This window comes from Gossypium arboreum, chromosome 13 (assembly GCF_025698485.1).
Source record: "Gossypium arboreum isolate Shixiya-1 chromosome 13, ASM2569848v2, whole genome shotgun sequence".
Classification (NCBI taxonomy): domain Eukaryota; kingdom Viridiplantae; phylum Streptophyta; class Magnoliopsida; order Malvales; family Malvaceae; genus Gossypium; species Gossypium arboreum.
The window spans coordinates 127,292,088-127,416,557 of record NC_069082.1 but is presented as its reverse complement, the minus strand read 5'-3'; the positions used below and the strand labels follow the sequence as shown (position 1 = coordinate 127,416,557).

General features: G+C 34.0%; 10 protein-coding genes, 1 long non-coding RNA gene and 2 pseudogenes across 12 annotated transcripts in view; 7 read left to right on the top strand and 6 right to left on the bottom strand.

Moving 5' to 3' along the window:
* The first annotated feature begins 8,105 nt into the window (after positions 1 to 8,105).
* LOC108452888 (glucosidase 2 subunit beta-like) lies at positions 8,106 to 13,296 on the top strand. Of its 2 annotated transcripts, XM_017750671.2 has the most exons (15): positions 8,106 to 8,426; positions 8,511 to 8,630; positions 8,729 to 8,824; positions 8,915 to 9,154; positions 9,778 to 10,007; positions 10,203 to 10,319; positions 10,917 to 11,238; positions 11,322 to 11,426; positions 11,508 to 11,609; positions 11,701 to 11,758; positions 11,871 to 11,939; positions 12,494 to 12,581; positions 12,750 to 12,811; positions 12,904 to 12,955; positions 13,043 to 13,296. In XM_017750671.2, exons 1-15 carry the CDS (start codon positions 8,330 to 8,332, stop codon positions 13,103 to 13,105), a joined length of 1,821 nt encoding a protein of 606 aa, XP_017606160.1. In that variant the 5' UTR covers positions 8,106 to 8,329; the 3' UTR covers positions 13,106 to 13,296. The 2 variants fall into 2 exon arrangements, with proteins under 2 accessions (XP_017606160.1, XP_017606161.1); XM_017750672.2 differs by lacking the exons at positions 12,494 to 12,581; positions 12,750 to 12,811; positions 12,904 to 12,955; positions 13,043 to 13,296 and adding an exon at positions 12,220 to 12,487.
* Positions 13,297 to 14,886: 1,590 nt separating this feature from the next.
* On the top strand, positions 14,887 to 18,497 carry LOC108452889 (pyruvate kinase, cytosolic isozyme). The gene is made up of 3 exons (XM_017750673.2): positions 14,887 to 15,277; positions 15,553 to 16,011; positions 17,534 to 18,497. The coding sequence occupies exons 1-3, from the start codon at positions 15,032 to 15,034 to the stop codon at positions 18,344 to 18,346; spliced, it is 1,518 nt and encodes a 505-aa protein (XP_017606162.2). The 5' UTR covers positions 14,887 to 15,031; the 3' UTR covers positions 18,347 to 18,497.
* A 907-nt stretch (positions 18,498 to 19,404) lies between these two features.
* LOC108451243 (E3 ubiquitin-protein ligase SIRP1-like) lies at positions 19,405 to 22,057 on the bottom strand. Its single transcript, XM_017748957.2, has 2 exons — positions 21,861 to 22,057; positions 19,405 to 20,870 (listed from the first exon to the last, which is right to left on the bottom strand). Exon 2 carries the CDS (start codon positions 20,810 to 20,812, stop codon positions 19,694 to 19,696), a length of 1,119 nt encoding a protein of 372 aa, XP_017604446.2. The 5' UTR covers positions 20,813 to 20,870; positions 21,861 to 22,057; the 3' UTR covers positions 19,405 to 19,693.
* Positions 22,058 to 29,169: 7,112 nt separating this feature from the next.
* Positions 29,170 to 32,857, top strand: LOC108452890 (RGS1-HXK1-interacting protein 1). Its single transcript, XM_017750675.2, has 8 exons — positions 29,170 to 29,466; positions 29,571 to 29,637; positions 29,733 to 29,810; positions 30,771 to 30,823; positions 31,036 to 31,172; positions 31,255 to 31,319; positions 32,394 to 32,452; positions 32,568 to 32,857. Exons 1-8 carry the CDS (start codon positions 29,284 to 29,286, stop codon positions 32,655 to 32,657), a joined length of 732 nt encoding a protein of 243 aa, XP_017606164.1. The 5' UTR covers positions 29,170 to 29,283; the 3' UTR covers positions 32,658 to 32,857.
* A 2,462-nt stretch (positions 32,858 to 35,319) lies between these two features.
* On the bottom strand, positions 35,320 to 37,287 carry LOC108451244 (L-ascorbate oxidase homolog). The gene has a single exon (XM_017748959.2). It carries the CDS (start codon positions 37,125 to 37,127, stop codon positions 35,475 to 35,477), a length of 1,653 nt encoding a protein of 550 aa, XP_017604448.1. The 5' UTR covers positions 37,128 to 37,287; the 3' UTR covers positions 35,320 to 35,474.
* Positions 37,288 to 38,881: 1,594 nt separating this feature from the next.
* On the bottom strand, positions 38,882 to 40,911 carry LOC108452670 (L-ascorbate oxidase homolog; annotated as a pseudogene).
* A 9,800-nt stretch (positions 40,912 to 50,711) lies between these two features.
* LOC108452650 (L-ascorbate oxidase homolog) lies at positions 50,712 to 52,797 on the top strand (annotated as a pseudogene).
* An 11,025-nt stretch (positions 52,798 to 63,822) lies between these two features.
* On the top strand, positions 63,823 to 66,049 carry LOC128286477 (uncharacterized). Its single transcript, XR_008277056.1, has 2 exons — positions 63,823 to 63,860; positions 65,811 to 66,049. It is a non-coding gene; the product is annotated as an uncharacterized LOC128286477 (long non-coding RNA).
* Positions 66,050 to 72,986: 6,937 nt separating this feature from the next.
* LOC108452667 (L-ascorbate oxidase homolog) lies at positions 72,987 to 75,073 on the bottom strand. Its single transcript, XM_017750468.2, has 3 exons — positions 74,719 to 75,073; positions 73,514 to 74,620; positions 72,987 to 73,431 (listed from the first exon to the last, which is right to left on the bottom strand). The coding sequence occupies exons 1-3, from the start codon at positions 74,964 to 74,966 to the stop codon at positions 73,131 to 73,133; spliced, it is 1,656 nt and encodes a 551-aa protein (XP_017605957.1). The 5' UTR covers positions 74,967 to 75,073; the 3' UTR covers positions 72,987 to 73,130.
* Positions 75,074 to 78,434: 3,361 nt separating this feature from the next.
* LOC108452686 (L-ascorbate oxidase homolog) lies at positions 78,435 to 80,423 on the top strand. Its single transcript, XM_017750485.2, has 3 exons — positions 78,435 to 78,769; positions 78,866 to 79,972; positions 80,053 to 80,423. Exons 1-3 carry the CDS (start codon positions 78,522 to 78,524, stop codon positions 80,351 to 80,353), a joined length of 1,656 nt encoding a protein of 551 aa, XP_017605974.1. The 5' UTR covers positions 78,435 to 78,521; the 3' UTR covers positions 80,354 to 80,423.
* Positions 80,424 to 83,228: 2,805 nt separating this feature from the next.
* Positions 83,229 to 85,333, bottom strand: LOC108452553 (L-ascorbate oxidase homolog). The gene is made up of 3 exons (XM_017750350.2): positions 84,960 to 85,333; positions 83,757 to 84,863; positions 83,229 to 83,673 (listed from the first exon to the last, which is right to left on the bottom strand). The coding sequence occupies exons 1-3, from the start codon at positions 85,205 to 85,207 to the stop codon at positions 83,373 to 83,375; spliced, it is 1,656 nt and encodes a 551-aa protein (XP_017605839.1). The 5' UTR covers positions 85,208 to 85,333; the 3' UTR covers positions 83,229 to 83,372.
* A 29,439-nt stretch (positions 85,334 to 114,772) lies between these two features.
* On the bottom strand, positions 114,773 to 116,859 carry LOC108487771 (L-ascorbate oxidase homolog). Its single transcript, XM_017792134.2, has 3 exons — positions 116,481 to 116,859; positions 115,278 to 116,384; positions 114,773 to 115,195 (listed from the first exon to the last, which is right to left on the bottom strand). The coding sequence occupies exons 1-3, from the start codon at positions 116,753 to 116,755 to the stop codon at positions 114,895 to 114,897; spliced, it is 1,683 nt and encodes a 560-aa protein (XP_017647623.2). The 5' UTR covers positions 116,756 to 116,859; the 3' UTR covers positions 114,773 to 114,894.
* A 5,866-nt stretch (positions 116,860 to 122,725) lies between these two features.
* The window catches only part of LOC108451297 (tubulin alpha-5 chain), a 2,252-nt gene continuing 507 nt past the window's right edge, over positions 122,726 to 124,470 (top strand). The window contains exons 1-4 of the mRNA XM_017749003.2: positions 122,726 to 122,998; positions 123,117 to 123,331; positions 123,409 to 123,608; positions 123,741 to 124,249. Of these exons, the coding sequence (XP_017604492.1) occupies positions 122,886 to 122,998; positions 123,117 to 123,331; positions 123,409 to 123,608; positions 123,741 to 124,249 (1,037 nt within the window). The 5' untranslated portion in view covers positions 122,726 to 122,885. The remainder of the gene's footprint in view (positions 122,999 to 123,116; positions 123,332 to 123,408; positions 123,609 to 123,740; positions 124,250 to 124,470) is intronic.

Genomic DNA, 124,470 nt, shown 5'->3' with positions numbered 1-124,470 from the left:
TTTAGTTTTGTCTTTTTTTATCATCAGCTAGTTAACATAAAAATGAAAACACCTAAAAATCTAAAATAGTTGGGTGATTAAAAAAGATAAAATTGAATAATTGAGTGACTATTTTGTAACTTTTCAAAGTTTGGTGACCAAAAAAGAAAATTACTAATAGTTGAATGATCATTTTGTAACTTTTCATACTTGGGCAATAAAAATAAACCATAGTTTGACAGATAGGAAGATAACTCGACAACTTTTAAGATTGGTATAATAGCAATATTAACCCTCAACATTTATACATTGTGTAATTTTATCATTTTCTATACTTTTTTTTATTTTGTTTGTGAGATTGAGGGTTAATTTTTTTAAAAATAAGAGATGAGAATTGTTATCTTGGATTTTTAGGTATTTCTATTTTTGGTATCATTCCAATTAAATTTAGTTAATAAATTTATTATTTTAACTTTTAGGTGAAAGAGTTACAAAGAAATAAAATTACGAAAAATACCAAATTACACAATGCGTAAATATTGAAGGTTATATTTTTAAAATCAAGATCAAATTGACACAATCTATAAAATATTAAGTGTTAATGTTACTATTATGTCAAAATTTAAAATTATCACATCATGTTTTTCGTTAAGCATTTAACGATCGATGACCAAAAGATAAAATCGAATAATTAATTAATTTTTTAACTTTTCATAATTAAATAACAAAAAATACTAACAATAGGGTGATTACTCATATAATTAACCCTAAAATAAACAATTAGAAACACTAAACTAAATAATTAACTCAATTCAAATTAATTACTCATAATAAATAAATAAATCAAAACTCAAAATTTTGTAATTTTTGTAACTTTAAACTTGTGAACCAAAATTTCATTTTCCCACAATTATAAAAGTGATGTATAGAAGTTGGTAGCACATGGAAGAAGATAACTTAACAAATAGAATTCAATGAGACAGTTGGGATCTAATTGAAATCTCCACTGCAAGGTCATAACAACTACTCTCCATTAATTTATTTTTTCTTTTAATGATTAATGTTTTCACCTTTTACCTTTTAATCTAATTTTTATTAACATTTACTTTTAAAGAACGTTTTTATTTAATGTCTAAAATTATTTATATTTCTCCCCAATATATAAATAAAAACATAATACGTTTTAATGTAAATAAAATTACGTCATTTTATATCAACAATAATAAACATATTAATTAAGTTAAAATTCAATTGATAAAAATGTTAGATTTTTTTCCTATTTACATGATGACGTGTTTAATTTTTTTTTTTACATATTGAAAGAAAGAATATTATAGATTTAGTAGTTGGGAATTTTGATATTTGAGTGTGCTAGAAATTTGCTGTCTAATCACTTTGAGAATCGAATTTATTCTTAAATCATTAGCCACAAGAATCCAATTTTAGGAAACTTTTTAAGTAATATAAATTAAATGCAAATACGTAAAAAAATGTTGGAATAATTATAAAGTAGTACTTAATATCGCTACATAAAGGATTAAGAATTGGTATACCATTTAAACTAATATCAATAAATTGTACTAAAACTTATATATATGATAGAACTCGAAAACTTACTGATATAATTGTGTATGGTGAATATTGAACCTGAATACTTAAAAGCCGGGGCTTATACCTTTGCCATCTGTGCTCAAGTCTAATTGACTTAGGATTTTTTATTAAAATTTTGTAAAAATTAGTTTTCTTGCTTCAAATATGTAAGTTTTGAAAGTTTTTTATCAAGGTTTGCGATGTATAAAATTTTCACGAGTTTGTATCTTTAGTTGGCAAGAAGAGTACCGATAAAGTAGGATTCAAGGATCTAAACACTAGAGAAAGGATTATATGAAACAATGACTCCACGTTATCTGTATTCCTTTCCAATAGTTTTATGCCACATCAGTATTCTTATCCTGAATTTCAGGATTTTATCCTGGATTTGATTTTTTTCAGGATAAAATCCTAAAATTCAGGATAAGATTACTGATGTGGCATAAAACTATTGGAAAGGGATACAGATGACGTGGAGTCTCTGTTTCATACAATCCTTTCCCCTAAAGACTAATGGTTGTGGAGGTTTTTGTATTACAAGAAGCTGGTTAGAAATTATAGGCAATAAATACTATAATCAATATTATGATCAGACCTTGACAACTATGAGTGTTATAAGATTCATTCCTATAAATATCCCCCACCTCATTTTCTTTTGCTTTCATTGGAAATCCTTTCAAAAACACCCTAATTAAACCTTTATTACATGGTAAAAAAGCTCTAAATTTTCGACATTCTCTTTCTATAAAAATAGTTTCTTTTAAGGCTTCAAGAAAAACATATAACTTACCGTGCAGTAAATTCGATAAGATTGCTCACTCGATTTTTAAAATTGTGTTATTTATTGAATTTTGTAGTAATTATAATCTATTACTATGGAAAAAAAATCAGATTTAAAATATAGAACTATTTATGCTCAACATAATATTAGATTCTTCGAGACGGATTAATATATGGAAGACCACTTAACAAGCGTTGGTTTATTAACAACATCTAAAAAAGTTAAATTTTATATGATGTTGGAGTTGCTTGGTACCTTATTGGAAAGATGGAGGCAAAAAACACATACATTTCATTTTCCATTCAAGAGAGCAACTATGACGCTAAAAAAATCGTTTTAATGACGAAAGATAGTAATAACAAGCTATTGTTGTTTTGTCATTAATTATTAGGTGTTCGGTTGATCAATGAGCAGAATGAATGAAATGGTAAAGGAGAAATTCACTTGGTTGAAGAAACTTGTCAATTTGGAACCTTTAACTAATGCAATGGTTGAGCGAATAGACTTAAGATTGGAAGCTTTGGATAATAGGATGAATACTATTTCGAAACAACAAGCCATGCATTTGTATCTATTGTGAATTTTTTTAGTTGGTAGGTGCACTCGGTTGGGGGCAACGACGTTAGCATAGTTGTATAGGCCACTTTGCAGGGCAACACAATATTAAACCAATGAATTAAATGGTTGTTTACTTCTGCAAACATGTTCATAGATACGAATGTTGTGGTTAGTGTTCATACCTTTCTAGCTTATAACTCTAAGGTATAGAGTTATTTTAATATTTTTAAGTTTATATTTCAATTAAGTTAAGAGTGATTCAGAGTATTTTTGTAATTGTTTTAGCCACATTGATGTTAAGTAGTTAACTTTTAAAGTTTTATTTTAATAATATGTTCTTTTTAAATTAGACATTGAAAATATGAAATTTTATTCTTAAAGGTGTTTGATAGAACTTTGAAAAAGTGGAGAAAAAATATGTTGAATTTAGGCATCTTAAGCCCAAATGTTGTAGTATTGTTGCAGCATTGAGCCTGGCGTGAACAAATTGGGAAGCTCACACTTAAAAGAACGTCACATTAACTTTTGGGCTTAACCCATCTCTGAATCAAATGTTGATAATGACCAAAAATAGAAAAAATAATAATAATAAGCTATGCGAAAATGTAAAGGCCCAGACACTCTCAAGAGGACAAAAATTAAAATAGAAAAGGGAGTTAACCTAGTCCCTTTTGGGATATAAATATCACACTTGAGTGATGCATGTTTAATTTCTTTGATTTTAAATGTGTAATGATATAGACATATATTGTTACCGTGCATAATCCTATAGGAATGGTGCTTGCAATTGTATTCTTGACATTAATTTAACACATATATATGTTAAATTAATTATAGGATCGAACATAGTGATTTCGAGAGAAGCCTATAAACTATCGATTTTGGATTAGTAAACCGTCGCATTGCCACTGCATCGCAACCAATAATTGTATATTAGGAGGAAATAATTATTCTGACTCTTCAATTAATTGCTATTAATTTATGTTACTGCTTTCAAATTGCTCTGCATATTTATTTAAATTCAGACAGATTTTATTTACTCTTCAAATTGTCATTTGTTAATTTTGTTACTTTCCAAAGTGCTAGTTTGAATAGCATGAATAATATATATTTTCTAGATTACTGTGGTGAACATTCCATCAATAAGAATTTATAGGTGTCAAGAGTTTAATATTGTACTTTATCAGTACTTCTCTTAATTACTAGAGTCACAAATTTCATAAGTAATTTATATCTCACGAACTTCGATATCTCATAATTATCGAAGTATCCCTAAAAATATTGAAAGATAAGTTTGAAATTTAAAATAAAATTTTTGTTTATTTTTACAACATTCAACTAAAATTTCCCATTTTAACAAAAAGAAAAGAGATAATATCATAATGTGCCTATCCCATAAAGAGGCAGCTGTGCACTTTGAATGCCAACTGCCCCATTACTCACTCAATTTATTGCAATGGGCCACCATCAAATGCAAGCTCACTGCCCACCGACCCCCATCTCAAGTTGAAGTCCCTTTTCTGTTTTATTAAAAGAAATTTTAGTAAATCAAATTATTTATATTGAAATTAAAATATATGTTATTTTATTAAAATTGTGAAATTGAAATTATCATGATAAAAAATTATTGGTAATAAAATTTGAAATTATACTCATAGATGATATCACTTGTTCGATCAGTATGGGTATTCAGTGGCGTAGCCAGGGGGTTGGCATGGGCCCCTGCCCCTTAAAATAAAAATTTCATTTTAGGCCCTTAAAATTTTTTAAAAATTTTAAATTAGTAAAGGTAAAATTGCACTTTGACCCCCTTAAAATTATAAAAATTCAATTTAATCTTTTACAAATTATAAAAATATAAATTATAAAAAATTAAAATTTCATCCGCCCCTAAAAATTTTTTTGGCTTCACTGTGGGTATTGTTATCAATGCAGGAAGAATTCAGTTCAAAGGCGTAGAAGCGCATTATCCTCCTATTTATGGGTTGAGAAGTGAGTATGAATAGTTCTAATCATTACATCAAAAAGAGCATATATGATCAGAACCTATAATAGAATTATTCAAAACAAAAATTATTTATGAACCGTTTATGATAGTTTGGTTTTCCATGTTTCTATACTACTTTTGAGTTTTGGGACTTATTTTATAATTTTAAATATTATTTGATAAAATTTCAATATTTTTTCATAAATAATAAAAAATTCAAGTAAAAAAATTAATAACTATTTTATAGTTTTTTTAAGTAAATCTATTAAGTTTTTTGATTATCTTAACAATAAATATAGAATTTAGTTCAATTTGGATAATTGCAATCTTTTAATATATATTCCAAAAATCATTCAAATATTTCGATTTGAGTTGATTTTCGATTTTTTTAAATTTTTTATTAAGCCTAAAACTATTGTTAGTAAAATATACACATATAGTAGGTCATTTTACAAATTACCTAAGGGTGAGTTTGGGGCGGCGGTGCGGTGCATTTAGCTTACTTTTTGTCTCACGCTACAGTATCGCTACAGTATCCAATCTCACCGCCACCGTTGTTTTTACACTAACCGCAGGTAAACGCACCGTCCATCCAAACTCACCCTAAGAAAACTGTGTTTGGAATTGAACATTTTGATGGTTAGGTTATGGAGATAGAAATAAAAAGGGGTGAGGAAGAGAATTTATTAGAAGATTTGGGATGATTTAGCTATAGTGAAAATAGACAAGGGCTTAGGTTGTAAGGATTTAGGAATTTTAAATGATTCTTTCTTACTCAAGCAACCCTAGAAATTTGTATAAAGTCTTAGATGTATTTTCCCCTAATTAAATAATTTAGTTTCGGCTTAATTGATTCAACTAGTTGAACAGTTAATTCAATTTAAAAATTATTTGAATTCGACGAATGAAGCATTGACAATATTGAAAAAAAATCGAAGCTCTAAGATTGTTACTGTTAAAGTTTGATTCTCACTGTGTATAGATGCTTATGTAGTTTTTCTCTAAAACTATTATTTTAGATTTAAGTTGCATCGTTTGTGAATCTTGTTAGAGATAATTTTGATTTGCAAACCATTATACTTTATATTATGTTGGGACTTTTAAACTCGAATTCGTTATTTTATGTCTCAATTTTTTAATTATGTTTGCTAAATTAAAAACAAAAATAAAAACCACAGTTGATATAATAAAAAAATAGCTTAATTTACGATTTCGCTCCTAAAGTACTAAATTTTTTGTCCCTATTTAGTATAAATTTTTTGTCTCAATTTAGTATCTGACGTACACTAGAATTCTCAATTTGGTATCTAAAGTATGTCACTGTTATATTTTTTTATTCCATTTTTTACAGACATTAAAAAAATATTATAACCAATCACAAAGTGCCATGTAAGTCTTTATGTAAAAAAACAAATGTTTTCTTTTATTAAAAGTATATACAAATTAAAAAATATAAAAATGGAAATAAATATATAAAATTTAGAAATATATATATAAAATCTAGAAAAGAGAATATAAATTATAAAAATAAAATTTACAAAAAAATTAAAAAATTGTTTGAAATTAATAATATTATTACAAAAAATGTAAAAAATATAAAAAATAAAAACTGTAAAAGAAATTTTAAAAAGGTTTAAAAATATTTTTAAATTTTTATAACATCATTCAAATTTTATATATTGTTTTGAATTTTTAAAACTTATAATTATATATTTTAGAATTTTATAAAAAATTATTTTAAACTTTTTATATATTATGTATTATTCTTTTTACATTTTAATCAATATAACATATATAATACTAAAAAAGGGAAACCTAGTATGTTCTAATAGCCATGTGGCGATCAATGACCAGTCAATACAGGTCAACATCAGTCAATAGTCGATCAAAGTAAAAAATGATTTTTAATATTTAATATTATATTTTCCTATTTTTAATTTAAATTTAATATTTTTATTTTAAATAAACCTGATTGCTATGTGACATTTTTTATTTGCCAATACATGTCACTTGATGCTTCATTGGCCAAGGTTACCTAGCAATTTTTTAACATTACAAAATGGACCAAAAATGGAAGAAATTGATACTCTAAGTATCAAATTGGAACAAAAAGAATCAGGTACTAAAGTAAAAAAAATGGTTATATTTTAAGGGCTACATCATAAATTAAGCCTAAAAAATAAACCCATCAAAAGAAATCACATGTGATAACGGATGAAGCCCATTAGAAAATATATGAAATGGGGCTTAAAACTTGGGCTTCCAGTCTTCGAAGGGCAGTCCAATATCATTGTTACTTTTGACTCTCAAAATCAATAGGTTAAAATATGTCATAAGTCCCTATACTTTTTAAAATTTTGAAATTTAGTCCTCTTCCTTTATATATTTCAAAATTCAGGTGCAACTATTATCGCTATTAAAATTTTCTTAGTTAAATTTGCTAGTGTAACATTTTGAAATAAAAAAGAACTCGCTAGATAGCCAAGTAGTCAAGATATTTTGAACTGGACCAAACCGAGAACCAACTGGGTATTGGTCCAGAGAAGGGCACTCAACTGGTTTCCTAGGAACTAGCACAAATTAAACAGAAAAACCAGTTGAATCAGTTTTTTAATATTTTTTATTTTTATAAATTTTTAATAATTTATTTAATTGAATTGGACGTATTGATTAGACCAACATTGTCGAACCAATAGCTTGACTAGTTCAACCACCTATTCGATTTTGAAAACCTTACATGTAATTAAAAAATGACAATATAATTCCAGTAAAATTAAAAAGTATTAATGGTATTAAAATTAAAAAAAGTGTGTAAAATTATTTTTTTGGCGTAATATCAAACTTAGTTCTCAATGTTTATATATATATATTTATTAATTTAGTTATTTTTAGTTAAATTTGACCTTCAATTTTTAAAAATAGCCAAATTTAACCATCAATATTTTAAAAGAGTTAAATTATTATTTTTAACCTAAATCCACACGTATTTCGTTCTATTACTTAAACATAACAATCTATATATATTTTATGCTTTTTTTAATTTCGAATATTTTTATAATTTTAAAATTATTTATTATATAATTATCACAATAATATCGTTAAAAATAATATTTTAATCAATATTTATATTAAACAACGATCTAATTCTTTTAAAAATTATACTCGAATTTAGTTAAAAAAAAAAATAAAGGTTAAATACTAAGAGGGGAAGAAGGAAAAGCCGACTATCATGAAACGACGTCGTTAGTTCGTGTAATGAAAACGGCACGTCGTTTAATTGCAAGTCCTGAAAACAAACGCACTACTTCGCTCTGACTGGCCTCGCTCGTCTCTGCCAGACCCAGTTGTGCAGGCTTGCTTTTTGTATGTGTCTCTGCATCTCTGAGAGTGATTCTGGTTAGGTTTTTTATTGATTCTATTCAGATTATCAGAAGATGAGAGTATATTCCATCTTCATTCTCTTCTTCATTGGTTCATTTCTCCCATCATCATCTTCTTCCAAACACCATTTTCTCGGAATTTCTCCTCAAGGTGCTCTATCTTTCTTTTTAATCAATTTTACACTTACCCTTTTTCCTTTCCGAGTTAACAATAGCTGTTACGAATGATACCCAGATGAGAATTACTATAAGTCATCATCCGATACTATTAGCTGCAAAGATGGATCCAAGAAATTCTCCAAATCCCAGTTCAATGATGATTTCTGTGATTGCCTTGATGGCACCGACGAGCCTGGTTTGGGTTTTCCTTATTGATTTAATGGGCATTTATGGTATTGGGGGGGGGGGGGGAGGGGGCGTTTCGTTATTTAACTCTCATTTGGTTGTTATTAGGTACATCCGCTTGTCCCACTGCAAAGTTCTACTGTAAAAACGCTGGACACATTCCCCAATTCTTGTTTTCTTCAAGAGTGAATGATGGTATTTGTGGTAAGTGTGTTCTGTAAGTAAAGTCTAGTTGATAATCTTCATATTCTATTTTTATGTTGAATTGCTTTTCATTGGTTTTAAATACTCAAGATTGTTGTGATGGGAGCGATGAGTATGATGGTCAAGTGAAGTGTCCCAATATGTGTTGGGAGGCTGGTAAAGTGGCTAGAGATAGGTTGATCAAGAAAATAGCTACGTATAAGGAAGGGGCTGCATTACGAAAGCTGGAAGTTGAAAAGGCTAAAGTAGCCATAGCTAAAAAAGAAGCTGAACTAACATTACTTAAAATCGAGGAGAAGGTATTGAAAGTTCGTGTTCGAGAGCTAAAAGGTAAACACTTTTCCATGAAGATTCCTTGATGTTCAATTGTTCATCTTGTTGTCATTGTGAGTGTATCAATGTTCTACTTTCATATAACTTGTGGGTATTTTTATGACTTAAAAGTACTTGTCATGATGCCGTAATCTAATCTAATGTGAATTAGTTAATGCTTCCTATTGGAATATTTTGAGATCTTGGGTTTGAATCTAGTCATCAATCACGGGTCATTAAATAGGTGGAAAAGCAAAAAGTGTGCCCATTTTGTTTCATAATCCAACCAATGAATTTATTAAACATACAAAAAAAAAAAAAAAAGAAGAAGAAGAAGAAGAAGAATCTCTTGACTACCTTTTATTCTCTTTGCCCTTCCATTTTATGACCAATTCCTTTAGTACTTGAGTAGGTGTTCAAAATACATTAATCCATTCTTTATGTGTGATTTTTATTTCCTTCTTTGTTCTTTATCTTATCAAATATGGTGCTCATGCATTGAAAAACAAGAGATTCGAAGATTTTCTTTCTTCATTATGATTTACTATTCATTTACATGGACCTAAGGGTCCATTTTGTTGATATTATACCTGTTAATATTGAGCTTATTGCTACATGATTTGTTTACTTTATTTTTGCAGAACATAAGGAACTGATAGAGAAAGAAGAGGAGAAAGTAAGGTTGCAGAAAGAGATGGAAGAAAAAGGAAAAAGAGAAGCAGAGGAAGATTTAAAGGAAAAAGGGAAAGCCGACAAGGAAGGGGAGGTGGAACATGAAAAGGTTGAGGAAGAAGCTAGCACTGAAAACCAACCCACAGAAAGCACACATGATGATATAATTGGTAACGTGGAGGATTCTTCTTCAAAGGAGGTCAGCCTGGTTGTTTATAATTGTCTCTTTAGGTGTCTTTCCATTGTACATTTTGCTTCTTCTGGTTGTGTTTTTTTATCGTCTTTGTCATTATCACCCCAAATGGCCTATGTCCTCCTTATAGAACCCCAAATGCTTGTTTACCATAGTTCTATTCTATGTTACACCATGACATGTTTGAACTTTGTTATGTAGCATGCCTCGGAAAATACGCACGAGTCTGCTTCACCAACAACCGACGATGTTTCTTCTGTTGCAACTGAAATTGCTGATGATGCTGGAAGCAAAATATCACCTGATGTAGACAAGAAAGTAAGTTTCGCTACTCATCATATTTCCTTGTTTATAAGAAACTTCTGTGATACTATGCTATAGTGATTATCAAACTGGACTAAGGGGATTAGCCCCCTCAATTTGCTTTTTGGAAATAAGTTGAAGCATGTTGCTGGAAAAGTTTGATAGAATAGCTAATCTAACCCCTGGATCATGGTTACTCCGATTAAAATAGATCAAAAAATGTATTAAGAGCAAGAGATTTAAGGGCTCAAAAATGTCGTAGAAAGGAGAAAGAAAGATCAAATCATGAAGTAAGGTTTTAAATAAAAGACTTTGTCCCACCTCTTTTGTCTCTCCTGATTTGGCAATAATCTTTTGGTTTTATTTGTTGACTTGCCAATAAATTGATAGATCCACATTTGAATTTATGCAATAACTATTTTCCATGTCAGGGAGTACTTCAATGTGTGAAGTACAGATTTTTTGGGGGCTTTTACTTGAGTACATTCTACCCCAGTTGGGGTATATTTTTCTGAACAAGAAACAGCACAAATAGTTTCTCTCAACTATTGGCATTGATAGGTTTGACAAGTTTCTAAGGTATTTCAGCTTTATTTGTCTAAATAATTGCAGGAGAATGAAGTGTCATCTGATATTTCTGAGGGAATGTCGAGGGAAGAGTTAGGTCGCATTGTTGCTTCCCGTTGGACTGGGGAAAGTACTAAGAATCAAGTTGGTAATAAAGATCATGCTGATGACAGCCATGAAGAGACACCTAAGAACACACATGATGAGCAATATGATCACCATGCTACTGATACTGTTGTAGACACTGGGAAAGATGATAATGAAAAATATGATTATGAAATAGATGATGAACAGGATGAAAGTTATGAAGAGGAGAGTCATGATGATATGTCTTCATACAACTATGATGATGAACCTGACTTGTCAGGTGTGCAATTCTTTTATGGATACAACTATGATGATGAACCTGGCTAGTTCAGCCCCTAATCTTACTATTATTTATGTTGCTAGATACAACATCCTCATATAACTCCTCTTGGTTGGAGAAGATACAACAAAAAGCTAGGAACCTTCTAAAGGCTTTTAATTTATTTCAAACTCCTGTAAACCTAACAGGTATATACTGAACTCCTACTGTTATTTACTAAAAATTTAAGTGAGCATATGGAATGAGAAAGCTGTTTTGTCTTTTCTCAGAGGCTGCTACTGTACGCAAGGAATATGTTGATTCTGGTACCAAGTTATCTAAAATACAATCAAGGATATCAAAATTGAAAGAAAAGCTAAAACACGATTTTGGTATGTAATGCATTGTTTCAATGTCTAAGCAGTGAAAATTTATTGGGTTGCTTTGGCTTCTATAAACTGAACTCGGGTTTTAATACTACAGGACCAGAGAAGGAGTTCTATGCGTTCTATGGTCATTGTTTTGAGACCAACCAGAATAAGTTACGGACTTCTCATTGTAGTAGTTTTGTTTTGTTATCACTTGCTCTGAAATATAGATTGCCTAATATTTCCATTTGTTTCGCCTTTAACAACCTAGACTTCTGGCTTCAGGTACGTTTACAAAGTGTGTCCGTACAAACAAGCTTCTCAAGAGGAGGGCTACACATCAACCAGTTTGGGGTAGGTGTATTGCAGTTATTATGCTCTCTCATTGATTGGATTCTTGTCCTTTATGTACAATAGAAACTTCTGGTGTCGTTTGGGTGATAAAGGGGATAGGATATACTACTTGAAATCTTTCTCAAATTTAATATCAACAAATATTTTATTCTTGCCAACGGAAATCGTTAGAATTGAATCATTATTTGGAGCATTTGTGTTCTATTTGTTCATATGCTTCATCAGATTCCTGGGCAGTTAAAACTGTTGTTCATCCGTGTTTATTGTATATGCCTTGCAGTATCCATGTCCAACATGCATGGCACACATGGGAATGGAAGCCCAACCCTTTCGGATATATGGAAAATGAAAACAAATGAATTTACGTGTATCGGACACGTACTCAACATTCACCTCTGAACTTGAGTAACATAGGATTATATATGATTGTGTAGTAACATGTTTTTTGTTGCGTGCATGGATGATGTCATGTAGGAATTTTTTAAAAGCCTTTTCATGTGATGTCTCTTCAAACTGAATATTTATAATTTTCATATTCATGAGTTGTCTACTAGGAATTGGGACCAATTCGAGGAATCCTACAGGATGATGGTATTTTCTAATGGAGAAAATTGCTGGAATGGCCCTGATAGAAGTATGAAGGTACGGTTGTGTTATGTGGTTTCGTGTTCTGGTTTGTTGTTAACGAAGGAACTCATCTCCAATAGTGTTTTTCCTTGAATGAGTGGGCTGTTCAATTTCGAAATGGTTTTGTTTTCCGCATTTCGTTGTAGACTTTTGTTCTTCTATACATATTATTCATCCTTTCAGGTGAAGTTGAGATGTGGTTTGAAGAATGAGATCACTGATGTTGACGAACCCAGCCGATGCGAGTAAGATTCTCTCTCTGTGCGTGTATGTGTTATCCATGCATGCATGCATGCACGCACGCATGTTCCTCCTAACACTTAGTTTGTCATGGCAGATACGTAGCGATACTGTCCACCCCAGCTGTTTGTCTGGAAGATAAGCTAAAGGTAATCGGCTGTTCCCGATAACGAATTTAGTGATGTAATACTTACTAGAACTGCTTTTTAAAGGTTTGTAAATGTTAATTGTGTTAGGAGTTGCAACATAAACTAGATTTGATGAACAAAGAACAACCTCGGGAACGTGATGAACTTTGAGGAGCCTTGATAGTAATTTTGACAGTCCGGTTCAGGTATAAGATGTTGAGGAAATATGGAATGTGGACTTTTTGAGCTGGTAGAGTAAAATGAATTTGAAGCATTGTATTAGACGACCAACATTGTACCTTGTATTTGTTATTATTATTATTTTTTTATCATAGCAGAGAATGTTTCATTCAGATTGCAAATACATGGATGGATGAATTGAGGTTCTGTTTTACTGATTTTGGTAATATTAATAATAGGTACTGTCATTTACTTATTTGAATATCTTCAAAGGACAATTATAAATATAATTTATATTTATAAAGTAAGCGAGATGATAATAGTTACTAGTCATTTTGTATGGAAAAACTGAGAACCCGAGAGAATGATCAGCCACATTGGGACTGAGACACGGCCTAGACTCCTATAGGAGGCAGTAGTGGGGAATTTTTTGCAATGGGCGAAAGCCTGATAGAGCAATGCCGCATGGACGTAGAAGGTCCATGGGTCATGAACTTCTTTTCTTGGAGAAGAAACAATGACGGGTATCTGGAAAATAAGCATCGGTTTACTCTGTGCCTGCAGAATTGAATTGAATTATTATGTATGATTCAAAAAATTTAAAAAATATATGGAATCTAATTGAAAGCACCCTTATAATTTGGTGATTTTTAGAGTACATGAGATTTTGCTTTGATTTAATTTTAAAAATAATTAATATCATCAAAATAATATCATTTAATATAATACTTATATAAAAACAAATTGATATATTAATTTTTTAAATGTATACAATTGAATGAAAATAAAATTTTATGTATATATCTGAATTAAAATTAAAATTTTATTTGTATAATTACATATTGAATCAAAGTTATGATATTTACCCTAATTTTTATAAAATTTATAATGTTAATTAACCCATAATACTATAATAATTAGTGGATAGAATAAGCACATAGCAATATGACAAATAACTGAATCTCTGGACATAGGTAGGTCTAGGTGTTTTGGCTTATATGGTAGAAATTGCATTTTAATTTTTAAAATTTATTTTATCTTTTTAACACAAAAATTAGTATGCTTTGAGTTGAGTTGAGTTAATTATTTATTTTTGATTAAATTATAAAGTAAAATTTAAAAATTATATTTTATATTTGAAATTTATTTTCAAAATTTAGTCTTTTAACTTTTGGATTTAAAATTGATTCATTTGTTAACACTGTTAAAATTATTTTGTTAAATTTATTAGTATAAAATTTTATTATTGTTTTAGAAAACTCACTTGGTATCTATGTAACAAGGAATTTTTTTTATAATGGACCTAAATTTAATAGAGAATTTCAACTGTGTTAACAATTCTTAAATTCACGGTAGCATTTGAATTAAAATAAAGTATTTAGATTAAATAATTGTATTATAAAAGTTTAGGTATTTAATTATGTCAAAATTAAAGGATAGAGAGATTATAATTGAAATTTAATTGTAACAAAATAAAAAGAAGAATGATAAATTATTAAAATAGTCACTTTTATTTGTCTCAAGTTACATTTTAGTCACTTACATTAATGGTATAAAGGTAAGTGGACATGAGACGTTAAATCATCATTTCAAACAAAAATTTTATGTTAAATTATACAATTAGCCCCTATATTTCTTTTGTTTTGAGCAATTTAATTTTTTTAGTTGATTCATATAAAGTATTAACTGCCTTTCTAAAAGGGAAAATTCAAATGCATTTGATTTGTTCTACATTCTACTTCGTAGTTATACACCTGGGAAATTCAGAGGGAAAAACGGGGTCTCACTTAGTTTCCCTTTTCCTCTTACAAATACTTGCTTTTATTATTATTAGTATTATATATATTTAAATAATTAATTAATTCTAAAAAAAATTCAAAATAAAGGAGAAGAACAAAATAAAAAATAAAATAAAAAATGAATAATGATGTTGCTATTGGATCAGCTGTAATGGAGAGTAAGCCGAAGACGAAGATCGTATGTACTCTCGGTCCTTCCTGTAGATCCGTCCCTATGATCGAGAAGCTGTTGAAAGCCGGTTTAAGCGTCGCTCGTTTCAATTTCTCTCACGGATCTCATGATTATCATCAGGAAACTCTTGATAATCTCCGGGCAGCAATGATCAATACCGGAATCTTTTGCGCCGTCATGCTCGATACTAAGGTACTTTTTTCCGATAACAACCTTTTTTTTTCTCTCTCTTTTCTTTTTTATTAATGGGTTAAATATTAAAATGGTACATAAATTTTAATCCAATTACAATGTTATACATGAACTTAACATCATTGAATTAGTAGATATATTGCGGACATGAATAAAACGAATCTTATCTAAAGTGAAAATTATTTATTTTAATCGGAATTACCACATGGAAAAGCTGATTAGCTGACGAACCCTAGCTGTTTATTCTTACGTTAAAAAATAAAATAAAATTCCAGGGTCCTGAGATTCGAACAGGTTTCCTCAAAGATGGAAAAGTTCAGCTGAAACAGGGTGAAGAAATCACCATTACCACAGACTACGACATAAAGGGTGACGAGAAACTAATAAGCATGAGCTACAAAAAGCTGGCCGAGGATGTAAAACCTGGGATGGTTATCCTTTGTGCAGATGGCACAATCTCGTTTACCGTCTTATCTTGCGACCTTGAAAAGGGTTTGGTTCACTGCCGGTGCGAGAACTCTGCCGTTCTCGGCGAGAGGAAGAACGTTAACCTTCCCGGCGTGGTCGTCGACCTCCCTACATTGACGGATAAAGATAAGGAAGATATATTGCAATGGGGGGTTCCTAACAAAATCGATATGATTGCTCTTTCATTTGTTCGAAAAGGCTCGGATTTGGTTGAGGTTCGTAAGGTGCTCGGAGAGCATTCTAAGAATATTCTTCTCATGTCCAAGGTATGCATGTTTGAAGAATTTCATACATACATATATACATATACGTACATGCATGCATGCCATGCCATGCATAAATATATAGATGCTATTTTACTTGCACTCAGTTAGGAACCATGTAACGAATAGTCTCATTTGCTTTTGCCTGAGTTTTTAGAAAGTATTATGAATAGTAGTGTTGATTTATATTAACATATTTTTAGCTTGTGGAAGTTTCGTTCGGTTCGAAATATGGTTTAAAATTTTATTCAAATTTATTTATATTTGTAAATAGATAATTAAGTCCATTTAAGCTTGGTAATATTATTTTTAAAAAAATTAAAAATTTTAATTTAATATTTAATAATCTAATTTTTTATTTATAAAAAATTATATATAGTGATCTTAATATTTTTAATATTTACATTGCAGTGGTATTATATACTATTATAGATTAAATTTTTGTGTTATAAATTATATAATATAAAACATTACAACTTATCTAAAGGGCCGACTTGGGCTTGGGTCTTGGATGTCCAAGCTTGAGCTTGATCTATATTTCGTATGAGCCTAATTTTTTACCTAAGCCTATTTTTAGAGCTTAATATTTTTGCTCGAATCTTTCCAAATTTCGAGTGAGCCTTTGAACTTGAACGTAGTCCAACTCATAAACAAGTTTAATTATGGAGGTAATCATCTAATAGTGAAATGGGGTTAATTGCATTAGAAGTTCTCAAGTTATGGTCTAAATTTTAAATTAATTCTTAAACTTCAAAATGTTACGAGTCTTTAACATATTAGTATTGAATCAATTAGATTGATAAAATTAGCTTAACCATTAACTTGGACTTAAATGTTAATTCAAATTTAATGTGAAGTGTTAATTAAATTATAAATATGCGTGTACTTGATAACTTGTATTGATGTGCTAAAAGAAAGAAATAATCATCATAAATTTTATTGATTTTTAAATGTCAAATCCATACTGTAGGTGCTAAGGATGATTAAAAAAAAAGTAAAGACGGTAGGGACGGAAAACTCAAACCACCAAATAGATTTCCATCTAATATGTTGTAGCATTTATTTTCCTCAAAAAGTGGATGTGGCCGATTCTTATTATATGAAATTATTATTTTATTTTTATATATTATTAAAAAGAGAAAAATGTCATATTTTTAAAGAATTATGTTTAAATATTTGTTTTTTTAAATATTAAAAATAATTAGGAAAAATGAAATTGAGGCGAGATAGAATGGGGTGAAAATAGATGTATTCAATATCTACAAGATGGTAATAATTTTTAAGATTATAAAGCATACTAACTATGAAGTGGTAATTGATTTGATATTGCACACTAATATTTAATATATGGATTGACCATTAGACTGATAGAAGAACTTAATTACTATAATATTAATAGTTTGAAGACTCGATTAAAACATTTTCGGGATTAAAGATAATTTAAAATGTATGTGATAGTTTGGTGATATTTTGGTGGAGTTAACCCTATTTCAATGATGGCAATTTGTGGAAAATTATGTGGTAGGTTGAAAATCAAGAAGGGGTGGCAAATTTTGATGACATCCTTGCAAATTCAGATGCATTCATGGTGGCACGAGGTGACCTTGGAATGGAGATTCCAATCGAAAAGATATTTCTAGCCCAAAAAGTCATGGTTTACAAGTGTAACATCCAAGGCAAACCCGTCGTCACCGCCACCCAAATGTTGGAATCCATGATCAAGTCTCCCCGCCCAACCAGGGCGGAGGCCACCGACGTCGCTAACGCAGTCCTCGATGGCACCGACTGCGTCATGTTAAGTGGCGAAACCGCTGCCGGGGCTTATCCTGAACTAGCTGTTCAAACAATGGCCAAAATATGCGTTGAAGCCGAAAGCACACTCGATTACGAAGATGTGTTCAAAAGGATTATGAAACACTCCCCGGTACCAATGAGTCCATTGGAAAGCTTGGCTGCCACGGCTGTTAGGACGGCGAATTCAGCAAGTGCAGCTCTTATATTGGTGTTAACGAGGGGAGGGAGTACGGCGAAGCTGGTGGCTAAGTACAGACCAGGAAAACCCATTTTATCGGTGGTGGTACCGGAGATAATGACGGATTCTTTTGATTGGTCGTGTAGCGATGAAAGGCCGGCGAGGCATAGCTTAATATTTCGTGGGTTGATCCCGGTGTTGTATGCTGGGTCAGCGAGAGCATCACATGAAGAAACGACGGAGGAAGCTTTAGGGTTTGCTATAAAGCATGCAAAGTCGATGGGATTGTGTAAAGAAGGGGATTCAGTGGTTGCTCTGCATCGAATCGGGACTGCATCTGTAATCAAGATCTTGACTGCTAAGTGAAAGTGAAATTAAAATTTGAGTTTATTCATGAATTTTTTTTGGGAGAATGTTTTGAAGACTTTTTATTTTATTTTACGTAAACTGTGCTTTTTATGAATATAATGCATTTGATTTTTTTATTAAAATTTACTAGGTTGATTGAATAATTAAACATGTATTTTATGTTGAAGATTAGATTTTAATAGTAAAATTGATAAAAGTTTTAATAAAAAATTAATTTACTCTTTGATATGACGCGTACGGATTGATTTTTGATTTTTTAGTACATATTAATATTTGAATTTGATAATTTTTTTCCCAGTTTTGATTCATGTTATAATGCGGTATTTTGAGATTGTGCCACACCATCACCTAAAATATTTTATGAAAAAATTAATTTTTTAAACAATGACACGACATAATATTAGAGTATCACATCATTACATGGATCAAATTTTAAAGCTAATGAGTTTTTGTTAATTTTTTCAAGACATGGCATAATATTTGTTACTTTATAAAACTAATAATTTTTTGTTAATTTCACATAATTGAAATCCATAGCAACAACTCAATTTGTCAAATTGTTAAATATAATGTTGTATTACCTCCACGCACACCTTTGTTCACAAGGTACTTTCACTAAGGGGTACACACATCTCCTCCCTTAACACCTAACAACCTAGCACCATTTCTCAAGGCTTATTGTTGACGACATGACAACAATCACTTATTACGAAGATCACCTTACAACATCACATCGTGACTCTACAAGATCTCATTGTCTCCTTCACTTGGGGTCGATGAGATGATTCACTCACTTGTGAGACTCCTCCATGAGTTACTCCCAAGTTTCTTATATAAAAACTTCTTTGCCTTATCATAGAGGGGTACCCAAAAAACATTCTCTCTCTCTTCCTCCTAATGGCTCTCCACCCTTCGCCCATCTCCTCCCTTAATTTGATTATCGATATAGACATGTAGTATAGATAAAACATACGTCCTCGATCTTATCCATGGATCATGGTGCTGAATTTGGTTAATGTAAAACCAATCGAAACATTCACCATTTATAATTTAACTTTTATCAAATGAATATAGATAAATAAAAAAAGAAAGAAATTACATATATGAGGATCCAAGAGTAGGTAAGAATCAATATGGGAAACTCTTCCAAGGGCAAGGATCTTCAACAATAGAGAAATTAAAAACAAAAGCACAAATGTATATATGTTTTCCCCCAAGATTCAAATTCAATGAAAAATTACTATCTACATAAAAAGCAAAGGCAGAAAATATTTAGGCAGCATAGCGAAGACTGATGAGGAGGAGGATGCTATGCTAATACTACCCAATTATTTATTGGAAATGTCAATTATTCTCATCTCTTTGTGAAGTAGTTGTGGATTGAGACGACGATGAAGTATCGGAAGAATTGGCTCCACTAGATTGAGATCCTGACGAGAACAAACCATTGAATGGCCACGGGATTGAGAACCTTCTCCCGCTCCCGTTTCTCCCATCTCTTTCGCCCTCTTCGCTGCTACCGCGCACATTGTTTCCGCTTTCTCTTCGATTGGTATTAGCCCTTGGTCTCTCGGAATCCAGTTTTGATTCGTCTGTGGGCATTTGATATCTACAAACCGGACAAGAACTATGGAGCTCCAACCATGGCAGTATACACTCGCCATGGAACTTATGTTTACATGGCATTTCCTTTGCCACGTTACCGGTCTTGAGATCATCCAAGCACACAGAACATTGCAGCATCTCCTCAATTTTCACGGTGGGCAAAGCTTCGATTGCCTCTTTTTGCGTTGGTGGAGTTCCGTATCTGTTCGATTCATTCTCTGCCAGATGTTGCAACAATAAGTCCAGTCCAGGACTCATGAAATAGTCGCCTAAAGACCTTGTATGGTTCGAGTTTTGGCTCAGACCACTCTGACTGGAATCGTAAGGACCTTGGACGATGATAGTCTGATTGAAAGGATTGATCAAAATAACACGCTCTCTTTCCCTATCCCGATCCCTGCTCGTACCCATACCCCTATCTCTATCATTCGCAGCATTCTCCACTTCGGATGCCATTCCATCTCTAATACCTTGAAGCAATTGCAAAATTGTAGCAGAGCTTCTCCTCCTCCTTCTAATGATGGATTCGAGCTCTTGGTCCAAATCAGTATTTCCTTCATGGCGACCTTCACTATTATCATTGTCATTCTCATTATTCTCTTCTTCAAAGTCAATACGATCAAATCTTCTACGAAGACGGGGATTACCAATCATACCTAACAAGATTGGTGCCCACAAAGATAGTGCTCGGTCTGATCCCATATCAGAATCCATGTCTTCACTGCCTCTTGTACCACTGCTCATTTGCTCAATAAACCCACCTTGACAAAATGGGCATTTAATCTCAATTCCCATAATAGGGGTCACCACTTGAGAGCATTGGTAACACCAGTAATTTTCTGCCATAGCTTCCTCCATTCTTTTATGGCCTTTTATCCTCCTTCCTCACCTTTCCTTTTCTGTTCCTTTAGGGATTCTGTCATAAACAAACAACAAATAACATTAAGAAGTCTGTAGAACTAAAATGGAAGCTGTTGAGGAGAGGTTGACTCGTTTCGAAATAGTCTTTGAAGTGTTATTTGTCCAGAGCCAACAAATCCTTCAATGAGTTAGTATTTCATTAAGTTAAGTTAGAGTTTTGTCTTCCAACTTTGACAAGAGCTTTAGTGCCTAAAGAGAATACTTTGGGATGCGAGTTCATAGAATAAAAATGCCTCATTGGACATGAATGCTCACGTGGATGTGAGCATTACACACTTGGTAGGGTTTGATCCCTTGCCTTTAGATGTTATACATCAGACAAGAGTTTAAACCCTACCATGTGGACTGATGCTTACGTGCCCTTGATGAGATACTCAAGCTGTTAATAGAGTCATGAGATTAAATTTCGATTTGACATGTGAACAATAACAATCTATTAAAGGGTTTGTAGGCTTCAAACGGATGACACCTTAAAAACTTTTTCAAAAGGAGTTAGTTTCCCCTCAAAAAATCAATCTACAACAAAAACATCTACAACAATGTGATTGATACCGCAAGAAGAAAGCAACTCCTAAATTCATACCCTTTTATGAGTAAATCCATGTTCTGAATCCCTTCAAGTATACTTTTTTAAATTTATCAAAAATTGAAAACAATGATTCAAAATAACACCAAAACCTTAAAAATGAATACATAATTTGCAACAATAGAATAAGAATAGCAATAGAAAAGCTTGTTAAGGAGCTCTTCTTAAAAAAGAAAACTAAAGGAGTCATAATCTACAAACAGCTTAACAACAACCTCAAAACCATGAAAAAGGGCTCCAAAACAACAAAGAATTTTTTTAACCCCACCCCCACCTTTTTTTCTGGTCTTTGATCAAAATTTCATTTTACATGAGAAAAATTTGACCCAATGATAAATAACACAAAATAACAAGGTTTCATATATAGAAACATAATCCCAATTTTTTTTTACCTATTACCTTTATTTTTCTTAAAGATTGTTGGTGGCTATGAATTAGAACATGAAAGAAACAAAAAAGATGAGAAGAAGAAGAAGAAGAATCTTGGGTTAATTTTTTTTTTTTGTTGTTGAAGAAAAGAGAAGGAAATGGCTAAAGATTTACATTTTTCTTCTTCCTCATTATAGGACAATCCAACTCCATTCTCTCTGTTCCTCCTCAGATTTTTTTTCTATTTTTGTCAACTTTCTAACTTACATTATTTAACTAACTAAAATGGTCAATTTAAGTCTTGAAATGTTTAAGTTTGTTATGGATTTGGATGGCTACTGATTTATAATATTTTAAATTTGGATAATTGGGCTTGACTCAAATATCAATCTATAATTGAGCTTTATCTTGATTGACATAAATATTGTTGTTAATACAAGAAGATATGAGTTCGAGTGCATTAAAACACATTATACTCTTAAAATTTTAATTTGTTATAAATATTTTATTATTATAAAATGGATGTTCATTAAATTGAGAGTTTTGATATACATTATGACTCTGATGTTTATTATTAGGATTTTAATTTTTTTTTATCAATCTTATTACATGCTCTGATCATATCTGTTCTTTTTGACAAAACCCATAGCCCCACCTCAACCCATAAATGGGAGAATAATATGCTTCGATGCACTTGTACCTATGTTCTCCTACATTGGCAACAATACCCATGCCAATCGAGCTAGGACTTAATTGGCAGGACTCTGATGTTTATTAGAAGTAAAGCTATATTATTTATACTTTTTATGTTTATAAATATAGACTTTAAAAAAACATTATAAATATCCTTATTGATCAATGAAAACAATACTTCTTATTTGTTCTCCTATTTCTCTTGTTATTTGATCTCATTATTATTATTTTTATAACAAAATTTAGTTTTTAAAGTATTAGTATTGTTTTGGTCAAAAGAAATATCAATATTGTATTAATTACGCCTTTCTGTTAGCCTAACTTGGATGTCAAGTGCCAGCTCAAGTCTGTCGTGGAGCATATTTAAAACACATCGATCAAATTATAAACACATATGTGCCCACCTACATGGATAACCTGAATTAGACATGTCTAAAAAAAATAATCTTTCTAAAATTTAATGAAACTATTTTTTTAACACATTAGATTCTAGTCGTGCATGCGATCAATATACACGTGTTTATAATTTGATCGATTAATTTTAGATATACTTTACATTAAGTCCAATCTAACATTTATGCTTAAATTGATGGTTAATTTAATAGAAGAATTTGATTAATATAATATTAATCTTATAATACTTTATTTAGAATATTCTAAAATTTAAAACTCATTTAGCGATAATTTGAGAATTCTTGGTGAAATTAATGTTATTTTAAATTTAATTTATTAATTTTAAAATAAAATCAAATTCTTGGAAATATTTTTGTTATATAAAGTTAAATAAAGTTTTGGGTGTATTATAGTAGTGGTTCACACGATAGGCGATGTAGAGAATCATTTAGTATGGAGTTTTTTTACAGGGTAATGACTAATAGTTCTCTTCAGATCTCTTTTATATATTTCCAGTCTTTTTGTTTTGGTATTGAGACGGGGTATTTGTAGAGAGAGGTCGACTGAGCATGTGTTCCAATCATCAAGCATTGTATTCCTCATGTGTAGGGGTAGAGTGATGATTGTCAGCTGAGAGCATTGTTAGAGTCATTCTAAAGTTACTAGATAGAATATTGTTAGGGTTGGAAAGTAGAGGTGAGTAAAATTCGATTTGATTCGAAAAATTCGATAAAAAATTTAAATTTTGAATTAAATAGTTCGAATTATTTGAGTTAATCAAGTTATTCGGATCAACTCGGATGAAAAATTAAGTTTTTTGGTTTAACTCGAATATGAATTGCACAATTCTAGTTATCTGAAAATCCAAATAAGAAAAGGCAAAACTACGTCATTCTAATAAATGTTTACCTTTTCTAAAGTTAAAAATCAAAACCATTAAGTTAAAAGACAAAACTATGTTATTTTGATAAATGTTTACTCATTAAGTTAAAAAACAAAATCATTATATTGTTTATGTAGTTAAATAATCTTGTACTTCGTCTACTAGTTAAATAATCGGTCCATGTAAACGCAACATTGAATGTAAATAATAGGATTCGTTAACTTAACTTGACTGTAATGGCCTAAATTCAAAATTATCGGAACAGTGGTTTCGTAACCACAAATCCGATTTAAAGATAAATTTATTTCAATATTTTTGCATGAAAATTGATATGATAGGAAAATCGTATGAAAATATTGATAGAAAAATTTTACCGATTTAGTGATTAGATAGAAAAAGAAATTATTGAAGAAATTGGGTAAAAACAAGGTATCGAAACCTCTATCTCATAAAACCGAGTCAAAAATAATTTTATAAATATTTATGAAATGTTATTAATGTGGCATTAAAATTTCGTTAGGAAATTTTAATGTTTGGGTAGTCAATTAAATGAAAAGGACTAAATTGTAATAGGTGTAAAAGTTGCTAGAATGATTAAATAGCTTAAAAGTCTAATGAGAAAGGATTTAAAAGGCAATTAGACCCAAAATTTATTTGGGCTGGACGGCAAGGGTATGAAATCAGCAGAAAAATTGATAAATTAAGGGTAAAATTGGAATATTGCAAAATTAACTAAATTAAACTAGGACTAAATAGGAAATATCTAGATTTCTCTTCATTTCTCTTCAATTCCAGCAGCTAAAAACGCCATAGGAAGGTTCTATAAGCTGGTATTTCATAATTTTTGCACCAAGTGAGTTAATTCTTGCCTTTTTCTTGTAATTTTTGTGTTTCTAAGACTTTTACAACTAGGTCCTACTATTAAATTTATTATTTTTTGATTTCATGGATGAAATTGAAAGTCACCATGGTTGAGTGCTGTAATTTTATGATGAAATAGAATGGAATTAAAGCTTTAATTTGTTTATGAGATGATTTTATTAGGTAATTTCAATAGAAATTGATTTTTAGGACCTAATTGTGAAAATGCTTGGAATTAAAGTCTATTGCTGAAATTCTGTTTCCTAAAGGTTGTAAATTAGTTTAAGATGATAGAATAAAATGTTAATTGAGAAAAATCAGCTCAATTGAGAGGCTAATTGAGTAGGGACGAAATTATCATTTATTAAAAGCTTAGGGGAAAAATGGTAATAAACAGCTTGCACAAAAACAGTTTGGACAGCAGCAGTAGACTAACTTTGAAAAATCACCATAAATTTTAGAAATCGAATTAGAAGATAAAAAAAATATGGAATTAAAGCTTATTGAGTCTAATTTCTCATATAAGAAATAGTGTAAGCAATGGATTTGTAAATTTTGAGATATAATGAATTTTGTGAGACAAGGTCAGAATGAATTCGGGTTCCCCTGTTCTGACTTTGAAAAATCATAAAAATTTGAAGAAAAACAATTATGGGCTTAAATTTATATGTATAGAATCCTTAATGAGTATATTTTTAAGAGAAACAAACGAAAACATTATTTGAATTCTGTATGAAGAGATAATTAATTTTTAGTGAAGAAGGGTCAGAACTGTCGACAGCAGAACAAGGGTGACTTTAAAAAATAAACTGTACTTATTGGATAAACCAAAATTTTTTAAAATTTTATGGTAAAAAGATATATGAGTCTAGTTTCAGGGAAAATTAACGGATCTTAATATGGAGTTCCTTACCTCAAGTTATAAATAATTTAGTGACTATGACTCAAGTAGACAGCTTTGAATGAACTATAAATAATAGTTGAATTATAAAGAATGTTGCATATGAACATGAAATATATTAAATTGATAATTAAATTTATTTATTTAGATCCGGAAGATTCAAATACTGAAGCTAGATCGAGGTAAGGAAAAAGTTCAGATTAGTAGATTTTTATTGTTTACAAACAAGTATCAAGGTAAGTTCGTGTAACTTGAATTATATTCTTAAATGCTTGAGATTGTATGTTATTGATGTGAATATGATTTGAGTGTTCATTGTATGAAAATTAATGAAACATTGATATATTTGATAAAATGGGAAGAAATCCGGTTGAATGAAAGGAAAATTCGATGGATCTCGAAAAGGAATTGACGGTAAAAGGATCTAGCCCGGACGGGTGATCCTATCTGATATAGCCCTCCAGAAGAATATGTGTAAAATGAATTTACCGGACGGAAATCCGAATTAGGTCTGAATTTAGCTTTGGACTGGTAATTCAGATCCAAGCTCATTAGAGTAATTGTCGTTGCAGGGATTTAGCTTGGACCGGTAATCCCGACAATACTCTATGAGTTTATATTGCAGGGGATTTAGCCTGGACTGGTAATCCCGCTGCAAGGTTGAGGTTTGCGGGAGTGTGCTCTTTGAAATGGATATGTGCGCACATGAATATGAATTGATAGACCCGGAATTGTACAATAAATGTGTACCTCTGAAAATCCATCGAAATTTCGATAAATTCAACGGGATAAATATGGAAAAATAACAAGAAAATGGTAATCATGGTATTGACGAGCTCATCAATCATGGTATATATATTATTGATACATGGAAATTATTGTACTAACTTGAATGTTGAGTTTGTGCATGTTAGGGTAATAATGCATTGAATGGATATATGAATGTTTATTATATTGTATTGAAAATATTAAGTAAGTATAATTCTTGTTACATGAGCTTACTAAGCACGAAGTGCTTACCCCGTTTCCTTTTTCCCTGTTTTGTAGTGTTAAGAGCTCGGAGGTCGGATTTGGTGGAGACACATCACACTCGTCAACCTCCAGGATTTCGGTATATAAAGAAACTTTATTTTGGAAATCAATGGCATGTATAAGCTAACAAAGTAAATGTTAACGTGAAATGAATGTAAAGTTAGCCATTAGTATGGTTAACGAACTTGGTTTTAGATATGTGATGACGTTATCTTATAAATATGCATGAATTTATCTTGAAAATATGTTGAATTGATTTGGTTGATGTGGATTGGTCTCGATTTAATATTGCAGGGAAGGTTAGATATTTATAAAGGGGCTATATTGAATATATAAAAAAAAATTTATTCGTAAACTCCGGTAATGCCTCGTACCTTATTCCGGCAATGAATACGGGTAGGGGTATTACAAATTCAAAATTTTTTGACTCAATTCAACATGACACTATCGAATACTCACTCCGATTAGAAAGGTGATGAATTGATAGATGTTGGTAGGAGCTCTTTCCTATATAACTTCTGGAGATTACATGAACTCACCTTATGTGATGTGTAAGGTTGAGACTAAACTTTTGGCGAAACTACAATAATGAGCTTTGTTAGAATTTACGTTTTGACATAAGCATGTGGTATGGTGAGAGGTAATATGAGTATACCAATTTTAATTATGCATTAGCATGTACGATTATGTTTACAATCAACATTTTACTTGATTTTCATTTCACTTATAGTTAAGGGTGATCAAATGGTTAACTGAACTGATCTAGTATTAATCGAATTAATCGATTTTTTAATCTTTTAACCGTTAATCAAACCGAATTAGTATTAATTGAACTTTTTAATCCGCGTAAATTTTTTTAATTCTTAATTCTTAGCTTTAATTTATAAAGCTTTTGATATAATAATATTTAAGACTAATTTTCTACTTTTTTCCTTAAATTATTTATGTTAGAAATAAAAAGAAATATCTTTGAAGATATTCTCAAATCCAAAATAAACTCAAGAATACTTGTTATTGATTTCAATCATGTCTTATAATCTCGAGTTAACGAAATGCCTTTGAAAATGTTTTAAAGTCATTTCAAGTCATTTTATATATTTTGGTACAATAAGTATTGGTATAATTACCTTGGTAAGTCAGTAGCCACATTATAATTTAGAAGAGTAAAGTATCGATACTTGTTCTTAATATATTAATATTTAGCGCAAAGGATCTATACCTAACTTCATGGTATCATTACTCCTTTGTCTCTATCGTTTACTTTTCTCAAGAGTATCAATACCTCATGTTACAAGAGGACTTTCATGCGTAAATTAATTGCTCCAGATGACCAGTTTTTCCCTCTCATTACTCCAAACTGTTAGAAATCAAAAAGAGGTTATAAATAGAGTCCAAGAACACTTCAATAAACACAAGAGAAGAAGCTTTAAAGATCAAGAGCTTATATTTGAAGGTTTTTTCTTTTATTCTTCTCATTTTCACACTTTGTACATAAACACTTGCTAAGTTTAGTTTCATTTCTTTATCCAACTGTCTATTTGTATTTGAGAGAGTTTAAATATCTAAACACTTTGGAGAGAGGTCTTTCTAGTTTACACCAAATTATCTTTGAAAAAGACAGGATTTTCAGTTTAGCCTTAAAAACCAAAGAGATTTTGGTTGATATATACTTGAAAACTAAAGTAGTTCTATCTTAGCCATTGTAAAAGGTAGAGCGAAATGTTCTATCGTAGACTTAGTAAAAGATAAGAAGTTATAAATGTTATATCTTGTCTTACGAGGCTGAATAAGCCATAGAATTAATTGTATTAATTGAGATGATTGGTAGGCTTAATGTTGCAAATGATTGCTTATAAATATTCTCTTTTCAACTTGTTTTTGTATACTTTAATGGTAGACCAATCTCAATAGATTTTACGATTGAAAATCACTTTTTTGGCTAACCAAGTGGGAGTATTCTTGCCCTTTAAAACCCTTAAAAGGCTTGGGTTTGAACTTCACCAAAGTCAAAATGATAAAGTATTTCTTTGCTGGACCCTAAACGCTTCCGATAAGTTTCATGATCCCCTTTGGACTCTCCTCGAAGTCGGAAGACAAAGCTTCGAGGGTAAAATCAAGCATAGACATCTTGAGTACAATACCTCTAATGTTCGAGGTCTAGATCGATTAATCAAAAAACGATACTCTAAAGATTTCTTCTAATAATAGAACGGATTCCCCCTCAACAAATGTAAATGTTAAAAGATATTAAGATAATTATATATAAGATTTTAATATATAAAAATATTAAATAAATAATATAAATATATTTTAACAAAATTTTGGGAAAAAAATAATATGAGCGAGTTTAAAAGCGAATTTGGGTTTGTTATTTATAACCATAGATGAAATTGAAGAAAATTTTAACTCATATTTTAAATTAAGCGAACTTAAACTAATATAAAATATGTTAAATATTATCCTTAAGCGTGGCCTAATTTATGAATATCTTTAAGTTAAACCAAACATTTAAATAGTGAAAAATTAATATTTTTATAATTTTAAACCGAATTTCAATGCCATTATTTATAGTAACCATATTTATTATTTAAGCACAACATTATTTAACGCAAAGTTCAGAAAAGAAAATCGAAGGGTAAAGCGGAAAGAAAGAAAGAAAAACAATAGAAACGAGTGATCGGCATCGGCAAATGAGCGGAGAAGAAGAAGGTCGTGAGGCCGCCACCGCCACCATCCCCGCTGCTAATTCTTCAACAAAGCCATGGGTGGAGGAATTGCCGACAATCGAAAACCTTATAGATTCTAAAGACTTAGCGATTCGCTCTGCTCAATCCCTTTTCCATAACTCCTCTACCCATCTACGCACTTTCCAGGTTTCTTTTTTTTTTCCTTATTATATAACAATGATTTTATTAAAGCATATAATGTAATTAATGAGAAATTAAAAGAATTGATTATAAATTTCTGGGTTTTGTAGGATTCTCTACCACAAGCATCCTCTTACTATAAATCCTATGAAGATGCTTTTTTCAGCAAACTTAAAGGTTTTCTAATCATTTTTTTTCATTTAATTGATGGTTGTGATTTTAATAACTGAATAGTTTGTAACTGTTCTTTGTTTTTAATTATAAAAAAAAAGAGGGGGTGATGATTGCAAAGGAAAACCCAGGTGCAGCTGTTGGGATTACTTTGACTGCTTCTCTCTGTCTCATGCGAGGTTTGTTCTTTCCTGATTTTCATTTCTCATTTCGATGATTGCCTGCAACACTTGATTCTTATCTGATTTTGTAAACCAAAGAAAAGGAAAAACAGTATTTGAAGAAGATTTTGTTTTGGTGGAAACAACTGAGTCCTTTAGAAATTTGTTGAGTTTTTTGGTTCTAAGTTAAAAGGATTTAGTTTGTTATTCTACTTTCTTTGTTTCATGGTGTAAATTTTTTGTTGTGATCAAATGGGTAAAACTAATTAGTGTTATCCTTAGAAGCAATGCTAGTGAAGCAACACTATCATTCTCTTGTGAACATAGCTATAATGTTTAACTATGTCAATGAGACCATGTGGTGGCTGACTGATTTGAATAACAAATCCTGTCCTCGGAGCTATGTGATTCTCTTTGACTGTATCAAAAGTCCGCCCTCTAGATGCTTCTTCATTTAGAAGCTTTTAAATCTGGATCCTTTACTTGTAGGAAATTATTAAATTAAATAAGGTATAAGAAACTCAAATGCGAAGTGCAATAAATGTGTATTTCTGGGGGAATTGATTGGGGGCCGGGGGAATGAAGTCGTTGGCATTGTTTATGTTGTTGTTAGCAGGCCTGATCAGGAGTCTTCTTTGGCAATTTTGAATGATGGGCTTCCACCTTCTTCCCATCTTGTTAGCAGGCTTTTTTCCTCCCTTTAAATAAAGCTTTATTAAGTTTGGCCAAAGATTTAAGATTTTTCATATACAGTGATGATATGTACTCCTCGGATTATAAGTCTAGGTTGCATCAATTTTGTTCGAGTTACATCCTCCTTTTGGCCTCTGGGTTCCCTTCTTTAGATCTATTGCACGGGTTATGAAATGAAAGTATTTGATGAGTCTTCATATTCATTCATTTGACTTCTGTGCACAACTTTCTATTTGGTTTGGCTTTTAAATTTAAAACAAACTGATGTCAGAGTATTTGTTGCAGGCCCAAGAAGGTTTCTATTCCGTAATACGTTGGGTCGATTTCAAAGTGAGGAGGTAGCTACCCTGTTAATTTGGTTGAAGCTTCCTCCACTTAGTGGAACTATAAGTTGAATGTTTGCTTGCACTATATATGCTGCATGACCTGTCATTTTGAATTCTTTACTAAGCCAAAGCAAAAATCTCAGGTTCTAGATATTATGTGTCTTAGTATAAAGTTCGACTCTAAGCTCTTGTATACATTTCCTTTCTGCTAAACTTTCCTACAGGCAAAATTTTCTAGGGCTGAGAAGAATGTAAAAGTGTTAAGCCTATCTGTTGATTTGATGAAAAAGGAGAGCAGTAAGCTGCTTGAAAGGGCAGCTCTTGCAGAAAAGGATATGAAACGTGGCCAGAAAGAGCTCATGTAAGTAGTATGAATTTCTTAAATGTTATGCTCTAAGTTCTCATTAATTTTCTTGTTTAACTGTTCCAAGTTGTTTGTGTAGGAATTCTGGAGGTCAGATTCACCGTCTTGCTAAATCAGTTTACAAGGTTGAGGCTGAAGCTGTAGGTATGCTTAAAGCTCATATTTTCTTTATATATATAGTTTGTTCTCTTTTGGTAAACAGTTGTTGGCATCTTGGGTCCCTTGGGAAGCTTGACTGACTTTGGCTTCCCATATTAGTTTGTCATTATTTATATTTGATGAATCTGGTGCTTTCAACCATCTCGTTTCTCCCTGGGCTCTCTTTTACTCTCTTCTTAGTACAGTAAAGAAGGGTTGTTTGTAATAGGATGTTTAGAAACTTAATTTTGCATAAAATTATTCTAGCATGCAGCTATGGTGTCCACTCTCCTATAATGTCGTTTAGACCATATAACTCTTAAACCAACAGTAGAACTTAGATTGGCTGTTGTCAAGCATGTTGGTTTTAGAAAAGGTATGTGTATCAATCTGAAGATGAGATTGGTATCGACGTATAATGTTGGAAAATTAACCTGTGGCTAACCATTTCCAAGCCACCTTGCTGTTTTATATTGTTTTTGTAAAGAATATCAAGGCAGGGAAGGACAAGGTTTTTTCTAAAATAGAACTTGGGTCAGAGCAGAGTCCGGTTTATGCAAATCCAAATCTGCCCTGGGCATATTTACTAGAATGTCTTCATATTGTACTATTCCATATCCTTATTATTTATATACACTTCCGAGTAGGGTTTCTTTTCAGCAGCCTTTTACACAGTCTAGAGACTTCTCGACGCCCTTTTGCTCTTATTTCTTCTTTACCAAGCAACTAAGCTTTCTGCCTTCTTTTGATTTTTTTCCGCCAAACATTTTGTCTACTTGTTATTACTTTCAATGTTGTACTTTTTGGTTTTGTTTTGAGTTTGTTTTAGGTTCTTCACAATTTGTCTAGTTGGGACTTCCTTCTTTTGTTTAATTAGATTAAGACATGCTGCAATCTTTGGCTATATGGCTAGTCTATCATGCTAGTTTGGGCATGTTCAACCTCCAACGGGGAGGGATAGGGTTTCATTGCCCAAACCCGAGCTGAGGTGAGTCTGGTCCAAGTTGAGACAAGTTGGGGTGGTTTTAAATTTTACGGGACGCTGTTGTACCTTAACAATTTCTTCAATGTTCCTTATAGATTTGATGGACGGACTGCGAGAAATCCCTGGAAGGGAGGCATTGAAACTACGAGCAGAGGCAAGTCCTGCATTTCTTTTTTTTATCTTTTCAGTGCTCCTTTGCCAGTTTAAAAAAAAAAAAAAAAAACCCTTAATCCCTGATCAGAAATTTACCAATTTGACATCCATATTAGGTTGCTTCAATGGCATCACTTTTGAGGCAGCAAAGGGTTTCACTTGACAGAAGGATAAGGAAAATATCTGAATTGGGGATACCTGTCTGATACACAGTGTGTGGACCTCTCTTGTTATATTTGATATTATTTAATAAGGATTTTTGAACTGATGCTGCATTTTCTAGATCCCATGTTACTCATAGAGATTAAACTTAATTCGGCCGAAATAATCTATCTAGTACAATTGAACTGTGAGTCACTAAATCATTTTGCTATGTATGATTTTTAGATCAAGGAATGGGAAAGAATTCTTTCTTCTTTTTGCTGCATTTTGGTAAGAGTGTTTTTTATTGCATTGTTTAAAGATGGTTAATGTTCCATTTGTGCTTTGGATAATTTGATAAAATCTCTGAATTCAGGAGAAATATTCCCACTAATTTAATTAGGTCAAATTATTCCGTCATTATTTTTTAATATTTACTATTCAAATCACAAATTAGTATTATTATTTTGAAGAAAATATAGTAAGACCTGACATATACTACAAATGTCAAAAGAGGAGCTAACTTTAAAAGATTCCAAAAGTAAATCAAAGATGCATCATTTTAATCAAATCGTATTTTAATTAAACCGTTAAAATTATATCTTAATTTCACTATAATTAAACTAACTTGACGATATATGTAGGTCAACTAATAAACCATTATTAAGAGTCTCATTGCATCAGTGATGGTCTATCTTTAGCATCATCTCAGAGTCCATTTTTGTAAACACTATTATAATGCGTTATCATGATAAGACTGAAGCAACCAGCTCGGAGGTTGGTGGCATCATCGACAAGACAATGAATTTATTTGATATAATTCAGGGACCAAAATTGTTACTAAACTTTTCATTTAACGGGCCACGTCATACTTTTAATAGATGTTAGTGGAAAAGTGTTAGAAATGTAATAATTTGATATCGTTAGTGACTATTATGTAACTTTTAAAAGTTGAATAATTAAAACTTAATCTTAAATAAAGTTTAAGGATAGTTAGTATAATTTACTCAAAAATGAATATATCAAATTATAATATAAATATTTAAATTTTTAAAAACAGTTTAATAAAATGAATCTGGGCTACTTATTTCCAAATATAAACTTACATTTTAAGTTGGGTATAATATTGAAATTGTACATAGATTTAGCTCAAATGCGATATTGTCAACCTATTCATTAACGCTTCTTTTCTCTCACGTACAAAATATTCCAACCGAAGCAAAGCTTGATTTTGGTGAAAATTTGATTTCAAATTTCCAAAATGTATTATTCTTATACTTTGATTTAGTCATTTTAGTTATTATACTTTAATTAGGTAAATTTTTAAATTTTAGTCATGGTCCAAACTATGGTAATAAAATTCATTAAGAGTATTAATATCGATTATGCATAAATTGTAAATTTAAAATTTCCAATTTGATATTTTTTATGCAAAAGTATTTTATTAATAAAACCAATTTGATATTTTTAGTTTCTATACTTTTGAAAATTTAAAATTTCAATTCTAACTTAAACTGTTATGGTTAAAATGGATCTAATTATATAGTTTAATTTGTATAAAAATATAAAAGATAAAAATATTCTATAAAAATATTCTATAAAAATATTTATTAATTTGTTTAAAATTTAGTTCAATCCTTTTTTTTGACTCTTGACACTTAATCAAATACTTAAATAATAGTAAAACTGATTTTTTTCCTCTATTTTTTCTCCTTTATTCTTTATTAAAATATAAAATTAAGCTTAAATCCGGCTAAATTAGCCTTATGCTGTTATTTTTCTTTAATTAGTCAAATAAGCCATTTTCGTTAAGATTTAGGGGAATAGGTCGATTTTGAACAGAGAGTATGAAAAACAAATCCAATGGGTGCGCTTTCTGTATAGTTGGTAGGAAAATTTGTCTTGCTGCGCGAGTTTTCCGCACAATTACCAAGAAAGCTTGTCTAGCTAGGCAAGCTTTCTGCACAGTTGGCATGCAAGCTCATCCAGCTAGACGTGCTTTCACACATACTTTTCAAAATCGATCTATTTCTCTAAATATTGAAAATAAATAAACTATTTAATCAATTAAAAAAAATCCAAATATATATACACAATTTAACCCGTAAATCCCACTCCAAACAAAATTAATATCTTAATTGTTGAATTACAAGCCTCAAAATTGAAATTTAACAATGTGGGGAGAAATTTTAATTTTAATGTGAGGAATGAGAAACAAATTTGATGCTTACTTTATTTAGGGTATTATTAACCATTTAAGACTAAAGCCGAAAAATGGAAAAAGAACTTGGAAAATACTTTCGCCAAAAGAAATCCAGTTAATATCACATCATCTAGTGATTTGAGATTTTATTGGTTATTTTTTAAATTATTCAATTAATTTTATTTTTAAAAGTAAATTGATTAAGAGTTACTTATATATAAACTTTAATTCTATCCTATTTCGCTTTTTATTTAAAATTTATTTTCATAATATTAATCTCGTTATAGATTTTTATCATATATATATATATTCGTTTTTTATATAATATTTATAATTAACCATAGTCTCTCTCCAACCGAATAATGCACTTTAGCGTATTCGAATCCACGACCTCCTACACTGATAAGAATACTGATACTAATCGAGTTAATACTCATTCGACAATTTAAAAATTTGTTAAAATGCTTAATTTTTGTCTATGGAAAACAAAGTATAATGTAAATGTAAGGAAACAAATTAAAATGTAGAAATAAAAAAGTCTAGTATAAATATGGGAAAGGATTGTTATATATATACGTGCAATAATTACATAATTTATAAGAGGCCCTTGCAGTCAAATTAATATATGGGAGTTCATCAACCATATATACATTACATTGCATTCATATTCATGGCCACTTTAGATAGTATAAGGTGAAGGCTTGGGCAACCCGGAGACGATGCCACACAGCGGCGTGTTCTCAGGGATGTTGTACTCGTCCCTTAGTGATTTTTCTGGTGACAGAACACTAACGTAAAGCTGTTCCCCCAAATATGTTCTCTCCCATATCTCCGACCTGATATTCCACATGCCTCCATTATCAAACGTCAAAAGTATAGCAGCCCATGATTTAGGGAACACTTGCACCGTATGCCTACTCACTGCGTCGAGCAGATTATAGTTCTCTCTCTTCTCAGGGCTCCATGTTCCCGGCTCAACGGCGACCGCAAAGAAGGAATACCCGTCAATATGGAACGATTGAAGGCTTTTTTCATGGTTCTCGAATATGATTTCAACGAAGTTACGAAATGTCATGTTGAGTACATTTGGTTGTATGGTGAGGGTTGTGGTCTTTTCTGGTTCGTCTTTAATTACATTGTATTTGAAGACTTTATCAGCAAGGTTGAAATATTCAGCTAATTTTAATGGGGTATTTGGGTCGGTATGTGAGACACCATTAAAGCCATAACGAAGCTTACCATTAGCTCTGCTAACACTGTTTACTAGCCTGATTGTACGCGTGATGTTAATAGCACCATAACGGTAAGATCCTTGTGGGTTTGGCCTAGCAGCACTAGCGGTAAGATTCCATCGGAAAGTACGAAACTGGTTCAATGACCAAGCCCAACCAATAGGTGCAGGTGGAAGCTCGGTTGAAGCTTCACCTTTGTCATTTTTGTACCTAATGATAGCTGTAGTCGTTTGTACTTCTTTAAGGAACCGAGTGGATGCTACCATGTAATAATCTTTTGGGTCTTGATCAGCTGCAACAAGGATCGAAAAGCATTGCCCTATATGTACATCCAAGGACTCATACAAGTTTTGAACAGTATGTGAACCTTCCATTTCAACAAGCTTCAACTTATGACCTTGGATTCTAAAATTAAGTGAAGCTTTAAGCCCAGCATTACAGACTCTATACTTATATGTCTTGCCTGGTTCCATGGTGAAAAGTGGTTCTTGTTTAACCCCAACTTTACCAGCTTTACCATTAATAAGTATACCATCTGGTCTTCCTAAAGGACGACCACTATCTAAAAAACCCCTCAAAATTTTATGGCTTTTAGCATACCAATCACCAGTAAGAACTGTGTATTCATCAGCAGGATCAGGATATGGGACAGGGATAAGTAAACGACTATGAACCCTAAGACCACCAAAACCACCGGCTGCCCTATGTAAAGCTGTGGATGGATAATAAATATAGCTACCAATTTGGTCTTTTACTTGGAATTGGTACGTAAAGTTAGTACCAGGTGCAATAGGACAATTTGTTCCAAGTACACCGTCCTGCCATGAATTTTTTCTATGTTGAACACCGCTCCATGTTAAAAGGAATGGCTCATCAAGGTTATTGAACACATTGACCACGATATTATTATTGCTGGTGGCATTAATTTCGGGTCCTGGGAATTGACCGTTAATGAGTATTCCTTGTTGAGGAACTCCCAATGGAGAGATGGTGCCGTAGGTGACGTTCCATGTGAAGAATAAGTAAGGGTCTCCACCTTGGACACCAACCATTAATGCTAGGAAGCATATTGTGAGCTTCAAGATCACCTCGGCTGCCATCTCTCTCTGTTTATAAGTTTAAATGACTGCTAGGGCTCTCTTTCTACAACTATTGAAAACCCTTTCCTTATTATTCACTACTTATATGAGCGGAAGAAGATGCTTCCACACTGTTTTTACCTTTGTCCATCTTCACTACTTATTATTCACTACTGTTTTGACCATCAAATTCTAACTTCCTAAGGTTTCATTTTCTTTATTACCTATTTTGAGGGACAACCACAAGCCCGGAAGGATGTCCTATTCCACCGCCATATATTATTTTCTACCTCATTTGATTCAATTAATTAGAAAACTACCAACCTTTTTTACTCAAAAAAAAAAAAAAAAGGTTCCGAATGCTTATCTATTTTGTCACTTTAGACTTAATTCTTATTTTGGATCATTTTAGTTCCTAACTTTTATAAATTAATCAAATCACTTTTTTAATGGAAAAATTAATTAAATTGTTAAAATTTTAAAATCAATAAAATGGCAACCTTCATAGTAATTTATGTGTAATTTATTGTTGACTTAAATAATTTTAAAATATCGTCTATTAAAAAATTTAAAATTATTTTTATGAATTTTTTGTGTGCGAGTTGCTTAAAATTTTAATCGTTCAACTAACTTTTTTTTAATCTTAAAAAAATCTGATTAAAATTCAAAATAACTAAAATATTAAAATTAAAGTGACAAACTAGATAAACATTAGGGCTAATTTTATAAATATGGCAATGAAAACCATACTCACGTTTTGTTTTTACTTTTTTTTCACTTTTCTTTCTAATTTTACCAATTTTAACCTTTTCACTCTCAAATTGATGTCACTCAATTGTATGTACCTAATTATTTGGCTAAGTATATAAAAGTCAAATTATATAATAGCTAATATATATTTATAAGGTCATATTAATACTTTTGCTTTTTAAATCGAAAAATAAAATTGTCAAATTATGCTATTCATTCCTATATTATACATGTAAGCTATAGCTTTAGTCTTTACACTCTAATTTGGTCAATTGTAATTCCGATACCTTTCGAATTGGTCAATTTTAAATTATACTATTAATCTTTTACTATAAGTTGTGGATTTAATTTATGTTCTTTAATTTGATCATTTTTACTCTCTCTACTTTTCAATTTGATCCTAACCAGCCTAAAGATTGTTGGCAACAAAGATTTCAAGGGTTTGTCAGACACCCATTTATCAAACTAGAATTAATTGCAACGACACCCTTCATTACCAATGGATTGCTGGTTTTCTCATGAAGTACTAGACATATTCTTCTTGGCACAATAGGGAATTCATACTTCATTGTTTATCCCATACTTAGATATTGACGTATAGCCACCATTGTTTAGAGAGAAGGGATTTATTATTTTTATTTCTAAATTGCCAATACCAAGCAAATTTTCTATTTAATGGTGGTTTTGTATATTAATATTTAACCATCATAATTTCAATTTGGATTAAATTTTAAATACTTAACTATATTTTTAATGTAAAAATTTCACCCATGGTATTTAGATTAATTGAAATTTTACTTGCATCACAAGTAAAATAATAAATTCAACAGTTAAAAATATTAATTAACTTTTATTTGTTAATAATTCGTTAATTTATGTAAATTTTACATATTCATCTATTTGGATTGTGATTGTATTATTCTTTTTGCTATTTTAATATTATTGATATTATTTACGGAAAAAACTATATTTTAAAAAAATAAAATATATTTCACACACACTGTAAATAGAAAAAAATGAAAGAATTTATTATTGAATCAAGAAAATTAATTTATTGGAAAAGTCAGCATTAGTCACTACAAAGGCCGTTTTATGTGTATTTGAAGCAGAACTGGTTCCAGGTTTATATAAGCTTTAAATTAGGTGTAAGCTGGTGGTGGCCTTGGCATGTTTTCCACAACACCGCAAACTAGTGCACCCTCAGGCATGTTGTATTCGTCCCTGAGTGATTTGTTAGGGGAAAGAACACTAACATAAAGCTGTTGCCCAAGGTAACGCCTGTCCCATATCTCTGACCTGATGTTCCACATTCCACAGTTGTCGAATGACAATAGGATAGCTGCCCAGGACTTGGGGAAAACCTGTATGGTGTGTCTGCTCACGGCATCAAGAAGATTGTAGTTCTTCCTCTTCTCAGGGCTCCATTGCCCAGTCTCGACACTGCAACAAATGATTATAGAATTTAGTTAAACGGAAAGTAATGACTATATACTAGAAGAATTTAAAGACCAAATACTTACGCCACAGCAAAGAAGGCATAGCCACACAAGTGATAAGACTGGATGGCTGTTTCGCGATTCTCGAAGATGATTTCCATAAAGTTTCTGTGTGTCAGGTTGAGGACAACAGGTTCCATGGTTATTTTAGTGATCTCAGCTGGTGGGTCATCAGGAATGGTATCGTACTTGAAAACCTTGTCAGCTACGCCGTAGTATTCTGCAAGTTTTAGTGGAGTGGTTGGTTCGACATAGGAGGCTCCATTAATAGCATATCGAAGCTTGCCATCTACTTTTTGAGCAGTGTTGGCTAGCTTGATGGTACGGGTAATGTTAACGGAACCATATTTGTAGGAGCCCTGAGGGTTAGGCCTAGCAGCGCTGGCAGTCAAGTTCCAACGGAAGGTACGGAATTGATTGAGTGACCAAGCCCAACCAACTGGTGGTGGTGGCAACTTAGGTGAGGGTGCGCCCTTGCCATTGGTGTAACGGATGACACCAGTTGCTGTAACCTCTTGTTTGGTAAAACGGGTAGAGGCCACAACAAAGTAATCCATTGGTTCTTGGTCGGCTGTAACAAGCACACTGAAGCACTGTCCAACATGAACATCAAGGGATTCATAGTCATTTTGCACTGTGTGGGAACCCTCCATCTCAACCAATTTCATGTTGTGGCCTTGGAACCTGACGTTAAGAGATGTCTTGAGACCCGCATTGCAAATCCTATACTTGTAGGTTTTGCCTGCTTCCATGGTGAAGAGAGGTTCATCGCTACCATCACCTTTAGCAACTTTTCCATTAATGTGGACACCATCACATCTACCAAGGTTACGACCGCTCTCAAGAATTTTCTTGAGGGTGGTGTGTCCTTGTTGAAAAAATCTCCTGCTATGATAGTATAGTCATCAGCTGGATCAGCATAGGGGACAGGAATGAGTAAACGACTGTTAATACGAAGGCCACCGAAACCGCCAACCGCCTTATGCATACCCGTCACTGGATAATACATGTAGCTGCCAATTTGGTCCTTCACCTGGAATTTATAGGTGTAATTCGTCCCGGGGGGGATAGGACAGTTGGTTCCAAGCACACCATCTTGCCAAGGATTCTTCCTATGCTGCACGCCACTCCTGCAACAAATTTCATTTCCATATATATATATATGTAATTAAGCTCAACTCTTTACTAATATAATCAAATGGGAAAAAAAGTAATCTTGTTTACCATGTCAAAAGGAATGGCTCATCAAGGTTGTTGAACACATTGACTATAACATTGTTGTTGGTGGTAGAGTTAATATTTGGCCCAGGGAATTGCCCGTTAATAAGAATACCTTTAACGGGAACACCTAAAGGAGATATAGTGCCATAAGTGACCTTCCACTCGAAACTAATGGTGGGATCTCCACCTTGAACCATAAGCAGTGATCCTACCCAGAGGAAAAACACCGCTATTATCGTCAATGGAGCCATTTTATTGGCTTCAAATTCTCTTATATAATTTTATAAATTAAGACTGTTTATCCCCTCTTAGAGGAAGAAGATTTGTTTGAGATGATTTGAGTTGCATGTTGGCTTACCCTTTTATACAACACAACTCCTTCTAATACAATCATTCTTCACCATTCAATATTTCTCTTGAAATCCTTAAATTACGCACATCTATTTGTTTCTTTACTTTCTTTTAGTATATACTATTTTTATCATTAACCGATTTGATTTTACCATGATTCTCTTTTGTTCTAATATAATATTTACACATTCATTGTGTGGACGGTTAATTAATATTTCATGACTAATACATCTTCATCAAACAAGTTTCAAAATATTTAATCCTTGCCATAACCATTTATTTAATTACATGGACAATATAAACGTGAATGAAACACAAATAAGAATTAGAGAAAAAACATATATAAGCAATATTTTAAATTTATAAATATATATTATTTTTATATATTCACATGCTCAATTTTTTTCTATATTTTTAAAATTAAAATTCTAGTTTTATATAGATTTTGATATACATTAATTTATAAATGTACATATTATATTATTTTATATATTCACATCATGATCAAATTCTTTCTCCTTTATTTTTAAATGTGAAATTTTGGTTTTCTATTCTTTTATATGTTGGGCACATGAGAAACTTGGGTTTGTGCTCAGTGTTTTGGGTTGAAGCTTGGCTTAAATATTACATAGAACAAGGGGTTTCACAGAATCAGAGTTGAAAACAACAATGCTGAGCTTTTTTCTTTACTTGATGACCAAAATGGAGAGCCAAGTTGTGAAGCCCTTGTAAAGACACATCCAAATTCTTTGCAATCACAAATTGAAACTTACATATAAAAATAGAGGCAGATTGTTTGGGAAAAATGAGCTTTCTTTTACTCTTCCAAAGTAAATTTTATTTCATATAAATACCAATGATCAGGCCTTTCAGAGGCACATTGGTTGAGATATCCTTTTATATGCTATAAGTCTCGTACCTCCTCTCTTTATCGTTGTGCCCATCAACACTTTTTGTTTTCCCTACTACGATTGCACAGCTCATTACTACCTTCTGAACGTTCCACAACCATATTTGACACAGTTACCCCCATTTTCATTTTATTGGACTAATGAGCAAAATCTAATGTACGGGCCCAATTTTGCCCGGCCCGTTTAAATAAAACCCCCAAAAAATATAAGCAGTCCACTTACAAAAAGTTTTAACCCAATTACAAACCCATTAACTTAAGCTATTAACCCATTACAGATTAGGCTCGTTAGCCCAAAACCTAAACTCATGTTTAGGAAAATGAAAACCCTAGGTCACCCTCGCGCCGTACCCCCTCCCATGTGCGCCCTCGGCGTGCACTACGCCCGATGGCTGCTTCCTTGCACCAAAATGGCCGGTTTTCACCCCCGTTGTGTAGCACCCCGAACCCGGCCCAGACGTTATGACCGGATCCGACATGCCATATCGAAGCGTTCAAAACATTTTATATTGTTGATCCAGAAAAACTTACTTAGTGTTTTAAAAGATAATTTCATTATAGGTTAAAGTGAATGGAAGTCATGCACCGTAGGAAACCGGAAAAGAGGTGGTGAGTCCATCGGATTGCTAAGTACCAAGCTCCTTCGGATCCAATCCTAGACATGCATACCGCCATTGCCACACCTTAACGTTATGGATATTTCTAGGAAACCGATTTGATTAAGTCATTTTAGGAAAAGTGATTAATTTTGGAAAATACTTTCATTATGGAAGCTTTGCTTGTTGTCGTGTTATTTTGAAATCAATTGTTGTTTTTGAAAACGCGCCCTAAAGCTATCCAATTTCAACAGTTAAAATAAGTAATACCTATCTTAGTAATACATATTAAAACCATCAAAAATAATTAAGCGGCCTTATTACATTTAAAAACCCAAAACTTTAAACGTAAATAAAAGGATGTCCAGTTCACCAGAAGAAAATCAAACTTTTAGAACGGGTGGCCACTCCGAATTCCTTCACAGCTCCAAGCCCACTATGGTTGGGGATTACCTGCGTGGATGAAATTAAAAGGGGTGAGTTTGGGGAAACTTAGTGTGTAAATTAACCCAACCATAGCCTACATCAGCTCAAACCACAGAAATAGAATAAGTTGGCCTTAGCCCAGAACATAATTCAGAATAAAGCCCATAGGCCCATAACAGAACAAAACAGATATTACATGTTTGTACAGAAACCCAACCCAGATTCATCCATAACACCCCCGTACCAGCCTTACACCATGTGGGGAGACTACTCGACCCACCCAACCGCTACACACCACAGAAATCGCAGCGAGGCTGCCAGATATTGTGACGAAGTCACCAGATACAGATATTGTGGTAGAGCCACCAGAACAGATATATGTAGCAGAGCCACTAGATTAGATAATTGTGGCATAGCCACCAGAACAGATATATGTGGCAGAGCCTCCAGATCAGATAATTGTGGCATAGCCACCAGGACGCTTCCTCCATAGTATAACCCAAGTCCCCATGCAACTGATATATAATCATGGCATACATCATACAGAATCAGATCGTCATGCTTTTCAGTCAAAAGTAACCCTAGGGGTATAATGGTGATTTTGCATACATAGGGGTATTCAAGTAATTTAACTATTCTTAAGGTTTTCATACATAACATAGCCATTTACGTACGATCAGAAATACTTACTGTGTTTTCTTACCAATTTGGGCCCGTTGGCCTATTATCCCGTTTTTGACCCATTAAGCCCAAAAATATCGAAATGCACAGAATCGCGCACTCTGCAGTCTTATCACTTTAATTTACCATATACATCAAACTATTAATCTCATGAGCATTCACACACTCGCAAGATCTCAAAATACCGGCTTTTCGGCATTTCGGCTTGTGCCGATCTAGTCTATAAGATGGTGTTAATTACACACCTGTTTGCGACGATATGCTGACGAGATCCACACACGAACTGCCTACAATTGGATTACTAACACGATAATCTAACTATTCAAATACGAACTACGTATTAACCCCTTACAATATTCGGCCAACCACACCTACAGATCAGAGTAAGCTTATAAGAAATCAATAAGCAACTCATTAACAAATTTTTGTCAGTGTTTACCACATAATCATAATTTCACTGCAAGCTGTCTTCCTGAGCAACAGTCACTAAATCATTTATAACTGGAGCTACGAAACTCCAAATCAAGTGCCGTTAATTTTCCCTGAAAATAGACTCATATATCTTCTATCCATAAAATTTTCAGAATTTTTAGTTTAGCCAATCAATACCAGATTTTTCTCAAAGTTTCCCATGTTTCACTGTTTGACTAATCTGACCACTCTTCATTACGAATCAAATTTCTCATTGTACAGAATTAAAAATATGTTCTTGTTTATTTCATTAGAAACTAGACTCAATAAGCTTTAATTACATAATTTATTTAGCTTCTAATTCATCTCCCAAAATTTATGGTGATTTTTCAAATTTACATTACTGCTGCTGTCCCAAGCAGATTTATTACCAAATCACTCTTTCACACATACCTTGCATGCATGTTATTTAAACATGTATATCACCAATCAATCATCACATATCTATGATTTTACTTAAGTATAATCTCCATTTCATCTTTTTAAAGCACAACATGTTAGCCGATTTTTCCCTTTAGCATCTAAGGCACATGCATGCTCATTTGTTTGGCTCAACTTCACCTATCTTCCATTTTTCATCAAAAGAACATGAAACAACAACCATTTCCTTCATTTTAATTCATGACTAAATGCTCACAACACAACTAAAAACCAAAATATGCTTCAAGAGTTAAGATAGAATCAAGAAGAACTCATGAACCTCAAAATAGAAGCAAGGTACCAAGAACTTACCTTCAATTTTCCTCCTCCTAGTGACCGAATACTCAAGAGCTTTCTCCTCTCCTTTCTCTTCTCTAACTTTCGGCTGTGATGAACAAATATGGACAAAACTTTGTTCTTTTCATCCTTTTGTTATTTTATTACCAACATTTTATGACACAAAATAACCTATATTATTTGTGCCATACTTATGCCATAATGTCAATAAAAAAAAATGCCCATAATGCTTATCATGCCCATCATGGAACATTTACCTAACCCATTATTAATTTTTTTTTATCAATTTGTACCATAAATTATGGATATCAAGTGCACATATTGTCTTCAACAACATGATGGCCGGCCACTTCTTGTAAAATGGGAGGTTGGACATTCAAATCCTCCTATTTTGCACTACTATTTATTTGGCCACTACAAATTAGCCTCTAGCATTTTCAAACATTTTCACATAGGTCCTATTTCATAATTTCACTCACAAATGACAAAATCAAAGCATGAAATTTTGCCAACATTCACAGAATTCCCGAAAATTGGGGCGTTACACATTGACCCTCCATGGACCTGCAAACATAGCAAAGAAAGGAAAAAGCAAAAGCAGTGCCAAAACAGTAGCAAACAATAGATTTTTGTATTCGGCTATATAGCCACAAACACAAAAAGATTGTAACACACACGATTTTAAGCAATCAAAAAGCAGAGAAAACAAAGGTTAAATCTCGTTTTCTCGTTTATCTTTCCGTTTTCCTTACTTTGATATTTCTTTTTTTTCTTTAATAGTTTTATTTTATAACAAAAAATAAGGAGGAAGAGAAAAGGGGACTTACCTAAGCCCAGATTCTCGTCGCCGGAGCCTCTGCTCCGTTGTTGAAATCGATTCTAAGAGGAAATAAAAGGGGGTCTATCGTCATAAACTCTCGGGCGCCTTGAACGGAAGTGAAAAGCCCTTTTCGCATGCCCTTAACAACCGTCTACGGTGGGAACCATGGTGGCCTCAAAGAACCATGACGACGGCGGCGATGATGAGTGTTGAAACCCTAGCCGAAATGAGAAAATGGAGGAGGGAAAGGGAGTTTAAGGGTCTGTTTCATTTTTTTTTTGAAGGCTAAAATAAATTCTGTAACAAAAATTGGGCCTTATATGCACTTACAAAACGACAGCGTTTTGAGTGTGGGGTACTAAGTGCCGAAACGGCACCGTTTTGGTGCACTCGCGCGCGACCCGACCCCCTCCAGGGGGTCCGCGCGTTTCCTTCAAATGGGAAATTTCCCACTTTGGCCCCTCCTCCTTTTCTGACCTTTGATTTTGTCATGATTTGCATTTTTTTTTCTCTTCAAATATCGCCTGATTATTTTATGTCATTTTCAATTTGATCCCTGGGCTGAACAAACGAAACGCAGCGCGTTAGACTTGGAATATTACCCCATTCGGTCCTCGCAAGTCTAAGCGCGTTTCGATTTAGTCCTTGTTGGCCTTTTTATTCCAAATTTATACCTTGAGTTCTGATTCACTTTCAATTACGTCCTAAATTTATCCAATTCATTCTCTTTACATCTATCTTAATTTGTTTTAATACACTTTTTATTCATATCATTATTGTTCATTGTAATTCACTTTAATATATTATTTATTCAAATTGTTATTATTTATCTCAACTTACCTTAAGTATGTATTATTTATTTTATAACCCTTACCCATTATATGTGTATAAACCATTTATTTCAAGTTTTTACATGTTTGCTATTCTTTCAGAACTGTTTTCTTGCTATATATTCAATTCCTTAGTTATTACATATTATGTATTTCTAATAATTCTTTATATATTATATTGAATCGTTATTATAAAATATATTTATATTCTCTAGTTTTAATTCTTTTACATATTATATATATTAAACTTCTTATTTATTATTTTAAATTAACTTATATATTATTTATTTTAAAGTTATGTTTATACCTTATTTTAAACCCATTTTACTTATTCCATATTATTTATTTTACACTTTTATTTATATACATATCATCTATTTTAAAATTATTCATACAAATCTTTCGTAATTTACTTTATGTAATATAGATTTTAAAATTCCTTACATCATTCATTTTATAAACTCGCCTTATCGTCATTCATTTTAAATTATTTATTATTTATTGTAAAATTTTATACATTATTTATGTTAAACCATCTTATATATATATTTTAAATTTTATATGTTATTTTGTTATACTATTTTATATGTAGACGATTTCAAATTCTTTCATTGTTTATCGCAAACATTTTATCATTATTTACCTTGATATTTCATATATTACTTATATTAAATTGTTATACATATTTCTTATATATTATATATTTTCAAAATTATTCTTACATATTATTCATTTTAAATTTCTTCCATATATGATTTATTTTAAATCTTTATGTATATTATCTATCTTAAAGTTTTACATGTATTACTTGGTTTGAATTATTTTGTATGTTGTTCACTTTAAAATTTCATATATATTATCTTTTTAAATTTCTCTTTTATATATTATTGTTTTGAGTCTCTTAATATTTATTTTAAATTTCTTTATATGTGTTATTTTAAACTTGTCTTATTCTTATTTAAATTTGTCTTATACAACTTATTTTAAAATCTCTTATTTGTATTAAATTGTTCTATTATTGTTCATTCTCGATTTTTTATATAGTATTTATTATGTATATATATATATTACCTATTTTAATATTTATATATATATCCTCTATTGTAAATTATTGTACACATTGTCAATTTTAAATCTCCTTTTCACATTATTTTAACCTCATTTTAAAATTGTTTTACATCTTATTCATTTTTATTTGTTTTATACCTTTTAAATTATTATTAAATTCATTTGTCTTTAATTGTTAATGTTAATATTTAAATGATGTACCTTGTGTGATTATTGCCATTATGTGAATTTTGATCTGTTTATTTCGCAAGTTTGCACTACTGCTATTCATTTGTATAATGTAGTGTCCATGTATATTTGTCTTATATTCATTACTATATTTTCATATCATCGCCCATGAATCAAGTCTCATTACATTCATCTAATAAATTGTTTTATTTTAATCCAAATGAATAACGCACTTTATTAAACATTATACGCGCTATATTTCAAAAAGAAATTTTCTAAATGAGGCAATGTTTTACGTTTTGGAACATCGAGGAATTGTGCCCTAACTTACAGGGTTTTGATTTTCTCGTTGGTTCTAAATAGCCAAATATGCTTTTGAGTTTTGAAATTTATGGATTTCTAATTGAAATTAAAGACAAACTTGGGCTCGGGAGTTCATGGTATTGCGTCCTAACTTACGAGATGTGATACTTCGATATCCCGAGACGAGAGAATCTTTAGCAATCTTTTGATCTAATTCAAGCATTTTTTTATGTTAATAAAAAGGGTCGTATTTTAAATCCATTCTCGATTTTCAACTTTCGACATTAAGACATTAACTAATCAATTCGGTACCAATTTTGGGCGTGTCGAGGGTGCCAATCTTTCCTCGCACGTAACTGACTCCCGAACTTGTTCTCTTGAATTTCATAGACTAAAATGCCGTTTTAGTAAACTAAAATTGTTTTATTAAAACAAAGGTGATCCGATCACACCTAATAAATGTCGGTGGCGACTCCCGTTTTAATTTTCATTTTCAAACAAAGTCGATTCCCGTTTTTTCAAAAAAATGGTTTCGACATCTATCACCCTTTATGTTACTTGAAATTTCATCGTCACTTTTATCCAAATGCCTACTAGCCCTCCTGCACCAATGATCATCACAACCTAACAAAGGTCAAACCTCACTAGAGGTAAAGCCACCATCACAGCCAAGGACATTGGACTCACATTATCTAGATTTGCAATTAATTCGTTGACGTCCTCTTCACTTGATGAACGAATCACTTCAACTTCTAACACTTTCAGATCAATATTTTTTGGCCAACCACTTTTATTTGGATTTGCAGAACAACACTTACCTTACTCTGTAGTCTCTGATACTTTCACCACTTCCTTATTCTCACATTGGACAATCTTCATGTCTCTGATCCATGTATTTAACTAAGGTCTTTGTGCTGGTTTCTTTGAGGACACTCTTCTAAGAGTAATTGATGTGCTAAGTGAAGATAATAGGAGTTTTTAGCTCCTACACTCTAATGTTTTTTGCATCATGGCTAGTTGAGCCTTCCTTTGTACAAAAAAAAATAGTTTAATCTAATAGTTGAATCTCAAACTTAAAGAGTTGTTATTCACTTTTCAAGCCACCACAAACATATTATGGAAATTAGAGGGACAAAAACAAGGTAGCTGATTCATTGTCCAAATTACAAGTTTCACAAGATTTTGGAATAAAGTGCTCAGTCGACCCCTTAGAGAAATCGATACGTTATTGTTATTAGACAAATTGGGGTCATGCCATCCCACTGGTATTTTGATGTAGAACAGTAATGCCTATTTGAATTTCCCTTGTATTTGAACTCTATAATTTTCTTTTATATAATTTAGTCATTGATTTATTTGGATAGGTATCAAAGTAAATTTCGATGATTGGCATTATAATTAGTAAAAGTTCTTTGTGGGATCGATATTTTATACCATTTGTAACGATGCATATACCTGTGTGTGTGATATTCGATCAAGTTCAAAACACCTTTTGTTTAGAGTAATAGTGTTTCACGTATAACTATGTTTAGAACAATTTCTATTTAGTATAATTTTGTTTTTTTCGAAAGAGTCATTATTCACAATAAACTCTACCAAACAGAACATTGCCATAAAACAACTTTTGTTTGGAACAAGTAAGAATAACCCTTATTTATGAACAACTCTCGTTCGAGAACATCCATTGTCTTGCATTCTAAGAGATGTTCCGAGGTAAATGTTTCACAAGATACTGCTTCACCAAAGTAGAAGAAGTGGAAATAATCTCGGGATATGACAGAGTTCTCAGGTTGTCTTCACTCTTAGGATTTTTCGGAGAACTTGGCTTGGCAGATTAAATATGAAGGTAGTTAAGAGGTTTCCTCTTAATATTTTCCTCTAACATTGAGTGTTTTTCCTTTCTTTAAAAAATATGGTGAACACTTCTTCAATATTATCATTATCATCACCAAAAAAGTCATTAACCATCCCGTCTTAACCATTATCGCCATTGCAATTGAAAACTAATTTCATTACTCATATTAAATACCTAGCATAAATAGGAGCCCATCACAACTAGTTGAGTGACTTTTTGGCACTTTGGTATTCTAATTCTCAAAGCTCTCTCTAAAATTCTTTCAACTTTTTTTGTTGTTTAGCCTCATCATCAACCATAATTCCCTTTCTCTTACTTATCAAACATCACCCGTCGCTGTAATTAATGTTATAGGATCTGTTCTAGTATTCATCTCTGCCTTTTTTCGATACATCATGTTCATTTATTTGCAAAGTTTGCTTTGAACCCTCTACAATGTTTTAATTTTATCTATATTTAATATAAATTCTCTCATAGGATGTCACAAATGGATATAATGTTATAATCTCTCCAAAAGAATAAAGTTTATTATAAATTTCTTTTCACATTATTTATTCAATATGAACTTTTTATGGTGGTCATAATTTAATTATATATGAAATTTCACTTAATATCAAGTGTCTAGCATTAACGATTATATAAGAATGGAGGTTAATGTTACTTTAATACATTTATTTTAAAAATTATCATATTTATATATTTAAATTAAGAAAATAACTATAAAAACTCTCATCAAAGTAACCATCGCCCTAAAAAAAATGTTAGCCATCAGCATAGTGGATGTGAAAATCCTTGATGGAAAAGAAGAGAATGATAAAATCAAATTGATTAGTGTTAAAAACAGTATTTGCTAAAAGCAAGGAAATAAATGAATGGATGAGCGTATTCTAAGGGATTAAGATAGAAGCATTCATGAGGAGATTGTGTGGTATAAAAGGAGAGGTATGCATGCAATTCAAAATCAACTCAAGCAAATCATCTTCCTCTCCCTCTTCCTCTTCCTCTTCCTCTAGAAGGGGATAATTAATAAATTACGGTTGACGAAAAAAAGGGTAAGAGATGGCTCGATTAATGTTAATATCGATGCTATTTCTCTGGGCAGGATCAATCCTTATGGTTCAGGGTGGAGATCCTACCTTTTTTTTCGAATGGAACGTCACCTATGGCACCATTGCTCCTTTGGGAGTGCCAAGAAGGGTATTCTTATTAACGGGCAATTCCGTGACCAAATATTAACTCTACTACCAACAACAATATTGTGATCAATGTGTTCAATAACCTTGATGAGCCATTCCTTGTAACATGGTAAGCGACTACCAAGAGTATTTTCTTTTTTACATTAATATGATTATGATAGTGAAGAATTGAGCTAATTATCTGTGGAAATGGGATTTGTTGTAGGAACGGCATTCAACATAGGAAGAACTCTTGGCAAGATGGTGTTCGGGAACCAATCGTCCTATCCCCGGGAAGAATTACACCTATAAATTCCGGTGAAGGATCGATTAGCACTACATCTATTATCCGTGATTGCTATGCATAAGGCGGTTGGTGGTTTCGGTGGCCTCCGTGTTAACACCGCCTACTCATCCCTGCTCCCTACACCGATCCGGTGATGACTATACTCTCTTAGTGGGAGACTTTTTCAATAAGGGACACACCACCTCAAGAAGATTCTTGATAGCGGTCGTAACCTTGGGAGATGCGACGGTGTCCACCTTAATGGAAAAGTTACGAAAGGTGATGGGAAGGATGAACCTCTGTTTACGATGGAGGCGAGCAAAACGCATAAGTCACAGATTTGCAATACGGGTATCAAGACATCTCTGAACGTCGGTTCCAAGGCCACACCATGAAATTGGTTGAGATGGAGGTTCCCACACAATGCGAATGACTATGACTCCTTGATGTGCACGTTGGATGTTGCTTCAGGTGCTTGTTATCGCCAACCAGAACCAAGGGATTACTATGTGGTGGCCTCTACCCGTTTTACCAAACGTGAGGTTACAAGAATCGGCATCATCCGTTACAAGAATGGCAAGGAGCTGCCTCATCCGAGTTGCCACCACCACCGTTGGTTGGGCTTGGTCACTCAATCAATTTCGTACCTTCCGTTGGAACTTGACTTCTAACGCTGCTAGGCCTAATCCTCAGGGCTCCTACAAATATGGTTCCATTAACATTACCCGTACCATCAAGCTTGCCAACACTGCACAAATAGTAGATGGCAAGCTCCGATATGCTCTTAATGGAGTCTCCTATGTCGAACCAACCACTCCACTAAAACTTGCAGAATACTATGGCGTAGCAGACAAGGTTTTCAAGCATGATACCATTCCCGATGATCCTCCAAGTGACAACACTAAGTTAACTTTGGCACCTATTGTCCTCAACATGACACACAGAAACTTTGTGGAAATCATCTTTGAGAATCACGAGACCGCCATTCAGTCCTACCACTTGTCTGGCTACTCATTCTTTGCTGTGGGGTAAGTATAGCTTCTAACATAACAAATACATGTGGTGATTTGCTTGAGTTTAAGTAATAAGTTGTATAATGATTTGTTGCAGCATGGACATTGGGAAATGGAGCCCTGAGAAGAGGATGAACTACAATCTTCTTGACGCCGTGAGCAGACACACTATATAGGTATTCCCCAACTCCGGTCAGCAATCCTATTGACATTCGACAAGCTGCGGGATGTGGAACCCGAGGTCGGAGATATGGGACGAGCATTACCTTGGGCAACACTTTATGCTAGTGTTATTTCCCTAACCGATCCTCAAGGATGAGTACAACTTACCGGAAGGTGTATTGACTTCATGACATCGTGCAAGGCATGCCAAGGCCTCCACCTTTCAGCAGATTAATTTAAATAAGCTTATAAATCTGTATCCAATTCTGGTATAAATACATAATATAGGGGGAGAGAGAGGGTGAGAAAAGCTTGAGTTCCAAATGGATTTAATGAAATAAAATGTTTTGGACCATTTGTTTATATTCAAATCATGTGCAAGCTTTCAACAATTTCATTGCTGCCATGTTTTAATTCTAATTTCTATGTTCATTATTAAAATCATATAATGCATTAATAATAAAAACCATCATCACGAAAGCAATTAATAAATGAAATAGACGAAGCTTACTAATTTATCAGTAAAAACCATTCCTTGTATAAATATTTGTAAAATATATATTAATATAAATTTATTAATGTTGTCTCATCAAATTCCTTCTATAAAGGGGATGAAGAATGTTACTAATTGAAAAATTGATATTATTTTTACCACAATCAACAAGCATTTTAGTTTATATTTTCATCACACATCTTACTTGTCACGGATTTCCTTACTTTTTAACGGAGAACATCCATTTTCGAATGCACCACAAATTTCTTTGGAACTAATTCTTTTTCATAGCTTAATTTAACTTGCTTTCGAGCTTCAAAATGATGAACATAAATGCATTTTGACTTTTAAAACTAAATTCATGTCGGATAACTTGACTATGAATGATTCTAGCATTTGATATCCTTTTGAGCTTATTAAGTTGATTTATTTTTGAATCGAAATCAATCAATCGCTATTAAGGATATTGTTACCTCACTGATTCAACTTTTGGATTCTTATACGTGAGAGAAACTCACCTCACGTTCAAATTGTTACCGGCATTCAAAGGAGCAGTGGGTGCACTGGGTAACCAGTTGAAGGGGTAATCTCTCTTTTGCACCTACACCTTTTAGTTATCAATCAAGATAACTTACATGCATGCAGAAATTATTAGGATAGATATGTTACCAATTTTGTACAAATAGATCTGTATCCATTGATCATGTCTTGCGGTGGTGCCCAGTGGGGTCATGCTATTTAGAGTGATCTATTGGAACCTATGGAACAGTTAAAATCAGGAACTCTTTGTTGCTGACATTGTCAAAAGTAAGGGTATATTAGAGGTGTAACCTCCCTAATCAGGAAATCATCCCAATGATTTTAGTTATGGATAGTGTAAATTTTTTATTTGTAGGAACTAAAAATTGATTACATATAAATAACCCGTCTATGGCTTAACTCATTGATATCATCATCGAAGAGCCTCAAAATTGTATCAAAAGGGTAGTTAATTATAAAAGATAATGTTAAAGGTGGCAAAAACAGTAGTATGTATGTTACCCGGATGAAATACAGCAACTACAAATGTACGTATGTTATCCGGATGAAGTAAGTTTTTGTAACAGACGACCTGTATATGATTTGACAGAAAACTTTTTGACTGGATAAAGTTGGTCAAGTACTTTCCAGTTTTAGACAGGTCCTAGGTTATAATTAGGATGTATTTAATGTTTGTTCACTTCTACAAGTTAAAAATATTGTTGTAGTTTTATATATGTACATCATACATTTGATGAAATTAAGGTAATGAGAATAGCCAATTATTGTTTTCTCAGTTTTCTCATCCCTTTTACTTCTATTTGTTTTTGGTTGCTTTCCTTGCAACTCTCATTTCTTTGAATCTCAAACTTATTTCATATTTTATCCGGAATTATTACTTTGTTGATCTAGCTTTAACAAGAGCTTCATATTTTATCCGGATGACTTAGTTCTATTTTTCTTTCTATGTGAAAAATCCAACAAATGGTATGAAGAGCGTAAGTCTTTGAAGACCTTGGTTGTGTTTGAGAGAAAAGAAGCAGAAGCTGTTAGTCTGTTTGTTTGCTGCAAAGATGAGTTTCACACCACCACCACCACATGTGTTTGCTGGAGAAAACTACCACATTTGGGTAGTTAAGATGAAGACATACCTTCAAGCATATGATTTGTGGAGTGTGATCGAGAATGATGCTAAACCACCTCCATTGAGGGCCAATCCAACCATTGCTCAGATGAGGCAACACATTGAAGAGTGTGCCAAGAAGTATAAAGCAATGGCCTGCTTGCAAAATGGGGTCTCTGATGTGATCTTCACAAGAATAATGGCTTGTGATTCACCAAAGCAAGCATAAGAGAAGCTAAAGGTGTAACACCCCTATAACCCGTATCCGTCGCCGGAATGGGTTATGAAGTGTTACCAACCCAAAATACCACATTTGTACAATCACATTGATATTAGAACATTAACTTTTATATGCATTCAAAAAAACTTTATACAAACATTCAAAAGATGCCATTTTCGCATGGCTTATATACATCAACATTTCAAAATATCATTCACTTAAGTCTATTCTATACATGCCATACTAGTTCTAAAATATAGCAGTACCAAAAAGACAGATAATGTGACGAGTTGCTGACAATCCTCTCTCCGAGCAGGTAACTGGAATCAACAATCTATAAAACAGAGAAATATAACAAAAGGAGTAAGCCTTCATAAGCTTAGTAAGTTTTAAGCAATACAACAGACAAACTCAATTATACGTCAATTATCCAATTTCTCAAAAGGTCATTTCCTATATATTTATTACCATTGGCCGAATATACACAAGCATATAATGCACACTTAGCATTCTAATTACACTTAATCTGAATTCATATGGCATAAATAAATCGAACATTTTCACATACATTCACACTTGACCGAATGTATCATAATCATAGATATAAATATATCATGTATTCACATATGTATCAAATTATACTCTTATGATTTAATTTAAATCATACTCACATATAAATACATAATACGTACCTAGCCAACTTAACGTATTGAATGTATTCATTCGTCGTTCTAACACGAGGTATCTTAGTTTTAGACTTTTATCAAATCACCGGCATTCAGCCTGTTAGGTTTAAAAACCCGAATTCATTCACCGGCATTTTGCCTGCTAGGCTCGAGGCCCGAATAATATCTCACCGGCATTATAGCCTGCTAGACTCAAAGGCCCGAATATTATCTCACCGGCATTATAGCCTGCTAGGCCCAAAGGCCCGAATAATATCTCACCGGCATTATAGCCTGCTAGGCTCAAAGGCCCGAATAGTACTGCACAATATTCAAATCAACAAGTTTTATATAACACAATCACACCAATTTAGGTACAAGCATCATTCAATATATCATCCTACATTTCATTCACTTTTATCTCATTTCATCACTAACATTTAAATACATAATAGTTTACACGTAAAATCTTACTCATTTTCATCTAACACTATCATTTGATCATGAAAACATATCACCTTTTACTTCCAATACAAATTGCCATTCGGCCATGTACATATATGATAAGTAACACTTAATTCTCATAGTCTGTCATGTCATTTTTGAATATTATATATATTTAACTACTTAAAACTTACCTCGAATATTTTCAAACAGTCTCGGATCGGCTATTCAACTACTTTCTCTTTTCCCTTATCCGAATTTGCCCCTCTATGCTCTTGAGCTTAATTCAAGCTCAAAGTGACCGAATGCTATTTCCCCTTTTCTTCTTTAAGGTTCGGCTACTAAGGAAGAAGATGAAACAAACATTTTTTTTCTTTTGTTTTTCTATTATCTTTTCTTATTTTACTTAATTTTTATTTCATAAATTAAGCCATTACCATTATAATATTATTATATAATACATATTTTGCTTATCATCATTATCATGGCCGGCCACTACAACTAAAGTGGGAAATTTGACATGCAAATCCACTTATTTACACCATTAATTATTTGGCCACTACAAAAATAACCTATCTTATTTTCACAAATTTTCACATAAGTCTTATTTAATAATTTCACTCACAAATGACAGTATTAAAGCATGAAATTTTCACACATGCACCTTCACATATAATAAGCACAGAATATAACATCTAATTATTTTTATGACTCGATTTTGTGGTCCCGAAACCACTTTCCGACTGGGGTCAAATTAGGGCTGTCACAAAATGAGGAGTTTATGGGGTCAGACAAAACAAGACAACAATAGCTGATCAACCTTAGAAGGGATTTTGAGAATCTGAAGATGAGAGAGTCAGAGACCATTAAGCAGTACTCTGACAGAATAATGGCCATAGTCAACAACATTAGGCTCCTTGGTGATAATTTCTGTGAGAGGAGAGTTGTTGAAAATGTCATTACAACTCTCCCAGAGAAGTTTGAGTCAAAGATTTATTCATTAGAGGACTCGAGGGATTTATCAACCATCTCATTGTCTGAGAGGGCCAACAGGCAGGAAGAGCATCTTGAAGGAGCTTTCCAAACAAAGGCCAAGGAAGGCTCAGGTTCTAGTCAAAAGGGGAAGAAACCTTGGGTCGATAGAAGGGAGAAATCAAGGAGAGATGTAGGGACGAATAGATTTCCACCATGCATTCACTGCAAGAAGACTTCACACTTGGAGAAGAACTGCTGGTACAGACCAGATGTTCAGTGCAGGAGCTGCAAACAGCTGGGACATATTGAGAGGGTGTGCAAAAATAAAGTGAAGGCACAAGCTCAGCAACAAATGCAAGCCAAGGCTACTGAGGATCTTCAAACTCAAGAGGAGCATGTTTTTACAGCCTCCTGTTTTGCAACCTCGAGCAAGGTCAGTTGTGACTGGCTAGTGGATAGTGGCTACACACACCACATGGCAGCTGATGAAAGGTTGTTCAAAGAGTTCGACAGAAGTTTTGCCTCAAAGATTAGGATTGGCAATGGGAACCTGATTGAAGCCAAAGGCAAAGGCAATGTGGTGATCAACACAAAGTCAGGTAACAAAGTGATTTCTGATGTACTTTTTGTGCCTGACATAGATCAGAATCTACTTAGTGTTGGTCAGCTTGTAGAAAAAGGTTACTCACTCGCTTTTAAGAATGGCTCATGCATTGTTGAAGACTCTTATGGTCAGGAGTTGGCCATAGTAGCAATGATAGATAGGTGCTTTATGCTTAATGTCAATCGACTTGAGAAGAAGGCTTACACCAGCTTTATTGATGATGCTAGTCTATGGCACAAGAAATTTGGACATGTGAATTACAAGTCACTTGATCAGTTGCATAAGTTGAACTTGGTTGAAGACATGTCAAAAGTTGAAGCCAAAGACACTGTCTGTGAGGTTTGCCAGCTTGGTAAGCAAACCAGGTTGCCTTTTTCCTGCTAATGTGGCATGGAGGGCTTGAGAAAGACTTGAGTTTGTCCATTCTGATATCTGTGGACCAATGGAGACCTCTTCTTTAATTGACAGTAAGTACTTTGTGCTGTTTATAGATGATCTAACCAGGTTTTGCTGAGTTTATTTCTTGAAGCAGAAATCTGAAGTGTTTGAAGCCTTCAACAAATTTAAGGCATTGGCTGAAAATCAGTCTGGTTGCAAGATTAAGGCTTTGAAAACAAATAATGGCACTGAGTATTTGTCTGAAAGGTTCCAAAAGTTGTGTGAACAAGCTGGGATTCATCATCAGCTAACAACAATCTATACTCCTCAGCAAAATGGAGTATGTGAGAGGAAGAATCGAACAGTACTTGACATGGCTAGATGTTTGCTGTTTGAGAGCAAGCTGCCAAACAAGTTTTGGGTTGAGGCTGTCAATACCTCAGTGTACCTACTCAACAAGTTGCCAACCGTTGCTGTGAAGGAAAAGACTCCTTTTGAAGCCTGGCATGGAATCAAACCTTCTGTTTCACACCTAACAGTATTTGGCTGTGTTTGCTATGCCCTTATTCCAGTTGAGAGGAGAACCAAGCTCGAGAGAAGGGCCGCTCCAGGAATATTTATTGGCAACAGAAACACTAATAAGGGCTACTGGGTGTATGATCCCTCAACAAAGAAAATATTAGTAAGTAGGGATGTGAGGTTTGATGAAGGTAGAGTATGGAGCTGGAATGATACTGATGCAAGGTTGACTGATGAAGATCAGCAGGACAGCAGTTTGGAGCTAGCTAAAAAAGGGCCAGTTGATGATAATTTTGATGAAGCACCTATGAGAGGGACAATGACTATTGCAGACATCTATCAAAGATGTAATGTTGCAATAGTTGAACCTTCAAAATTTGAATAGGCTGCTAAAGAAGAATGCTGGAAGAAGGCTATGGAAGCTGAAATGAAGATGATCCATAAAAATGACACATGAGAGCTGGTTAATAGACCGGTAAACAGGAAGATTATAGGTGTCAAATGGGTGTTCAAAACCAAGAACAATGCAGATGGATCTCTGAACAAGCATAAAGCCAGACTAGTTGTGAAGGGGTATAGTCAGCAGCAATGTGTTGATTATTTTGAAACCTTTGCACCTGTTGCAAGGTTAGACACCATAAGGTTATTGTTTGCCTTAGCTGCTCAAAAACAGTGGAAAGTGCATCAATTGGATGTAAAGTCAGCATTTCTGAATGGATTTCTCAAGAAAGAAATCATCATAGAACAGTCTGAGGGTTTCAAGGTCCCTGGTGAGGAAGACAAGGTTTACAAGCTCAAAAAGGCATTGTATAGCCTAAAACAGGCTCCAAGGGGCTGGTATGATAGGATTGATGCATACCTGTCGAAGCTTGGGTTTGAGAAGAGCATAAGTGAGCCTACACTCTATGTGAAGAAGGCTGAGAAAGAAACCTTGTTGATAGTCTCACTTTATGTGGATAACTTATTAGTTATTGGTTGCAAGGGTGAGCTGATTGAAGATTTCAAGAAACAAATGTTAGATGTGTTCGAGATGACTGATTTAGGTTTGATGACCTACTTCCTTGGTATGGAAGTTAATCAGAATGAGCATGGCATTTTCATAAGCCAGCAAGCATTTGCACAGAAAGTTTTAAGTAAATTCAGCATGTCAAAGTGCAAGCCTGTTAGCACTCCTGTTGCACTAGGAGAGAAACTCTCAAGCATCAATGAGCATGATCGAATAGATGAAAAGGAGTATAGGAGTTTGGTTGGTTGCCTACTCTACTTGACAGCAACAAGGCCAGACATCTTTTATATTGTTAGTCTTCTATTGAGATTCATGCACTGCTACAATGTTGCACATTTTAAAGCTGCTAAAAGAGTCCTAAGGTATGTCAAAGGCACCTTAGGCCATGGTGTGAAGTTTGAGAGAGCTGAAGAACTGAAGCTGGTCGGTTATTCAGACAGTGATTGGGCTGGCTCAGTTGATGATATGAAGAGTACATCAGGATCCTTCTTCACTCTAGGATCAGGAGTTTTTAGCTGGAGCTCAAAGAAGCAACAAACTGTTGCTCAATCAATAGCTGAAGCAGAGTATATTGCAGCTGCTGGGGCTGTTAATCAAGCAATTTGGCTTAGAAAGCTGTTGGAGGACTTGAATGCTCGTCAAGCTAAAGCAACAGAGATCAAAGTTGACAATCAGTCAGCTGTTGCAATTGCCAAGAACCCTGTGTTTCAGGGCAAAACTAAGCATTTCATGTAACTCCCCTTACCCGAGACCGTCGCCGGAGTCGAGCACAAGGCACTACTACACTTATTTGAGCACTTAACCAAATTCAGACAATTTATATCATACTTTCCAGACAAGCTGTCCAACTGCGTCATAGTTGCTAAAAAAATCATATCTCAAGTTACGAAACTCAAAATCCAAATATGTAAATTTTCTCCGAATCTAGACTCATATATCTACTTACTAATTTTTTTATAGAATTTTTTGCTGGGCCAATTAGTACAGTTTATTAGTTAAAATCTCTCATGTTTCAGGGTTCGGCTACTCTGAGCCCTGTGAACTACGAACCAAATTTCTCCTTGTACAGAATTCAAATAACCATGCCGTTTATTTCTTTTAAAAATAGACCCAATAAGGAATCCAAACATATATAGTATGATGCCTAATTATTTTTCTAAAATTTTTAATGATTTTTACAAATCAGAATAGGAGAGCTCAAAATCACTCTGACCTTATCTCACAAAAGTTATTATATCTCATGATTTACAATTCAATTTCTTACATAATTTATTTTATAAGAAACTAGACTTAATAAGATTTAATTTAATATTTTATTCAACCTCTAATTAGATTTTCATAATTTATGGTGAATTTTCAAAGTCAAACTACTGCTACTAACCAAAAACTGTTTTAGTACAAAATATTGTTAACTAGTTTATAACATCTTTACTTCAATTCATTTAAACTCTATACATGCCATATAAATATTTAAACATAAAACAAAAACTACCGGAATTGATCTGGATAGTGTGCCTTGTTGTGTTGATCCAATCTACCAACTTCACTTTAATTCAATCTACATAAAAAAAATATCAAACACACACAAGTAAGCTTATTGAAGCTTAGTAAGCTCATAGGCATAAAAACACAAATCTTACCGAACATTGTACACAATCATATATCTTTTAATTAAACTACTTTACCCTGTAAATCACAAATCCATTATTAAGCTCCTTTGAATAATTTTCATATTCCTATTTACAAATTTAACTTCCTTGGGCCCTTTTTTCTCATTTATTTCCATTGACAAATTATGGAACACTAATGGAATTGAGTGCTTCATTATCACATTGCCATAGGAAACTATGGACTTGCACATTGTCACATATCACACACCGAAGCCATAGTCCTGCTATGTTCTTACACGGATCACATCACATGCCAATGCCATATCCCAGATATGGTCTTATACGGAATCACATCATCATGTCACACCGATGCCATAGCCCAGCTATGGTCTTATACGGGAACACATATCACATTGCACCGATGCCATAGCCCAGCTGTGGTCTTAAACGGGAGCACTTATCACATCTTTCCGTCAATTCACCATGGTCACAAAATGAAAGCACTCAAATCCATTGTTCCAACTAATGTGTACTTTTATTTAACTATTATTTCATACTTATTACAAATTGATAGTATTCATCTACAATAATATACTTAAAAATCATAATATCTTCATAACAAAACATTAAATTTTGCCATATGAACTTACCTCGGCTAATTTGCAAAAGTTATAGAAATTCAAGAACTATTCTTGAATTTTTTCCTTTCCACGATTCACTTCGTTTTCTTGAACTATAATTATAAAACAATTCCTTCATTAGCATCCATTACAACTCTATTCTATTTCACAATTTATGCCCTTAAATTTTTGAAATTACACTATTACCCCAAACTTTTCAAATTTTTACAATTTAGTCCCTGCTTAATTTATTCATCAGTTGAACTAATTATTCTCAAATAACACTTTATTTAAACATTATAAACTATTTCACAGCCTTTTACATTCAAAGTTTCATCACAAAACCCTAATTTCAGAACTTTCACAATTAGGTCCTAAATAATGATTTCTATAAAAATCTCTTTATAAAATCATCATATAATAAAATTAAAACCTCAATTCCATGATAAATCATCATAAAATTTCAGCACTTGTTCATGGAAACTTTCAAAATTATCCATATAATCAAAAACTAATGAATTAAACATATGGACCTAGTTGTAAAAGTCTCAAAAACACAAAAATTACAAGAAATAATCAAAAGTTGAACTTACATGCTGTAGAATATAAAAACCAGCTTCTTAAAAGCTCTCTAATGGTGTTTTTAGCTGATGAAGATGAAGAAAAATGAAGAAAAATGAAGAAAACTCTAGATTTTACCTAATATATCATATTTTACAATTAAATTATTACCCTATTTCCAATTTTGCCCCTTGTTCACACTTGATTTTTAATTTTCCTGCACACACATGCTGTCCAGCCCAATAATAGGTGTATAATTGCCTATTTAGTCCTCCTTTAATTATTACTAGAGCTATTTAATCACATCTCACAATTTACACTTAGTTCAATTTAGTCCTTTTCACCTAATTAACTACCGAAACCTTAAAATTTCTTGATGAAACTTTAATACTAACTTATTTACACTCCATAAACATTTCTAAAAATATTTATGGCTCGGTTTATGAATTCGAGGTCTCGATACCTCGTTTTTATTTTGTTTTATCTACAACTTCCTATACTACATAATTTCACTAATTCAAAATTAATTCTAAAACCACACTTAACATTTACTTACTAATATCTAAGCTCACATGTCGAATTTAGTGATTTCAAATCACTGTTCCGATATCACTGAAATTTGGGCCGTTACATTTCAAGATCAAATACCATTTTTTGAGGGAGGCAGAGTTGTCAAAGGAGATCAACTTGGTCCATTGCTGCTTAGAAGTCCAATTGGTAGATATTTTGACCAAGTCGTTAGCTGCCACCAGGTTCAAGTATTTAAAGAAGCAAATTTGAGTCTGCTGCTTTGTAGCCAATGAGAAGTGTTAAAGGTGGCAACAAACAGTAGTCCGTATGTTATCTGGATGAAATACAGCAACTACAAATGTACGTATGTTATCCGGATGAAGTATGTTTTTGTAATAGACGACCTGTATATGATTTGACAGAAAACTTTTTGACTGGATAAAGTTGGTCAAGTACTTTCCAGTTTTAGACAGGTCCTAGGTTATCATTAGGATGTATTTAATGTTTGTTCACTTCTACAAGTTAAAAATATTGTTGTAGTTTTATATATGTACATCATAGATTTGATGAAATTAAGGTAATGAGAATAACCAATTATTGTTCTCTCAGTTTTCTCATGTAATGGCCCAAATTTCAGTGATATCGGAACAGTGATTTGAGATCACTAAATCCGACAAGTATGTTTGAAAATTTAATAAATTAATAATTATAAGTCAAGTGTGAATTTAGAAGAATTTTGAATTAGTGAATTTTGTGTTAAAAAAAAGAGAGAAAAGAATTTAATAAGTAAATTGGGTCTAAAACGAGGTATCAAGACCTTGAATGCATACTTCGAGCCATAAATATTTTTAAAAATATTTATGGAGTGTAAATAAGTTAGTATTAAAGTTTCGTCAAGAAATTTTAAGATTTCGGTAGTTAATTAGGTGAAAAGGACTAAATTAAACTAAGTGCAAAATTGTGAGATGTGATTGAATAGCTTAAGTATTTAAAAATATGGATTTAAAGAGCAATTAGACCCAAAGGTTAATGGCTGGACGGTTTGGGTATGAAATAAGCAAGAAAACAATGTGAACAAGGGGCAAAATTGGAAATAGCATAATAGTAATTAAATAATGATGTAATTGAAAAATCTAGACATTTCATCTTTCTCAGCCAGAAACGCTGTAGTAGGTCTCCTATGCTGGTTTTTCATATTTTTTCACCATGTAAGTTCAATTTTTACTATTTCTTAGTAATTTTTATGTTTTTGTGACTTTTAAAATTAGGTCCAATCATCTAATTCATTAGTTTTTGATTTGGTGGGTGAAATTGGAAGTTACCCTGGCTGAGTAAGGGCAGTATATGATGAATTATTATGAAATTTAAGTTCTAATTTCATATTAAGGTTGTTTTATTAAGTCATTTTGATAGAAAATGGTATTTAGGACCTAATTGTGAAAAAGTTGTGAATTAGATGTTGGTGTTGAAATTCAGAATATCAAAGGTTTTGAATTAGTTTATAATGATAAAATAAAAGTGTTAATTGAGAAAAAAATTTAGTTCAATTGATGGGTGAATTGAGCAGGGACTAAATTGTAAAAACTGTAAATTTTGGGGTAAAAGTGTAATTTTGAAATTTGAACAGCATAAATTGTGAAGTGAAATAGAAATCAAATAAATGTTAATGAGTAGAAATAATTTATATTATAGATCAAGAGAAACGAGATTCAAGTCATGATCGAGGGAAAAATAAAGTTTACGAGGAATAGGCTCGATTGCTAATATTTTATATCGAGGTAAGTTCATATGATTTTTAATAATGCAATGTGTAATTTAATGTTTTGAAATGAAAATTTCATGAATTATATAGTATATTATTGCATATAAAATGTCATTAAACTGCGATAATTGTAAAATGATATTTGAATAAAAGTACAAATTAAATGGAACAACGGACTTGAGTACTTTCATTCAATGGCTAAGACGAATTGATTGGAAAAGACCATGGTTGGACCATGGCAGCATGTGAAATGTGATTTCAGATAAGACCATAGCTGGGCTATGGCTTCGAGAAATGTGATATGTGTTTCAGTATAAGACCATATCCGGATATGGCATCGGTGTGATATGTGCTATCAGATAAGACCATATCGGGATATGGCATCGATGTGATATGTGATCCGTGTAAGACCATGGCTGGGCTATGGCCTCGGTATGTGATATGTGACTATGTGTAAGACCATAGTTTTACTATGGCATTGTGATAATGAGGTACTCAATTCCGTAATCGTTCCCTAATTTGATTATGAACGAAAATGTAAAATGGCCCGAAAAGATTAAGAATTGGTGAATACTATGAAAATGACACGATTTGGAATAAGTTCTTGATACTTGATGACATTGAGATTATGGATCTATGCTTATGAAGCATAATTATGTGTTCTTACCATGATGGATGAAATGATATTGTATGGATTTAGTGAATAGTAGTGGTGAATGAATAAATATGGCCTTGACAGTTTTGGGTTACTGCAGTAGTGTATCTTTTGAAATTTACCATAAATTGTGGAAATTGAGTTAAGGGCTGAATAAAATATGAGATTAAAGCCTGATGAGTCTAGTTTCATATAGAGGAAACGGTGCATGCAATTGGATTTTATGTTATAAGATATTTAAATTGTTGTGAGACAGAGTTTGAATGACTTCGAGATCCCCTGTTCTAATTTTAGAAAATCATTAGAAATTGTACAAAAATAATTATGAGTTTTAATTTATTTATTTAAAATTCAATAGGGATATACGGGAACATCATCCAAGTCCCGAATTATGAGATAAATAATTTTTAGTGAAGAGAGATCAGAACTGTAGGACAGCGAAACAGGGGAAACTTTAATGAATAAACTGTACTAAATGGCTAAACCAAAAATTCTAAAAATTTTATGAGAGAAAGGTATATGAATCTAGTTTCAAGGAAAATTAACGGAACTTAATTTGGAGTTTCTTAGCTCCAGAAATAAATTATTTAGTAAATGTATCTCGATAAAACAGTTTAAGCTGAGTATGTACAATTGTACAATTGTGGTGTTTTATCTTAAAAGCATGTTGGTAATTGCTTATTAATTTCATATGGACTTACTAAGCATTTATGCTTACTCCCTCCTTTTCATTCATTGTAGTTTTGACAAGCCAGCTCAGAAATCGGGAACGGTCGGAGGCCCACTCACACTATCCGTATACCATCTTGGCATAATGGCTTGTATATTTTGAGTATGGCATGTATAGCATTATAATCATTTTGTATATATGGTCTTATGATATGGATATTGAGTGGTATGGAAATGCTTGGTAATGATTAGCCATTGGAATGGCTAATCATGATCATATTTGGTGTTATGTATGCTAAATTGCTAGCTAATCCATGGAAACCATGAAATAGACAAAATTTACCATAAAATAGATTCAGACAGCAGCAGTGATGTGAGTTTGAAAAACCATTAAAAATAGTAGAGATACAATTAGATGATGAATAAAATATAGAATTGAATAATTATGAGTCTATTTTCATATGGATGGAATAAAACAGGTATATGAGTTATATTTTATGCGAAGTTTAAATTTTTGTGAAACAGGGCCAGAGCGATTTCTGGATCCCCTGTTCTGACTTTGGAAATTCACCATAAATTGTAAAAATATAATTAGAAGTCATGCTTTATATGTACAGATTCCTTATTGAGTCTAGTTTTATTAGAAACAAACGGCGTAGTCATTGAAACTCTGTACAGGGAGATATATAATTCGTAATACACATAGGTCAGAGCAGTCAAATCCTAAAACAGGGGAGACTTTAACTAATAAACTGTACTAATTGGCCCAACCAAAAATTCTAAAAAAAAAATTAGTAGATAGATATATGAGTCTAGTTTAAGAAAAAATTTATGGAATTTGATTTCGAGTTTCGGAACTCGAGATATGAATTTTTAAGCAACTATGACGCAGTTGGACAGCTTGTCCGAATTTATTTAAGTGCTCAAATAAGTTTAGTAATGCCTCGTGCTCGACTCCGGCGACGGTCTCGGGTAAGCGGGCGTTACATATCATCCCTTTTACTTCTGTTTGTTTTTGGTTGCTTTCCTTGCAACTCTCATTTCTTTTAATCTCAAACTTATTTCATATTTTATCCGGAATTATTGCTTTGTTGCTCTAGCTTCAACAAGAGTTCATATTTTATCCAGATGACTTAGTTCTGTTTTTCTTCCTGTGTAAGAAACCCAACAGATAAACCCTAACGGCACACCAAGTCTCGTTTTCGCTCCTTTCCTGATAAAGATGCTACACCTCGATCTGTCAATCCCTAGCTAGCAAGGTTTGCACTTTCTATAACAATGAATTATTAGCACACTCAACCTTTCTATTTGACATGTTAACTAACAATAACTTATCAAGTTCTAAAATCACCTTTCTATAGCCCTTTGTCCAAGGCCATTGGTGGCCCCTTTAAGGCACCTGTAACTCCAAGTCCAAAAGTAGAGCAACGTTGCAAGACTACGAATGAAACCTTGAGATTGGTCATGCATAACACCTTCTGTAGTAGCCATATCATCAACTAAGCAAACTTCCTCATCCATATTTAATTTTATCCAACCCTCCACAGGAGGCTGTAGGCAACAATACTTAATATTCCGTTCTTTTTTAGAGCTCCCAGGTTGTTACAAAACACTAGCATCTTTTTTATTCTTGCTTGTCTCTTGTCATTCCTCGATTTTATTGATATTTTTTTGTACGATTTGAAGTGTTAGTGAAATTGTCATTGAAACCTGAGTTTGATTCTTTCCCCTAGTACAATTTTTATTTATAGTATTTTATTTTCTGTTCAATCTCTTTTGGATAATTTTTTTCTCTTCTCTTTGCCGTCTCACCCTCCTCTCTTCCTCTCATTCTTCAATTTTTCTTCTTCATCCTTGTCTTGTCACCCTTAAAACCCTAATTTTTGCATTTTTGTATCGTCTCTTTCTTCATTTCCTCCTCCACTTGTGGCCATAGCACTCCCTTTGATCATCTTCTCCTCTCATTTTCTTTTAATTTTCATTCATCTCTTCACTTCTTTGTTATGGCTGAACTTTACTACTAATTTTCTGCCATTTTCGCACCTATTTCCTCTCTTTTTCCTTCATTTTGTTTCTGAAAATAGTCTCCTGTCTTGGTATATTGTGGTGTTTAATCATTTTCTGTTGATTCATTATCTTGGATCTGAAAATTGGGAAGTGTAAGTTGTCTAGATCATATTTGATCTCATTTTTTTTTTCCTTTTTTCCCTTTCTTTTCCTATGACGATCGAATACTACAGGGTCTATAGTCGAATTTCTTTGGAACAACCTAGTTTTAGCTTAATCAAAATAGTGGTTTTGGAACCACAAATTCGAGGTCATAAAATTATTTTAATATTATTTTTAGTGTTTATGGCATGTGATTATATATGTGTGAAAGTTTCATGAAATAATTTTAGCGATTAAATGCTTAATTTGAGAAAAAGACTAAATCGCGTAAAATGCAAAAGTTGCATTATATTTGATAAAGGTGCCTAATTGCTATGATTTATTACATGAAAGGTCCTTATGATGATATTAAACCATTTTTAGTGGAATTTGACATAAATGGGCAGTAAATGGATGTTTTAAATGGTTTTTAATTAAAGGTAATTTTGGTATTTGTTAATTAATGTTAACATTAATAAAAAAATGAAAATTGTTATCATCTTCACCATTTCTAGCCAAAAATTAGGGAAGAAAAGAAGCCAAACTAGGTTTTAAGCATTCGGCACTTGCAAGCTTGATTTGGTATGTTTTAGATCAATTTTTATGATTTTTACGTTTTTGTGATCGTTACTTCGTGTTCTAGCTAGCCCATCCCTTAATTTTTGAAATTGTTGATGATTTTGTGAAATTCCATTGAAAATGCTTGAGCTTTTGAATGTTTGATGATGAAAAATGAATATTTTTTGATAGATTTTAATGTTTTGTAAAGTGATTTTTGATGAAATTGCTTAAATGGGATTAAATTGTGAAAAGTGTAAATTGAGGGGTTAAAATATGAAATAAATGAAAATTTTGGGTGCTAGGGACTTATATGAAATTCGGCTAGGCTTGGGTGTAATGAAATTGTATGAATTTTGTGTATTTGTGAATTAAGGATTAAATTATAAAAATTGTAGAACTTTAAGGGCTAAAGTGTAAAAATGTCAAAATATTATTAGTTGACTAAATTGAATGATTTGATGAATAAATGAGTTAATTTTGAATGTATATAGATCAAGAAAGAAAGAAATCAAATTTAGATTGAGGAAAATAAAAGGTTATTGAATAGCCGATCCAGCCCCTCTATTCCGACTACGAGGTAAGTTTATATACAAATTAATACCGTTAAATTAAATTATATATGTTTATTTTTCAATTAACTGCTATGAATGTTGGACGAGCAACACGAACAAGAATTGACAGAGTTATGATATCCGAAAGTCTCGTACGAACCTTAGGAATAGTATAGGATACAAATGTCATGACATTAGGATTACCGAGATGAGATTCCATGTAAGACCATGTCTGGGACATTGGCATTGTATTGTGATTATGTGTAAGACCATGTCTGGGACATTGGCATCGTCATGTGATTTTGTGTAAGACCATAGCTGGGCTATTGGCATCGATATGAGATAACATGTAAGACCATATCTGGGATATGGCATTGTACGAGCTATATGTGATTTTCGAGTATCCTTGTCAATTTCGAAAGGTTTAATGGGCAAAGTCAAGATGAAAAAGAATATGGGATTGAATTAAGTGATACAGGTACGTACGAGATTCATACGAGTATTAAAAAGAGAAGTATTTGATGAATTACATGTGAATTTGAATAGGTTATCAATGAGAAGGTTTGTGTATCTATATGTGCTTATTCATAATTTGCTTATTTGATGGAAATGATGTTGATTCATGATGTAAATTTATTTATATATGGCTTACTAAGCTTTTAAACCTTACTTTGTGTGTTCTTTCCCTGTTTTATAGATTATCGAAGCTAGCTCGGACTCAGGGATCATCAGGAACCGTCTTCACGCTACCGACTACTTGTTGGTACTTTTGATGCTTAGTAAATATGGTATATGGCATGTATAGGCTAGTGAGTTGATGTTATGTTTTGAGCATTGATATTAGCTATAAGATTTGGCTTGCAAATAATGTTAATGTTGGTGTGTATACGGCCATTTAAGTTGGCTTGAATCATGTGTTTGGTAAGTAATATGTGATGTATATATTGCCTTATGTTTTGGCATGTTTGGTATGGTTATATGGTTGCTCTATTGGATAGTTGTAAGTTAGAGTATTATTGCTTGGAAGATGACATGTTGTGGCTTGATTTTGAGATAATGAAATGGTATGTTTTGAGGCATGAAATAGATGATAAAATGTTGAGAAAATGTATAGAGAAGATAGGTGAATTGGTTGGTATTGGCATATTGTCTTGGTATGTTTTTGGTTATGGATTTTGAGTAGTTGAAAAGATGGTTATAAATAGCATGATATGTGTATGTAATGGCATGCTTTGGCTGCCTTTGAATGTATGGAAAGGTGCAAATTGATGTGGTTTAGGTATGCTTGAGGAGGGTGAGAAATGTGGCTTAAACCAAGCCTAATTTCGTTCCACACGGTTGAGCACAGGGGTGTGTGACTCAACCATGTGCCTATTATAACTTGTTAAAACAAATCAGTGAGTTACACGGCTTAAACACACAGGCGTGTGCCATAGGCTGGCGCATGGGCATGTGACTGGCCGTGTTACCCAAGTCAGTATACCCTCCAGTTTTCACACAGCTATGGCATACGGGCTTATGACACAGGCGTGTCTGGTAGCAGTGTGACGCACACAGCCTGTTCACACGGGTGTGTGATCCCTATTGCATGAAAATTTTATAAGTATCTCAAAGCATGTTTTAAGGCCTTGTAAGCCCTAATAAGGGACAATATGATTGTGTTGAATGGATTTTGACTATGAATGCATAAATGTATGTGTTATTATGTGAAATGTTGTGTATTGATCGGTAATGCCTCGTAACTTTATTCCAGTGACGGATATGAGTTAGGGGTGTTACATTTCTCATGTGCTAATTTCGTGAATTTTTTTGCCAAAAGTCCAGACCTAAATTCCTCAGATTTCCAGTGAAGTTTGAGGCCATACTGATACATGCACAAATGGGGTGAAATTTATTAAATTCCAATCATCAAAACTACCAATTTTCAGGCTTGGGAAATCAGCATACTTACAATGACTTTTTGGATGGGATCCTAGCATTTCTGGGTTGAGATGTCTTCATGGCGTTTTAAGATGTATCTCTTAACTTCGAAACGCATTTTGAATCACTCGATTTTGAGTTCAAGAGCTTAACTTATGATCGTTTTAGTGAAGACTACACGAGCAGAATTTCTAAACGTTCGGGCTTTTAATTCAATTTTAAATCATATTAGGTTTGGGTTTTGGGCTTGTGCGCAACTTACTGGTAGCTTGTCTGCAAATTATTGGTAGTTTAATTGCATATTGTTACTGGTGGTTCATCTACATTGAGCTACGACTCCTACTGTTTTGGTGAATCAGATAACGATTACTAAGAAACTCGTGTGTAGCAGATGGATGGATAAGACTTTTGTACTGCTTCACATGAGCATGACATATATAAAATATTGGAATACTAAGGGTTTTGATGCCATGATTTACTATATGTTCTGTTATAATGATGGTTGTATGCTTCATTGATTGTTTGTACGCATATACATTGTTTACATATGTTTAGAATCACATTGAGCTTTTCAAGCTCACTTCTTTAGTTTACTTCTTACAAATAACTCTCAATGTTAGGATTGGGCACGACATTCGGAGGTCTCATCTCGATTTTTATTTAATGCAGTATTTTTTTTCAAAATTTAACCCAAGTTTTAATATGGTTTTTTTCTATTTGGGACTGTAATTTTGGACCGTGGCATGGGTTTTTATGTTTGAATTTCTACATGCATGCAAGTTGGTTAAAACTGAACATGAATGTAAAATTTGCTTAATAATCGCATGAAAGATGGTTTAGATTGAACTTGATGGTTCCACTATTTCCGCTGTGTAACAAGGAAGAGAAGCTTGAAAGGCAAATCGACGAAACAAAAATCAAATTAGTTTTTCTTAAATGAAACTACTTTTAATAATCTGAACTCTAAATTTAGTCGACTTAATAATTTGATGGTTTTTGAGGAATTAAGACAAAAGTTTTCTAAAAAGATAGTCAAAGTAGAAGTTTTAAAACTGAACAGTTTTCTTTAGCCATTTCGATGGACAGTGTAGCCTTTAGATATCCGGCCATAATTTCTAGACCGAATTAGGGAGGTTACACCTCTAATATACCCTTACTTTTGACAAAGTCAGCAACAAGGAATTCGTGATTTCGGCTGTTCCACAGGTTCCAACAGATCACTCTAAATAGCATGTCCCCATTGTGCACCACAGCAAGACATGATCAATGGATACAGATCTATTTGTACAAAATTGGTAACATATCTATCCTAATAATTTCTGCATGCATGCAAGTTATCTCGATTGATAACTAAAAGGTGCAGGTGCAAAAGAGAGATCATTACCCCTTCAACTGGTTACCCAGTGCACCCACTGCTCCTTTGAATGCCGTAACAATTTGAACGTGAGGTGAGTTTCTCTCACTTAAAAGAATCCAAAAGTTGAATCAGTGAGGTAACAATATCTTTAATAGCGATTGATTCATTTCGATTCAAATAAAAATAAACTTAATAAGCTCAAAAGGATATCAAATGCTAGAATCATTCATAGTCAAGTTATCCGACATGAATTTAGTTTTAAAAGTCAAAATGCATTTATGTTCATCATTTTGAAGCTCGAAAGCAAGTGAAATTAAACTATGAAAAAGAACTAGTTCCAAAGAAATTTGTGTTGCATTCGAAAATGGATGTCCTCCGTTAAAAAGTAAGGAAATCCGTGACAAGTAAGATGTGTGACGAAAATATAAACCAAAATACTTGTTGATTGCGGTAAAAATAATATCAATTTTTCAATTAGTAACATTCTTCATCCCCTTTATAAAAGGAATTTACAGTAGACAATATAAATAAGTTTATATTAATATATATTTTAGAAATATTTATACAAGGAATGGTTTCTACTGATAAATTAGTAAGCTTCGTCTATTTCATTTATTCATTGCTTTCGTGATGATGGTTTTTATTATTAACGCATTATATGATTTTAATAATGAACATAGAAATTAGAATTAAAACATGGCAGCAATGAAATTGTTGAAAGCTTGCGCGTGATTTGAATATAAACAAATGGTCCAAAACATTTTATTTCATTAAATCCATTTGGAACTCAAGCTTTTCTCACCCTCTCTCTCCTCATATACCATAATTGGATACAGATTTATAAGCTTATTTAAATTAACTGCTGAAAGGTGGAGGCCTTGGCATGCCTTGCACGATGCCGCAAGTCAATACACCTTCCGGTAAGTTGTACTCATCCTTGAGGGATCGGTTAGGGGAAATAACACTAGCATAAAGCTGTTGCCCAAGGTAATGCCTGTCCCATATCTCCGACCTCAGGTTCCACATCCCGCAGTTGTCGAATGTCAATAGGATTGCTGACCAGGAGTTGGGGAATACCTGTATGGTGTGTCTGCTCACGGCGTCAAGAAGATTGTAGTTCATCCTCTTCTCGGGGCTCCATTTCCCAACGTCCATGCTGCGACAAATCATTATACAACTTATTACTTCAACTCAAGCAAATCACCACATGTATTGGTTATGTTAGAAGCTATACTTACCCCACAGCAAAGAATGAGTAGCCAGACAAGTGGTAGGACTGAATGGCGGTCTCGTGATTCTCGAAGATGATTTCCACAAAGTTTCTGTGTGTCATGTTGAGGACAATAGGTGCCAAAGTTACCTTAGTGTTGTCACTTGGAGGCTCATCGGGAATGGTATCATACTTGAAAACCTTGTCGGCTACGCCATAGTATTCTGCAAGTTTTAGTGGAGTGGTTGGTTCGACATAGGAGACTCCATTAAGAGCATATCGGAGCTTGCCATCTACTCTTTGTGCAGTGTTGGCAAGCTTGATGGTGCGGGTAATGTTAATGGAACCATATTTGTAGGAGCCCTGAGGATTAGGCCTAGCAGCGTTAGAAGTCAAGTTCCAACGGAAGGTACGGAATTGATTGAGTGACCAAGCCCAACCAACAGGTGGTGGTGGCAACTCGGATGAGGCAGCTCCCTTGCCATTCTTGTAACGGATGATGCCAGTTGCTGTAACCTCACGTTTGGTAAAACGGGTAGAGGCCACCACATAGTAATCCCTTGGTTCCTGGTTGGCAGTAACAAGCACACTGAAGCACTGTCCAACGTGCACATCAAGGGAGTCATAGTCATTCTGCATTGTGTGGGAACCCTCCATCTCAACCAATTTCATGGTGTGGCCTTGGAACCTGACGTTCAGAGATGTCTTGATACCCGTATTGCAAATCCTGTACTTGTACGTTTTGCCTGCCTCCATCGTAAACAGAGGTTCATCCTTCCCATCACCTTTCGCAACTTTTCCATTAAGGTGGACACCGTCGCATCTCCCAAGGTTGCGACCACTATCAAGAATCTTCTTGAGGCTGGTGTGTCCCTTGTTGAAAAAGTCTCCCACTAAGAGAGTATAGTCATCAGCCGGATCAGCGTAGGGAACAGGGATGAGTAGACGGCTGTTAACACGGAGGCCACCGAAACCACCAACCGCCTTATGCATAGCCGTCACCGGATAGTAGATGTAGCTGCCAATCTGATCCTTCACCTGGAATTTATATGTGTAATTCTTCCCAGGGGGGATAGGACAGTTGGTTCCCAGAACACCATCTTGCCAAGAGTTCTTCCTATGCTGAATGCCGTTCCTGCAACAAATCCCATTTCCACAGATAATTAGCTAAATTCTTCACTAGCACATAATCATATTAATGTAAAAAAGAAAATACTCTTGGTAGTCGCTTACCATGTTACAAGGAATGGCTCATCAAGGTTATTGAACACATTGATCACAATATTGTTGTTGGTGGTAGAGTTAATATTTGGTCCTGGGAATTGTCCGTTAATAAGAATACCCTTTACTGGCACTCCCAAAGGAGCAATGGTGCCATAGGTGACGTTCCATTCGAAAAAAAGGGTAGGATCTCCACCCTGAACCATAAGGATTGATCCTGCCCAGAGAAATAGCATCGATATTAACAGCAATCGAGCCATCTCCTACCCTTTTTTTCGCCGACCGTAATTTATTAATTATCCCCTTCTAGAGGAAGAGGAAGATGATTTGCTTGAGTTGATTTTGAATTGCATGCATACCTCTCCTTTTATACCACACAATCCCCTCATCAATGCTTCCATCTTAATCCCTTAGAATACGCTCATCCATTCATTTATTTCCTGGCTTTTAGCAAATACTGTTTTTAACACTAATCAATTTGATTTTATCATTCTCTTCTTTTCCATCAAGGATTTTCACATCCACTATGCTGATGGCTAACATTTTTTTTAGGGTAATGGTTACTTTGATGAGAGTTTTTATAGTTATTTTCTTAATTTAAATATATAAATATGATAATTTTAAAATTAATGTATTAAAGTAACATTAACCTCCATTATTATATAATCATTATTGCTAGACACTTGATATTAAGTGAAATTTTATAATAATTAAATTATGACCACCATAAAAGTTCATATTAAATAAATAATGTGAAAAGAAATTTATAATTAACTTTACTCTTTTGGAGAGATTATAACATTATATCCATTTGTGACATCCTATGAGAGAATTTATATTAAATATAGATAAAATTAAAACATTGTAAAGGGTTCAGAGCAAGCTTTGCAAATAAGTGAACATGATGTATCGAAAAAAGGCAGAGATGAATACTAGAGCAGATCTTATAACATTACTTACAGCGACAGGTGATGTTTGATAAGCAAGAGAAAGGGAATTGTGGTTGATGATGAGGCTAAACAACAAAAAAAAGTTGAAAGAATTTTAGAGAGCTTTGAGAATTAGAATACCAAAGTGCCAAAAAGTCACTCAAGTAGATGTGATGGGCTCATATTTATACTAGGTATTTAATATGAGTAATGAAATTAGTTTTCAATTAGAATGGCAATAATTGTTAAGACGGGATGGTTAATGACTTTTTTGGTGATGATAATGATGAATATTGAAGAAGTGTTCACCATATTTTTGAAAGAAAGGAAAAACACTCAATGTTATAGGAGAATGTTAAGAGGAAACCTCCTACCTACCTCCGTATTTAATTTACCAAGCCAAGTTCTCCGAAAAATCCTAAGAGTGAAGACAATCTAAGAACTCTGTCATATTTCGAGGTTATTTCCACTTCTTCTACTTTGGTGAAGCCGCATCTTGTGAAACATTTACCTCGGAACATCTCTTCGAATGCAAGACAATGGATGTTCTCGAACGAGAGTTGTTCATAAATAATGGTTATTCTTATTTGTTCCAAACAAAAGTTGTTCTATGGTAATGTTCTGTTTGGTAGAACTTATTGTGAATAAACACAATTCTACTAAATAGAAATTGTTCTAAATATAGTTATTCGTGAAACACCATTACTCTAAACAAAAGGTACTTTGAACTTGATCGAATATCACACACACAAGTATATGTATCATTACAAATGGTATAAAATATCGATCCCACAAAGAACTTTTACTAATTATAATTTCAATCATCGAAATTTACTTTAATACCTATCCAAATAAATCAATGACTAAATTATATAAAAGAAAATTATAGAGTTCAAATACAAGGGAAATTCAAATAGGCATTACTGTTCTACATCAAAATACCATTGGGATGGTATGACCCCAATTTGTCTAATAACAATAACGTATCGATTTCTCTGAGGGGTCGAGTGAGCACTTTATTCCAAAATCTTCTGAAACTTGTAGTTTGGACAATGAATCAGCTACCTTGTTTCTGTCACTCTAATTTCCATAATATGTTAGTGGTTGCTTGAAAAGTGAATAACAACTCTTTAAGTTTGAGATTCAACTATTAGATTAAACTAGGTTTTTTTTTTTCATACAAAGGAAGGCTCAACTAGCCATAATGCAAAAAATATTAGAGTGTAGGAGCTAAAAATTCCTAATATCTTCACTTAGCACATCAATTACTCTTAGAAGAGTGTCCTCAAAGAAACCAGCACAAAGAACTTAGTTAAATAGATGGATCAGAGACATGAAGATTGTCCAAGGTGAGAATGAGGAAGTGGTGAAAGTATCAGAGACTACAGAGTAAGGTAAGTGTTGTTCTGCAAATCCAAATAAAAGTGGTTGGCTAGAAATATTGATCTGAAAGTGTTAGAAGTTGAAGTGATTCGTTCATCAAGTGAAGAGGACGTCAACGAATTAATTGCAAATCTAGATAATGTGAGTCCAATGTCCTTGGCTATGATGGTGGCTTTACCTCTAGTGAAGTTTGACCTCTGTTAGGTTGTGATGATCATTGGTGCAGGAGGGCTAGTAGGCATTCGGATAAAAGTGACGATGAAATTTCAAGTAACATAAAGGGTGTTAAATTTTGCTCATTAGTCCAATAAAATGAAAATAGGGGTAACTGTGTCAAATATGGTTGTGGAACGTTCAGAAGGTAGTAATGAGCTGTGCAATCGTAGTAGGGAAACAAAGTGTGTTGATGGGCACAACGATAGAGAGAGGAGGTATGAGACAGAAAAGGAAAATGAGCAATCGAGACTTATAGCATATAAAAGGATATCTCAACCAATGTGCCTCTGAAAGGCCTGATCATTGGTATTTATACGAAATAAAATTTACTTTGGCAGAGAAAAAGAAAGCTCATTTTTCCCTAACAATCTGCCTCTATATTTATGTAAGTTTCAATTTGTGATTGCAAAGAATTTGGATGTGTCTTACAAGGGCTTCACAACTTGGCTCTCCATTTTGGTCATCAAGTAAAGAAAAAAGCTCAGCATTGTTGTTTTCAACTCCCACTCTGTGAAACCCCTTATTCTATGCAATATTTTAAGCCCTTTTATCCAAGCTTCAACCCAAAACAATGAGCACAAACCCAAGTTTCTCGTGTGCCCAACATATAAAAGAATAGAAAACCAAAATTTCACATTTAAAAATATAGGAAAAAGAATTTGAGCATGATGTGAATATATAAAATAATAGTGATATGTACATTTATAAATTAATGTATATAAAAATCTATATAAAACTAGAATTTTAATTTTAAAATATAGAAAAAAATTGAGCATCATGTGAATATATAAAATAATATATATTTATAAATTTAGAATACTGTTTATATATGATTTTTTCTAATGCTGGTTTGGTTTCATGTTAAATTCTTATTTGTGTTTTGTTCACGTTTATATCGTCCATGTAATTAAATAAATGGTTATGGTAAGGATTAAGTATTTTAAAACTTATTTGATAAAGATGTATTAGTCATGAAATATTAGCCATCCACACAATGAATGTGCAAATATTATATTAGAACAAAAGAGAATTATAGTAAAATCAAATCGGTTAATGTTAAAAATAGTATGTACTAAAATAAAGTAAAGAAACAAATGGATGTGCTCAATTTAAGGATTTCAAGAGAAAAATTGAATGGTGAAGAATGATTGTATTAGAAGGAGTTGTGTTGTATAAAAGGGTAAGCCAACATGCAACTCAAATCATCTCAAACAAATCTTCTTCCTCTAAGAGGGGATAAACAGTCTTAATTTATAAAATTATATAAGAGAATTTGAAGCCAATAAAATGGCTCCATTGACGATAATAGCGGTGTTTTTCCTCTGGGTAGGATCACTGCTTATGGTTCAAGGTGGAGATCCCACCATTAGTTTCGAGTGGAAGGTCACTTATGGCACTATATCTCCTTTAGGTGTTCCCGTTAAAGGTATTCTTATTAACGGGCAATTCCCTGGGCCAAATATTAACTCTACCACCAACAACAATGTTATAGTAAATGTGTTCAACAACCTTGATGAGCCATTCCTTTTGACATGGTAAACAAGAGTACTTTTTTTCCCATTTGATTATATTAGTAAAGAGTTGAGCTTAATTACATATATATATATATATGGAAATGAAATTTGTTGCAGGAGTGGCGTGCAGCATAGAAAGAATCCTTGGCAAGATGGTGTGCTTGGAACCAACTGTCCTATCCCCCCCGGGACGAATTACACCTATAAATTCCAGGTGAAGGACCAAATTGGCAGCTACATGTATTATCCAGTGACGGGTATGCATAAGGCGGTTGGCGGTTTCGGTGGCCTTCGTATTAACAGTCGTTTACTCATTCCTGTCCCCTATGCTGATCCAGCTGATGACTATACTATCATAGCAGGAGATTTTTTCAACAAGGGACACACCACCCTCAAGAAAATTCTTGAGAGCGGTCGTAACCTTGGTAGATGTGATGGTGTCCACATTAATGGAAAAGTTGCTAAAGGTGATGGTAGCGATGAACCTCTCTTCACCATGGAAGCAGGCAAAACCTACAAGTATAGGATTTGCAATGCGGGTCTCAAAACATCTCTGAACGTCAGGTTCCAAGGCCACAACATGAAATTGGTTGAGATGGAGGGTTCCCACACAGTGCAAAATGACTATGAATCCCTTGATGTTCATGTTGGACAGTGCTTCAGTGTGCTTGTTACAGCCGACCAAGAACCAAAGGATTACTTTGTTGTGGCCTCTACCCGTTTTACCAAACAAGAGGTTACAGCAACTGGTGTCATCCGTTACACCAATGGCAAGGGCGCACCCTCACCTAAGTTGCCACCACCACCAGTTGGTTGGGCTTGGTCACTCAATCAATTCCGTACCTTCCGTTGGAACTTGACTGCCAGCGCTGCTAGGCCTAACCCTCAGGGCTCCTACAAATATGGTTCCGTTAACATTACCCGTACCATCAAGCTGGCCAACACTGCTCAAAAAGTAGATGGCAAGCTTCGATATGCTATTAATGGAGCCTCCTATGTCGAACCAACCACTCCACTAAAACTTGCAGAATACTACGGCGTAGCTGACAAGGTTTTCAAGTACGATACCATTCCTGATGACCCACCAGCTGAGATCACTAAAATAACCATGGAACCTGTTGTCCTCAACCTGACACACAGAAACTTTATGGAAATCATCTTCGAGAATCGCGAAACAGCCATCCAGTCTTATCACTTGTGTGGCTATGCCTTCTTTGCTGTGGCGTAAGTATTTGGTCTTTAAATTCTTCTAGTATATAGTCATTACTTTCCGTTTAACTAAATTCTATAATCATTTGTTGCAGTGTCGAGACTGGGCAATGGAGCCCTGAGAAGAGGAAGAACTACAATCTTCTTGATGCCGTGAGCAGACACACCATACAGGTTTTCCCCAAGTCCTGGGCAGCTATCCTATTGTCATTCGACAACTGTGGAATGTGGAACATCAGGTCAGAGATATGGGACAGGCGTTACCTTGGGCAACAGCTTTATGTTAGTGTTCTTTCCCCTAACAAATCACTCAGGGACGAATACAACATGCCTGAGGGTGCACTAGTTTGCGGTGTTGTGGAAAACATGCCAAGGCCACCACCAGCTTACACCTAATTTAAAGCTTATATAAACCTGGAACCAGTTCTGCTTCAAATACACATAAAACGGCCTTTGTAGTGACTAATGCTGACTTTTCCAATAAATTAATTTTCTTGATGTAATATCAGAATATATTACTTCATTCAATAATAAATTCTTTCATTTTTCCTATTTACAGTGTGTGTGAAATTTATTTTATTTTTTAAAATATAGCTTTTTCGTAAATAATATCAATAATATTAAAATACGATATAATGGAAAAATAATACAATCACAATCCAAATAGATAAATATGTAAAACTTACATAAATTAACGAATTATTAACAAATAAAAGTTAATTAATGTTTTTAATTGTTGAATCTATTATTTTATTTGTTATACAAGTAAATTTTCGAATTAATCGAAAATCTCTACTATTTCAATTCAATATATATATATAATGGTTCAAAGTTTTACATTAAAAATATAGTTAAATATTTAAAATTTAATCAGAATTGAAATTATGATGGTTAAATATTAATCATACAAAAATCAACATTAAATAGAAAATTTGTTTGGTATTAGTAATTTCACTATAACAAATGCTCTCCCTAAATAATCAAGGATTTAGGGGGCTAAAATTAAATTGTAATTTTTACGATATTAAAAGTGTAATTTTATAATTTTAATAATTAATATCTTTATATTTTTATAGGATTAAATTAAATTTTCATCATCTTTAAGGGGCGAACATGTAATTTTACTTTTATTAATTTAAAAAGACCTAAATGAAAATTTTTCATTTTAGCTCACCCTTAATCCATCATACTTCAATTAATACTAACAAAATAATCATTAATGCATAAGTAGTGAGAATAGCCTTTATAACCAAAGTACTGGAATTTATATCATAGATAGGATAAAGGTTCACAAAATATCAATTAAAATAAACATAATTCAAGTTAAGAGTCTTCAAAATTATAACCCAAAAACATTAAAATAAAACAAATTTCGTTTGGCAAATAGCTTCTGAAACTGAGGGTTGCAAATTCTTTGATGAGAATTGGAACCCCAATATTATGGTGGTAAATTATTTCATCCCCTCATGCCCTAAGTTTATGGTGATTGTGGCACAGAAAAATCATCATACTAAGAAAAGAAAAAACATGATACTAATTGCAGTAGTGTCACCTGTAGTGCCAAGTCCTTTATACCACTCCCCCTTTTAGTTCAAGAGATTTTCCAAACCCAACTGAAGCAGCTTGGCCAGGAGATCATTCCACAATGCTTTGACTCTTCGAACATTGGCTTGAAGTTGTTGAATGACCTTTTCTTGGGAGGCAATCTCAGCATCAAGATGTTGGAGGATCTTTTGTTCAAAGGCTGAGAGCTGAGATGAAATGTCTTCCTTCGTGCCAACTCCAACAGGCTGAGCCACAACATCAGGAACAGCTTCAGGGAGTGCAACCTGGTGTTTCCCTTCAAGCCACTTGTATGAATACTTCAACTCTATAGGCTTCCTTTCATATTTTTCAGTAGCCAATACAATTTCAGGATTTTGATTATAAAGTATCTGAAAAATAAGTGAAAGGAAAGAAAGATATAACATGGGGTAAACAAAATTAGTATGTTTGATGATTTCCTGAAAAATAAGCTCTCCCAAGTGAAAATTGAATCACATCACAAATCTTCCTAAGCAGAGTAACATCTTCTTTGTAACTGTATTCGTTTGGCTATTAGGAATCCAGTTTCTGGTTGCAATAGCAAACAGGCCAGCATAAGTGGGCTCTAGAGTAGAAGCTTGTGGCTCAGTTGCTTAGGGGCAAGGTAAGATGAACTCCATTGGTGATGGTTTTGACCATTGTATCATAAAATTCATCTAGCTTGACATCTATCAAGCATGAGTGAAGCAATAGCTCCCTAATTTGTGTAGGGCCAAAATTATACCATCTTCCTCGAACATAATCTTTGTGGAAGAGCTTGCTCCAAGACTTATTGACAGACTTGAGAATATTGACATAAAACCCATAAACGCCTTCCTCGGCATATGGTTTTACAAAAGCAACAAATTGTAGCAAGTCATTCTACTCAATGAAGTGCTTCGTTGTACAGAGCTGTTGAAGTTGGCCTGCATGCAGCCAAGTTGCAGAGAAGCAGCCCGAGCCATGCAGTTGCAGTTGCAGTTGAAGTTGATGCTGCTGTTCAATTCCATTTTGTTTTGTTACCTCAATTGATGTTTTGTAACTTAGTTAAATTAGAACTAAGTTGTTAATGTACTGAATGTAATTTTGTTGACATTTGAGCTGATAAATCAGCTTTACAAAGTGTACAAGTTATGTTTTATAAGTTTCAAAGTTACTAAGTGGTAGTAGGTAATGTTTAGGTGAAAATTTGCTTACCTTTGACTAGCTTATGCCTGGTATATGTATTGGCATTATGCCATCTTTCAAGGTTAATGAAAAATCATCAGAATTATTCATTCAGTTCTCTCTTTCTTTGCATTCATTCTTGTTCTTCAAGCTCAATTCTGTTTTGTTTGTTTAGCAAGTATCGAGCCTTCTAGCTCAAGAAACTGCTAACTTCACTCATCTCTCATCCAAAATACCAACAAGCAAATATCTGTTGGTGCAGACAGTTGACAAAATTGTTTGCTCTTTCTTTGGCAGTAGTAAATTTCTTGGGAGAATCTTACCTTGCAGGAGTGGACTGAGGGATGTTTAGTCTCCTGGTTCTGTTATGAACCGAAACAGAAAGCAGAAAATAGAAAAGGGAAGAAGATAACAGAATGTTGGTCTATTCATTAATTATTTTCGTGATGCATACTATTTTGCGATGGTTTTTCTTATTAAGGTATTATATGATTTTAATAATGAACAAAGTAATTAGAATTAAAACATGGCAGCAATGAAATTGTTGAAAGCTTGCGCATGATTTGAGTATAAACATATGGTCCAAAACATTTTATTTCATTAAATACATTTCGAACTCAAGCTTTTCTCACCCTCTCTCTCCTCATATACCATAATTGGATACAGATTTATAAGCTTAATTAAATTAACTGCTGAAAGGTGGAGGCCTTGGCATGCCTTGCACGATGCCGCAAGTCAATACACCTTCCGGCAAGTTGTACTCATCCTTGAGGGATCGGTTAGGGGAAATAACACTAGCATAAAGCTGTTGCCCAAGGTAATGCCTGTCCCATATCTCCGACCTCAGGTTCCACATCCCGCAGTTGTCGAATGTCAATAGGATTGCTGACCAGGAGTTGGGGAATACCTGTATGGTGTGTCTGCTCACGGCGTCAAGAAGATTGTAGTTCATCCTCTTCTCGGGGCTCCATTTCCCAACGTCCATGCTGCGACAAATCATTATACAACTTATTACTTCCAACTCAAGCAAATCACCACATGTATTTGTTATGTTAGAAGCTATACTTACCCCACAGCAAAGAATGAGTAGCCAGACAAGTGGTAAGACTGAATGGCGCTCTCGTGATTCTCGAAGATTATTTCCACAAAGTTTCTGTGTGTCATGTTCAGCACAATAGGTGCCAAAGTTACCTTAGTGTTGTCACTTTGTGGCTCATCGGGAATGGTATCATACTTGAAAACCTTGTCGGCTACGCCGTAGTATTCTGCAAGTTTTAGTGGAGTGGTTGGTTCGACATAGGAGACTCCATTAAGAGCATATCGGAGCTTGCCATCTACTTTTTGTGCAGTGTTGGCAAGCTTGATGGTGCGGGTAATGTTAATGGAACCATATTTGTAGGAGCCCTGAGGGTTAGGCCTAGCAGCGTTAGAAGTCAAGTTCCAACGGAAGGTACGGAATTGATTGAGTGACCAAGCCCAACCAACAGGTGGTGGTGGCAACTCGGATGAGGCAACTCCCTTACCATTCTTGTAACGGATGATGCCAGTTGCTGTAACCTCACGTCTGGTAAAACGGGTAGAGGCCACCACATAGTAATCCCTTGGTTCCTGGTTGGCAGTAACAAGCACACTGAAGCACTGTCCAACATGCACATCAAGGGAGTCATAGTCATTCTGCATTGTGTGGGAACCCTCCATCTCAACCAATTTCATGGTGTGGCCTTGGAACCTGACGTTCAGAGATGTCTTGATACCCGTATTGCAAATCCTGTACTTGTACGTTTTGCCTGCCTCCATCGTAAACAGAGGTTCATCCTTCCTATCACCTTTTGCAACTTTCCCATTAAGGTGAACACCGTCACATCTCCCAAGGTTGCGACCGCTATCAAGAATCTTCTTAAGGCTGGTGTGTCCCTTGTTGAAAAAGTCTCCCACTAAGAGAGTATAGTCATCAGCCGGATCAGCGTAGGGAACAGGGATGAGTAGACGGCTATTAACACGGAGGCCACCGAAACCACCAACCGCCTTATGCATAGCCGTCACCGGATAGTAGATGTAGCTGCCAATCTGATCCTTCACCTGGAATTTATAGGTGTAATTCTTCCCAGGGGGGATAGGACAGTTGGTTCCCAGAACACCATCTTGCCAAGAGTTCTTCCTATGCTGCACGCCGTTCCTGCAACAAATCCCATTTCCACATATAATTAGCTCAACTCTTCACTAGCATAATCATATTAATGTAAAAAAGAAAATACTCTTGGTAGTCGCTTACCATGTTACAAGGAATGGCTCATCAAGGTTATTGAACACATTGACCACAATATTGTTGTTGGTGGTAGAGTTAATATTTGGTCCCGGGAATTGCCCGTTAATAAGAATACCCTTTACTGGCACTCCCAAGGGAGCAATGGTGCCATAGGTGACGTTCCATTCGAAAAAAAGGGTGGGATCTCCGCCCTGGACCATAAGCATTGATCCTGCCCAGAGAAATAGCATCGATACTAATGTTAATCGAGCCATCTCTTAACCCTTTTTTTTGCCGACCACGCCTCCAATATAATTTATTATACTGTTTATCCCCTCTAGAGGAAGAGGGAGATGATTAGCTTGAGTTGATTTTGAATTGCATGCATACCTCTCCTTTTATACCACACAATCCCCTCTTCCATTCTTCCATCTTAATCCCTTAGAATAAGCTCATCCATTCATTTATTTCCTTCCTTTTGGCACTAACCATTTTTAGTTTTACAATGTTGAATCATTCTTTTCTGTTATCACAAGGATTTGAATATTCACTATATGGATGGCTAACCTTTTCTTTAGGAAAGTAGTTGCTTCTATGAAAAATACTTTAGTGCTTTTTTTTAACCTTTTATTTATTCTTTTATTATAGATATAGATAAACTATTGTAATTTTTAAAAATAGAAATTGTATTAATGTGAAACTAACCTTCTTATATGAAAGCTTAAATTATGACAAAAATATAATTTGAAAAAATATAATTAATTTTTTTTCAAGAGTTTACGATACATAACAAATTCATTTGTGACATCATCTACGAGAAATTTTATAATAAATTAAATATTGATCACCAAAATGTGGAGAAATTATTTTATTAACTCTTTCCACCACATTACTCATGATCTATTTCAAATTACTTAATGACATTTTAAAAAAATTTTCCACATCACTCATGGCAACAAATATGACCATTGTTACGGTTGAAGTGAATACTAGAGGTGGATCAGACATGAGCAACAATGACACAAATATGAAGAAATCTATTATGGAGACCTTGCAGGATGTCGAGCATTTTGTATATAACATTCTGATTTTCATTAGGGTCAAAAAATTTGATTTCGAGGCTAAATTTTCGAAGCCGAACTAGTCCAAAAATATTAAATCGAGACATTTACAAGATGAACATGAAATTAGAAATTAGAATTATTAAGTGATTAAATTAGATAAATTATTAAGTACAAGGACTAGATTGAAAGAATAGTAATTATTGATCAAAGACTAAATTGTAAGGTGAATAAAATAAAGAGAATTGATTTAAGAATTAAACAAATTTGTCAGTGGTAATTATGCCAAGAACCTAAGTACTGTTTAGACTTGTTCATGGGTCGGGCCACTCAGCCAAGCTCGAAGACCAGTCTGAAATGTGAGAGGGTTTGGGCAAAAATATAGGCTCGAAAAATAGGCTTGGATAAAAAAATAAGGCCTGTTTAAAAAATGGGTCGGGCCTCAGGTAAGGTATTTTTGGCCTGACCCTACCCGAATTCACTAAAGGACAAAAAATATATGTTTTTTTAATTATTATTTCTTAATGTTTTCTCCCTATTTTGCTACCATTTTACTATTATGTTGCTACTATTTTGTTGTTATTGTTTGGATATTGTATAAAACTTATCTTATTGTTAATTTTGCTATTATTTTAAAGACATTTGTTAATTTTGTTATTATTTTAGAGGCATTTGCTTATTAAGTTGCATCTATCTTAGTGTTATTTAAGTATACATATTTTTAAAATTTATTTTCAATTTGTTGGGAAATATTTATTTTCATGTTTTTAGTATTTTTGATGTATTATATATTTTTTAAATTATATAAAAAATAATATAAAAATTACTATGGACAGGCTGGGTCAGGCCCGAGTTTTAACATTTTTATTCAAGTAGGGCTTAGGCAAAATTTTAGGCCCATTTTTTGGGCCGGGCCGGGCCCGAACCTATCAAATGAGTCTAAATTTTTAATTGAGCCCGACCTAAACCCACCCCGGCCCGGCCCATGTACACCTCTAGTGCTGTTAAACCAAGATTTATTCTTAGTTAGTGGCTTGGTTGATCCTTGCCATTCATTTCTATTGACCATTGTTTAAGCTCAATTGTAGCCATTAGATTAATGAGGAATTAGATTAATTATGTGTATATATATATATATATATATATGTTGAATTGGTGAGAGAAGCAAAACAAAGAAAGAAATTCTTTAGGTTACTCTTCCATTGTCGTCCATCAAATTACTAAGGAAGGTGAACTTTTCACTTGAATTTGTTAAAATCTTAGTTTATATATGATAGTTGATGAACATAGCCTAAGCATTAGAGAACTTAGAGAATGAAAGCTTGAATCCATGAATATCTAGTGTTAAGCTTGAACTTTGGTGGAAAACATGCTAGAAATGAAGTGGGATGTGTAGAAACAAGACTTGATTAAACATAGATAATATAGTCATTGATGAGTTCTTGGGAGCTTGAATGAGATTGTTGAGAACTTTGAACAAAAATGGTGTTTTATAGATAGTTTGAGGCCTTAGAGTATAGTTATAAAGTCGAATTGATTCGAGCGGGAAAATTTTGAGATATACGAAAATCGGACATTAGGGTATAAAAAGACTAAGTTGAAAAATTACATATGTTTAATTGAATAGTTTGATGTATTTGAATAGGCCACTAGCTCGTACTAATAATTGAATTATTTGAACAAAGTTAAGAAACAAGACCGGGACGTCAAGAATCCAAGGATGAAAAATGAATTTGGTTTGTAATCTTGTGTTATTAACTCATTAAGCAGCTAAGTTTAATGAATTAATATTAATGAATGTTGTCATAAAAGGCATGTTAGCTTAATTGACTTTGATGGCAATGGTTGTGATGATATTCATATGTGTATATATTTGTGATGTGGATTATGATCATGAAAATATTACGAAAGGGGTTAAAGATATGTAAATTTATGTTTAATGATGTTAAGAATGAGAACTATTTTAGCATTTCGGTGTAATGAGTATTAGGACACATCACTAACTCTAATTCTTTGTTGGGTTATTAGGTAATTTAATATACTAATCTGCGTATTCACCGTTGAATCTAAAATCTATTAATAGTGTCGAAACCACCCTTTTTATTCAAATATTTTAAAATTTTTTAAAAAAGGAGGAAATCGACTATTTGGGAAATAGAAATATGGAGTCGCCACCGATCCTTTTATTTTGGTGTGATCGGGTCACCTAAGAATTTGGTTATTTTAATAAAACATTTTCGGTTTACTAAAACACCGATTATGGTCTACGAAAGTGTGAGAAAATGGGCTCGGGAGTCGGTTACGTATGAGGAAGGGTTAGCACCCTCACTACGCCCAAAATTGGTACCAAATCGATTAAATACTGTCCTTGTGTCTAAATTAAAAGTTTTTGAAATGTGGTTCCTTTTATAACGTTTGAGTAATCCGAGTTAGTTGTCAAAATTTCTTGTTTCGATGTCCGAAAGTATGTAATTTGAGAATTACCGAAGGATGCTCAATTATTTAGTCCAACAAAAAATCGAAACCCAGCACAGTAGGGTACGATTCCTTGAATTTCCAAATATTGACCATTGCCTTACTTTATAAAATATGTGTGAAAATTCCGAGGAGATATTCGATTATTTTGGGCAAATGAAAAAGCGCAACCCAACACGATAGGGCTCGATTCTCAAATCGCCAAACATCCAACATCACCTTCATTTTGAAAGATTTTAGAAAATGTGAAGGAAATTCCGAAAGGATTTTCAATTGTTTCGGACCAATGAAAAAGCGCAACCCAGCACGATAGGGTACGGTTCTCAAATCGCCAAACATTGAATATCATCATCGTTTTTAAGTATTTATATTTTTTATTTTTTATTTTTTAAAAACATGAGTGATAATACAAAAGAATATTCGATCGTTTTGAACAAACGAGAAATCACAGCCCAGCACGATAGGGCATGATTCTCGAATTGTCAAACGCCGAATATAGCTTTCGTTTTAAATAATTTTTAGAAGACATGAATGAAATTTTGAAGGGATGCTCGATTACTTTGGACAAACGCAAAATTGCAACCCAACACGTTAGGGCACGATTCCGCGAATTGCTAAGTATCGAATCTCGTCTTCGTTTTGAAGAATTTTAAAAGACGCGAGTGAAATTTCAAAGTGATATTCGATTATTTTGAGCAAACACGAAATTGCAACCCAACACGTTAGGGCACGATTCCGCGAATTGCCAAACATCGAATCTCGTCTTCGTTTTGAAGAACTTTTGAATGAATGATTATAAAGCTAGCTTAAGACCTATAAATTCGATTTGAAATAGGACAAAATTAATCATAAAATTTGGATTTTATAAAACCACATTTCGAAAATCAAATAAAATCGGTGGATGGGGTAAACGTGCATATGAGATACAATCGATTAAAAATAAAAAAAGGTATAGCTAATCCTAAAAAAACGCAACCTGATTACAATAGCGCATGGAGGATAATAATACAATGACAAAGATGATAATATAACAACCATTCAAGCGAAACAAAACATACGATAGTATGCCACAATAATAAACAACATATGATATAGATTAACCGATACAAGATATGAAAAATAATATAGCAATTAGCAACCAATGCACTATAAAATGATTTTTAAATAATAACGAATAAATGGGCCCCTACATAAGTCGACATATTTGCATGAAAGCTATAGATAGCTATATGATTTTTTTGGAACAAATATTATAGAATAAAAATTTGAATCAAATTACATGTAACATGTTTTAAACATGAATTTATTTAAAAGTTAACAAAATATATGATAGGACAAAAAATATATGATACAAAAAATAATATGACAAAGACATGAGGCCCAAAATAGATTTATATAAAAAAAATATACACATAAACTTATAAAAGAATGAGATTAAAATTAGTACATATATATAATTTTAAATTAGTTTTTAAGAAAAACATACCTATCCTCATATCAAAATATTTAAATAATAGGCTATATAAAACACAAAAGCAATATAATATAAAGAAATAAAAACATGGATAACGATAATAATTTTATAATTAAAAGCTCTTAACAAAGCGAAAGGTGTTTTAAAATAAAATCTATTAAAATAATAAAGGGTATTAATGCGTATATGTATATACAAATTTAAAAGAGAACACATGTAAATTCCTAAAGAACGATAATGTGTAGATTTAATGAAATATATATATATATGCGAATATATGTACTAATATAGGCAAATGGAAAGATAATTTTATGGAAAACATGTGTGTATAAACAAAATGTATTATCGTGACAAAGTATATGCTAAAATACATAATTAGAATAAAACATTGGATGTATGAAGCATTAGGATTTTTTGTAAAACATATATATGCCTAATAACACTAAATAAATAAACATTCAAGATATACAAGTATGATAATAATCTTACAAAAAACAAATTTATAACACTAAAAAGATTGTCATAGTGCTTGAAAATATACTAGTAAGTAAATAAAAGAAATTATAAAGTTATAAAATAAAAGACCTAATTAAAATTAAACTAAAACACACAAGGTAAAATTGAAACTAAACAAAAACAGTGGAGGGACCAATAGTCCATGCGCGGAAACAACTAGGGACTAAAACTGACAATATACCAGATCCTAAAAGGCTGTATTCAAGCACGGGTCTATTTGCAAACGTGTATAAATTACATAGCTAAATTAATAAAAAAAAAAAATAAGAGCCAAACGAAACATGGTGCAACAGGGAGGGACCGATGCTGTAAATAGACCCTCTTCGCGAAAACGCGCGGGTCGTCGGGGCAGCTAAACGGATCAGATCGGGGCTCCATCCGACGACGTCGTTTTTGAGCCATTGTAATGGGCTTGAAACGGCATCGCTTTTAACCCTTTAAAAGGGCTGAAGACTGAGTTATTCAGCCGAACCCTAGCCCCTTCCCCTCTCTCGTTGCTCAATCGACCTCCAAATGCTCCTTTTAGCACTAATTCGTCACTACGAGCGACGGTTTGCACATCCGAGCCCTAAAAGAGGGGTTTTCGCCTTTGAAATCCTCATTCAGACTTCGATTTCGACAAAGTAAAAGGGGGGACGACGGCTAGCTTCGCAAGGTAAGCTCCTATTTCACCGTTCCTTTGTTCATCTCTTTATTTTCAAAACGATAATGGTGAATGACCCCTAAACCAGAAACGCAATGATATATGGAAAACTAAGAGGATTCGAGGAAGAAAAGAAATCACCTCTGCTTTTTTTTTTGTAAGTATTCGTATTGCTTGTGTTCGTAAAAAAAAAAATCTCTCTTTACAGTATCTGTTTGTATATTTTTGTTGCGTAAATGCGCCCCTTTTTTCATTACAATGAACATTTTCTGGCTTTATATCTGAAACGAAAGAAAAACAAATAAAAGAAAATTAATATTTTCTCTTTTGTCTCTGTTTGTTGCTGTGTTTGTCTTGTTCGCAGGTATGAAGCAGAGGACATGCGCTCGCAAATTGGTACGGGGCGTACGGGGTGGTGTTGGTGTAATACCCTGAAAATCTTTACAGTAATATATTATCCTTGATATAATAAAATAAGGAAATAAAGTGATAAAAAGGGAAGTTTTGAGTTATGGCAACATTGGGAAGTAAATTATGATATCTTGATTCAGGAAAGGACTAAATTGTAAAAGTTAGAAAAGTTTTGTTGCCTAAGAGTAAATACTCAAGACTTAAAGGGTTAAAGTGTAAATATGAAAAAGTTGAAGGACCAATAGTGTAAATATTTTAAGGGTAGAATGATCTAGAAACTAAGGAAAATGGATGAATTAGGACCAAATTGAATAAGTGAAGAACTATGAGGGACTAAATTGCGATTTTATCAAATTAAATGATGACTCAAGGATGGAATTCTAAAAGATCATGAAGGGCAAAATGGTCAATTAGCAAGAGAGAGAATTCTAGAATGTAATGATTATGTTAATGATATTTTAAATTAATTAATTAGATAAATATTATTTTATTAATATTTTATGAGATATTTAATATTATTTTATTATTATTTATTTAGTATATAAGGAAAGAAAGATGAAGAATTTTCATCATCTTTCCTTTCCATGCAAACTAACGTGAGAGAAAGAGAGGAAGAAAGAAAGTTTTACTTTCTTTACAATTTGGTCCTTTACCAAAAATTCACCATTTTCACCCAAAAATCAAATGAATTTCCATAGCTACCAAGAGAGAAAATGTTAAGGAGAACATGGGGAGTTAGAATATCAAGTTGGATTCAAGAAATAGAAGCTGGAGGAGAGAAAATCAAGTTAAAGATTGGTATCAAGAGAATAAGGTAAGTACATCAAGATTTCAATATGTTTTTAAGTTTGTTATTGTTGATAAATCATGGAAATAATGTTATAGTAGAGTTTTATTACATAAGGTCCTATGTTCTTGATATGTTAGTGAAGAGAAAATAAGAGAAAGTGATGAGAAATGGTGTAGAAAAAGAAAATAAGGGTGTTATAACATGGTAATTAATATCTTGCACTAAAACAGTTATGGACAGCAGCAGTAGTCTAACTTTGAAAAATCACCATAAATTTTATAAATTGAATTATAAGATGAAAAAAATATGAAATTAAATCTTAATGAGTCTAGTTTCTCATAGAAGAAACAGTGTAAGAAATGAATTTGTAAATTTTGATATATAATGAATTTTGTGAGACAAGGTCAGAATGAATTCGGGTTCCCCTGTTCAGACTTTGAAAAATAATAAAAAAAATGAAGAAAAATAATTAGAGGCTTAAATTTATATTTATAGAATCCTGAATGAGTCTAGTTTTATTAGAAACAAACTAGAACATCATTTGAATTCTGTAAAAGGAGATAACTAATTTTTAGTGAAGAAGGGTCAGAACTGTCAGACAGCAGAACAGGGGTGACTTTAATGAATAAACTGTACTAATTGGTTAAACCAAAATTCTGAAAATTTTATGATAAGAATACATGTGAGTCTAGTTTCAGGAAAAATTAACGGATCTTAATTTCGAGTTCTGTAGCTTAATATATAAATAATTTAGTGACTATGACGCAAATGGACAGTTTTGAATGTACATATAAGTAAATAGTGAAATTATTGATAATGTTACTTGTTGTATGTTATATAAATTAAGGATGTGGAATGGAGAGGAGGAGGAGGAAAATATGTATGAATATTCATCTAGCATGGCTAATTTGCATGTTTTAGGCTCGGGGACTAAATTGAATAAAAGTAAAATTTTATGGGCAATTTTTAAAAATGTCGAAATGACTAAATTGCATGAAATAGATTATTTTATTATTTAAATTACAAAATTTAACGAAATTATCAATTTAGTTCAAGATCGGGAAAACATGTTTTAGGGATTAAATTGAAAAGTGTTGAAATTATGGAAAATTTTGATATTTTATAGAATTCATGGACTGTTATCAATATATATGAGAATAATAGTTGGAAATAAGGATTAAATTGCAAGAATTTTACTTTCCATCCCTAAGGATGAAATCGTCATTAATTAAAAGTTTAGGGGCAAAATGGTAATTTTTCCTAGAGCATTAATTAAATGTATTAGAATATGAAATGAATGAAAATGATGATCAAATTTATTTATAAAGATCCGGACGACACAAATACGAGACTTGATCATGGAAAAGAAAATATATCAGAAATAATGAAATAATAAACACGAGCAATCAATGAGGTAAGTTCGTGTAACTTGAATTATATTCTGAAATGCTTGAGATTGTATGTTATTGATGTGAATATGATTTGAATGTTCATTGTATGAAAATTTATAAAACATTGATATATTTGATAAAATGGGAAGAAATCCGGTTGAATGAAAGGAAAATTCGATGGATTTACGAAAAGAATTGACGGTAAAAGGATCTAGCAGGACGGGTGATCCTATCTGATATAGCCCTCCAGAAGAATATGTGTAAAATGGATTTAGCCCGAACGGGTAATCCGAATTAGGGTCTGAATTTAGCTTTGGTGGTAATTGGATCCAAGCTCATTAGAGTAATTTTCGTTGCTGGGATTTAGCTCGACCGGTAATCCCGACAATACTCTATGAGTTTATATTGCGAGGATTTAGCTCGACCGGTAATCCCGCCGCAAGGATGAGGTTCATGAGTGTGCTCTCTGATATGAAATGTGTAAGACCATGGTTGAAAGATACCATGGCAACCTGATATAAAATGTGTAAGACCATGGTTGAAAGATACCATGGCAACCTGATATGAAATGTGTAAGACCATGGTTGAAAGACACCATGGCAACGTGATATGAAATGAACAAGACCATGGTTGAAAGATACCATGGCAACATGACAGAAAATGAGTAAGACCATAGTTGAAAGACACTATGGCATCATGTCAAAGATAAATAAGACCGTGGATGGGAGACGCTCTAGCATCTGTTGAACAATTGATATTCAGGTAATATGTATCAGATGACGAATGGTTATATGAAATAATTATGAAGATAGATAAACGAAATAAGTATAAGTACATGAAATATAATTTATGTTAAGTTTGTTATAAGCTATTACCGGAATAAATATACATAAAATATATGGAAATGATGGAGCATGAAATATTGATATAATGAAATGAATGATATATGCTTATGAAGAAACGGTAAGAGCATGATATGTTTCATGACATGTACATATATGATTATCTTTGATATGTTGATACAAGGAAATTATGTAATTGAGACTATTATTAAACTCAAGTGCGATATGTCGAGAAAATAGATATATCGTTGTTGAATTTATATGAGATATGTGCAAGTATACTAACAATGTTGTTGTTTGATGCTTATACAACTGTCAAACTGTTGATTGAATGGTAATATATTTATTTATATGATGCATTGAATCGGTAAGTATTTAAATTTTTTTAGTGATCGTAAATGGTAGTAATGCTCAAACCCACATTACGGCGGGATACGGGTTAGGGGTGTTACAGTTGGCGTATGTACGGGAGCGTGCGTGGCGCCAGGAGGAGTGTACGGTGCCTGGAGGCTGCTGAGGTTGCTGCGACTCGAGAACCCCTTTTGCCCTAGGGTTTGCCAAAGCTGAGCATCGGTTTCGGGCTGTTTGGGTCTGTTCCAGTTAGTGGGCCCTTATATTTGGGCTATGGGGCTACTGGTTTTTTGTAATTGGACTAAAGTATTTAAGGGACTGTTATAATTTTGGTTAATTTATGTTTTTTTTTTGGTTTATTTGGGCCGGGCAAATTTGGGCCATTACAGCTGCCCCTCTTTGCTCATTGTCATGGAACGATAATAGAGCAAAGACTATAAATGGGCCAATTTTGCCAGGGCCCACTGAGCTTCGACTTCTTGGTGCTTCTTTTCTTCGAGTAGCCTCAATATGCTCCGCTGCAACTTCAGGGATACATGGTTCGTGTGTAACGACCCAAAATCCGTGGGCACCAGAAAAGTGTGTTATCGGGCCTCCGTCTTAGTGAAATAAGTTCAAAAATAATTATTAAAAATATTTATGAGTCTAGTAGTGTGTTTAATTAGGTTTTAATTAAGTAAATTTAGCTTAATTTAGAGTAATTAGTAAAAGGATTAAATTGAATAAGGGTAAAAGTTTAATTATAGATTAAAGAAAATTAGAAGGACTTAAGAGGAAATTAAACCATTTCCTATAGTTGAGGCGGTTTAACGTGGAAAATATCAAAGATTTTATTGATTAAAAAATATATATTTATTTAATAATTAAGTATATTATATTATATTATATTATATTATTATTATATATAAAAGAAACAAATAAGTTAAAAGAAACAGAATGAAAGCAAATGAAACAGAGAAGAACAGGGGAGAAAGAAAGGAAAGAAGAAAGAAAAGGGAAATAAGGTTTATGAAGCTTGGAGTTAATTGGTAAGCTCAATCAAGTCCTTTTCTCATAATTTTGATATTTTAGAAGTCTTAAAACAAGTTTTGATGAAATTAAGTTGTTAGTTTGGAAGTTCTTAGGTTTTAAACAAAGTTCATGTTGAATAAAATGATGAAATAGGGTTTAATTGAATGAAATTCAAGTTAGAATAGATATAAGGATTGAATTGCAAAGTAAGCTATAAGTTTTGTGTTTTAGGGATTAAATTGAGCAAAATTCGGAATTAAGAAAATATGTTGAAATTTTAATAATTAAATTTGAGTTTAAATGAAATTTGAATAGGAATAAGGTGTGAATTGGTGTTATAAATTTGGTTATTAACATTTTACATCAAAATAGTTTTGGGAAGTAGCAATGGTCTGAATTTGAAAATTCACTAAAAATTTTATAAATAGAACTAGAGGATGAAAAAAATATGAAATTAAAGCTTATTGAGTCTAGTTTCTTATAGTAGAAACAGTGTAAGCAATTAATTGATGAATTAAGAGATATTTGAAATTTTGTAATACTGGTTCAGGGTGATTTCGAGATGCCCTGTTTTAAATTTGAAAAATCATTAAAAATTGTACAAAAATTATTATGGAGTGTAATTTATATATGTGAACTCCTTAATGAATCTAGTTTCAAAATAAATAAACAAGAACCTTATTCGAGTTCTGTACAATGAGATAATTTATTATTAGTAGAGAGAGGTCAGAACTGTCAAATGAAATAACAGGGGAGTATTTAACGAATAAACTGTACTAAATGGCTAGACCAAAAATTCTGAAAATTTTATGGTTAGAAGATATATGAGTCTAGTTTTAAGGAAAATTTACGGATATTAATTTGGAATTTCGTAGCTCAAGATATAAATAATTTAGTAACAATAACTCAAGTAGACAGCTTAATGGTGAAATTATATATATACATTAAAAATGGTTAAATTTGCATGTTTAGGCTCATGAATTAAATTGAATCATGTTGTATTGATGATTATAAATTATTATTTTCGTAGCCAACAAAGAACCTGAAGCATCAGCATCGAAAGGAAAGGAGAAAGTCATCGAGGATTAAAACGGGAGAATTACGGTGTGTATTACTATAATTCAAATTTTAATTATTATTGATTGCTGAATTTTTTTTTATTGTTTTGTATGGTAAGTAAGACTTGAGGTAAGTATGTGAAATTGATATGAATATTGAGTGAAAATGAAAGTGATGCAAATTGAATCAAATTGAATTGAATAAGTGAATTATGGAATATGTAATTATTTGAAAAGCGTATTGATTGAAAAATGATTGGTGATTTGAATGGTGAATTGAAAGTGATATAGGATTGAGAAAGTGAATTAAATACCCTATTAACTAGTCGGGTTAAGTCGGATATAGTTGGCATGCCATAAGATTGAAAGTGTTCAGGGATACTTCAACCTCGAGTCGATGAGACACTGGGTGTCACTATATTTCTTCGGATAGATTCGATGAGGTACTGGGTACCAACTTTACTTCGGCTAGGCCGATGGGACACTGGGTGTCAACTATTACTTCAAACTATCCGATGAGGCACTGGGTGCCATATTGGTGTGTTTGGTTGGATCCGTGTATCCGCCAAAGTCCGAGTTACGTTAATAGGGTGAAAAATTGAAATGTGAATTTGAGGCATTGAAATGAGAAGAATTACGAATTGAAATTGGAATTGTGATAATAAGAGAAAAGTATGAAATGTATATTCATAAGTGATATAAATTAAGTTTGAGAAAATACATTAATTTATGAATTAGTACATATGACATTAATTGTTAGGTATTTTAATATTTATGTTTTTACTATTGTTGATATAATTTGATTTATAGTAATACCATGAGTATATCCATACTCAACAGACGTTGTTTCTGCTGCAGTTAGTAGAAGTCAAGTGTCCCGCTCAACATCCAGAACAATCCCGACTCCAACACAAATTTGGTGATGTATATTTTTCTTTTGGGTAAAAGTGGCATGTACATAGGTGTTATATAGTCACTTGAATATGCATATTACTTTGGGTAGTGAAGGTTGAATTATAAGATTTAGATGGTTAAATGAAATGGTAAGAAAAGTATATGATAGTTATTAAGTTGAAATTATGTTGATGATATAAATATTAGTTATATGAATGTGAAAAATTGGTGTTGGTTGTTTTGGCTTGAATTTGCAGGAGGGTTAAGTAAAAATAAGCAGAAATGCTGCCGAAATTTTTATAAAAAAAAAAAAATTTGAATACTCGAACAATTCCCGTTCTACTTTTAATACGTGTTTGAACTTCGAGAGTTCAAGATAGGGACTCAATTATTATATTATACTATGAAAATTTTTAATAATTGTAAATTATTAGTAAGTTGTCTGATATGTCCGGTAATGCCTCATAACCTCGTTCCGGTAACAGTTTGGGGTTAGGGGGTATTACATCGTGTGTTTCTATCCTGCTCTACTGCAACTTCAGAAAGATAAGGATTGTGACTTTGATTTTGCTCCACTGCAACTTCAGGGAGACAAAATCTTGCAATCTTCGGCCTGTTGTCCTACAACTTAGGGGTTAAGGCTCGTTTTCTCTGATCTGCTCTACTGGAGACGAGATCTGCAATCGTCAGCCTACTCCACTACAACTTTAGGGAGCTAGGGTGATGGCTTAAATCTGCTTCACCGCAACTTTAGGAAGCCGAGATTCGTCGTCTTCGATTTGCTCTTTGTCAATACAGAGACGCCAAATCTGCTATCTTCGATCTGTTCTCCGCCAATACAGAGATGCTAAATTTGTTATTTTCGATCCGCTCTCCGCCAATACAAAGATGCCAAATCTGCTATCTTCGATCTGTTCTCCGCCAATACAGAGATGCCAAATCTGCTATCTTCGATCTGCTCTCCGCCAATACAGGGATGTCAAACCTGAGATCTTCGATCTGCTCTCCGTCAATACAGAGATGCCAAATCTGTGATCTTCGATCTGCTCTTCGCCAATACAGAGATGCCAAATCTGCTATCTTCGATCTGTTCTCCGCCAATATAGAGATGCCAAATCTGAGATCTTCGATCTGCTCTCTGCCAATACAGAGACGCCAAATCTGCTATCTTCGATCTGCTCTCCACCAATACAGAGAAGCCAAATCTGTAAGATTTACCAATGTCGTCATACTGTCTTCTAAAGACATGACGTGTAATATGGGTTTCCTGTATCTGTGTATGTCAAATAACTAGGATGCTATGATCGAGATAAATCAAGTGTTCCTAACCAAATGAATGATTATGAATGTAGAAATGTTATGAGAGTGATTTCTTTTTAAACACTTAAGGCGTCATTGCTCATAACTCGTCCGGGTTCCATCATTAATGTGTTATCGCGTCTTCTTACTTAGCCGTTATCTCTGACAGAAAATTTGAAGAAATAGTCCTAATTTGGATTTCTCTTTTCCTAATATTTTCCAACTTTGAGCCCGGTTAGTCTTGACTAGTGGCCCTGTTTCAGGTCCTTGTACTATTTAGAGACTTTCCAGAGTAATATGCATAACATCTTTTGTGTGAATATTACATGTTCAAAAATCGCGATTTCAACAAAAATGCTCGAAAGAGATTATCATAATGGACCAATAGAATTTTATTAAGCAAAATTTGATGTGAATACATAGGATAACGATTCTGATAAGGTGCAGAAAAAGGTGCCCCAGATATCGCAGCACGAGTTTTACTATTCTAATTTCTCAAAAGCTCCTTCGAACCAAATGTGTGTTCAAGAGATCCTGTGTATTTTGTTGATGCTCCAAGGTGTAATGTTCTTCTGTCTTGTTGATTTTGGAAGTACAAGACTACCATATGCCCCATATTCAAAATTTGAGCTGCCCGTTTTCGGGTTTTCAACTCAAAAACCCCTTTGGTTCCAAAGTGCCCTTTGTGGGTTTTCACCTTGGCCTCTCCTTCTTTTTTTTTCTTTTTTTTTTTTATTTCAGAGCGCCCTTTGCGGGTTTTCACTCTGGCCTCTTCTTCTTCAGGTAAAATATTTCTTGACCGAATCCAAGTTTACAGGATTGGGCAAGTTTCTACCGTCCATCTCGGCTAGAATCAATGCTCCTCTAGAGAAAGCTTTCTTCACCACGTAAAGCCCTTCCCAATTAGGCATCCATTTCCCTCGAAAGTCCTTCTGTATGGGAAGGATCTTTTTCAAAACCAAGTCTCCTTCGTGGAATTCTCTAGGGTGAACATTTTTGTCATAAGCCCGCATCATTCGTTTTTGGTACATCTGACCATGACGGATAGCTCTTAACCTCTTTTCCTCAATTAGGTTCAATTGATCATATCGAGACTGGATCCACTCGGCTTCTTCTAACTTTAACTCTGACAACACTCGAAGAGACGGGATCTCGACTTCGATTGGTAACACTGCTTCCATTCCGTAGACCAGGGAGAAAGGGGTTACCCCGGTTGAAGTTCTGACTGACGTTCGATAAGCAAAAAGGGCAAATGGTAACTTCTCATGCCAGTCTCTGTAGGTTTTGGTCATCTTCACCACAATCTTCTTAATGTTTTTATTGGCCGCTTCTACTGCCCCATTCATCTTCGGGCGATACGGCGACGAATTGTGATGTCTGATCTTGAATTGACTGCAGACTTCTGCTATCGTACTATTGTTCAGGTTTAATGCATTGTCAGATATAATTTTCTCCGGCATTCCATATCGACATATAATCTCCTTTTTCAGAAACTTGCTCACTGTCGACTTGGTCACACTAGCATACGAAGCGGCTTCTACCCACTTGGTGAAGTAGTCGATAACCATGAAGATGAACCGATGCTCATTGGAAGCTTTAGGCGATATCGGCCCAATCACATCCATGCCCCACATAGAGAATGGCCATGGAGAAACCATGACATGCAGCGGTGAAAGAGGCATATGAATTTTGTCTCCGTAGATTTGGCACTTATGACATCTCTTAGCATAATTGATACAGTCTCATTCCACGGTGGACCAATAGTACCCGAATCTCATAATTTGTCTGGCCATTGTAAAGCCGTTAGCATGTGTCCCACAGACGCCTTCATGGACTTCTTCCAAGTTTTTCTTAGCCTCTGCAGCATCTACACATCTTAGTAGCACTAGATCCTTTCTTCTTTTGTATAATATATCCCCATCTAAGACATAGTCGATGGCCAGTCTTCTTAGCGTTCTTTTGTCATTCTCGCTCGCCTGGTCTAGGTATGCACGATTCTTCATGTATTGCAATATATCGTGATACCAAGGGTGATCATCTCTTTCTTCAACTTTTTCAATATTGTAACAGTGGGCCGGGATTTCATAAATGCTCATCCGGATGGGTTTGACATCTTTTTGTTTGTTTACCCTGATCATAGAGGCTAAAGTAGCCAAAGCATCAGCCATCTGGTTTTCGTCTCGTGGAAGGTAGTGGAAGGTGATGTCATCAAACTCTTTAACCAATTCAAGGACCAATTTTCGATAGTCGATCAACTTGGGGTCTCTGGTTTTCCATTCTCCCTTGAGTTGACAAATCACTAGCGCTGAATCCCCATACACCTTCAGCACTCTAATCTTGCGTTCTATGGCCGCGCGGATACCCATGATGCACGTTTCATATTCCGCCATATTGTTTGTATAATCAAAATCTAATTTACTGGTTAACGGATAATGATCTCCGTTTGGGGATACCAAGACGGCCCCGATTCTATTGCCTACAGCATTTGATGCCCCATCGAAGTTAAATTTCCAAGGAAGTTCTTCCAGAGCACCTTCTTCAGCCGTAGTAACACACATTAGGTCTTCATTCGGAAAGTCGAAGTTCAGCGGCTCATAGTCTTCCAAAGCTCTACTGGCCAGAAAATCTGCTATTGCACTTCCTTTTACTGCTTTCTGGTTCACATAGACTATGTCCAATTTAGAAAGCAGAATCTGCCATCGGGCCATCCTTCCATTCAAGGCTGTTGACTCCATCATGTACTTTAAAGGGTCCAATTTTGATATGAGCCAAGTGGTGTGATACAACATATACTGCCTCAGCCTTCAGGTTGTCCAAATTAGGGCATAACATAACTTCTCTATCGGTGGGTACCTGGTCTCACATTCTGTGAACTTTTTACTAAGATAATAAATGGCTTTTTCTTTCCTTCCCGACTCGTCATGCTAACCCAATACGCACCCCATGAAATTCTCAAATACTGCCAAATACAGTATCAACGGCTTATCAAGATTGGGGGGCATCAGCACCGGAGCGTTGGATAAGTACTGTTTGACCTTATCGAAAGCCCTTTGGCATTCTTCATCCTATTCACCTGGGTTACGTTTCTTGAGGAGGCGAAAGACATGGTCACATTTCTCGGTCAGCTGTGAAATGAACCAAGCAATGTAATTTAATCTTCCTAGAAAGCCTCGAACTTCTTTCTGAGTGCGCGGCGGGGATAGCTCTTGTATGGCTTTAACTTTGTCTAGATAGATCTCAATCCCTTTCTTACTAACCACAAATCCGAGCAACTTTCCAGACTTAGCTCCGAAGGTACATTTGGCTGGGTTAAGTTTTAGCTGGAACTTCCTCAACCTCAAGAATAGTTTTCTCAGGACTTGTATATGCTCCTTCTCTGTTCGGGACTTAGCTATCATGTCATCAACATAGACCTCAATTTCTTTATGTATCATGTCGTGAAAAAGGGTTACCATGGCTCTTTGATGAGTTGCCCCCTATTTTTCAGTCCAAACGGCATCACCTTGTAACAGAACGTGCCCCACATGGTTACAAATGTAATTTTCTCCATATCTTCAGGATGCATCTTGATCTGGTTGTATCCCGAGAAACCGTCCATGAACGAAAAAAGTGAATGTCCCGCCGTATTGTCAACTAGAGTGTCGATATGAGGTAGTGGGAAATTGTCTTTTGGGCTGGCTTTATTCAAATCTCTGTAGTCCACACACATTCGCACTTTTCTATCTTTCTTAGGAACTGGGACGATGTTGGCTACCCAATCTGAGTATCTTACCGTTTTTAAAAATCCAGCGTCAAACTGCTTTCGGACCTCTTCTTTTATTTTTAGCAAGACATCGGGCCTCGTTCTTCGGAGCTTTTGCTGAACTGGCTTACACTCTTCTTTTATGGGGAGTTGATGCACCACGATGTCAGTGTCCAATCCGGACATATCTTGGTATGACCATACGAAGACATCTTTGAATTCTTGAAGTAATCCAATGAGGTCTCGCTTCATCTCCGTAGTGATACATGTTCCGATCTTTACCTCTTGTCCTTCTCCTAAGCTCACAATTTCAACTAATTCTTTGTGAGGTAGGATTTCGTCTTGTTCTACCATCCTCAGCAAATCAGGAGATAGGTTACAGCCTTGGTCATCTTCAAAATCCTGAGAATCATCCATACACACATCTTGCTCGAAAGGAAATTCTGAGTCACTAGCAGTGTCACTCGTATCATTAATATCTAGGGACCTTTTATGAGGACGAAGGCAGATACAAAGAATCAAAAGAATTCGAAATATTTGTTTGCGTGATATGATTATGAATGATGAATAAAAGAGTATTTAAAAGAATGTTTCAAGAATAAAAGAATTTGAAAGTAATCATTTGTATGGCTATGAATGAAATTGAAAGGACGAGATAACATCTGCTCAAAAATGATAATAACCGTGCATTTTATTGAAATATCATTTTTAAACATCAGCCTATTTCAAAAAAGATTCTTATCACTCTTAGGCCTAGAGCAATAAGTGTGTTTTGGACATTACTCTGTATTCGTTCTAAAAACTACAGGGATCTCTTCCGCAGTCCAGTTGTCCAGAACACTTCCAGGTGTGTAAGGGCTAATGTCGGAGAAACTTTCTCTTCTGGTCTCCTCTTTGTACATGACGTTGATGTCCAAACTTTCCAGGTTTTTTTCTATAGCTCCCATCATTGATGTATCTCTTTCGGGATGGATGATTCCCCTGGACATAAATGTTTTCGATATATGGGGGAATATCATTGGTTCTCACTTGATTTCCTTCCCCGTTAATCTAGCTCTCCTTCTTTCCTGCTTCTTTTCCAGCTCCCTTCTCCTTTGTTTCGCATCCGGCTTAAATCCTAAGTCGAAGCGATCTCTCTTGTCTTTCAGCATTGGCATTTCAGTTCTTCCTTGTAGATGTCTCCCAAGTCCTCTCCGGGTAGGGCCCCTTTTCCAAATGTCAACTGGAGGCTCATCCTCGTGGTTTTGGACAATTCCGGCACCAGAATTTTGCTTCCCTCGGCGATGAACGTTGCGTTAACAAATTCCAAAGATCAAAATGAGCATTCGATTGCTTCGTTATCTGTCTCCAAATAGGGCGCATTATTGCTCACAGTTGCAATAATATCTTCTTCAGCCTTAATCGTTATCAACTTTCCCTCCGACACCAACTTCAATTTTTGATGTAACGAGGAAGGCACTGCCCCAGCTGAATGTATCCAAGGCCTCCCCAATAAGCAATTATATGAGGGCTTGATGTCCATTACAAGGAAATCCACTTCATATGTGTTTGGCCCAATCTGAAGAGGTACCTCGATTCTGCCCATCACCTTTCTCTCCGTGCCATCGAATGCCTTCACGATGTTCTGGCAATCTTTCATGTGAGAGCTGTCTATAGGTAATCTGTTCAGCGTGGTCAATGGCAGGACGTTCAGGGCGGATCCATTGTCAATTAGTACGCCAGGCAGCGTATACCCTTTACAGCGTGTGGTGATATGCAGAGCTTTAGTCGACCCCATGCCCCCGGGTGGTATCTCATCGTCATTAAAGAAGATATAGTTATCGGCACTGATGTTGTTAACCAAGCGGTCCAACTTGTTAACGGAGATATCATTGGGAACATACGTTTCATTCAAGACCTTCATTAACGCGCTGCGATGGACTTCCGAGCTCAGAAGCAAGGCCAGCACTGAAATGAGGACTGGTTGTTTACGTAGCTGTTCCACCACACTGTATTCGCTATGCTTTAGGAATTGTAAAAACTCATTGGCCTCTTCTTCGTTAACTGGCTCGTTAACAGGTTTGGTTGCTTTTCCTTTCATTTCCTCGACTATCTGGTTTTTCCTTTTGTGGGTTGTGCCTCCTCATTCGTCATATCGTAACGTCTTCCACTACGTGTATAGGATCCCTTGTCCTGATCCCCTCTTGAAGCGTCAATCGGGATCTCTTTTCCCGGCGTTATCACACTGCAATCATAATTCCATGGGACCTTTTTGCTGTCTTTGTAAGGGAAAACTGCAGGTCTTTGGATTATGACCCTCGGTGGCATTTGTACTCTAGCTTTATTATTTTTGGGTCTCGAAACGATCATCACAGGATAGTTAGGTGTTCGGTTTTGTACCGTCGATTCCCCCTCTGATGCGCATATATCTCCCACTACGGGGTTTTTGGCTTCTTCATAAAATTCCATTTCTTTATTGCTCATCATGTTTTGTATTAGGGCCTTGAACTCCACGCAATCTTGGATTTCATGCCCCACTTCGTCATGAAACTAACAGTAGTTTCTCTCTTCTTCGGGTTCTTCCCTCGAATCCAACGCGATCAATCCTCTCTTGACCATCTCCATCCATACTCGCCTCAACGGAGTCTTAACTTCCGCAACCTCATACTTGGTCTTCTTGTTCAAGCCTACATATATCCCATTCACTCATTGGTCGGTATGATTGGGGAGTGAGTTTCCCGCTATATTGGATGTGGCTGGGTCGTCAAATCTCATGATCCCCATCTTAATGAGTCTTTCAACTAATTTTTTAAACACTGCGCAGTTTTCGATAGAGTGCCTAGTGATTCCCGCGTGGTACTCACATTGGGTGTTCGCGTCATACCATTTGGGATACGGGGGCTGCAGTGGCTTTAGGTAGAAATGGGAGACCACATGAGCATTGAACAGGTTCTGGTACAACTCCCTATACGTTACGGGTATAGGGGTGAATTGTGGTCTTTCTGTGTTCTCCCTCACGTTGGATTCTTGTCTTACAGAGCTTTGCTGATTGGTGGTCACCGCCTTGGGTTGATTTATGGTGAATGACTTAGGCTGACCTTTGCTAGATGTGCTCGTGTTGTTCACTTCATTGTCTCTTTTCCTCGGGACTGAATTTCTGGTACTTTCTCCGGCTTCTATCTTGCCACTCCTTACAGCATTTTCGATCATTTCTCCTGTCATTACTATATCAGAGAAGTTCTTGGTGGCGCTTCCCAATATATGAGTGATAAAAGGAGCCTTCAAGGTATTAATAAAGAGCATCGTTGTCTCCTTTTCTAGAAGTGGTACCTGAACTTGTATGGCCATCTCCCTCCATCTTTGTGCGTACTGCCTGAAGCTTTCATTTGATTTCTTCTCCATATTCTGGAGAGTGATTCTGTCAGGGGTCATGTCTGTCACATGATTGTATTGCTTCATAAAGGCCTGGGCCAGGTCCTTCCACGAGTTAATCTTAGAGCGACTTAATTGGTTATACCACTTAGACGCCGCCCCGACCAGACTATCTTGAAAGCAATAGATTAATAACTGATCGTTATTAACATATCCCGTCATTCGCCTGCAGAACATAGTGATGTGGGCTTCAGGGTAGCTCGTTCCATTGTATTTCTCAAATTCGGGCATTTTGAATTTGGGGGGAAGGACTAAATCTGGGACCAAACTCAGGTCCTTGGCATCAATCCCTTGATGATGATCCGCGCTTTCCATGGCTTTGAATTTTTCCTCGAGCCATCTGCATCATTCCTCCAATTGTTTGTACGAATCCATCCTAGCCTTTTCCTCTTCGGTAATTTCATTCAAGTCGGGAACGGGCGGATAGTTTCGGTTGTTGACAAAGTTAGAGCCTGAGCCAGTTTGGAAATTTATCAGTACCGAAGCTCCTACCTGAACCTGCTGGGGCATGATCGTGACAGATGGTTTCAGTAAATTAATCTCGGGCTTCATCGGTACATGTGTCGGAGTGAAACCAGAGGGGTATTGAGGATTTTCGTTAGTTTCTTCAACTTTATCCATAGGGCCCTTTCCCTTATCCGTTCCTCCCAACAGCAGCTGGGATAACTGACTCATCATTTCCCTCTGGGACTCCATCATTTGCTCTTTCATCTCTCGCTGAATCTTGGCTAGTTGCTCTTGCATGTGAGACTGCATTTGTTCTTGTATTTCTTTTTGCATCTACTCCAATTTCTCGAGCCTCTTATCCATTGATTTTTTCCCTGTACCGTAGGGGTGTGTGGTTGGTTGGTTTTCATTGGTTTCCAGGTTACTAAAATATTTTTTAATTAATTAATTAGAAAACTCTTATGGCCTTTAATGCATAATGATATGATGCAAATGCAAATGCATGAATGCAAAGGAGGCATCAATTTTTGATTCAATTGCCTTTAGAAAGTTTCACTTGAAAATAAAATCTTTTACATAAAGTCGAGTTACAAATAAAATCTCGCTCTAACACTTAAAGTCTTAATTTTTTTAAGCAACGAGGCCAGCTCTTGTCCGCGATCCGACTCCAACTCATATTTCACGCTCAGTGTGTCCGCCTAAACCGCTAAAGTCTGCAAGTAGTCGGCTACCTCCCGAATCTGGGTTATGGCTTCCCCCATAAGATAGTCTTTGTTTTTGACTTGGTCTTGCACATGGTGAAGCTGCTCTTTCCAACGATCCTCGTTTGCCTCGAAAAACTGGATCCGCATCTCACAATTCTGCAGTGATGCCTCTAACTCTCCTATTCTCCTTTTCATTTCTTCTATCTTGCTCAAACTCGCCCTCAGCTCTATTGCGGTGTTACGATTTCGGTATTGATGCAGAGACTTCTCGAGTTCTGTTACTCTAGCCCTTAATTCACCTCGCTCTTTTCTACTTTCCGACAGACTCTTCTCCAAATCTTCGTTTTGCGCCTGAGCTTCTCGGAATTTCCTTTCCCACCGGTCGGTATTGGCTTTTTCTTCCCGAATTTCATGGCGCCATTGTTCGGAAGTCTTACCTAAGCCCGCAGTCCTCATAGATAGGCGTAGCTTCTTGTAGTCCGTCTTCAGGCTGTTTAGGTCTTCTTCGACCTTGGTTTTTCCTTTTCTCCACTTCTCAGCCTCTGACCTCTGAACGTCGGCGTCTAACCTTAAGTGCATCTTTTCTTCTTCCAATTGCTCGATCTTCTTCCCAAGCTCCAAACTCTTCTTCTCGAAGTCTTGTCTTATAATCTCTAACTCTGATAGGGCGATTTGTAATTGTTCCCTGACAGGTCGAGCACTCTCCAAGCTTGGCCTAGGAATATTATCATTAATCCTTTTCTTAAACCACTCGCTGTACTCGGGTGTTACTATAGAACCGACGACTAACCTCTTCATCTAACAAGTTTACTTCCAAGCATCTGATAATTCCCGAACTCTCTTCTTATAGTGAGCACCTTTAAACGAGAATTCACTCTGAGCAAGTCCGTAGGTCGTAGGTACAAATTACCTTGACTTGTATTGCCTCAAAGCTATCAACGGAGTATACCCGGTAGCTCCCCATATTCCTAACAGTGGCACCCAATCGAAGTTACCACATCGGTACATGATCTCGTCAGGGACCATCCAATAAGCTCTCCATTCAATATCCCCTCCTCGAGGTTTTGAAGAATATCCATCCATTTCTCCTCCGAGATATCCTCTCTCCTCTGTATAGCTACTTCTTCCTTCAATGGGGAATAACCTTCGGAAAAGACTCGGTAGGAAACCTTGTCCACCTTCCAAAAGTGCCCATGAAACCATACCATCAATAGTTGAGCACATCCAATAAATCGCCCCTCACCCGTCTTCTGACATGAGCTCAAAGATCTAAAAGTTTCTGTCGATATCGCCGGTACTGGAGTGATTCCCTTCTCAAGGCGATCAAACAAGTCGATGACCGCCTCGTCCACATGCCTCAAAGCCTTAGGAAAGATCACTAATCTGTAGATGCTTAAGGCAAATATATCTACCCTCTTTCTTTCGTCTGGATGAGTCAAGATCAAATCTCGCAAATTCTCCCAAGGGACACATTTACTATCTCCTTTTTGCTAAATCCGAGCGGTGACCCAAGGCTCGCTCATCCCAGAAATGCTCATCAGTTTCTTCACGAAAGCCTGACTACTAAAAACCCGGGCATAAGTCTTCCGGACCTGAATCTTTGGACACCTAAGTAGCGTAGTGTATTCCTCTATGGTAGGTACCAGATCCACTTCTCCAAAGGTGAAACACTTATATGCGGAATTCCAAAACTGCACCAAGGCTCAGAACAAATGCTTATCCACTCTAATGTCTAGCAGGTAGGATATATCGCCATAACTTTGGTAAAACAACTACTTGATCCTTTCATCCCAACTAACCCAAATGCCTCTCAACTCTTGCAGCTCATTCTGTACTACATTGACGCGAGTGAAATCCCGTAGCTCCAATACATACCCTTCTGCCAAGCTATCCCCTCTCTCAGATTGTAGCCTTTCCGACCAAGCATGAACAGCCGCATTATCCTCGACTTTACTAAGAAATTCATTCTCCATGTCAAATTTTCTAACTTAGTAATTGAATGTAGATTAACGCCTCCTTTAGTATGCAATGTCATGCAAAAAAGATAATTAAAACAAAACATCAGTTAGTATCAAATAATAGCGATAGAATGCAAGCACATAAACGGTGATTATAACATATATACAGGTAAGTACTAAGGCTCGACGCGGTTCCACCCAATGATAGCTCCTAAGGTTCACTATATGTGGTTTAGTTCTAGGAAAAGGGGTACCCGAACCAGCAGATTCCTCAATCCTCACCCATTATAGGCTCATATAGATCGAGTTCAGTTCGGGGGGACACATTTCCCTATGACCATGCGGAGATGAAAATCTCACAAAATCATAGGTACGGATGTACCCCGGAAGCAATCCACTAACCCATGCGGAGGTGAAAACCTCACGAAAGCGTAGTTTCTTACTCCCACTTAGAAGGTGTGACCACGGTGGTCATGCAATGAGATGCAGTACTATTATACAAGACCCTCACCAAAACAATCATACAATCGAATGCAATCGAAAGATACATGATTTTTAAAATACATTTTCGGTTTTTGGCGAAAGGACAGTAAATAATCGATTTTCATGGCTCAACTCTCAAGTCCCCAGCGGAGTCGCCAAGCTATCGAAACCACCCTTTTTATTCAAATATTTTAAAATTTTTTAAAAAGGAGGAAATCAACTATTTGGGAAATAGAAATATGGAGTCGCCACCGATCCTTTTATTTTGGTGTGATCGGGTCACCTAAGAATTTGGTTATTTTAATAAAACATTTTCGGTTTACTAAAACACCGATTATGGTCTACGAAAGTGTGAGAAAATGGGCTCGGGAGTCGGTTACGTATGAGGAAGGGTTAGCACCCTCACTACGCCCAAAATTGGTACCAAATCGATTAAATACTGTCCTTGTGTCTAAATTAAAAGTTTTTGAAATGTGGTTCCTTTTATAACGTTTGAGTAATCCGAGTTAGTTGTCAAAATTTCTTGTTTCGATGTCCGAAAGTATGTAATTTGAGAATTACCGAAGGATGCTCAATTATTTAGTCCAACAAAAAATCGAAACCCAGCACAGTAGGGTACGATTCCTTGAATTTCCAAATATTGACCATTGCCTTACTTTATAAAATATGTGTGAAAATTCCGAGGAGATATTCGATTATTTTGGGCAAATGAAAAAGCGCAACCCAACACGATAGGGCTCGATTCTCAAATCGCCAAACATCCAACATCACCTTCATTTTGAAAGATTTTAGAAAATGTGAAGGAAATTCCGAAAGGATTTTCAATTGTTTCGGACCAATGAAAAAGCGCAACCCAGCACGATAGGGTACGGTTCTCAAATCGCCAAACATTGAATATCATCATCGTTTTTAAGTATTTATATTTTTTATTTTTTATTTTTTAAAAACATGAGTGATAATACAAAAGAATATTCGATCGTTTTGAACAAACGAGAAATCACATTGAAAGACGATAGGGCATGATTCTCGAATTGTCAAACGCCGAATATAGCTTTCGTTTTAAATAATTTTTAGAAGACATGAATGAAATTTTGAAGGGATGCTCGATTACTTTGGACAAACGCAAAATTGCAACCCAACACGTTAGGGCACGATTCCGCGAATTGCTAAGTATCGAATCTCGTCTTCGTTTTGAAGAATTTTAAAAGACGCGAGTGAAATTTCAAAGTGATATTCGATTATTTTGAGCAAACACGAAATTGCAACCCAACACGTTAGGGCACGATTCCGCGAATTGCCAAACATCGAATCTCGTCTTCGTTTTGAAGAACTTTTGAATGAATGATTATAAAGCTAGCTTAAGACCTATTAATTCGATTTGAAATAGGACAAAATTAATCATAAAATTTGGATTTTATAAAACCACATTTCGAAAATCAAATAAAATCGGTGGATGGGGTAAACGTGCATATGAGATACAATCGATTAAAAATAAAAAAAGGTATAGCTAATCCTAAAAAAACGCAACTTTGATTACAATAGCGCATGGAGGATAATAATACAATGACAAAGATGATAATATAACAACCATTCAAGCGAAACAAAACATACGATAGTATGCCACAATAATAAACAACATATGATATAGATTAACCGATACAAGATATGAAAAATAATATAGCAATTAGCAACCAATGCACTATAAAATGATTTTTAAATAATAACGAATAAATGGGCCCTACATAAGTCGACATATTTGCATGAAAGCTATAGATAGCTATATGATTTTTTGGAACAAATATTATAGAATAAAAATTTGAATCAAATTACATGTAACATGTTTTAAACATGAATTTATTTAAAAGTTAACAAAATATATGATAGGACAAAAAATATATGATACAAAAAATAATATGACAAAGACATGAGGCCCAAAATAGATTTATATAAAAAAAATATACACATAAACTTATAAAAGAATGAGATTAAAATTAGTACATATATATAATTTTAAATTAGTTTTTAAGAAAAACATACCTATCCTCATATCAAAATATTTAAATAATAGGCTATATAAAACACAAAAGCAATATAATATAAAGAAATAAAAACATGGATAACGATAATAATTTTATAATTAAAAGCTCTTAACAAAGCGAAAGGTGTTTTAAAATAAAATCTATTAAAATAATAAAGGGTATTAATGCGTATATGTATATACAAATTTAAAAGAGAACACATGTAAATTCCTAAAGAACGATAATGTGTAGATTTAATGAAATATATATATATATGCGAATATATGTACTAATATAGGCAAATGGAAAGATAATTTTATGGAAAACATGTGTGTATAAACAAAATGTATTATCGTGACAAAGTATATGCTAAAATACATAATTAGAATAAAACATTGGATGTATGAAGCATTAGGATTTTTTGTAAAACATATATATGCCTAATAACACTAAATAAATAAACATTCAAGATATACGAAGTATGATAATAATCTTACAAAAAAACAAATTTATAACACTAAAAAGATTGTCATAGCTGCTTGAAAATATACTAGTAAGTAAATAAAAGAAATTATAAAGTTATAAAATAAAAGACCTAATTAAAATTAAACTAAAACACACAAGGTAAAATTGAAACTAAACAAAAACAGTGGAGGGACCAATAGTCCATGCGCGGAAACAACTAGGGACTAAAACTGACAATATACCAGATCCTAAAAGGCTGTATTCAAGCACGGGTCTATTTGCAAACGTGTATAAATTACATAGCTAAATTAATAAAAAAAAAAAATAAGAGCCAAACGAAACATGGTGCAACAGGGAGGGACCGATGCTGTAAATAGACCCTCTTCAGCAAAACGCTGGTCGTCAGGCGACTAAACGGATCGGATCGGGGCTCCATCCGACGACGTCGTTTTTGAGCCATTGTAATGGGCTTGAAACGGCATCGCTTTTAACCCTTTAAAAGGGCTGAAGACTGAGTTATTCAGTAAACCCTAGCCCCTTCCCCTCTCTCGTTGCTCAATCGACCTCCAAATGCTCCTTTTAGCACTAATTCGTCACTACGAGCGACGGTCTGCGCATCCGAGCCCTAAAAGAGGGGTTTTCGCCTTTGAAACCCTCATTCAGACTTCGATTTCGACGAAGTAAAAGGGGGGACGACGGCTAGCTTCGCAAGGTAAGCTCCTCTTTCACCGTTCCTTTGTTCATCTCTTTATTTTCAAAACGATAATGGTGAATGACCCCTAAACCAGAAACGCAATGATATATGGAAAACTAAGAGGATTCGAGGAAGAAAAGAAATCACCTCTGCTTTTTTTTTTGTAAGTATTCGTATTGCTTGTGTTCGTAAAAAAAAATCTCTCTTTACAGTATCTGTTTGTATATTTTTGTTGCGTAAATACGCCCCTTTTTTCATTACAATGAACATTTTCTGGCTTTATATCCGAAACGAAAGAAAAACAAATAAAAGAAAAATAATATTTTCTCTTTTGTCTCTGTTTGTTGCTGTGTTTGTCTTGTTCGCAGGTACGGAGCAGAGGACATGCGCTCGCAAATTGGTGCGAAGAGTGCCTTAAATCCGACTAGTTTTATGTTGATTATTGGCTATGCTAGTCTCCAAGTTGAGTCATATAGGGAGTGCTTGAATTTCAAATATTCCATGTAATTATTGGGAGATAAAAATAATAATAATAATCTTATTTTCAATAGGTTTATATGTCAAAAAGCCTATTTTTATATTAAATTTGCAACTAATTAAGTTCTTGGCATTAATTAAAATAATTAACGTTGTTTGAGATTGATCACATTGACGGTTAAAATAAATTGACAAGCCAATTAGTTGATGAGACATTGTAGCTTATGGTTTAATCTAATATTTTTTCTAAAAAAATTATAAAAAAATTAAATTAAGCCATTGATTTACCATTTCGATTGATCCGTCCAGTTCAATTAAATAAAACATTAAGAAATAAAATATATATATTAAAAGGATAAAGAATCGGTTCAACCATCCAGTTCCAGTATCAATCGGTCTAATGGCTTTCTCGGATCGATATCTTGCCAATTTTGATCTAGCCGGTCCAACCGACTAATCCGACCCAAATCAAGTTTTATTATTTTTTATCATTTTTATAAGTTTATATCAAATTTAATACTTCTAATATTTTTTATAATTTTTATTATTTTTATAGAGTTTTAAATTTAATGTTTTATAAAATTTTAAATATTTTAAATATGTTTTATTAATTTTATAATTTTTAAGTTTATACCAATTTTCTTATTTTTTTAATATTTAATAGTATTTATATTTTTTATAATATTTTTCTAATTTTTAAATATTTTTATAGGAAAAATAATAGATTACTATAGAAGTTATTACTATCTCTATCTGATCAATTTATTTTACGTGGCTTAATTGATTATTTTAATTAATAATAGGGACTTAACTAGGTACAAATTGCATACAATGACTTAATTAATTTTTTTCATTTTTAAAGAGCCTTTTTGACAAATTAATATTTACAATTTGACATATCTAGTAGTAGTACATATCTAATATACAAATTTGAAATTTACAAAAATAAATGAATAAAAAAACACAAAGTTGAACCGCCATAGCAGAATGATTTATTTATATTGATGAATATATCAACAAAATATATATAGATTATTTATTTTAAATTTCTTTGTTAATATAACTTAATTATTTATTTATTTCAACTTTGAAAATATCAAAATAATTAGTAGTATAAACCATTTTTTAAATCATTCATCTTTAAATATTGTACAATTTTGAAAATATTAGTTTTTATATTGAAAATAACTTAAATGTGTGTATATTCGAGGGCAACACACGAAAATTAGTAATAATAAAGTGATCCAAAAGCTTTTATTTCATTAAATATTATACAGAACTCAGCTTTTCTCACCCTCTCTCTCCCCATATTCTATAATTGGATACAGATTTATAAGCTTAATTAAATTAACTGCTGAAAGGTGGAGGCCTTGGCATGCCTTGCACGATGCCGCAAGTCAATACACCTTCCGGTAAGTTGTACTCATCCTTGAGGGATCGGTTAGGGGAAATAACACTAGCATAAAGCTGTTGCCCAAGGTAATGCCTGTCCCATATCTCCGACCTCAGGTTCCACATCCCGCAGTTGTCGAATGTCAATAGGATTGCTGACCAGGAGTTGGGGAATACCTGTATGGTGTGTCTGCTCACGGCGTCAAGAAGATTGTAGTTCATCCTCTTCTCGGGGCTCCATTTCCCAACGTCCATGCTGCGACAAATCATTATACAACTTATTACTTCAACTCAAGCAAATCACCACATGTATTGGTTATGTTAGAAGCTATACTTACCCCACAGCAAAGAATGAGTAGCCAGACAAGTGGTAGGACTGAATGGCGGTCTCGTGATTCTCGAAGATGATTTCCACAAAGTTTCTGTGTGTCATGTTGAGGACAATAGGTGCCAAAGTTACCTTAGTGTTGTCACTTGGAGGCTCATCGGGAATGGTATCATACTTGAAAACCTTGTCGGCTACGCCATAGTATTCTGCAAGTTTTAGTGGAGTGGTTGGTTCGACATAGGAGACTCCATTAAGAGCATATCGGAGCTTGCCATCTACTCTTTGTGCAGTGTTGGCAAGCTTGATGGTGCGGGTAATGTTAATGGAACCATATTTGTAGGAGCCCTGAGGATTAGGCCTAGCAGCGTTAGAAGTCAAGTTCCAACGGAAGGTACGGAATTGATTGAGTGACCAAGCCCAACCAACAGGTGGTGGTGGCAACTCGGATGAGGCAGCTCCCTTGCCATTCTTGTAACGGATGATGCCAGTTGCTGTAACCTCACGTTTGGTAAAACGGGTAGAGGCCACTACATAGTAATCCCTTGGTTCCTGGTTGGCAGTAACAAGCACACTGAAGCACTGTCCAACGTGCACATCAAGGGAGTCATAGTCATTCTGCATTGTGTGGGAACCCTCCATCTCAACCAATTTCATGGTGTGGCCTTGGAACCTGACGTTCAGAGATGTCTTGATACCCGTATTGCAAATCCTGTACTTGTACGTTTTGCCTGCCTCCATCGTAAACAGAGGTTCATCCTTCCCATCACCTTTCGCAACTTTCCCATTAAGGTGGACACCGTCACATCTCCCCAGGTTGCGACCGCTATCAAGAATCTTCTTGAGGCTGGTGTGTCCCTTGTTGAAAAAGTCTCCCACTAAGAGAGTATAGTCATCAGCCGGATCAGCGTAGGGAACAGGGATGAGTAGACGGCTGTTAACACGGAGGCCACCGAAACCACCAACAGCCTTATGCATAGCCGTCACGGGATAGTAGATGTAGCTGCCAATCTGATCCTTCACCTGGAATTTATATGTGTAATTCTTCCCAGGGGGGATAGGACAGTTGGTTCCCAGAACACCATCTTGCCAAGAGTTCTTCCTATGCTGAATACCGTTCCTGCAACAAATCCCATTTCCACATATAATTAGCTCAACTCTTCACTAGCATAATCATATTAATGTAAAAAAGAAAATACTCTTGATAGTCGCTTACCATGTTACAAGGAATGGCTCATCAAGGTTATTGAACACATTGATCACAATATTGTTGTTGGTGGTAGAGTTAATATTTGGTCCCGGGAATTGCCCGTTAATAAGAATACCCTTTACTGGCACTCCCAAGGGAGCAATGGTGCCATAGGTGACGTTCCATTCAAAAAAAAGGGTGGGATCTCCGCCCTGGACCATAAGCATTGATCCTGCCCAGAGAAATAGCATCGATATTAATGTTAATCGAGCCATCTCTTTACCCTTTCTTCCGCCGACCATGTCTCCAATGTAATTTATTATACTGTTTATCCCCTCTAGAGGAAGAGGGAGATGATTAGCTTGAGTTGATTTTGAATTGCATGCATACCTCTCCTTTTATACCACACAATCCCCTTTTCCATACTTCCATCTTAATCCCTTAGAATAAGCTCATCCATTCATTTATTTCCTTGCTTTTAGCACTAATCCATTTTTGGTTTTACAATGTTGAATCATTCTTTTCTGTTATCACAAGGATTTGAATATTCACTATATGGATGGCTAACCTTTTCTTTAGGAAACTAATTATTTTTTTAAATTTAAATGTAGAAAGTATAGTATATTTTTAATAGAAAGAGACCTTAACCTCTTTTATTCTATAATCATGATAACTAGACATTTGATGTTAACTAAGTTAATAGGTTTTATATATAATTAAGTATTGAATATATATAAAAAAGAAAATTAATTATTAGTTAAGAGATTATGTCATATGACATATTACCACATCTAGAAAAAGTCATATTGAAAATATACATTTACATAAATAAAGAACCAAAATGATTAAATTAGAATAGCTAAATTCATTAAAAACACATAGTACAAAGTAGACCTAATCCAACCAAGTTCAATCTAGACCATTCTAAAATAATTATGCTGATTTTTCTACTCAAACCCGAATTGAATTGAAATACGAGTTTAATTTTCTTCTCAAACCAAATCCAAATAAGATTAAGAGAATAAAATAGTATTAGTACAAGATTGAATATCTCCTAAAATCAGTTTGGAATTTAAGTTAATAAACTAAAATTTAATATAATTTTCTAAATATGAAAATAGAAGAAAATCTTAATTATCATATTGTTGGCAATGAAAAAATTTACACATATATTCATGAGTTAGGTCGAGTTTAAGTATAATATTAATACATTTTATGTTTGTTCAAACTTGATCCAATTTTAAAATATAGGTATAAAATTTTACCCAAATCAACTCGTATTTATTTATATTTAATATTTAATAAATGTATGTATTTTTTCATTTATTTAAGTTTTATATATAGACATCTTAAATTTTGTTAATGTTTACATTATAATATTATATATTACAATAATTTTAATTTTATTTTATAAATTACAGAATATATTAAAATTAACTAAACCAAGTTTGAACAATCAAAACTCAACTTAAGCTTTATCCATATTTTAAATAGACCTAATTTTTTTATCAAACTTATTTTACGAACTTAATATTTCTACTCAAACTTTTTAAATTTCAAAAAAAAATCTTTATACTTTATCGAATAAATCAACTCGTGAATAAATCTATGCTACTTCTTATCCAAACAGACAAACAAAAACACATCATCTTCCTAATGTTGGGTGCTCATTATTGTACAACCCTAAATGTCATGCTATCCTGGCTGGTCCTGCCTCATCCCCCTTATATCTTTTTATTTTGATTTGATTTTGTGAATATATATATATATATAATTTAAGTTGTTCCAGGAAAAAAATCCTACCTAATATTCAGTTGAAATAAAAGAAGTAGCTTTAATCTTGTATAAATTCATTTTCCAGTATAATTTTTTTAGTTCAAACCATACTTTCAAGTTTAAAAGGATAGCTCAATTCTTAAATTGATGAAATAGAAAGATTTTATATGAAAAGGTGAACTATATTCACTAAATTATTAGTAAGTTTTCATTTAAATTATTGGATTGTTAAAATCATTGTTATATGACCTTCTTTGTTAGCGTCGCTTGCACAAATTGAGAGTTATTCTTCCATTTCTCTTCTGCAGTTCATTTTTTTTCATGAAATAACTTTGAACGTCATGAATCTACTAATCAAAATCCAAACAATTTTTTCTCTGATCTTTAACATTGAACGTCAAATCGACTTAGATCTAAGGTATAATCTTTTATCGCCGATGGATACTGACTGCTTGGAGCTCAGTAGTCAGACTTTAAAAAAAACTTTATCGCCCAATGACTTAAATAAAAACTTTTGAATAATTTAATGACAATTTTGTAATTTTTTTAAAGTTAAATGAATAAAACGTAAACTTAATAATGATTTAATAGTCCTCGGTGTAGTTTACCCTATATGAAATATAAGGAATTTTTCTTTTCAATAAATAAATATATAACTCTACTATAAAAAATACTCTTGATTTAGTAAGATCTATTAATCGAATCCACCTAAGTAGAGAATTTAACAAAATCACATTCATAAGTTCTATGGTATTATAAAAGTGATTTTTTTATATTTTATAAATCAATAAAAACTAAACTAAAAAACTAATTGAACCAGTTTGTCTATTTTTAATATTTAATATTTTTATTTTTAATAATTTATTCAATTGAACTGAATAAATTAGTCGGACCAAAAATTGGCGGTACGATCTATTCAACCCCTAATTTGGTTCTAAAAACCTTACACTAGGGATATAAATGAGACATTGGTGCTCGCAAGCTACTCAAGCTCGACTCAAAAAATCAAACTCGATTTGGTTATTATCGAGCCACTCAAGCTCAAGCTTTCGATCATGTCGAATTCAAGCTTAATATTTAAATCGAACTACTCAAGAGCTTTCTCAAGCTTTTCATGTTTTTATATTATTAAATTACATTATTTTTCTTAATATATGTTATTAATTCTAAAATTAATTATCGAGTTGAATTCAAGTTAAAACTTAAATATAAAAATTAACAAAAAAACTTAATTAAACTGTAGCACCCCAAACCCGGCCCAGACGTTAAAGCCAAATCCGACGTGCCACTTTGAAGTCAAAAACCCGTGTTCCCTTTTTAGTGTTTTAAAAAGCCGACTTTTGTTAAACTAACCAAGTGAATAGAAGCTGGGCACCAGGTAGGTATCCATAACAGAGGAGGTGAGCCATGAAGGCTGCTTAAGTACCAAGCTCTCCGATTGGATCCAATCCTAGACATGCCCACATCCATTGCCACACTTGGTTATAACAAGTTGAAATTTCTTTGAGTGGTTATCTTTGGTAAATCGAATATTCGTGACGTCGTGTTATTTTAAAAAAAAACAAGTATCGTTTTGAAATCACGCCCTAAGTCTAGCCCATTTGAATTAGTATCCATCAATTTAAAGTTGTTTTTAATAATATAATCCCAGAAAAATCAAAGAAGAAAATAAAGTTAAAATGGCCTTATTACAATCCAAAAATTAAATAGTAATTAAAAATAACTTAAGAAAACCAATCTCTTTTTCAAACCCAAAAGTATTCACCATGGCCCTCCGGCTCCAAGTCACCCACATCAAGGCTCACCTGCAAGGTTAAAGAAGGGGTGAGTTTGAGGAAACTCAGTGTGTAAGGAAAACCCATTCAAAGCCCAAGTCAGCTAAAGCCCATTGGGCCTAAGCCTATTCAGTAATGAGTAATCTGGGCCTTAGCCCTTATTCAGATAATGATGGCCCATAGGCCCATTTCAAAATACATGCAACATCAAGAAACATATGCAAGCCCATTTGAGGAGACTACTCGACCCACCAACCACTACACTCCACCCGTACCAGCCATACACTCCATGTGGGAATAGCTCAACCCACCCATTTAACACTCCACAATTGCGGCCTTGCTTTGCTCGATTATCATAAATTGAGGCAAAGCCTCCAAGACGTGGACAAGCCACTTTCGATGATTCCTCCGTCAATATCCCAAATCCATGCATCGATAATAACAACATGGCATGAAGTAAATAATAACATCAAACATGCATTTAGGTCAATTTAACCCTAGGAGTATTTGGTAATTTATCTCCTAGGGGTAAAATAAATTTTCCACTTTTAAAGGTATTTCAAGAATTTATCTATTTTAGGGTTTTTCATGCATATTCCTACCTTTCACGTACTAACGAATCACTACTGAGGGTTCTTACCGAATTGGGCTGTTGGCCCATCATTCCAATTTTGGCCCATTAAGCCCCAAAATATCGAGGGCACGTAAATCATGCACTTTGCGTCTAAACATTGCGACTTACCAAAAACATTAACCGATTTACCTCACGAGCATTCGCACACTGCAAATCTACAAAATACCGCTTTTCGGCATTTCAGCTTTTCGACTTTTGCCGATCTAGACTAAGAAAAAGGGTGTTAGTTACACACCTATTTGTGACGATATGCTGACGAGATCCACACACGAACCGCCTACAATTGGATTACTAACACGTTAATCTAACTATTCAAATACAAACTACGTATTAACCCCTTACAATATTCGGCCAACCACGCCCACAGATCATAGTAAGCTTATAAGAAATCAATAAGCAACTCATTAACAAATTTTTGTCAATGTTTACCACATAATCATAATTTCACTGCAAGCTGTCTTCCTGAGCAACAGTCACTAAATCATTTATAACTGGAGCTACGAAACTCCAAATCAAGTGCCGTTAATTTTCCCTGAAAATAGACTCATATATCTTCTATCCATAAAATTTTCACAATTTTTGGCATGGCCAATCAATACCAGATTTTTCTTAAAGTTTCCCATGTTTCACTGTTTGACTAATCTGACCACTCTTCATTACAAATCAAATTTCTCATTGTACAGAATTCAAAATATGTTCTCGTTTATTTCATTTGAAACTAGACTCATTAAGCTTTAATTACATAATTTATTCAGCTTCTAATTCATCTCCCACAATTTATGGTGATTTTTCAAAGTCACATTACTGCTGCTGTCCCAAACAGATTTATTACCAAATCACTCTTTCATACACCTATCTTGCATGCATGTTATTTAAACATGTATATCACCAATCAATCATCACATATCTATGATTTTTACTTAAGCATAATCTCCATTTCATCATTTTAAAGCACAACATGTTAGCCGATTTTTCCCTTTAGCATCTAAGGCACATGCATGATCATTTGTTTGGCTCAACTTCACCTATCTTCCATTTTTCATCAAAAGAACATGAAACAACAACCATTTCCTTCATTTTAATTCATGGCCAAATGCTTACAACACACCCAAAAACCAAAATATGCTTCAAGAGTTAAGGTAGAATTAAGAAGAACTCATGAACATCAAGATAGAAGCAAAGTACCAAGAACTTACCTTCAATTTTTCCCCTCCTAGTGACCGAATATTCAAGGGTTTCCTCCCCTATTTGCTCTCTCTCAAATTCGGCTATGAAGAACAAAGAATGAACAAAAACCTTCTTTTACTTCCTTTTGTTATTCTTATCACTCAACATTTTATGACACATAAATGATATACTAATATTTGTGCTATACTCATGCCATAATTCCAATAAAAATATGCCCATAATGCTTACCATGCCCATCATCCATTAACTATTAAAATACTAATGCCCATCATCCATTAACTATTAAAATGCTAAAATGCATACATTATTAACTATCCATCACCTTTGCCACTACATTAAAAGTGGGGAATTTGACATGCAAATCCTCCTATTTTGCACTACTATTTATTTGGCCACTACAAATTAGTTTATAGCATTTTTAAACATTTTCACATAGGTCCTATTTCATAATTTCACTCCTTTTTTCTTATGAAACAAAAATTAACTAAAATTATCGGGTTCTATCTTAAGCTTGGGCCTTCTAAAGGCCCACTAACATAATTAAACTTATGCCAATATTTACAGAATTCGCGAAAATTGAGGCGTTACATAAACTCAAACTCAAATAACTCGATTATATTTTAAAAGAAACTTTAGTTTCTTTAAAAACAAATATTCGATTAAGGTTCTGCCAAATATTAAACTTCTGATTTTAAATCAAATTAAATTTTACTCGATTGCACATTTGATTTTTAATTTTTAACCAACCCTAGTTTGGACTTAAAAGACTTGAAGAGAGTCGTGGTCATGGTGAGTGGTGGCCAGCTAAGCAAAAGTATGGGCCCCACGTAAAGGCTGTCGGACGCCAAAATATCATCAATTCCCATTAGTTAAATGCTATTTTTGTATGTATATATTATTATATTATCTTCTCTCCCACTTTGAAAAAAATCCTACACTCACTGGGTCTCTCTGTACTGTCTTCTCATTTTACATTTCTCGTAAACAAGGTCCATAACATTCGTCTCTCAGATCCTTTCCTCTTAGATCATCAAATCCATTCCTTTTTTTCACCAAAACATGAGGGAAATCATAAGCATTCATATAGGTCAAGCTGGTATTCAAGTCGGTAACTCATGTTGGGAGCTTTACTGCCTTGAACATGAAATCCAACCCGATGGAATGATGCCCAGGTTTTTATCTTCAAAACCCAATTTTTTTTAAGCAAAAGGATGCTAACTTTATGTTCTTTCATGACAGATTCTGAAGGGATAACAGTTGGTTTTCAATGTGTTTGTGATTTTGTTGCAGTGACACCTCTGTAGGTGTAGCAAATGATGCTTTCAACACTTTCTTTAGTGAAACTGGTTCAGGGAAACATGTTCCTAGAGCTGTGTTTGTGGATCTGGAACCTACTGTGATCGATGAAGTTAGGACTGGGACTTACCGACAACTTTTCCACCCTGAACAGCTTATTTCTGGCAAAGAAGATGCTGCCAATAACTTTGCCAGAGGCCATTATACAAGTACACTATAAACATCATCTGTGGTTCTTCTTTTTGTTGGGTTACTTACAAAGATTGATGCTTGTCTTTTTTTGCAGTTGGGAAGGAAATTGTGGATCTTTGCCTTGACCGTGTTAGGAAGTTAGCTGATAACTGCACTGGTTTACAAGGGTTTCTTGTGTTCAATGCTGTTGGTGGTGGAACTGGTTCTGGTCTGGGATCTTTGTTGTTAGAACGCTTGTCGGTGGATTATGGTAAAAAGTCAAAGCTTGGTTTCACCATCTACCCTTCACCACAGGTAACCATTTTAGCTTAAAAGCCTGCGGTAATATGCATTTGAGTTTGCTAGAACTAGGCTTTATGTTTGGCCTTTGAAACCTTTTTGTGGTATGCAATTTTCATTTTGGTTTTGTCTCTGTTAAACTCACAGGTCTCAACAGCTGTTGTGGAGCCTTACAACAGTGTTCTGTCTACTCATTCCCTTCTTGAGCACACTGATGTGGCTGTGCTCTTGGATAATGAAGCAATTTATGACATATGCCGTCGTTCCCTTGATATTGAGAGGCCAACTTACACTAACTTGAACCGTTTGATATCTCAAATCATATCATCCTTGACAACTTCTTTAAGGTTTGATGGAGCTATCAATGTGGATGTTACTGAGTTCCAAACCAATTTGGTTCCATACCCCCGTATCCATTTCATGCTCTCTTCATATGCACCTGTCATCTCAGCTGAGAAAGCATACCATGAACAATTGTCGGTTCCCGAGATCACAAATGCTGTGTTTGAGCCTTCAAGCATGATGGCAAAATGTGACCCTAGGCATGGGAAGTACATGGCATGTTGCTTGATGTATCGAGGAGATGTCGTCCCCAAGGATGTTAATGCTGCTGTTGCTACCATCAAAACAAAGAGGACCGTGCAGTTCGTTGACTGGTAAGAGAATTTCATATGGAAGGATGGAAAACTCTGCTTCATTAGTTCACTAGCTAGGAAATTGCCCTTGCCATCATTATCATATGGGATTGGTTTATATAATAGTATATACCTAAGTATCTCATGCAGGAATATAGTAGCCCAATGTATTTTAAGGATGTCATTGTGTCTCCAATATATTCATGCCTTCTCTGAAAAGTTCTTTTTCGATTGGATGTGTA

Bases quoted from the DNA above. Each gene is read 5' to 3' on its own strand.
- LOC108452889 (XM_017750673.2), top strand. From the start codon at position 15,032: ATGAATAATGATGTTGCTATTGGATCAGCTGTAATGGAGAGTAAGCCG. The intron at 15,278-15,552 runs GTACTTTTTTCC...ATAAAATTCCAG, and splicing joins CCGTCATGCTCGATACTAAG to GGTCCTGAGATTCGAACAGG. The intron at 16,012-17,533 runs GTATGCATGTTT...ATTATGTGGTAG, and splicing joins ATATTCTTCTCATGTCCAAG to GTTGAAAATCAAGAAGGGGT.
- LOC108452888 (XM_017750671.2), top strand. From the start codon at position 8,330: ATGAGAGTATATTCCATCTTCATTCTCTTCTTCATTGGTTCATTTCTC. The intron at 8,825-8,914 runs GTAAGTGTGTTC...TAAATACTCAAG, and splicing joins AGTGAATGATGGTATTTGTG to ATTGTTGTGATGGGAGCGAT. The intron at 11,610-11,700 runs GTATGTAATGCA...TTAATACTACAG, and splicing joins AAAGCTAAAACACGATTTTG to GACCAGAGAAGGAGTTCTAT.
- LOC108452553 (XM_017750350.2), bottom strand. From the start codon at position 85,207: ATGGCTCGATTAACATTAGTATCGATGCTATTTCTCTGGGCAGGATCA. The intron at 84,864-84,959 runs GTAAGCGACTAC...GATTTGTTGCAG, and splicing joins GAGCCATTCCTTGTAACATG to GAACGGCGTGCAGCATAGGA. The intron at 83,674-83,756 runs GTAAGTATAGCT...GATTTGTCGCAG, and splicing joins TACTCATTCTTTGCTGTGGG to CATGGACGTTGGGAAATGGA.
- LOC108451243 (XM_017748957.2), bottom strand. From the start codon at position 20,812: ATGGAGGAAGCTATGGCAGAAAATTACTGGTGTTACCAATGCTCTCAA.
- LOC108452890 (XM_017750675.2), top strand. From the start codon at position 29,284: ATGAGCGGAGAAGAAGAAGGTCGTGAGGCCGCCACCGCCACCATCCCC. The intron at 29,467-29,570 runs GTTTCTTTTTTT...TGGGTTTTGTAG, and splicing joins CCCATCTACGCACTTTCCAG to GATTCTCTACCACAAGCATC. The intron at 32,453-32,567 runs GCAAGTCCTGCA...CATCCATATTAG, and splicing joins CATTGAAACTACGAGCAGAG to GTTGCTTCAATGGCATCACT.
- LOC108452667 (XM_017750468.2), bottom strand. From the start codon at position 74,966: ATGGCTCGATTGCTGTTAATATCGATGCTATTTCTCTGGGCAGGATCA. The intron at 74,621-74,718 runs GTAAGCGACTAC...GATTTGTTGCAG, and splicing joins GAGCCATTCCTTGTAACATG to GAACGGCATTCAGCATAGGA. The intron at 73,432-73,513 runs GTAAGTATAGCT...GATTTGTCGCAG, and splicing joins TACTCATTCTTTGCTGTGGG to CATGGACGTTGGGAAATGGA.
- LOC108487771 (XM_017792134.2), bottom strand. From the start codon at position 116,755: ATGGTCGGCGGAAGAAAGGGTAAAGAGATGGCTCGATTAACATTAATA. The intron at 116,385-116,480 runs GTAAGCGACTAT...GATTTGTTGCAG, and splicing joins GAGCCATTCCTTGTAACATG to GAACGGTATTCAGCATAGGA. The intron at 115,196-115,277 runs GTAAGTATAGCT...GATTTGTCGCAG, and splicing joins TACTCATTCTTTGCTGTGGG to CATGGACGTTGGGAAATGGA.
- LOC108451244 (XM_017748959.2), bottom strand. From the start codon at position 37,127: ATGGCAGCCGAGGTGATCTTGAAGCTCACAATATGCTTCCTAGCATTA.
- LOC108452686 (XM_017750485.2), top strand. From the start codon at position 78,522: ATGGCTCCATTGACGATAATAGCGGTGTTTTTCCTCTGGGTAGGATCA. The intron at 78,770-78,865 runs GTAAACAAGAGT...AATTTGTTGCAG, and splicing joins GAGCCATTCCTTTTGACATG to GAGTGGCGTGCAGCATAGAA. The intron at 79,973-80,052 runs GTAAGTATTTGG...CATTTGTTGCAG, and splicing joins TATGCCTTCTTTGCTGTGGC to TGTCGAGACTGGGCAATGGA.